Source organism: Oryctolagus cuniculus, chromosome 18, assembly GCF_964237555.1.
Source record: "Oryctolagus cuniculus chromosome 18, mOryCun1.1, whole genome shotgun sequence".
NCBI classification, from domain to species: domain Eukaryota; kingdom Metazoa; phylum Chordata; class Mammalia; order Lagomorpha; family Leporidae; genus Oryctolagus; species Oryctolagus cuniculus.
The window spans coordinates 5,817,645-5,961,823 of record NC_091449.1 but is presented as its reverse complement, the minus strand read 5'-3'; the positions used below and the strand labels follow the sequence as shown (position 1 = coordinate 5,961,823).

At 41.3% G+C, this 144,179-nt stretch overlaps 5 protein-coding genes and 8 pseudogenes across 5 annotated transcripts; all 13 read left to right on the top strand.

Annotated features, from left to right (window-relative positions):
- The first annotated feature begins 885 nt into the window (after positions 1 to 885).
- Positions 886 to 1,802, top strand: LOC138846607 (vomeronasal type-1 receptor 4-like; annotated as a pseudogene).
- Positions 40,858 to 41,607, top strand: ORYCUNV1R-PS1542 (vomeronasal 1 receptor oryCunV1R-ps1542 pseudogene; annotated as a pseudogene).
- On the top strand, positions 40,858 to 41,781 carry ORYCUNV1R1535 (vomeronasal 1 receptor oryCunV1R1535). Its single transcript, NM_001167224.1, is given in 1 exon segment — positions 40,858 to 41,781. A coding segment is annotated over 1 exon segment (924 nt).
- On the top strand, positions 47,128 to 48,078 carry ORYCUNV1R1642 (vomeronasal 1 receptor oryCunV1R1642). Its single transcript, NM_001167326.1, is given in 1 exon segment — positions 47,128 to 48,078. A coding segment is annotated over 1 exon segment (951 nt).
- Positions 47,128 to 48,078, top strand: ORYCUNV1R-PS1608 (vomeronasal 1 receptor oryCunV1R-ps1608 pseudogene; annotated as a pseudogene).
- On the top strand, positions 59,760 to 61,268 carry LOC127488251 (vomeronasal type-1 receptor 4-like; annotated as a pseudogene).
- On the top strand, positions 75,074 to 76,006 carry ORYCUNV1R-PS1583 (vomeronasal 1 receptor oryCunV1R-ps1583 pseudogene; annotated as a pseudogene).
- On the top strand, positions 82,876 to 83,445 carry ORYCUNV1R-PS1538 (vomeronasal 1 receptor oryCunV1R-ps1538 pseudogene; annotated as a pseudogene).
- ORYCUNV1R1647 (vomeronasal 1 receptor oryCunV1R1647) lies at positions 82,876 to 83,802 on the top strand. The gene has a single exon (NM_001167330.1). It carries the CDS (start codon positions 82,876 to 82,878, stop codon positions 83,800 to 83,802), a length of 927 nt encoding a protein of 308 aa, NP_001160802.1.
- A 25,624-nt stretch (positions 83,803 to 109,426) lies between these two features.
- On the top strand, positions 109,427 to 110,356 carry ORYCUNV1R1619 (vomeronasal 1 receptor oryCunV1R1619). Its single transcript, NM_001167306.1, is given in 1 exon segment — positions 109,427 to 110,356. A coding segment is annotated over 1 exon segment (930 nt).
- A 9,127-nt stretch (positions 110,357 to 119,483) lies between these two features.
- ORYCUNV1R-PS1540 (vomeronasal 1 receptor oryCunV1R-ps1540 pseudogene) lies at positions 119,484 to 120,366 on the top strand (annotated as a pseudogene).
- Positions 141,264 to 142,289, top strand: ORYCUNV1R1586 (vomeronasal 1 receptor oryCunV1R1586; the record flags this gene model as incomplete). The annotated part of the gene is given in 2 exon segments (NM_001167273.1): positions 141,264 to 141,828; positions 141,831 to 142,289. Coding segments are annotated over 2 exon segments (1,024 nt in total), but the record flags the coding sequence as incomplete, so codon positions are not given.
- Positions 141,283 to 142,289, top strand: ORYCUNV1R-PS1605 (vomeronasal 1 receptor oryCunV1R-ps1605 pseudogene; annotated as a pseudogene).

Below are 144,179 nucleotides of genomic sequence, written 5' to 3'. Positions count from 1 at the left end.
TAGTAGACACAAGTATATTACAAGAAAAAAAGTATGTTAGTTTCTGTCTTACTTGATTTCACCACAGACTGGTGTTAATATTCCATCTTATAGGGCACACATGTTTTCACTAGTTGAGTGTCATTTTTCTTGGTACAAATACCAAATAATGTTTCTATTGTCTTCCCAATATACAGCCAATTTTGAGTTATCTAAGTAGAATTTTCAAGGAGAAAGATTCCAGAAAATTATACTACAGTCATGTTCTCTTCATCTTAATATGATACCTAAATGCAAGTTATTATTGATGTGGGCTTATGGACCAACCCTTCATGCAGAAAGGTAAGCTAATTCACACCTAATGAAGAAACAAATACCAGCAGTATAAGATGGACAGACCAGGCATGAGAATAGCAAAGTGTACATATGTCTCATTTGAAGAACACAGCTAAGCAGCTCTGTTAGAAGAACAAAGTGTTTAATGTGAAAGTGTTAGTACAAGCCTAGCCAGGCTCAACAGTCCATCAGCATATTAAATAAAGTCAATTTAGACAAATCAGCAACCTGAAGCTGCCTGTATGAACATTTTATTTCCAATGAAATGAAGCCTGCTGCCTTCTCATGGAGTTATCAAGAATACAGGAATTACTGCATGTGTCTCTCATGCCTGTAATTAGCATGGTACAAATAGCCTTAAAGATTATTTATCCAAATCTTTGGTAATGTGTTCAAAAAGTAGTAACCAGTTATCACTAAGTATGAGCTGATGTAAATAAAGATTCATGTGAATAGAGAAAACAGAATTTTAGTTGATATTAATACATGGAGCTCATGCCCCATATTCCATACAGGAATCTCAAGATGGGAGACAATAATCAGGCACTGGGGGATGATGGGTCAGCCACTGGATACTTGATAATGGGGATTATCTACTTATCACAAACTATTACAGGAATCCTGGGGAATTTCTCTCTTCTTTCCCATTATCTCTATCTCTACTTCACAGGATGCAAGTTTAGACCCACAGATTTGATCATCAAACACCTGACTGTAGCCAACTGCTTAGCCATTCTCTTGAAAGCAGTCCCCCAAACCAAGACAGCTTTGGGTATGAAGCATTTTCTCAGTGATATTGGGTGCAAGCTTGTTTTCTATGTGCACAGAGTGGGCAGAGATGTGTCCACTGGCAGCACCTGCCTCCTGAGTGTCTCCCAGGCCATCACCATCAGTCCTAGTAAAAGTAGATGTGCCACGTTCAAAGCAAAAGCTCCCAAGTACATTGGGCCCTGCAATATCCTCTGCTGGATGCTGAACCTGATACTAAATGTCATGGTGCCTGTGTATGTGACTGGGAAACAGAAGGATAATAATATCACAGAGAATGTTGATCATGGATACTGTTATTCCATGAATCCTGGACAATCCACAGCATCCCTCTATGTAGCCCTGGTATTTTTTCGAAATATTTTCTTTGTGAGTCTCTTGGTGTGGACTAGCAGCTACATGGTTTTCATTCTGTATAGACACAGGCAGCAGGTCCAATACATCCATGGGACCAATGTCAACTCCAGGTCCTCCCCAGTGTGCAGAGCCACCGACAGCATCCTCATCCTGGTGAGCACCTTTGTGTCCTTGAGCACTCTCTCCTCCATCTTTCACATTTGCTTGACTGTTTTAAAAATCCCAGTGTGTGGCTGGTGAACACCTATGCACTAGTCACTGGGAGTTTCCCAGCTGTGAGCCCCTACATTCTCATGAGCCATGACTCCAGAGTAACCAGTCTCTGCTGTGCCTGCACCAGGAATAACAAGTGCCCTACTTAGCATGAGCATATAACCTGTATGCATGATCATAGTTGGTATTCTTTAATACTTTAAATTTTTTTTATTTATTCCTTTATTTACTTGAGAGACAGAGATGGAGCTTGTTGTACTGTGATGCACCTCCCAAATGTGTATCCTAGCCCTGGGTGGGGGTCAAAGATGGGAGCCATAAGCTCAATTGCTGGAGATACCTCCACTGCCTCCTGGGGTCAGTGTCAGCAGAAGCTGCAGCTGGGGTCAGAGCTGGGTGTCAAACCCAGGACCCCTGCTCCTGGAGAAAGTCATGGCATCTGCATGCTAACTGCTGGGCCCTACACCAGCCTCCACCTGTGAGTTCTGGACTCCTTAATTCCTCTCTAAGTTTAAGTGTGTCTCTTCAAACAATCCCCATACCACAGTGTGCTGGACAAACAGCTGGAATTTCTGGTCTAAAATAAGCAATAAAGCGATTCATAATTATAAGTTAGTTACTATGTAGTTCTGACAAAAATTCCTGAAATATGGACAATGACTAGAGTTCCAGCCTCCGACAAGAAATGTGCACATTATGATAAGTCATGACTCTCATCTGAGTCTGACATAATGGATTTATTCAGAAATTAACAAGCTATGGGAATGTAAAATCAGTTCCTCAAAGCAGGAGCAGCATTTCAGGTGGGCTTTGAAATACAGACAAGGAAAAAAGCTCCTTTGGAGCAATGAAACACATGGAATTTGGTGGAGGGAAATCTTGGTTCCCCAGAATGTTAGCCGTGAGTATCTGCAGGTGTCTCATGTACCACATCCTTAGGAGATGTAGTCCTTTGAACTCACATGAAGGAATCCAGCTAGGTCAAACATTTTCACGTGCAAATGAGCAGTTTATCTGCGTGGGGCTCAGGGGAGCACAAAGCATGTTTTTCTGTTTTATAAGAAAGACCCCAAGGCTGTATCACTTATGAACAGAGAATGGTGTCCAGAATATCACAGTGTGACGTGGAGCTGTACAGAGGCAGCCTTTTGTTCTTGTAACTGAACTGGGGGTGTGGGGAAGAAACATGCTCCATGGTGCATTCCCCTGTTAGTGGGGGGGTTCCATTCACCTTGAAGCCTAGAAGAGTGTGCACTGAGCTCCTCCCCAGCTCCCTTGCTCTTTCTCCACATGCTTATTTCCATGTGTATGGAGATACGTACTTGTGTTTCTGTTTTATATGCATACATATGTAGAGATATAATATTAAATGATGCTTCTATTCTATTAACCAATAATGTTGGAAAGTTGTACATAAATCAAAGGCAGTGGTAATAAGAAAACACAAACTGTGTCACAGTCTACTTTAGTCTGATGTGTGTGTCCTCATGTCACCACAGGACACAAAACACAGTTGTGAAGCCAATGACAGCTACAGTCCTCCTGATGGGTTGGCACGGAGGACACTCCCTGTCCCTCAGCTGAAGGATGCAGCCAAGCAGGGAGATTTCCAGTCCTGGCTCACGCATTTCCAGGAGACAAGACCACCCCAGCACAATTCTACTCTCACAGCCTAAAGAAAAGCTCCCCATGGGAGCACAGTTCCAACACCCTTTTGAACAGAAACACCTAGTACCCCACGAGGCTGCACACAGCCATGAGAGAGGGGGCAAGAGTCTTTCAAATGTGATAAAGCTCTCCATATGGAGACCCTAATGGTCAGTGTCAGCTGGCCCTGACTGTATGTGGTACAGGCCACCTGCTTGCTCCCAGTTCCTGGCCTGTGGGGGCCAGCTACAATACCCTGCCTGTGCATCAGTCAGTGCCCAAGACTCATTTTTGACATGGGTCTCCCAGCAGGAAGGAAGTTGTCCTGGGGAAGCTGCTCAACTCAAATCACCTGAAATCCAACCATTTGCAATGCCAAGGTCCTTGTCCCACTGGTGAGACTCATGTGGAGAATATTTGTTTCCTTTCTTCTTTGAATATTATATGCTCCGTACATACCTTTAATAAAATCCACCTGAATTCATCATGAAATGCTTTACATTTTATGCCTTTACATTTTATGTAAAAGGACATATATTTGTGCTGTACTATTGGACAGTGTGTGACTACAGGCAGAATAATGTTCTGTATATATCTGCAAATAAAAATGTAGTAGAAAATATTTTTAATATTTTCAGCATACAGAAATGATAATTGTTTGAGGAGATGGATGTGTTTACTTTGTTTTGAAGATTACACAGACAATACTCTTTTGTGAAATAAAAATTAAGGATTACTTAATATCCCATGTGGGCATGCATACCTATATACAGGAATGGGTTCTTCTTGTATATCCTCATTCTGTACTTCATTTCTTACTCTAATTTGTTCTAGATCACTAAAACTCTATTTATTTTCATAACATAATTATTTGGAATTATTTCCTTTTTGTATTTTAATTCTTATATTGTAGCTATAGAAGAGTACCTCAAATTTTTCTTGGAAAATGGGGTAAAAAGAAGTTTCTTTTGATGCTGAACTTTTCTTAACTTCATGTCCCAAATTTTCTTGACACATCCTGTCGGCATGGATTTCACAATTCTAAATTGGTGGGAGGAGCTTTAGTAGCTATCAATTTTTAATCTTGAAATTACAGGAGAATTTTCAAAATTAATCATAGAGTAGTGACATAAAGCCTGTGACTCCACCTGGATTGTAACATGGCACTCCAACAAGACTGTTGTCATCTTGTCAATGTTTTCTTGATCTGTATTAAATATTGTTAAGGTCAAGTGCATAGTTCTTACTCTGTACACAACAGTGGTTCTTAAACCAGAATATCCCCAGCCTTCTCTCATGCCAGAAGTCACATTTCACACCCTACCCATTACCACCTCTGCTAGGTGACCATGACTCTCACATGAAAGGGCAGGCAGCTTGCAGCCCTCTATGTCATAACTGAAAAAACTCATCAAATAGGACTGGCTGGTGCCACAGCTCAATAGGCTAATCCTCTGCTTGTGGCACCAGCGCACCAGGTTCTAGTCCCAGTCAGGGCATTGGATTCTGTCCCGGTTGCTCCTCTTTCACTCCAGCTCTCTGCTGTGGCCTGGGAGTGCAGTGGAGGATGGCCCAAGTCCTTGGGCCCTGCACCCGCATGGGAGACAGTAGAAGCACCTGGCTCCTGGCTTCAGATCAGCGCGGTGTGTCGGCTGCAGTGCGCAGGCCGCAGTGGCCATTGTGGGGTGAACCAATGGAACAGGAAGACCTGTCTCTCTGTCTCTCACTCTCCACTCTGCCTGTCAAAAAAAATTCATTAGGACTGTGTTCATTCCTTATATTATTTGTGAATTTATATATACCATTTCAGTTGTAGAATATGAATTAACATTGCTGTATAAGATTCCACTGTTGAAAGTTGACTTCTGTTCAGTGATTTTAAGTCAGATTCCATGAAACATTCCCAAAACAGTTTTCTTTCTTTTTCTATAGTTTTTAAACCAATTTTCAAAGCACCACCACACTGTATTAGATTCTCAGTCTATCCAGATTATGCCAATACTAATTTCTGTCACTTTAATTTTAATCCTTATAGAAGTATGACCAATTTAGATAGCATTTTTGCATTTTTATTACTAAAGAATTTGATGATATCATCAAAAGATAAGTAGACTTGGCCACCTTTTTCTGAAGTGTACCTTGGTTTGTTTTTCCATTTTTCTCTATTGTGTTTTCTCTATTTTTCTTATTGTTTTATTGAAGTGCTTGAGTATTATAGATATGATTCCTTTACTATTTATCTCTCTTTTGCATCAATAACTTGATGATTTTCTTTTGATGAAGATCAGCTCTAACTTTCTTAAATGTAAATTGTCATTTTGTACTTTTTATTTAGTGTATTTTATTTGCAAGGAATTTTCCAGTTCTAAGAACACAAAGGTATTCTATGAGTTCTTCTATAAATCCCATCCCTACTATTTAAGATTTTTCAACCATTCATACATAATCAACTGGCTGTGTCTTGGATAACATGTGATAATTTTCTAACAAACTGAATAGTTTCAGTTATATGGAAAATGTCAGATTATGTTTTGTTATTTCTTACCTATGATTACTTTCACAGGAGCATCACATCAACCTCAGAGCTGACTGTTCTTTGAGGACTTGTCACTTTCTCCAGCTCTTCCTGATTCCTGAAGACTGCAGCAATAGCTCAGAAATGGAACTGACATCCAGGTGTCTAGATTGGGTCTTTCAGCTCAGTCCTCTGTTGCTCTTGTGTTTTTAGGTCATTTATCTCTCATCTTTTCCACTTCATTTATCAGCTTCTGTGTCATGGATCAAGGCTTTTTGTATAAAAAATGAACTAGAAAGATGTCAATAGTATCAAAATTGGAAAGATGTTCGATGTTTATGAACAACATATATAACAAAGGAAACACATCCCACTTCATGGCACTACATTTCTCAGAAGGGGAAGGCAGACAAAGACTTGGTAGGCACAAAATAGGGGGCCCTGAGAGAAATCGATCATACATGATCCATTAATTTGCAACAAAGTTAGCAAAAATACAATGAAGCAAGGAGAGTCCCTTCTATAAATGGTGCCGAGGAAACTATACATCCCCATGTAAAATAATGCAGCTGTACCCATAACACACACTACTGAAAAAATGTAAAAGTATAAATATAAAACCTGAAACCCATACAGGCAGGGAGGCAGCAAGTGAGGAGTAGCTGAGGTCACCAGGCCCTCCCTGCAGTCCTGCATGCACTGCCCAGCTCCTTCCCAGCCCAGGCAGTGGAAAAGCAGAGCTCCTGTTAAACCAACTCTGACACCAGCATGGCTGCAGCCTCCAACCTGTGATCACTCTTAGCTCTCTATACAGTTGTTATAATAAATAACTGTACGTAACAATGCAATCCAATCTTGCAATGAGCCAGGGCAAGGAACTGGCGAGTACTGAAGTCCTGCCCTGAGACTCCAGCCCAAGTGACTATTCAGTTACACATGGCCACAGACAGTGCCACCTATGATTCTAGGTCACATCAAGAAATGCAGAGTGCAGGCCACTCTACAGTGTGCTGGAGTGTGTACTCTCACTTTCCATGCATAGTAATCTTCCTTTTCCACTACCTCTACCTATGTGTCATCCTCAAATTCATTCCTGTTAGAGATAAGAATCTGGATAAAGCTACCACATTGAACAATCCAGGGTCAAAGATCCCTGACACTGGTCTTGGCAATGACTTTTGTTTTCTTGTTGGCTATTACACCAATAACACAGCAAACTAACACAGAATACAAAGTACAAGTTGGGAATGTATATTAATGCAGCCACTGTGGAAAACAGTACAGTACACAGATTTCTTAGAATATAAAAAGATTTGCCATATGATCCAGTTAGCCCACTTCTGAGCATGTACCTATTAGACAGGATTCACTGTATCAAAGAGACAGCTGCACTTCCATGTTTATAGCAGCACTGTTCACAATAGCCAAAATACGTAATTGCCCAAGGCATCCATCATAACATAAATGGATAAAGAGAATGTGGCAATGGAACACACAATTGAATATTATTCAGCTATAAAAAAGAACAAACTTCTACCATTTGCAACAAAATGCATACAATTGCAGAATGTAATGCTGAGTAAATAAGGCAGACAGAGAATCACAGATACTGCCTGTTCTTCCTGGTATGTGGGAGATAAAGTTAAGACAACATTTTAACAGGAAATATCACAAAAAACAATTATCATGTCACATTTGGGGCATAAAATGTCTGAAGTTATGAAAAATCAAGTAGGGACTCGGAGCACTTTGTCCATCACTGAACACATGGAGGAAGCACACCATGCACTGTCCAGGGTCACGGATCTTAAGTCTCACTCAGGAATTGGCAGCTAATAGATAACAACTCAGGAAAAAGCCGTGGGTATTTTCTTCTAAAGACAAACACATAAATTTGAACTCCTATGTTATGTTTTCTCATTAACCATGTAATCAACCAAGACTGCTAAAAATCAAGCATAAAGAAAAACATGGGGAGATAAAATCATGATACACATTCAAATGGACTGAATTGGGGAGGTAACATGTCTGATGTGGTAGTTAAGGGAAACATGAAACATGCCTGCTACATCACAGCTTCTTCATATATTTGTGAATGTCTATGGATGTTATTCTCTTTAGCTTCCTGTATTTACTGGAGAATAGAAAGGAAGGAAATACTGGTAAAGCATTTTTGCTATAAAACCCCCATGTTTTCTGTGATTTCAAACAGACTGTTTTGAGTGTCAGACAAACCCAGTGGATTCTCATGTAAGCTATGCTCATCACTGCACCTGTATTCTTCACTGCACCTGTGTCTCTGAAAACCTTTCTAAGGAGCATTCTCCCCATCACTCTGCTCATTACATGAATGATGCTGCGCTTAGAAGTCTGAAGTTTGGGGAAGAACTCACCCTGCAGTAGAAAGACATCTTCCATGAATCCAGGGAGACACAGGAGCTTCCCTGTCAGTCCCTCTCATGTCAGACTCAGGATCTCCTGCTCCCTCCTCATCAGACCATCTACTCTACCTGAGAGCAGGTAGAGCCACTTTAAGAAGAGACTTTTGGGGCCAGCACCATGGCTCACTTGGTTAATCCTCTGCTTGCGGTACCAGCATCCCATATTGGCACCGGGTTCTTGTCCTGGTTGCTCCTCTTCCAGTCCAGCTCTCTGCTGTGGCCCAGAAAGGCACTGGAGGATGGCGTTAAGTGCTTGGGCCCCTGCAACAGCATGGGAGACCAGTAAGAAGCACCAGACTTCTGGCTTCAGATCAGTGTAGCTCTGGCCATAGTGGCCATTTGGGGAGTGAACAAACGGAAAAGACCTTTCTCTCTGTGTCTCTCTCTCACTGTCTATAACTCTACCTGCCCCCCCCCAAAAAAAAGACTTTCACAGCCTTTTTGGAGATTGTTAACTATAGCTTGTAACATTATTTGATAATTAGCAAGAGGGAAATTTTTAGAAATATCTTTAATATCCAACTTTTCTTTCAGTGCAGCTCAGGTGAAAAGATAATTGCAGATCTGCAGGGAGGGGAGGTCACAGGAACATTCCATTTCTAGTGCTCCAGCTGCCTCCAGCCCACCCAGTGCTGACTCTGGTGACCTTCCACCAGGGACTGTCTTGGCATTGGAGAGAAATTGGGGATTTTCTATGTCAGTGAGAAAGAGCGAGGCCTCAGGTGAGGAGGTGTGTCAGGAGTCTGGGTGAGTGATCAGGTGAGAAAGGGAATTGTCCTGTATTTGCTCCTGGACCTGTACCCTTGCCTCACAGGAAGCATAAAGGATTTTATTATGTATGGTGAGCTAGGACAGGGATATGGGGTCCTACACCCTGCTCCATTTCCTTGTGGATCCTGATGTACTCTGGTGTCATGCATATTGATATTGATTCCTGGTGTTTTATGAAAATTATCATGCCACCTGGTGGTTAATGTACTTAAGGACTACAGGTCTAAAATAAGTCTCTGTTCAGTTTTCTGTACAGGACTCATAGATTCTACTTTCAGAATTAGAGAGGCTGTTGCATGCTTATAATGTAGACAAGGACAAACCTCAGAATCTTATAATCCTGGGATGAAAGAGTAGCTGTCAGTGGCAACTGCTGAAATAAAAACATTTTCTCCAACCCGGTCGTATGAATTGCTCAATGGAGACGATGATTATTTCCTGTTGAAAAATCCCCATGATTCCTTGATTATGGTAAGATTATGTTTCTTGTTTAAGGGGAGCCTAAGAATATAGTAGTGTCATCCTGCAGTAATGAGTTCAGATAGCAGCTTTCATGCACAAATGTATGTTCTGTTGTTTTCTCTGGACTGAAAATATTTTCATTTCAACCTTGAGCTCCACATTGTCATGTGATAAAATAAATAAGATTTGACAATAGAGATTGTGTGTGTTATACAAAGCTTACACTTCAATACTTTTCAAAAACCTGACTTGCGGGAAAATAGTCATATGTAACTATTAGTAAAGATGTAAGTATATTACATGAACATGGTAATACATAGTTTATTCTTTGTTTATAATTTTTTTATAGATGCAATTCCTTCCATCTTTCTTCCTTCCTTTATTTATGTTTATCACTTTTTTATTAATATGAAAATATCAATGTTTTCTTCCTCTTCTTTAAACATTTATTTACTTATTTGAAAGGCAGGGCTATAGATAGAGGGAGAAATCACCTATCAGCATGTTCACACCCCCAAATAACCCCAATGGTGGGGGCTGTGCCAGGCCAAAGCCAGGAGCTTCATGGGGGTTGCCCATGTCGGGTGGCAGGGACCCAACTACTTGAGCCATCTTTTGTTGCTATTCTCAGGCCTTTGGCAGGGATCTGCATCTGAAGGGGAGCAGTCAAGGACAAAAACAGGCATCCATATAGCATGCAGCCACTGCAGGCAATGGCCTTTTGCCAGCTAGCCACAACACCAACCCAAAAGCAGTGTTTTTATGTAAACTATGGTTCTCACAATCTCAATTGCACCTGTGTCTCTGAAACCCTTTCTGAGGAGCAGGCTCCCCACTGCTCTGCTCATTACATAAATGATGCTGAGCTTAATGGTCTGAAGTTTGGGGAAGAACTCACTCTGGGGTAGACAGAAATCTTTTGTGAATCCTGGGAGAGGGAGACACAGGAACTTCACTGCCTGTACCTCCCATGTCAGACTCAAAATCCCCTGCTCTCTTCAGGTCAGACCCTGTCCAGGGGAGATGAGAAAAGAAAGAGTCACTGTGAGAGTCTAACAGTCTCCTTTGCAGTAATAACTACAATGCTGCACTGGTTCCTGATAGTTAGCAAGAGTGGAAAAATTTCACTGTATTCTCAGATACCTAATTTTACTGTCACTGCAGCTACAGATGACAAGATAATTGCATTCTTTAGGGAAGTGAGATCACGCACACAAATGCATTTCTAGTGCTCCAGCTGCCTCCAACCCACTACACACAACTCTGGTGACCTTTGTGCCAAAGCTTGTCCTGGAGGCTGAAAGAAACTGGGGATTTTCTGTCACTGTGCGTGAGAGAGCAGCTTTCAGCAAGGAGGAGCATCTGGAGTCTGAGTGATCAGCTGAGAAAGGGGATTCTCCCATGCTTGCTGCTATTTCTTTGCCCCAGCCTCATAGGAAGCAGGAAGGATTCTGGGATGTGTGCTGAGCTAGGACAGGGATATTGGATCCTGCACCCTACTCCAATCCTGGGGGCTCCTAATGTAATTCAGTGTGACTGGTTCCTGGTTTAAAAGAAATAACCCTTGGGGTAGGCACTGTAGCTCAGTAGGCTGACCCTCTGCCTGCACTGCCGGCATCCCATATGGACACTGGTTCTAGTCCTGGCTGCTCCACTTCCAATCCAGCTCTCTTCTAGGGCTGAGAAGGAGTGGAAGATGGCCCAAATCCTCGGGTCCCTGCACCCAGATGGGAAACCAGGAAGAAGCTCTTGGCTTCAGATTAGCCCAGCTCCAGCCATTGTGGCCACCTGGAAAATAATCCGGCAAATGGAAGACCTTTTTCTCTGCCTCTCCCTCTCAGTCTGGAACTCTACCTCTTAAGTAAATAAAAAAATCTAAGAAAAAAGAAAACCCGAAATAATCCTGAGATCTGGTCCTAATGTATTTAAAGACTGTGGTTCCTGTAAATCCTCTGTTCCATCTACTGGATGAGAGTCATAGACTGAACTTTCAGAATTATCAGAGATGCACATCTGTCATGTGCTTATAATAAAGACTTGGAAAACCTACAGGAATCTTCTAATACAAAGAAGTAACTGTGGATTCCAGGGGGCGGTGGCTGGAATAGCAAGGTTTTCCCTTGCTCTGTTGTCTGAATACTCAATGCAGTCAGTGACAGTTTCCTACTGAAAGCATCCTTGGTGCCATGGACATGGTAAGATTTTTTCCCCATGTTTACGTAAGGGAAGACTGTTAAGCCACATGAAGGCATGTCCTGTAGAGATGGAGGTCACTTGGCAACTGCCAAGTTCAAATGTGTCTTCCAGCATTTGTTCTGAATTGGAAATATTTTCATGTCAATCGCAAGCTCCACAGTTTCAAGTGACCAACTACACAGGATCAGACACCCTAGATATTCCACGTGGTCTTCATGCTCTAGTACTGAGTAACCTTTAGAAATCCTTAACTATCATTCACAATTAAAGCACAGGATAGTAAAGTGGTAATACTCAGTTTCCACCATAGATGACTTCATCACATACAGTGTCTCCTGTCCCATAGTTTACAGCAGAACCTGTTACCAGCACTGAGGTATCAGTTTCCAGTACTAAAAGGCCAAGTACTATTTGTATTGCCTTCCTAATACATAACCAATTTGACTTAATAAAATAAAATTTGTCAAGGAGAAGGGCATCAAAAAATATTATACATGTATATATGTATAAATATATATGTATATGTATAGATGTATATGTACTATACCTCTTCAAAAGAAACTAAATCCTCAATCAATGCTTATGTTGGCTTCTGCTGTAATCTTTATGTATAGAGTAAAAGTTCCACTAAACTGATAAAAAATTACCACTAGCCTGCAATAAACTGACAGCATGATAAAATATGTATGAATCTGTGTTATTTGAAGAACACAGCTAACTAGTTTTGTAAGAATAGCAAGATGGTTAACTAACCTACTCTCTTATGAGAGCATCCAGGTTCAATTCACCACGTTACACATTAAGAAGTTTAAATTTAGACAAATATCTGGCCTATAGCCCCCTAAAGGATAATTTTATTTCAAATGAAAGGAATACTGCTGCCTTTCATGGAGTTAGGAATACAAGGATTACTCTGAAGTCACCTCATATTTGTAAGTAGCCTTAGTGACATATTCAACTCTTTTGAAACATGATGTAAATAAACACTTAAAGCATCTATTGCTAAGTATCACACATTAGAGAGCCTTACAAACAGAGTCAGTGAAACAGAAGAGAGAATAGCGGACGTAGAAGACAGAGCACAGGAAAGTATACAATTAAACCAAAGAACAGAAGAGGACATTAGAAATCTAAAAAATATTGTTGGGAATCTACAGGATACTAGTAAAAAAACCCAACATTCGGGTTCTAGGAGTTCCTGAAGGCATGGAGAGGGAGAAAATATTAGAAGGACTTTTTAGTGAGATACTTGCAGAGAACTTCCTGGGTTTGGAGAAGGACACAGACATCCTAGTACAGGAAGCTCATAGAACCACTAATAAACATGACCAAAAGAGATCCTCACCATGACACATTGTAATCACACTCACCACAGTGAAACACAATGAAAAGATTCTAAAATGTGCAAGAGAGAAACGTCAGATTACTCTCAGAGGATCTCCAATCAGACTCACAGCTGACTTCTCATCAGAAACCCTCCAGGCTACAAGGGAGTGGCGAGACATAGCAGAGGTACTAAGAGACAAAAACTGCCAGCCCAGAATACTATACCCTGCAAAGCTCTCATTTGTGAATGAAGGTGAAATAAAGACATTTCACAGCAAACAGAAATTGAAAGAATTTGTCGCCACTCATCCAGCCCTGCAAAAGATACTTAAAGATGTGTTACACCCAGAAACACAGAAACATGGTCATCAATATGAAAGAAGGTAAAGGAAGGAAACCGCACAGCAAAAGATCACAAGAAGTTAAAAGCATATATTAGAAAATATCTTTGGCAAATGGCCGGGCAAAGTTACCACTTATCAACAGTCACATTGAACATTAATGGACTGAACTGTCCAGTTAAAAGACACAGATTTGCTGATTGGGTTAAGGAACAAAACCCATCTATTTGCTGCTTACAAGAACACATCTTCCCAACAAAGATGCATACAGACTGAAAGTGAAAGGCTGGAAAAAGATATACCATGCCAACAGATGAAAAAAGAGCAGGCGTAGCCATCTTAATATTAGACAACATAAAGTTTAACACAAAAAAGAATGGCTCACATTCAGAAATCTACCAACAATAGATGCTGGGGAGGATGTGGGGAAAAATGGACACTAACCCACTGTTGGTGGGAATGCAAACTGGTCAAGCCACTATGGAAGTCAGTCTGGAGATTCCTCAGAAACCTGAAGATAACCCTACCATACAACACAGCCACACCACTCCTTGGAATTTACCCAAAGGAAATTAAATTGGGAAACAAAAAGCGGTCTGCATCTTAATGTTTATTTCAGCTCAATTCACAATAGCTAAGACCTGGAACCAACCCAAATGCCCATCAACAGTAGACTGGATAAAGAAATGATGGGACATGTACTCTATAGAATACTATATAGCAGTGAAAAACAATGAAATCTGGTCATTTGCAACAAAATGGAGGAATCTGGAAAACTTCATTCAGTGAAATAGGCCAGTCCCAAAGGGACAAATACCATATGTTCTCCCTGATCGGCAACAACTAACTGAGCACCAAAGGGGAAACCTGTTGAAGTGAAATGGACCCTGTGAGAAACAGTGACTTGATCAGTCTTTGTCCTGACTGTTGAGATGCAATGTAATACTTTATCCCTTTTAGTACTTTTTTTGTACTACTTAATACTATACATTGAACTCTGTAATTAACACACAATTATTCTTAGGTGTGTAAATTTAACTGAAAAGCGATACCTGTTAAATATAAGAGTTGGAATGAGAGAGGGAGGAGATGCACAATTTGGGACATGCTCAATTGAACTTGCCCCAAATGGTGGAGTTAGAAATGTGCCAGGGGACTCCAATTCAATCCCATCAAGGTGGCATGTACCAATGCCATCTCACTAGTCCAAGTGATCAATTTCAGTTCACAATTGATCACACTGATAGGTCTAAGGGTCAAAGGGATCACACAAACAAGACTAGTGTCTGCTAATACTAACTGATAGAATCAAAAAGGGAGAGAAAAATCCAACATGGGAAGTGGGATACACAGCAGACTCATAGAATGGCAGATGCTTTAATAGCACTCTGGCCTCAGAATCAGCCCTTAAGGCATTTGGGTCTGGCTGAAGAGCCCATGAGAGTATTTTAGGCATGGAAAGCCAAGACACTCTGGCAAAAAAAAAAGAAGACCTAAATGAAAGATCTCTGCAAGTGAGATCCCAGTGGAAAGAACAGGTTATCAAAGAAGGAGGTACCTTTCTCTGAATGGAGGAGAGAACTTCCACTTTGACTATGACCCTGTTGGAATAAGATTGAAGTTGGCGAACTCAAAAAGCTTCCATAGCCTTGGCAACTCATGCCTAGAACCTAGGGAGATTACTGATGCCATAAACAAGAGTGTCAATTGTTAAGTCAACAACAGGAGTCACTGTGTACTTACTTCTCATGTGGGATCTGTCTTTAATGTGTTGTCCAATGAGAAGTAATGCTATAACTAGTACTGAAACAGTGAAACAGTTTACACTTTGTGTTTCTGTGTGGGTGCGAACTGATGACATCTTTACTTAATATATACTAAATTGATCTTCTGTATATAAAGATAATTGAAAATGAATCTTGATGTGAATGGAATGGGAGAGGCAGTGGGAGATGGGAGGGATGCAGGTGGGAGGGAAGTTATGGGGGGGTAGCCATTGTAATCCATAAACTGTACTTTGGAAAATTATATTTACTAAATAAAAGTTTAAAAAAAAAAACAAGACAAAAAGTGAATATTTTCCTTATTTTCATAAGATTTTGCTAAATCAGCAGATGAAAAGTTCATGGAATGTTTCTGCTCTTTTAGTCCACATATTTGAACTATCATAATGGTATCTCAAAAAGGTTTTTGGGAAGATGGAATTAAGTAATAAGTTTATTTTGGTGTAAAACATTTTTGAAATCCAAGGACGGTTGTTGTTACATGCATTTTCCACAAAACTTTTGAAAAGACTTCATCTGCATGCATTTCAGTTTTCACTTTGACAGTTCTATCTTCAGAATCTACCAGTTTGTATCCTGGAAAATACAAGAGTTAGTCACAGTGTAGTTACCTAATACCTTTAAGTGTCCCCATGGACTTCCTTATGACACTCCAGCAGTAACCAATCAACATCCTTCCAATTTTTAAAATCTTTTGTAGACATTTTAGTGTCACACACAGATCTGGAACTGTCATCTCATTGAAATTCCACAGCTGCACTTCTCTGGATCAAGAACTAGAAAGTGGCTGCCCTCCACCACCCCAGGCACTGCATTTCTTTTTTTTTTCTGAAGGTTTTCATTTAATGAATACAAATTTCATATGTACAGCTTTTAGGGGTATAGTGAGTCTTCTTCCCATTCCCATGCTCCCACCCTATTCCCATCCCACCTCCTACATCCTCTACCATTCTTCATTAAGATTCATTTCTAATTGACATTATGTACAGAAGACCAACACTATACTAAGAATTCTTTTTTTAAAACACTGAGGTCTTTTATTTAATAAATATAAATTTTGAAAGTACAAATTTTGGATTATAGCAGTTTTTACCCCATAACCACACTCCCACCCACAAACCATCCCATCTCCCACACCTTCTCCCATCCCATTCTTCATTGATTCATTTTTAATCATCTTTATATACAGAAGATCAATTTAGTATATACTAAGTAAAGATTTCAACAGTTTGCACCCACACAGATACACAAAGTATAAATTATTGTTTGAATACTAGTTTTACCATTAATTCTCTTAGTACAACACATTAAGGACAGAGATTCTACATGGGGAGTAAGTGCACAGTGAATCCCATTGTTGATTTAACAACTGACACTCTTATTTATGACGTCAGTAATCACCCGAGGCTCTTGTCATGAGTTGCCAAGGTTATGGAAGCTTCTTGAGTTCACAAACTCCGACCTTATTTAAGCAAGGCCATAACCAAAGTGGAAGTTCTCTCCTCCCTTCAGAGAAAGTTACCTCCTTCTTTGATGGCTTGTTCTTCCCTCTGGGATCTCACTCACAGTGATCTTTCATTTAGGTCATTTTTTTGGTGCAGTGTCTTGGCTTTCCATGTAGGGCCTCTTTTTTAAGATTTTATGTATGTGTTTGAAAGATTCAGCAATACAAGGGAAACACAGAGAGCAAGAGAAAGAGAAGGAGAGAGAGACTGGGATCAAGAAAAAAGTATATGGGGGCTGGTGTTGTGCTGCAGTGGGTTAACGTCCTGGCCTGAAGTGTTGGCATTGCATATGGGTGCCGGGTTGAGACCTGACTGCTCCACTTCCAATCCAGCTCTCTGCTATGGCCTGGGAAAGCAGTAGAGGATGACTGAAATCCTTGGGCCCCTGAACCCAGGTGGGAGACCCAGAAGAAGCACCTAGCTCCTGGCTCTGGACTGGCACAGCTGATTTTCTTCTTAAAAAAAATAAACAGGAAAAAAGGTCCTTGTGTTCAGAAAATTAATGACTCTTTAAGCTCTGATGATTGGTTTTCTTGTATTTTTATAGCAGAAATCTACCTTGTGGAGAGTCATTTCCTGCATGAGTACCTCCTATTACCTCCAATGTTTATTATCTTCTGTTACAAATATCTTTTCTTTTTTTAAACATTTATTTATTTATTTGAAAGAGTTACACAGAAAGAGAAGAAGAGGCAGAGATAGAGAGGTCTTTCATCCACTGGTTCACTCCTTATTTGGCTGCAATGGCCAGAGCTGCACTGATCCAAAGCCAGGAGCCAGGAGCTTCCTCCAAGTCTCCCATGTGGTTGCCAGGGCCCAAAGACTTGGGCCATCTACTACTGCTTTCCCAGGCCATAGCAGAGAGCTGGATCAGGAGTGCAGCAACCGAGGCTCAAACTGGTGCCCTCAAGGGATGTTGGCACAGCAGGTGGAGGCTTCACCTGCTATGCCACAGCACCAGCCCCCCAAATATCTTTTTAAGGATTTTCATGTAACAAATCACCTCAAAATATATTAGTAATTTAATAACCTGTAGTAAAGACAGACTGTACACAAGACCAATATAACAAACATAACACATCCCATTTAAAACCCAATAAGTTTCTAACAGTTTTGATAAAGATAGGATACTGATAAGGACATGATGTTCTGCAAATGGGAATTATAAGGGCCCCTCATGGGATGGGTTAGGGAATGAAAGAATACTCCATGGCACACAGAGTAAATTTGTTTACCATATGGGGGACAAGGAGGAATAACTTTACATTCCACTCTCCTATTCTTAAGGTATCAGAAATAGGATTGAAATAAGCAACCTGACAATGCTTTGCTTGGTGTTCATTCTCTTCCTGGAGCAGAATGTTCACAAGCTGAGACCTTGAGAGATCTGAAAATGTGGCACCATTCTTTGATTGAGTTGAAAGCAGCCAGCAACCTGCTGGACACTAACCAAATGGGCCTGGCTTGTGCCATCCTTCCTAGCACAGAGTTGAACTCACACACTGTGTTCCCTGGTCACTTCCCTCTCTTCTCAGACTTTGGCAGCATTAAAGATTCATGGGAGTTTTCAGAAGGAGAAATAATGACATTTATAGCTCTCTTGGACACAAGTGACTCTTTCTCCTTCCTATCCTCTGTGGTAAAGTGGAAGAGGAGGTGATAGGTGAGGAACAGACTGAAAGTGCCCAGGTCTATGGGGCTTCCCATGGGTGCCTGCATGGGCAGCAAGAACATGAAGCTTAGGACCAGGCTCTCCCCATATGCTAGACAGTGCAGAAAAGGGAGGCACAGCCTTAGTGGGGAAGAGATGAAGGATAAAACCTCTCCACGGTCCTTGCTGGGCCCCAGCTCACTCCATCTGCAGACCTGAATTCTCCACACCCTTGCCCAGGGTACAGTGTAACCTTGCTGCCACCTCCATATGAGCAAGGATTGGAAATGGCCTTGTGCCATTGTCTATTCTAAGTGCAAATGCACCCCCCTTCCATCAGCCGTCACACAGCACATCTCCTGCTCACTGAACTGAGTTCATGTTAAGTTGGTTTCATTGAAGATAATAATTGCAGAATTCTTATTAGAAATGAAATTTTAAACTTTATTTTTATTGACATTTAAAAATTAATATATAGAGAATAGATTAATGTAGTTCATGGGTAACAATTCCAAGAATATAATATGGCCTTCCTCCTCTAATCCTGCTTTCCTCCCTTTATACTTCCTTCCCACCCATGTCCTTCTTTTTTTTCTTTTGATTTTTTTTGTGATAACATACTTTTAACTCCCTTTACATTCAATGGCCTAGTGCTTCACTGAATGAAGAGTTCGTCAAGTAAAAAGCTGAGTGACCATTTTTCAGCATTAATACAGACAAGGGCTATAAAAAGAAATCAAATCTAAAAGATTCAATTTCACTCATAGACTTTAAAGAATTTTATGCTCTCTCTATATTAATTACCTCAAATCAGAAAATGCATCTTATACTTGTCTCTTGGCTCTGGCTTATTTCACTTAGCCTAATGATTCCCAGTTGGAAAATTCAAGATTCCAAGGAATGAAAATTTGAAAACAGCCTATTTATCACCAACAGGAGATTTCTTTCTTCACTTCTGTAAACTTGCGATTTTTAATTTTTTTTCTACAACTTGCTTTTAATTATAAAGTTAAATACTTCATGGCATACATTAAGCTTTTGAAATTTACATCATAGGACTTGCATTACATACAGGACTTGCATTATTTAAATTTTTTGTAGTAGAATTTCTCCTTATCACTCTGACCTAACAAGTATTTTTCCTTTTCCCAAGAAGCTTCTTTGGGAAGATGAGAACAGAGTTAGGGTCTTGTTCTTGGGGAGGCAAGGTATACTAAAGTCCTTTTGTAAAATTCCATCCTGGGTATGTCTTTTCTTTTTTTTTTTAACTTTTATTTAATGAATATAAATTTGCAAAGCACGATTTATGGATTACAATGGCTTCCCCCCCATACTGTCCCTCCCACCCACAACCCTCCCCTTTCCCACTCCCTCTCCCCTTCCATTCACATCAAGATTCATTTTTGATTATCTTAATATACAGAAGATCAGCTTAGTATACATTAAGTAAGGATTTGAACAGTTTGTTCCCACACAGAAACATAAAGTGAAAAATAATAGATGATTTTTTTAAAATAATGATGAAATCAGATCAGACCTATTGTCATGTTTAATCCCAGTGAGAGTCAAGTTGGGAATTGATAATTTCTTTTTTTTTTTTTTTTTACAGAGGATCAGTTTAGTATGCATTAAGTAAAGATTTAAACAGTTTGCACCCCCATAGAAACACAAAGTGAAATATATTGTTTGAGTACTCGTTATAGCATTAAATCTCAATGCACAGCACATTAAGGACAGAGATCCTACATGAGGAGTAAGTGCACAGTGACTCCTGTTGTTGACTTTACCAATTGACACTCCTGTCTATGGCATCAGTAATCTCCCTATGCTCCAGTCATGAGTTTCCAAGGCTATGGAAGACTTCTGAGTTCTCCGATTCTTATCTTGTTTAGACAAGGTCCTAGTCAAAGTGGAGGTTCTCTCCTCCCTTCAGAGAAAGGTACCTCCTTCTTTGAAGACCTGTTCTTTCCACTGGGATCTCACTCACAGAGATCTTTTGCCAGAGTGTCTTGGCTTTCCATGCCTGAAATACTCTCATGGGCTTTTCAGCCAGATCCGAATGCCTTTAGGGCTGATTCTGAGGCCAGAGTGCTATTTAGGACATCTGCCATTCTATGAGTCTGCTGTGTATCTCACTTCCCATGTTGGATCACTCTCCCCTTTATTTATTCTATCGGTTAGTGTTAGCAGGTACTAGACTTGTTTATGTGCTCCCTTTGACTCTTAGTCCTTTCATTATGATCAATTGTGAACTGAAATTGATCACTTGGAATAGTGAGATGGCATTGGCACATGCCACCTTGATGGGATTGAATTGGAATCCCCTGGTATGTTTCTAACTCTACCATTTGGGGCAAGTCAGCTTGAGCATGTCCCAAATTATACGTCTCTTCCCTCTCTTATTCCCACTTTTATGTTTAACAGGGATCACATTTCAGTAAATTTTCAACACTTAAGAATAACTGTGTATTAATTACAGAATTAAACCAGTCATATTAAGTAGAACAGACAAAAAAAAACTACTAAGAGGGATAATGTATTAAGTTGTTCATTAACAGTCAGGGCTATGCTGATCAAGTCACCGTTTCCCATAGTGTCCATTTCACTTCAACAGGTTTCCTTTTTGGTGTTCAGTCAGTTGTCACCAATCAGGGAGAACATATGGTATTTGTCCCTTTGGGACTGGCTTATTTCACTCAGCATGATGTGTTCCAGATTCCTCCATTTTGTTGCAAACGACTGGATTTCATTGATTTTTACTGCGGTATAGTATTCTAAAGAGTACATATCCCATAATTTCTTTATCCAGTCTACCGTTGATGGGCATTTAGGTTGGCTCCAGGTCTTAGCTATTGTGAATTGAGCTGCAATAAACATTAGGGTGCAGACCGCTTTTTTGTTTGCCAATTTAAATTCCTTTGGGTAAATTCCAAGGAGTGGGATGGCTGGGTCGAACCGTAGGGTTATCTTCAGGTTTCTGAGGAATCTCCAGACTGACTTCCATAGTGGCTTGACCAGTTTGCATTCCCACCAACAGTGGGTTAGTGTCCCTTTTTCCCCACATCCTCGCCAGCATCTGTTGTTGGTAGATTTCTGCATATGAGCCATTCTAACCGGGGTGAGGTGAAACCTCATTGTGGTTTTGATTTGCATTTCCCTGATTGCTAATGACCTTGAACATTTTTTCATGTGCCTGTTGGCCATTTGGATTTCCTCTTTTGAAAAATGTCTATTAAGGTCCTTGGCTCATCTCTTAAGTGGGTTGTTGGTTTTGTTTTTGTGGAGTTTCATGATCTCTTTGTAGATTCTGGTTATTAACCCTTTATCTGTTGCATAGTTTGCAAATATTTTTTCCCATTCTGTCGGTTGTCTCTTCACTCTCCTGACTGTTTCTTTTGCAGTATAGAAACTTCTCAATTTGATGCAATCCCAATAGTTGATTTTGGCTTTGACTGCCTGTGCCTCCCGGGTCTTTTCCAGAAATTCTTTGCCTGTGCCAATATCTTGAAGGGTTTCTCCAATGTTCTCTAGTAACTTGATGGTGTCAGGTCGTAGATTTAAGTCTTTAATCCATGTTGAGTGGATTTTTGTGTAAGGTGTAAGGTAGGGGTCTTGCTTCATGATTCTGCACGTGGAAATCCAATTTTCCCAGCACCATTTATTGAATAGACTGTCCTTGCTCCAGGAATTAGTTTTAGCTCCTTGATCAAATATAAGTTGGCTGTAGATGTTTGGGTTGATTTCTGGTGTTTCAATTCTGTTCCATTGGTCTATCCATCTGTTTCTGTACCAGTACCATGCTGTTTTGATTACAACTGCCCTGTAGGATGTCCTGAAATGTGGTATTGTGATGCCTCCGGCTTTGTTTTTGTTGTACAAGATTGCTTTAGCTATTTGAGGTCTCTTGTGCCTCCATATAAATTTCAGCACCATTTTTTCCAGATCTGAGAAGAAGGTCTTCAGTATCTTGATTGGTATTGCATTGAATTTATAAATTGCTTTTGGGAGAATGGACATTTTGATGATATTGATTCTTCCAATCCACGAGCATGGAAGATTTTTCCATTTCTTGGTATCCTCTTCTATTTCTTTCTTTAAGGTTTTGTAATTTTCATCGTAGAGATCTTTAACGTCCTTGGTTAAGTTTATTCCAAGGTATTTGATTGTTTTTGTAGCTAATGTGAATGGGATTGATCTTAGAAGTTCTTCCTCAGCCATGGCATTGTCTGTGTATACAAAGGCTGTTGATTTTTGTGCATTGATTTTATACCCTGCTACTTTGCCAAACTCTTCTATGAGTTCCAATAGTCTCTTAGTAGAGTTCTTTGGGTCCCCTAAATAAAAAACCACATCATCTGCAAAGAGGGATAATTTGAGTTCTTCCTTCCCAATTTGTATCCCTTTAATTTCTTTTTCTTGCCTAATAGCTCTGGCTAGAACCTCCAGAACTATATTGAATAGCAGTGGTGAGAGTGGACATCCCTGTCTGGTCCCAGATCTCAGTGGAAATGCTTCCAACTTTTCCCCATTCAATAGGATATTGGCTGTGGGTTTTTCATAGATTGCTTTGATTGTATTGAGGAATGTTCCTTCCAAACCCAGTTTGCTTAGAGTTTTCATCATGAACGGGTGTTGTATTTTATCAAATGCTTTCTCGGCATCTATTGAGATAATCATATGGTTTTTCTTCTGCAGTCTGTTAATGTGGTGTATCACATTGATTGTCTTGCGCACATTAAACCATCCCTGCATACCAGGGATAAATCCCACTTGGTCTGGGTGCATGATCTTTCTGATGTGTTGTTGCATTCTATTGGCGAGAATTTTATTGAGGATTTTTGCATCTATGTTCATCAGGGATATTGGTCTGTAATTCTTTTCAGTGCTGCATCTTTTTCCGGCTTAGGAATTAAGGTGATGCTGGCTTCATAGAAAGAATTTGGGAGGATTCCCTCTTCTTCGATTGTTCTGAATAGTTTGAGAAGAATTGGAGTTAGTTCTTCTTTAAATGTCTGGTAGAATTCAGCAGTGAATCCATCTGGTCCTGGGCTTTTCTTTGTTGGGAGGGCCTTTATTTCTGTTTCAATTTCTGTCTCAGTTATGGGTCTGTTTAGGTTTTCGATGTCTTCCTGGTTCAATTTAGGTAGGTTGCATGTGTCCAGGAATCTATCCATTTCTGATAGGTTTCCCTGTTTGCTGGCATACAAGTCCTTGTAGTAATTTCTGATGATTCTTTTTATTTCTGTGGTGTCTGTTGTTACATTTCCTTTTTCATCTCTGATTTTATTGATTTGGGTCTTTTCTTTTTTTAGTTAGTTGTGCCAATGGGGTGTCAATTTTGTTTATTTTTTTCAAAAAACCAGCTCCTCGTTTGGCTGATTTTTTGTAATTTTTTTTGATTCAATCCTGTTGATTTCTTCTCTGATTTTAATCATTTCTCTTCTCCTATTAGATTTGGGTCTGGTTTGCTGTAGGTTTTCTAGATCCTTGAGGTGAATTGAAAGCTCATCTATTTGGTGCCTTTCCAATTTCTTGATGTAGGCACCTATTGATATAAACTTTCCTCTTAACACTGCTTTTGCTGCGTCCCATAAGTTTTGGTATGTTGTGCTGTTATCCTCATTTACTTCCAGAAAAGTTTTGATTTCTCTTTTGATTTCTTCTATGACCCACTGTTCATTCAGGAGCATGTTGTTCAATCTCCATGTGTTTGTGTATGCTCTAGGGATTCCTGAGTTGCTAATTTCCAACTTCATTCCTTTATGGTCTGAGAAGCTGCATGGTATGATTCTAATTCTTTTGAATTTGCTGAGACTTGCTTTATGGCCTAGTATGTGGTCAATCCTAGAGAAGCTTCCATGTACTGCTGAGAAGAATGTAAAATCTTTAGCTGTAGGATTGAAAGTTCTGTATATATCTGTTAGATCCATTTGGGCTATAGTGTCATTTAAATCTACTGTATCCTTGTTGATCTTCTGTCCTATTGATCTGTCTATTTCTGAGAGTGGAGTATTGAAGTCCCCCAGTACTATTGTATTGGGGTCTAAGTCTCCCTTTCAGTCCGTTAACAAATCTTTTCGATAAACCGGTGCCCTGTAGTTAGGTGCATATACATTGATGATTGTTATATCTTCCTGTTGAATTGATCCCTTAATCATTATATAGTGTCCCTCTTTGTCACTCTTAACGTTTTTTTTGGTAAAGTTTATGTTGTCTGCTATTAAGATGGCTACGCCCGCTTTTTTTTCATTTCTGTTGAAATGGTATATCTTTTTCCAGCCTTTCACTTTCAGTCTGTATGCATCTTTGTTGGAAAGATGCGTTTCTTGTAAGCAGCAAATAGATGGGTTTTGTTCCTTAACCCAATCAGCCAATCGGTGTCTTTTAACTGGACAGTTCAGGCCATTCACGTTCAATGTGACTAATGATAAGTGGTAACTTTGCCCTGCCATTTGCCAAAGATAAGTTCTAATATATGCTTTGAATTCCCTGTGATCTTTTGCTGTGAGCTTTCCTTCCTTGGTTTCCTTCCTTTACCTTCTTTCATATTGATGACCGTGTTTCTGTGTTTCTGTGTGTAACACATCTTTAAGCATCTTTTGCAGGGCTGGATGAGTGGCGACAAATTCTTTCAATTTCTGTTTGCTATGAAAAGTCTTTATTTCACCTTCATTCACAAATGATAGCTTTGCAGGATATAATATTCTGGGCTGGCAGTTGTTCTCTCTTAGTACCTGGGCTATATCTCACCATTCCCTCCTAGCTTGTAGAGTTTCTGATGAGAAGTCAGCTGTGAGTCTGATTGGAGATCCTCTGAGAGTAATCTGACGTTTCTCTCTTGCACATTTTAGGATCTTTTCTTTATGTTTCACTGTGGAGAGCTTGATTACAACGTGTCGTGGTGAGGATCTCTTTTGGTCGTGTTTATTAGGGGTTCTGTGAGCTTCCTGTACTAGGATTTCTCTGTCCTTCTCCAAACCTGGGAAATTTTCTGCTAATATCTCACTAAAAAGGCCTTCTAATATTTTCTCCCTCTCCATGCCTTCAGGAACTCCTAGAACCTGAATGTTGTTTTTTTTAATAGTATCTTGAAGATTCCTGACAACATGTTTTAGATTTCTAATTTCCTCTTCTTTTCTTTGGTCTGACTGTGTCCTTTCCTGTTCTCTGTCTTCTAAGTCCGATATTCTCTCTTCTGCTTCACCCATTCTGTTTGTAAGGCTCTCTATTGTGTTTTTCATTTGATCTTTTGAATTCTTCACTTCAGTCACTATCACAGTTTCCTGTTGTTCTAGTTGTTTCGTTTCATTTTGATTCATCCTTAATATTTCATTTTCACGAGAGAGATTTTCTATCTTGTCCATTAAGGATTTGTGTAGTTCCAGAATTTGTTTTTGAGAACTTCTTAATGTTCTTATCAATTTTTTGAGATCTGCTTCTTGCATTTCTTCTATGTCATCATCTTCATAATCTTGAATTGGGGTGTCTTTTTCATTTGAGGGCGTCATGGTGACTTCCTTATTTTTATTACCTTGGTTTTTGCGTTTGTTCTTTGGCATATTGGAGATATTTGGTTTCTTCACTGTGGTGCTTTTTCTTGTTATACTATGACTCTAGATTAAGTGGACTATCTGTTTTTGATGGAGCCTTAGGGCTTGAGATGGGTGTGGCCTGAGAGCTCTGTTTGGTGTGCCAAAGGTGACACTCCCAGGTTAGGCGTGGTAAACCTCTCTCTCTTTCTTTTTTTTTGATTCAAAAGGGAAGTAATTCCGCACAGCTGAACGAAGTTGGAGGTAGTTAGCAGGCAAATGATATACCCACAGGAGCCAGAGATCGGAAGCTCTTTCCCAAGGACCACACAGGGAATCTGTTCTGCCCTCAGAGTGGGCTCAAATTCTCCTTCAGTCTCCCACTGGGTTGCCAAAGTTACGGAACTGTAGTGTCTCTGGAGAGTGCTCACATGAATTCCATGAGTTCTCTCCCCCAGCGTCTCTTTTTTCACAGTCTCAGTTCAGTAGCACCACAAATTTACTAGGTCCTAATCTCCTGTTAATTCGCCCCGCCCAGAGTCAGGTTTTTCTGCTAGGCTCAGGGCCGGTGCAGACCTGAGGTCGCTCTGCTTATGACGTATGTCCAAGATGGCACCTGCTCTTTGTCTTGCTCACCCTTGAGAGGTGAGCGGAGAGAGAGAAACCCATGTCCGTACCAGTCACCTTTTTTTTTCTCTCTCTCTCTCTCTTCCAGTTAGTCTGATGAACTTCCCCCCCCCCCCGGGAGTGGTTCCCTCTAGTCTCCTCTCTGTGCTTGCCTGCCGGTGTCTCGGGCTTTTGAGGTTCGGCTCACCTCGCGTTCCAGCGCTGGTGTGTTGAGTCTGCCGCTGGTGTCCCGAACTTGGGCTCCCACGCTCTCCACGCAGGTCCGCTGTGAATCACGCGTTCTGGAAGAGTTTCTTCTGCTGTTTCCTCCCCTACTCTTCCTTGAACCTGCAGTATCTCCACTTTTATTAAACTGTCTCTCCCCGGACTATCAGTGTGCTCCCTTCCTATTACGCCATCTTGCCTCCTCCGATTTTTAAATTTTTTAAGGAGAGAACAAATTACATGTATTTCATGAATAAAGATTTAGGAGCACAGTCATACTTCCTACCCTATCTTCCCACCAGCCCTCCCTCCTCTCCTTTCTTATTCTGCCTTTAAATTTTTACAATGATCTTTTCAGTTTCTGTGTTTTATGCTAAGGTCAAAAAAAATTCTTGAATTCTTGGTTTATGTGGTAAAACTCACAGGCTATACTTAAAATACAACAACAATGCAAAATTAAATGCCTGATTTTAACTATGTATGTATAACTGCATTTCTGAATAACCAGAAGGTTATTATTAGGAGCATTATGAGCACTAGTTCCTAGAAAGGGGGGATTGGTACTATGGGTTAGGAGTTGTAGGAGTTATGTTAGTTCTTATTCAGCAATATAATGGGTATTTTAAACTCTGTTATATAATTTGGAAAATGCTGTACTTCATAACAATCAGATAGAACCAGTACTTGAAATGTGCTAGTCTTCGACATAAGACAAAAAGATCTGTCTTGCTTTCTCTATTATACTGGGAGGATTCCTGCTCTACCAAGAACTAGAGGAGAATCCTTTTAATATGTTACAGCCATTCAACTGGGTTGATAAGGTCACATTACACCAGGAAACTCCTATCATTAGACATCTAGCTTGATGAAGTTATGATTCTTGCTAGGTGAAGTAAATGTACTATCTGATTGGAAAGGCAAGCTCTCCACATTAAAGGATCCACTTCAAAGCCTTGTTGTTCTGGTCCAGATAACTCTATCACGTGGTTTCTCCTAATGCATCTGTAGATGTCTGAAACACTCAGAAGGGAACTTTTTTTTGTCAAAGAGAGTTTACAACTCTTCTTTTTAAGAATATTCAGGCTGTTTGTGTGCATTGAACAGTATCATTTAGAAGTGCACTTTCTTCATCCTTACCAACATAAAGGCTGTTGTGTATTCAATGAGCCCTAAAAACAGCTCTGCTGGCCCTCCTCTCAACCTCTCAGGATATGACCCCAGCTCAGTGTCACAGACAACACCTCCTTCCTGGCTTTCCCTTGCCTTTCTGTGATGGTCAAGAATCAGGCTGTACTCATGAAAATATGGGCTGAACTGACCCACCCCAGTCAGTGCACACACAGCAGGCCATGTACTGCCTCAGTGGAACACAACCTGGTTCCAGTCCCCAGAAATGGGTCAGGAAATCACCATGCTGAACACTGGAAATTCTGTTCCACATTAGGTTCTCCTGGGCCACTTTCTTAATGTTCCACCCTGGCTCCAGCCTCAGAGGAGTTGGCTGAACCTCTGCAAAAACTGAAACCAGCACAAAGGAAAGTGTGGGTCGAGACCGAGTTAGCTAAGCACTGCTGCCCAAAGATGTGGGGATCCCATTAGACACATTTGGGGTCCCCCAATGAGAAATTGCCACGTGGCCAGGCCAGGCTGGGATTCATCCACCTTGACCCTTTCCCAACATCAGTGGTGATGAAGGTGTTGCAGCCTCCAGCCCATTTCCATGTGCTTCAAGCTAAAGAATGGCAGCTCCACCCCTTCACATAACCATCAATCTCACAGCACTGCTTGTGCCCACTGAAGACTGTCCATGACTCTCTCCTGGGAAGGCTGCACTCTTGTCTAGACTTCTGTAGGATGAGAGTTGGCTACAGAGGGCAGCTGTTTCAGAACCAAGCTATATTTCATAAGCAACATATATCCTTTCATGAAAGTGAGACTTTTTTTTGTAAAGATTTATTTGAAAGGCAGAGTGGCATACAAAAAGGTCTTCCACCTGCAGATTCACTCTCCAGAAGGCCAAAAGATTCTGGGCTGGGCTAGGCCAAACCAAGAGCCTAGAACTCCATCCAGGTCTCCCTCATGGGTGGCAAGGGTCCAAGGCCTTGGGCCATGTTCTGCAGTTCTCCCAGGTGAGTTATGGATGAGAGAGAGGGAGATGGATTAGAAGCAGAGCAGCCAAGACTCAAACCATTGCCCCAAGTGGGATGCTGACATCACAGTCACGGGCTTCACTCACTCCCTCATAATGCCAGCCTTTACAAAATGGCTCTGAGCTTGTCCTCTATGCTTCCATATGCATGGATTTGTGTTTGCAACTCACATGAATTATGTGGTCAATTAATATGTGGTCACATGAATTATTGTGGTCAAACCCTGGATTGGGTGTGATGAGTCCCATCTATATGTAGATGGTGGAGTGGTGCATACCTTTTTTTAAAAAAGGAGAATTTTGGTTCTGTAATGTATTTAATCACTTGGATTTTTCTTTTTCTGAACATAGGAAGATACCAAGTGATCTATAAAGATACAGGCCTGAATGGAGACCATGTATTATGGAAAATTTCACCCAGGAAATTTTAAGTCCTTTCTTGCCCTTTATTTATTACTGTGACTGGGTGTCAAGAAATTGTGATTCCCCAGGAGCAGGAGGAGCAGCCACCCTGATCTCTGTCTTCCCTGAGCTCCTCTGAGAAAGGAAGATGGAGTCGGGGATGGAGACTGAGGGGAGGAAATTCCTAACTGATCAGTTACATTAGCGAGCACCTGTACTGATCACAATTGGTACCAATACTCAGAATAGAGGGAACAACTGCAGTGAAGACTCAGGAAAAACTGGACTCTGGAGATAAAGGATGTAGGGCCAGAAGCACAAGGCAGGTCTCTGAGGACATTCTGCAAGGGCCCATGAGGGAGCTGGGCTCTTTGGGCACCCTGTGCACTGCCAGCTTTCACAGTGGTTCTTGATGCTCAGTCCTAGGGCGTTGGTGCTGCCCAGAGGGCAGCTTGGCAGAGGGGACTCTGGGTGCAGGTCACTGCATGTGCTTCTGCAATGAATTGGGAGAGAAGGGAGAGGATGAAAGGGAGGAGAGATGACCAAGGGTGCAAGGCAGCGATGGCTGGGGTTGGTTGAGCCATAGATTCTGCTCCTGTTAATACCATCTCTACCACCCTCCCTGCCTATCTCACAGCCTGATCCCATTTTGCCTCCCTGTGCTCAGGATCCCTGCTCAGCACCTGGGTTCCTAGCCCCCCCCCCAACCTCTACCTCTGCCTTGGGCCCCAGGTTGCCCCTAGGACCCACATGTGACACCTGTCAGCCTCTCTGTCATTATCTTTTTGCCTCTCATAGACATTAAGTCTGATGTGCTGTTTACCTACTCTGCTCTTAACCATGTTCTACACTGGAAGCCATCCCTTTGGACAGTCTCATTCCCATAACCCCCTGCACACCTCATCGGCTCGCACACACCATTTCCTGTGCAGTCACCTTGCACACCTCGCACCCTTGGAGCATCAACCCCACACTTTGACCGCTCTGTGAATTCAACACTCTCATTCCTTTGACCCTCTTTCTTATCTCTCCCTCTGTATTATGTCTTGTTGCACCCCCACACTCTCTTCCTGTGCACCACTGGCCCCTCCCTGGGCCCTCACATCACCCTGCTCTGTCACAAACACACTGTCATGCCCCTGCATTTCCACTCTAAATGAGATTGAGCTGGGGGCAAAAGTCCAATGCTTTCTAAGTGAAATTTCATCTTCTTATTTTGCTTGTATCACATTGACTATCCTCCTCAGAGGATGTGCTGTTATAATTGTCTGCTAACTTAAATGATTCATCAGCTCAGTGGCCTATGATTTGTGGAAAATACACTTTGCAGTAGGAAATCTTCTCAGGCAACACAAAACCCAGGAGGACACATGAGCATGAGTGAGGCCCTCTTGTCACAGACCCCAGCAGGAGCTGCTGCCTCCCTGTGTGACCTGGTCTTTCTCCAGGCAACAGGGATTCAGGGAAATGAAGGACACTCTCAGACACAGCCATAGTCTCTTGGCAGATGGTAACTAAAATCTCTAATTGGTTTTTGGTCACAAGGAACTGGAGAACATTTTTCACAAATATCCTCATTGTCCCAGGCCTGTCCTCTGCTTGTAGGGACAGGTGATAAGATAATGGCTGCTCTGAGGGGAGGCAACATCACACATTATAACACACCATTTCCCAAGGTCTCCGTCTCAACACAAGCACTGGTGCTGTGAACATCACCCTGAGACCTCAGTCTCCTTATCAGAGGACACAGGTGAGTGTTTGCCATTGTATCCTGAGACAGAGAATCTAAAGCCAAGGTTTGCTAATCTGCAGCCAGGTAAGGGCTCCTATTAGAAGGGGGTTTGCATTTGGAATCCAGCCTGCTGCTACAGCCCCTGCAGTAAGCAGAGATAATTCTGATGCCTGAGCAGCGCTTGTAGAGAGATGAGGGCCTAACCTGACAGCAGCCCCCAAAGGCAGTTGTGTCATTTACTATAAACCAAAACAACCTGTGTTGTGCTGCATACTTTCATGTTTAATCTTAATTTTTACATGTTTAACACTGAAAACTTAAATAAATTTTGTTCTATGGTAAAATGAGGTCATAGGGATACAGCCTTGCTCCTGTAAAAACATGTTCCTGTAACAGGTTTATAAACTTTTTTTTCAAGTTAATGTTTTCTTCATTGTTTTTGAGATAACATTTTTAACTTACATTATAGTACAAGGCATAATTCTCCACCACACAGAGTGTTCAGCAAATGAAAAATGCAAAGACCACAGTCCAGCAGGAAAATAGGCAAGGGCTGTGTCCAGTCATCCAGTGAGAAGATGGTCCTAACTTTTCATGAAACCTGTCTCTGCTAAAATACAGGAGATGTTTAGGCTTTCTTTCTGTTCAATAATGCTTTTTACCATCAATGAAATGGAGTAATGTATCCATTTGAGGACATTTATAATTTTTCAAATAAAAGGGGTTGTAACAATAACATTATGCTCTGACTACAAAAAAAGCTATTAAAATTGTCCTGATGTGTGGGATTAATCAAATTAATAGTGAAACTTGCATTGTAATATGCTTAAGGATTTCAGTTCCATATTAAATTGCTGTTCCATCATCTCTATAATATTCACATGGTGTTTTCAGTATGAATGAATGTGAACTATCTTTTCTTTAATGATTTATTTGAAAGAGAAAGAGCAAGTGAGCAAGAGAGAGAGTGTACACGCCAGGAGCCTGGAACTGCTTCCAAGTCTCCCATGTGGGTGGCAGGAGCCTACGTACTTGGGCAGCTTTCATCTGCTTTCCACGTATAGTAGCAAAGAGGTGAATCAGAGGTGGAGCAGCCAGGACTTGTACCGGTGCTCAAATGAGAAGCTGGCATCGTAGGAGGTGGTTAATCTGCTGCACCACAAAGCCAGCCCCTCAAAAGTAAACTCACAGCACCAAGCTGGCAGCAGAGATGTGAACCCACAGGAACCATCTGGTGCTGTGCAGATCTGGTGTGTCCACATGGCACCTGCTGGAGGAGATGCACGCAGTGATACTGGGTGCTGGAATTATTTAATGAGACAGTGGTTGTTTCCTTCTGAAAACATCTATGGTCTCGTGATATTGGAGAGTGTTCTCTATTTACAGTTTAGACAGTGAGCACATGAGGAAGTGGTAACAATACACACGAAATTCCAGATAGTGGCTCTCAGGCACAAAGTTTCCTGTGAAGTCTCTGATCTTAATATATTTCACATCAATTCCCAAATCTACAGTTTCAACTTATACAATATACAAACCTTAACAGCTTGCATTTTCTCTTTACTGGATAGCTTATAATTTATTATGTTTTAGAAATCTCACCCCATTTCTACTGATTTTACCCATGCCAAGTATTTACCCATATAATATATGATCTGAAGTTAGTAACATTTAGTTTCTACTCTACAGTCTTTTATCATATTTATCATATTTTTTAACTTTCATTTAATGAATATAAATTTCCAAAGTACGGCTTACGGATTATAATGGCTTCCCCCCCAAAACGTCCCTCCCACCCGCAACCCTCCCCTTTCCCATTCCCTCTCCCCTTCCATTCACTTGAGGATTCATTTTCAATTCTCGTTATATACAGAAGATCAGTTTAGCATACATTAAGTAAAGATTTCAACAGTTTGCTCCCACACAGAAACATAAAGTGAAAAATAATAGATGATTTTTTAAATGATGATGAAATCAGATCAGACCTATTGCCATGTTTAATCCCAGTGAGAGTCAAGTTGGGAATTGATAATTTCTTCTTTTCTTTAACAGAAGATCAGTTTAGTACACATTAAGTAAAGATGTCAACAGTTTGCACCCCCATAGAAACACAAAGTGAAATATACTGTTTGAGTACTCGTTATAGCATTAAGCCTCAATGTACAGCACATTAAGGACAGAGATCCTACATGAGGAGTAAGTGCATAGTGACTCCTGTTGTTGACTTTACAAATTGACACTCCTGTTTATGGCCATCAGTAATCTCCCTATGCACCAGTCATGAGTTTCCAAGGCTATGGAAGCCCCTTGAGTTCACCGACTCTGATCTTGTTTAGACAAGGTCCTAGTCAAAGTGGAGGTTCTCTCCTCCCTTCAGAGAAAGGTACCTCCTTCTTTGAAGACCTGTTCTTTCCACTGGGATCTCACTCACAGAGATCTTTCATTTAGGTTTTTTTTCTTTCCAGAGTGTCTTGGCTTTCCAGGCCTGAAATACTCTCATGGGCTTTTCAGGCAGATCCGAATGCCTTTAGGGCTGATTCTGAGGCCAGAGTGCTGTTTAGGACATCTGACATTCTATGAGTCTGCTGAGTATCTCGCTTCCCATGTTGGATCACTCTCCCCTTTATTTATTCTATCGGATAGTATTAGCAGGTACTAGACTTGTTTATGTGCTCCCTTTGACTCCTAATCCTTTCATTATGATCAATTGTGAACTGAAATTGATCACTTGGAATAGTGTGATGGCATTGGTACATGCCACCTTGATGGGATTAAATTGGAGTCCCCTGGTATGTTTCTAACTCTACCATTTGGGGCAAGTCAGCTTGAGCATGTCCCAAATTGTACATCTCTTCCATCTCTTATCCCCACTCTTATGTTTAACAGGGATCACATTTCAGTTAAATTTCAACACTTAAGAATAACTGTGTATTAATTACAGAATTAAACCAGTCATATTAAGTAGAACAGACAAAAAAAACTACTAAGAGGGATAATGTATTAAGTTGTTCACTAACAGTCAGGGCTATGCTGATCAAGTCACCGTTTCTCATAGTGTCCATTTCACTTCAACAGGTTTCCTTTTTGGTGTTCAGTCCGTTGTCACCAATCAGGGAGAACATATGGTATTTGTCCCTTTGGGACTGGCTTATTTCACTCAGCATGATGTGTTCCAGATTCCTCCATTTTGTTGCAAATGACTGCATTTCATTGTTTCTTACTGCGGTATACTATTCTAAAGAGTACATATCCCATAATTTCTTTATCCAGTCTACCGTTGATGGGCATTTAGGTTGGTTCCAGGTCTTGGCTATTGTGAATTGTGCTGCACTAAACATTAGGGTGCAGGCTGCTTTTTTTTTTGCCAATTTAAATTCCTTTGGGTAAATTCCAAGGAGTGGGATGGCAGGGTCGAACGGTAGGGTTATCTTCAGGTTTCTGAGGAATCTCCAGACTGACTTCCATAGTGGCTTGACCAGTTTGCATTCCTACCAACAGTGGGTGAGTGTCACTTTTCCCCCACATCCTCGCCAGCATCTGTTGTTGGTAGATTTCTGTATGTGAGCCATTCTAACCGGGGTGAGGTGAAACCTCATTTTGGTTTTGATTTGCATTTCCCTGATTGCTAGTGACATTGAACATTTTTTCATGTGCCTGTTGGCCATTTGGATTTCCTCTTTTGAAAAATGTCTATTGAGGTCCTTGGCCCATCTCTTAAGTGGGTTGTTGGATTTGTTTTTGTGGAGTTTCTTGATCTCTTTGTAGATTCTGGTTATTAACCCTTTATCTGTTGCATAGTTTGCAAATATTTTTTCCCATTCTGTCGGTTGTCTCTTCACTCTCCTGTTTCTTTTGCAGTACAGAAACTTCTCAATTTGATGCAATCCCAATAATTGATTTTGGCTTTGACTGCCTGTGCCTCCCGGGTCTTTTCCAGAAATTCTTTGCCTGTGCCAATATCTTGAAGGGTTTCTCCAATGTTCTCTAATAACTTGATGGTGTCAGGTCATAGATTTATGTCTTTAATCAATGTTGAGTGGATTTTTGTGTAAGGTGTAAGGTAGGGGTCTTGCTTCATGCTTCTGCACGTGGAAATCCAGTTTTCCCAGCACCATTTATTGAATAGACTGTCCTTGCTTGGATTTGGTTTTAGCTCCTTGATCAAATATAAGTTGGCTGTAGATGTTTGGGTTGATTTCTGGTGTTTCAATTCTGTTCCATTGGTCTATCCATCTGTTTCTGTACCAGTACCATGCTGTTTTGATTACAACTGCCCTGTAGGATGTCCTGAAATGTGGTATTGTGATGCCTCCGGCTTTGTTTTTGTTGTACAAGATTGCTTTAGCTATTTGAGGTCTCTTGTGCCTCCATATAAATTTCAGCACCATTTTTTTCCATATCTGAGAAGAAGGTCTTCGGTATCTTGATTGGTATTGCATTGAATCTATAAATTGCTTTTGGGAGAATGGACATTTTGATGATATTGATTCTTCCAATCCATGAGCATGGAAGATTTTTCCATTCCTTGGTATCCTCTTCTATTTCTTTCTTTAAGGTTTTGTAATTTTCATCGTAGAGAACTTTAACATCCTTGGTTAAGTTTATTCCAAGGTATTTGATTGTTTTTGTAGCTATTGTGAATGGGATTGATCTTAGAAGTTCTTCCTCTGCAATGGCATTGTCTGTGTATACAAAGGCTGTTGATTTTTGTGCATCGATTTTATCCCCTGCTACTTTGCCAAACTCTTCTATGAGTTCCAATAGTCTCTTAGTAGAGTTCTTTGCGTCCCCTAAATAAAGAACCACATCATCTGCAAAGAGGGATAATTTGAGTTCTTCCTTCCCAATTTGTATCCCTTTAATTTCTATTTCTTGCCTAATAGCTCTGGCTAGAACTTCCAGAAGTATATTGAATAGCAGTGGTGAGAGTGGGCATCCCTGTCTGGTACCAGATCTCAGTGGAAATGCTTCCAACTTTTCCCCATTCAATAGGATGTTGGCTGTGGGTTTTTCATAGATTGCTTTGATTGTATTGAGGAATGTTCCTTCCAAACCCAGTTTGCTTAGAGTTTTCATCATGAACGGGTGTTGTATTTTATCAAATGCTTTCTCGGCATCTATTGAGATAATCATATGGTTTTTCTTCTGCAGTCTGTTAATGTGGTGTATCACATTGATTGTTTTGCGCACATTAAACCATCCCTGCATACCAGGGATAAATCCCACTTGGTCTGGGTGGATGATCTTTCTGATGTGTTGTTGCATTCTATTGGCGAGAATTTTATTGAGGATTTTTGCATCTATGTTCATCAGGGATATTGGTCTGTAATTCTCTTTCAATGCTGCATCTCTTTCCGGGTTAGGAATTAAGGTGATGCTGGCTTCATAGAAAGAATTTGGGAGGATTCCCTCTTCTTCGATTGTTCTGAATAGTTTGAGAAGAATTGGAGTTAGTTCTTCTTTAAATGTCTGGTAGAATTCAGCAGTGAATCCATCTGGTCCTGGGCTTTTCTTTGTTGGGAGGGCCTTTATTTCTGTTTCAATTTCTGTCTCAGTTATGGGTCTGTTTAGGTTTTTGATGTCTTCCTGGTTCAATTTAGGTAGGTTGTATGTGTCCAGGAATCTATCCATTTCTGATAGGTTTCCCTGTTTGCTGGCATACAAGTCCTTGTAGTAATTTCTGATGATTCTTGTTATTTCTGTGGTGTCTGTTGTTACGTTTCCTTTTTCATCTCTGATTTTATTGATTTGGGTCTTTTCTTTTTTTAGTTAGTTGTGCCAATGGGGTGTCAATTTTGTTTATTTTTTCAAAAAACCAGCTCCTTGTTTGGCTGATTTTTTGTAATTTTTTTTGATTCAATCCTGTTGATTTCTTCTCTGATTTTAATTATTTCTCTTCTCCTACTAGATTTGGGTCTGGTTTGCTGTAGGTTTTCTAGATCCTTGAGGTGAATTGAAAGCTCATCTATTTGGTAACTTTCCAATTTCTTGATGTAGGCACCTATTGATATAAACTTTCCTCTTAACACTGCTTTTGCTGCGTCCCATAAGTTTTGGTATGTTGTGCTGTTATCCTCATTTACTTCCAGAAAATTTTTGATTTCTCTTTTAATTTCTTCTTTGACCCACTGTTCATTCAGGAGCATGTTGTTCAATCTCCATGTGTTTGTGTATGCTCTAGGGATTCCTGAGTTGCTAATTTCCAACTTCATTCCTTTATGGTCTGAGAAGCTGCATGGTATGATTCTAATTCTTTTGAATTTGCTGAGACTTGCTTTATGGCCTAGTATGTGGTCAATCCTAGAGAAGCTTCCATGTACTGCTGAGAAGAATGTAAAATCTTTAGCTGTAGGATTGAAAGTTCTGTATATATCTGTTAGATCCATTTGGGCTATAGTGTCATTTAAATCTACTGTATCCTTGTTGATCTTCTGTCCTGTTGATCTGTCTATTTCTGAGAGTGGAGTATTGAAGTCCCCCAGTACTATTGTATTGGGGTCTAAGTCTCCCTTTCAGTCCGTTAACAAATCTTTTAGATAAACCGGTGCCCTGTAATTAGGTGCATATACATTGATAATTGTTATATCTTCTTGTTGTATTGATCCCTTAATCATTATATAGTGTTCCTCTTAGTCATTCTTAACAGTTTTTGTGGTAAAGTTTATGTTGTCCGATATTAAGATGGCTACGCCTGCTCTTTTTTCATTTCTGTTGGCATGGTATATCTTTTTCCAGCCTTTCACTTTCAGTCTGTATGCATCTTTGTTGGAAAGATGCGTTTCTTGTAAGCAGCAAATAGATGGGTTTTGTTCCTTAACCCAATCAGCCAATCGGTGTCTTTTAACTGGACAGTTCAGGCCATTCACGTTCAATGTGACTAATGATAAGTGGTAACTTTGCCCTGCCATTTGCCAAAGATAAGTTCCAATATATGCTTTGAATTCCCTGTGATCTTTTGCTGTGAGGTTTCCTTCCTTTATCTTCTTTCATACTGATGACTGTGTTTCTGTGTTTCTGGGTGTAACACATCTTTAAGCATCTTTTGCAGGGCTGGATGAGTGGCGACAAATTCTTTCAATTTCTGTTTGCTATGAAAAGTCTTTATTTCACCTTCATTTACAAATGATAGCTTTGCAGGATATAATATTCTGGGCTGGCAGTTGTTCTCTCTTAGTACCTGGGCTATATCTCGCCATTCCCTCCTAGCTTGTAGGGTTTCTGATGAGAAGTCAGCTGTGAGTCTGATTGGAGAGCCTCTGAGAGTAATTTGACATTTCTCTCTTGCACATTTTAGGATCTTTTCTTTATGTTTCACTGTGGAGGGTTTAATTACAACGTGTCGTGGTGAGGATCTCTTTTGGTCGTGTTTATTAGGGGTTCTGTGAGCTTCCTGTACTAGGATTTCTCTGTCCTTCTCCAAACCTGGGAAATTTTCTGCTAATATCTCACTAAAAAGGCCTTCTAATCCTTTCTCCCTCTCCATGCCTTCAGGAACTCCTAGAACCCAAATGTTGGGTTTTTTCCTCTTCTTTTTTTTGGTCTGACTGTATCCTTTCCTGTTCTCTGTCTTCTAAGTCCGATATTCTCTCTTCTGCTTCACCCATTCTCTTTGTAAGGCACTCTATTGTGTTTTTCATTTGATCTATTGAATTCTTCACTTCATTATGATTTCTCGTCACTATCACAGTTTCCTGTTGTATTAGTTGTTTTGTTTCATTTTGATTCCTCCTTAATATTTCATTTTCATGAGAGAGATTTTCTACCTTGTCCATTAAGGATTTCTGTTCAAGAATTTGTTTTTGAAAACTTCTTAATGTTCTTATCAATTTTTTTGAGATCTGCTTCTTGAATTTCTTCTATCTCATCATCTTCATAATCTTGAATTGGGGTGTCTTTTTCATTTGGGGGTGTCATGGTGACTTCCTTGTTTCTATTATCTCGGTTTTTGCGTTTGTTATTTGGCATATTGGAGATATTTGGTTTCTTCACTGTGGTGCTTTTTCTTGTTATACTATGACTCTAGATTAAGTGGACTGTCTGTTTTAGATGGAGCCTTAGAGGCTTGAGATGGGTGTGACCTGAGAGTTCTGTTTGGTGTGCCAAAGGTGACACTCCCAGGTTAGGCGTGATAGATCTCTCTCTCTCTCTCTTTCTTTCTTTTTTTGATTCAAAAGGGAAGTAATTCCGCACAGCTGAACAAAGTTGGAGGTAGTTAGCAAGCAAATGATATACTTACAGGAGCCAGAGATCGGAAGCTCTTTCCCAAGGACCACACAGGGAATCTGTTCGGCCCTCAGAGTGGGCTCGAATTCTTCTTCAGTCTCCCACTGGGTTGCCAAAGTTACGGAACTGTAGCATCTCTGCAGAGTACTCACGTGAATTCTGTGAGTTCTCTCTCCCACCGTCTCTGTTTTCAGTCTCAGTTCAGTAGCACCACAAATTTACTAGGTCCTAATCTCCTGTTAATTCGCCCCGCCCAGAGTCAGGTTTTTCTGCTAGGCTCAGGGCCGGTGCAGACCTGAGGTCGCTCTGCTTATGACGTATGTCCAAGATGGCGCCTGCTCTTTTCTTGCTCGCCCTTGAGAGGTGAGCGGAGAGAGAGAAACCCGTGTCCGTACCAGTCACCTTTTTTTTTTCTCTCTCTCTCTCTTCCAGTTAGCCTGGTGAACTTTCCCCCCCTGGGGGTCGTTCCCTCTAGTCTCCTCTCTCTGCTTGCCTGCCGGTGTCTCGGGCTATTGAGGTTCGGCTCACCTCACGTTCCAGCGCTGGTATGTTGAGTCTGCCACTTGTGTCCCGAACTGTGAGCTCCCATGCTCTCCACGCAGGTCCACTGTGAATCATTCATTCCGGAAGAGTTTCTTCTGCTGTTTCCTCCCCTACTCTTCCTTGAACCTGCAGTATCTCCACTTTTATTAAACTGTCTCTCCCCGGACTATCAGTGTGCTCCCTTCCTATTCCGCCATCTTGTTGGATCACCCATATTTATCATATTGTATATGGTATTTCATGTCATATAGTTTAGGGTGTAGCATAATATTCAGTTATTCCTGTGACAATTGCAATTCTATTTGGGCATAAAAGAAATCCTTGTCACTGGCACTGTGGTGTAGTTGATTAAGCTGCCCTCTGCTGCACTGGCAACTCATTTGTACACATGTTTGAGTCCTGTTTGCTCTACTTCCAGTCCATCCTGGTACTAATGCACCTGGGAAAGCAGTTGAGGATAGCCAGAGTGCTTGGGCCCCTGAAACCTTTGTGGCAGATGGAAAAAACCCCTTGCTCCTGGCTTTGCCCTGGACCAGCCTCAGCCATTACAGCCAGAGAGTGAACCGGTGGATGGAATCAATCTCTCTCTCTCTCTCTCTCTCTCTCTCTCTCTCTCATTCTTTCAAATAAGAAAATAAACAAATCATTAAAAAAAAGAAATCATTGTTGAAGGCCATCTCAATAAACAGGCAAGTATGTATTTTTACACAGAATATTGTATGGAATTGGTCCCTACAGAATTATTTCATAATTTTAAATCTGAATGTTAAGATATATAAATATTATCTATAGCTGGTATTAACTTACAGCTTCAGTCATTAAACAGTCATGTAGACTTATAGACAAAGTAATGAAATCAGCTATCTAAGATAAAATCACCAGGTGTGAGAATGACTAAATAGACACTGCATTAAGTGAGCAACACAGCAAACATGTCTGTAGCATCACCTTCAAGTGCACTGCTTTGAACAGCCAGCCAATTCCAAGCCCCCTCTTGAACCACACATGTTGTTCAGATTAGACACATCATCTACGCTCACTACTTAGCTTCTCCATATCTTTTCAATGAAACAAGAATACTGTGTGGTCACTGCCTCATATTCGCTTGCAGGATTCTCATTCAGAAGATGAGCAGCAGAGGCTGGGAACTGACAGCATGGCGTCGAGGGACCTGGCCCTAGGAATGGTCTTTCTATTACAGACACTGGCTGGGATTCTGGGGAATTCCTCTCTTCTTCTCCATTATCTCATCCTTTATTTCACAGGATGCAAGTTTAGGCTTACAGATCTGATTCTCAAACACCTGACTGTAGCCAATGCCTTGGTCATTCTCTCAAAAGGAGTCCCCCAAACCATGGCAGCTTTGGGGATGAAGCATTTCCTCAATGATACTGGATGCAAACTTGTGTTCTATGTGCACAGAGTGAGCAGGGATGTGTCCATTGGCAGCACCTGCCTTCTGAGTGTCTTCCAGGCCATCACCATCAGTCCTAGACACTCAAGTTGCATGACGCTTAAAGTAAAAGCTCCCAAGTATGTTGGACCCTCCACTACTCTCTGCTGGATTCTGAACTTGATGTTTGATGTCGTGGTATTTCTGCATGTCACTGGCAAATGGCAAAACTGTAATATCACAAGTAAAATGGATTACGACTACTGTTCTGCTATGCCTCATGGGGAAATCACATTCTCACTGCACATGGCACTGATGTTATTCCGTGATGTTCTCTTTGTAGGGCTCATGCTCTGGGCCAGCAGCTTCATGGTTTTCATCCTGTACAGGCACAAGCAGCAAGTGCACTACATACACGCTCTCTCCCACAGATCTTCCCCAGGGTCCAGAGCCACACAAAGCATCCTTGTCCTGGTGAGCACCTTTGTACTGCTGTGCAGTCTGTCCTCCATTCTTCACTTTTGTTTAGCGTTTTTCAGTATTCACAAAATGTGGCTGGTGAAAGCCTCCACACTGATTGCCGGGTGTTTCCCTGCCATCAGCCCCTACATTCTCATGAGTTATGACTCCAGGGTACCCACACACTGCCTTCCCTGGATCATAGCAGCAAAGTCCTCTATGCTCTGAGAAGTAAACTCTATGGGTATTCACAGTGGCTGACTGCATACTTTTAATCCTCCTCAGATGGAAAGCCCATTTCAAGAAGCAGGCATTTTACAAGAACCTGGCCTATGAGACAGTTGAGCTCTGCTTGAAAATAAACTTAATTGAATAATAATTTTATTTTTGGAAGTCACATTTATTTTTACAATTTAAGGTATACAAGCTTTATGCATTTCGTAAATACAGATATGTGAATATAGTGATTCTTCCCACCCTACCCTCCCTCCCACCAATCTTCCTCCTTCCTCTTCTACTGAATAGTATTTTTAAAGAAAAATGTGAGATATTATCACAGTAATACCTACCTACCTAACTGAAATTTTATTAATGGTTACAATGGAGGAACTAAGAGGTTATGTAGGGATAAAACAACAGATTCCTCAGCGACACGGAGAAGTCCCTTGGAGTGTAACTTTCATCTGGCACAGTAAAATTTCCTGACATTAAGTGGCTGCAGAATGGTGCGATTGTTTCCATCAAATATGGACACAATTTGAGACATCATTCAGGATATTTAAGAAACAAAATCTCTCCCATGGAATCATGAATAGCATGGACTTTAACTGCAGGGTAGTTCAGTTTCAGAGTATTAGTGTGTTCATATTCCTAGAGAAATAGCAGTCATTTGCATGTAGATGAATACAAACTGAACTGGAATTGCTCATTTACGTGGATGTTTTCAGAGTTTCCAGAGTTCAAGGCAATGTTGCCTCTTGAAAACACATGTGGTCCAGATTGTTAACGGCACAGGCAGGGGTTCTATACGTCCATTGTTTCTGTGATGTGAAGATGCCAGTTGGGCAAAGTGGTAGGAAGCAGGTCCCACGGTGTCCTCACCTGTATCTCAAGTCAGGAAATAATCTTGTGGTAGAATAAGAGAGGGAGGAGCTTCTGGAAGGTGTAAGACATGAATCCATTTGGTTCCTGTAGCATTTTTGGCCTGAACAGTTTCAAAAAATAAGGTGAATAGTTCTTCAATATGTGAGATATTTCACTAACACTTTCTCTGTCTTTATAGCATAAAGTTTTTAAAAGATATTAAAGATTCAAATATTTGAAAAGTAAAATCAATCTGGCCTAATGCATGTGTGTATAATCTTGTGCAACAAAAATAAAAACCACATGGTGTTATCTCACATGAGAAACTTAGAAACACCTGACACATATGAGATATACAAGCAGTATATTTGAGTGTATATGTGTACATATTTGCATATACATATATGACTTTATATTCACATGTGTGTATACATGTATAATCACTTTATATTTGTTTTCCAATTAATGGTATTAGAAAATTATAAATGAAAAAAGAAATGAAAAACAATATGAATTAAAATAATAAATTGCTTTAACCTTAATGTAATGTCTATTTTATCTTATATGTACCTCATCATGACAAGTACTTAATTGGTTTAATTTACATGTGATGCATTTTCCCTTTTTATTACTTGTATTTAATCCACATACCTTGAAAACATTTACCTGACAGACTATTAGGATTATTTCTTCATGGTTGATATAAAATATATACATTTGAGATTGGAGCCACCCATTCCTTATAGACTGGATTGCACATGGTCGATTTCCTAACTCTACCTTAACTTATTCCAAGTTCATTTCTTAAATGCTTTTAGTATTTTATGCTTTTTATTTATAGATTATATAATATGTTATACTACATGGTATATATTTTTCTTTTTTCTCTCTTAGCCCTTATTTTAAAAATTATTTATTTATATGAAAGTCAGAGTTAACCAGCTAAAGAAGAAGAGACAGAGTGAGAACTTTTGCTGATTCATCCCACAGACGGCTATGACGTCTGGTACTGGACCAGGATTTTCAACTATATATTTTGAAAATATTTCCCATTAAATATAATTTAAAAAGTCTGACTTTCACAGGAGTAATTAATCTATTTATACTTACTATCATCATGTCTATATTGATTATTAGATTTAGCAATTTATAGTGTTCTCTGCATGATGCCTGCTGTAAGTTCTTGAGTTTTATATTTCAAATTCATCTGTATTAATCCTTAAATAATTCTACCATTTATTCCTTTTATTTGGGGGTTATATATTTACTGCCTCTTATTTTTAACACAGAATTTCAGCATATTTTAAACTAATCATAATATGGTTACTTAATAATTTTAATTTCAACCTGAATGATACAATTCCAATCCGATATTTACCTATTAACATTCTGCGAACTTATTTTTAATGTTGACCTTTTTTTTTCAAAGTTTAATATCATAAATGCAGGGAGCCTAAAAGTTCACATGCAGAGCACACCTCTATAACAACATGTGGATCCTAAAAATCAAAATAATATCTGCTGCCTCTCTAGAGAAGCAAATTTCTCCTCCATTAGTGACTAACGCCACTGGGTAACCACTGTTCTGATATCTAACAAGATAGGTAACCTTCATTGTATTTTAAAATTTTATATACATAAAATTACATAGCATACTCTTATTTATCTTTCATTTCTTATGTTTTGCTACCTGTATTGATTCACGTGTTGTGGATCATTCAAGATCATTGCTGTAGGAGATTCCATTGTGTGAGCATCAAACAATTTCATCATAACACAACTGAAATTCATGTAACATTTTCAAATAAAGGCTACTAGGGAATAACACTGGGATGCAAATATGGAACTCTTCTTTAGGTAAGCATGTATGAATATCTATCAGGTATACACATATATGTCCTGAGGAAATTGTAGGATCATACCTCTACATTGCTTCTACATTATAAATTACTGCAAAATACTTCACAAAACCTGTTCTCACCAGCCCCTTCCTCCAGATGTCTGTGGGTTTTCTGGTTTATCCACATGTTGCCAACACTTGGTAATTTCTGTAATTTTTATTTGTATATGTTAGTGTGTGTTGGTTTCATATACTGGTTTATTTGCATTTGCTTGATTACTAAGGGAATTCAGCATGTTTCACATGTCTAATAAATGTTAGATGGCCTTTCCTTTGATAAATTAATATTGGTTAATTTTTCAAATTTTTATTCCATTATTTTCTTAAATGTTATTTGTAAGAATATTATGTATTTGTTTTTAAATGATTTATTTGTACTTGAGAGGTAGAGAGAGAAGACACAGAGATAGATAGACAGACAGATAGATAGATACGAGATTGAATTTCCATCCAGTGGTCCAATCCCCTGTTCCTCACAACCACAACAACTGGTCTAGGCTTGCAGCCAGGATCCAGAAACTCCATCTGGATCTCCCAAGAAGGTGGCAGGAACTCAAGCATATGGGCCACCATCTGTTACTTCCCTGGGGCATTAGCAAGAAGCTGAAAGGTACGCAGGCCCAGGATTCAATCCCAGGCATTCATATGGGATGTGGACATCCAAGCGGTGGCTGAATTTTACATGATAATTTATCATTTATTCTTTTAGATTTAACAATTTTTGTTCTCTTCCAGAGAACTTTTCCTATTGTAAGACTACAGATATGCTCTCCTTTAAAGATCCATTAATCATCTTTAAATTTAAAAGTGATCTACTCAGAATCAATCTGTAGTCATATGAGTAGCAGCTCATATCATTTACCAAATAAATTCTCTGTTCCATATACTGGACAGGGGTCATACATTCCACTTTCAGAATTATCAGAGATGCAAATCTATCCATGATGTGCTTATAATAAAGGTTTAGAAGAAATCTATTCCTGGAAGAAATCATGGATTCCAGGGGATGTTGCTAGAACAACAAGGTTTTCTCTAACTCTGTTGTCTGAATCCTCAATGGAATCAGTGACTGTTTCCTACTGAAATCATCCTTGGTACCATGGAAATGGTGAGATTATTTCCCCCTTTTACATAAGGGAAGGATTAAGCCATGTGAAGGCATGTCCTGTAGAGAAGGACGTCACCTGGCAGCTGCCATGTATGATTTGTATTCCAGTGTTTGTTTGAATTGAAAATATTTTCATGTCAATTGCCAGCCCCATTGTTTCAGGTCACAAACTGCACAGGTGTGGGCACCCTACATAGTCCATGTGGTCTACATGCTCTAGTACTCAATAACCTTTAGATATCTTCACCATGGAAAACTTAATCATTAATGAACTGTGAGTCACAATTAAAGCTTATGATAGTAAAGTGATACTATATAGTTTCCAGCATATATCACTTCATCACAGATGGTGTGTCCTGTTCTATACTCTACAGTAGAAGATGTGGCCAGCACTTAGGTGTCAGACTAATACTAGAAAAACCAAGTACTGTTTGTGTTCTATTCCTAATACAGAAGGAATTTAACAATATACAGTTTTTCAAGGAGAAAGGCATTAGAAAAAATACTATGAACAGTTCATTTCCCTTTCAAAAGACACCTAAATCCTTAATCAATATTTATATTGGCTTACGCTATAAATTTTTAGGTGTAGAAATAAACATGTGTTAAGTTTATGAAACAAATTACTAGTCTCAATAAATTGACAATGTAATAAAATAGGTGTATATATTTATATATGTACTATTTGAAAATCACAGCTAATAGTTTTGTAATAATATCAAGATGGTTAATTCACCTACTTTTTAAAAAGATTTACTGTTTATTTGAAAGTCAGAGTTACACACACAGAGAAAAGAAGAGGCAGAGAGAGAGAGAGAGAGAGAGAGAGAGAGAGAGATGTCTTCCATATGCTGGTTCACTCCCTAAATGGCCACAATGGCTGGAACTGCACTGATCTGAAGCCAGGAGCCAGGAGCTTCCTCTGGGTCTCCCACATGGGTGCAGGGGTGCAAGGACTTGGGCCATCTTCTACTGCTTTCCCAGGCCATAGCAGAGAACTGAATCAGAAGTGGAGCAGCTGGGTCTCAAATGGCACCCATATAGGATGCTAGCACTGCAGGCAGTGGCTTTACTTGCTATGCCACAGCACCGGCCTCACTAACCTACATTTTTATAAAACCATCCAGGTTTAACCCACCACTTTACACAACAATTTGCTGGCATATACCTGCCTAAGTGACAGTCTTGTTTCAAATGAAATGGACACTGCTGCCTTTTGAGTTATGAATACAGAATTACTCACACTCACCACATACTTGTGAGTCATATTTTGTAAATGGCCTTAACAGTTACATATTAATCTCTTTAGAAACATGGCATAAAGAGACATATTAAGTAGCTATCTCTAAGTATGAATTGAGGAAATGGATAATATTGTGAATAGAGACTGTTGAGTTTGATTGAATACGTGTAATTATTCCTTCAATTGCCACACAGGAATCTCATGCTCAAAGACAATAATCAGGAACTGGGAGCTGATAGGATGGTCACCAGAGACTTGACAATGGGGATTATCTACTTAACACAGACTATTACTGGAATCCTGAGGAATTTCTGTCTTCTTTCCCATTATCTCTATCTCTACTGCACAGGATGCAAGCTTAGGTTCACAGATTTGATCATCAAACACCTGACTGCAGCCAACTGCTTAGTCATTCTGTCTAAAGGAGTTCCCCAAACCATAGAAGCTTTGGGGATGAAGCATTTCCTCAGTGATATTGGGTGCAAGCTTGTGTTCTATGTGCACAGAGTGGGCAGAGATGTTTCCATTTATAGCACCTGGCTTCTGAGTATCTCCCAGGCTGTCTCCATCAGTTCCAGGAACACAGGGTGGGCCAAGCTCAAAGCAAAGTCTCACAAGTACATTGGCTCCTCCATTACACTCTTCTGGATGGTGAACCTGATACTAAACATCATACCTGTGCATGTGACTGAGAACAGCAGGGACAAAAATACTACAAAGAAAGCTGATTATGGCTACTGCTATTTGGTCAATAGTGACAGATTCATGGACTATGGAACACTGTATGTAGCACTGCTGTTATTCTGAGATGTTTTCTTAGTGGCACTCTTGCTCTGGGCCAGTAGCTCCATGGTTTTCACCCTATACAGGCACAAGCAGCAGGTCCAATACATCCATGGGACCAATGTCTCTTCCAGGTCCTCCCCAGAGTCCAGAGCCACCCTTACCATCCTCATCCTGGTGAGCACCTTTGTGTCTTTGTTCACTCTCTCCTCCATCTTTCATATTTCTCTGACTGTTTTGAACAATCCTAGTTTTTGGCTGGTGAACACCACTGTACTAATCATTGGAAGTTTCCCAACTGTGAGCCCCTACATTCTCATGAGCCATGACTCAAGAGTTCACAGGGTCTGCTGTGCCTGCACCAGGAATACACAATCTCCTTCCCAGCAAGACAGTGCAAGTGTATGATAATTCATATTGGTCTGTTCTCAATATGTTTCAACTTTCATTAATACTTTGTACATGACAAGAGGACAGACAGACATAGACCTCAAATTCCCATGATTCCCACACAAATGCCTGTAATAGCAGGTCTCAGATGGCAGAACTGGGAGCAAGGTACTCTATTCACGCCTCCTACAGTTACTTGAGCCATTGTCCCTGCCTCCCAGGTCTGCATCAGCAGCAGGCTTGGGTTCGCAGCAGAGCTGGGTATGGAACCCGGGTAACTCTGATGTTTGATGTGGCAATTTTATCTGGGATCTTAAGCAACAGGCCAAACACCTGCATTACAATGGTGAGTTCTTCATGCACTGATCCATCCGGGAATGTAAGCACATTTTGGAAGCCATCCCAGTACCAAAGTGGGGGTTAACAAGGCAGCATGAATTTCTGCTTTAAAATAAGAACATGGGCCTGGCATTGAGTATTAATCCTATATTGAGTCAAGTTCATTTACAGACTGCTGCACTTCTGATCCAGCTCCCTGCTCACGGCCTGAGAAAACCAAAGATGATGGTCAGAGCACTTGTGTTCCTATCACCCATATAGGAGACTTGGATGATGTTGCTGTGTAGGAACATAGCTTCTGTCAAAGCCTTCTCAGTGAGGACACACTCTTCCTGGACACAGAGTGTGGCCACAGGTACTAATTAAGGATAGTAAATGACCTATTAACAGGAAGAGCATTGAGCCCTTGTAGAAATGTTGGACCCACAAGGACATGTAGCTGCTTTAACAGACATGCTTATCTAACATGTCTTGCTAAACAGGTTTCAAACTGTTGAAATCTTTACTTAGTATAGAGTTGATCTTCTGTATATAAAGATAATTAAAAATGAAACTTAGTGAAGAATGGGATGGGGGAGGAAGTAGGAGATGGGATGGTTTGAGGGTGGGAGGGTGGTTATGGGGGGAAGAACTACTATAATCCGAAAGTTGTACTTTTGAAATTTATATTTATTAAATAAAATTTTTCTATATAAAGAAACACACTTCAAAGAAATCTTAGAGTTATATGAGCATGCACCTACACTTTACAAATGGCTGATGTGATCCTGGACATTAAAGAAACACACTTGGTTTTGTCTGGCGGCATTCTTCTGAGGAAGAGTTTCCAGGTAGTTTTTCTCCTTTTGCTTGCTACAACCACAACACTCCTGGCTCCTGGCTTCTGCTTGGTTCAACCCTGGACATGGAATCCATCTGGGTAGTGAACCAGAGGATGGAACATCTTTGTCTGTCTGTCTGTCTGTCTCTTTCTTTCTCACTGTATCTTCCTTTCTCTTAGTAACTCTGGCTGTCAAATAAATGGATATTATAGTCTGTATCTTCCTCTCTCTCTTTATCATTCTGTTTCTACTGTCTCTTAGTAATTCTGCCTTTCAAATAAACATGTTTTATTTCTAAAAATAAAACAAAGAATAAGCTTTTAAGCAATAAAAGATTTACTATCTAATTGCCACATTCTTATATTATGGAAATGTTATTAATGTTTCATGCTCCACCAAGAAATATGGAGGTGAAGAAGTCATGGGTGTCCCCTGAATCTGACATAATGAATTTAGCAGAAATGACAAGTTATGGAATATAGCAAAAGCTCCTTACATAAAGGGAATGTAACGGGTATTGGGAAGAATTTGGAGAAAGTGAATTCTTGTACACTGCTGACAGGAATGTACACTGGATGGAGCTGTTAAGGAAAACAGAACGGCAGTGTCTCAGAAGTTAAAAATGGGACTTCATATGACCCCATGGTCCCACTTGTGCCTATAGAACCAGAGGACAGTAAATGAGATCTTTAATACATCTTGAACTCATGTTTGTCACTATATTGCTCATGGTATCTATGGCATGGAAGCAACTGAAGTATGTATCAAAGGGAAGTGATTAAAGATATTGTGCTATATAAAAATGGAATATTATCTAGTCTTTAAAAAGAGGGAAAGATTAGCAAAGCGCTAGCGTGAATGGACATGAAGGACACTGTGTAAGTGGAATGAGTCAGACACAAAAAGATAATTCCTACATGAACTCACTTATATGAGGAATCAGAAATAGAAAATTCAGGGGTGCTTGTGGCACAGTGGGTGAAGCTGCTGCCTGTGATGTTGTCATCACATTAGAGTGCTTGTTCAAGTTTCAACTGGTCTGCATTCAATTCAGCCCCCGCTATAATGCCTGGGAAAGGAGCAGATAATGGCCCTAATATTGGGTCCTAACACCTACCTGATAGACCCTCATTGCATTAGTAATGTTCCTTTTGCTAGAGAATGCTATATACACATGAAATAACACTCAAGGGAAAATATGTATAGTGTCATAAAACTAGTGAACTACTTCAATGAAAAGTTTGTATTTAAAATTCACATAATATTCATAAAATAGTACCTATTTGTTTTTATAACATTGACGATAAGAAAAATGAGAATACCTAAATCTTAAATTCTGCAATGCTATATTTGATTCTCTTCATAAAGCAGGTTACTATTTATCAGATATAAAAATATGGGGATTTTTACCATGTCATATTTGGGGCAAAAAAAGGCCTCAGACATGTAAGAAATCAAGTAGGGAATCCTGGCATCTCTGTCCATCCGTAGCACAGGGCACCATCCAACAGTCTGTGGGCTGTCCAATACCACAACTCTAAAGCCTGACTTGGAAATTCTTTTGAGATATATTAGGGAGTGGACATGGGAAAAATAGTGCATTTCCTTGAACTGAATTTCAAAGAATGAATTTAAACTCATGTTATATTTCCTCATTAATTACACAATCAAGACTACAATCAATAACCAAAAGTGGTGGGGCAAGAAAACCACAGTAACCATTCAATTCTCTTGAATTGAGGAAGTAAGATGGCTTACCTAGTAATGAAAGGAATTTTAGAATCTGCCTGTCACATCATGGTTTCACTTATAAGGGTTCAAAACTTTCTGTATATCCTCTGATACTATTCTCTTCAGCTTCTTGTGTCCACCTGATATGAGAAACAAGGGTACAAAAAGGTAAAGAATGCTTTGGTATAAAATCCTCAGATCCTGAAACTTCTTTGTTTTAGGAAGCTTTTATTTAATAAATATAGATTTCATAGGTACAGCTTTAGGAATACAGCAGTTCTTTCCCCTATATCTGCCTTCCCAATTCAACTCCTGTCACACCTCCTACTACCTTTCCCATCCCATTGCTCAAACTTCTAAAATTTTTTTCATGGAATATTAGAAAAATCTAGTTCTTTCTTTCTTTAGTAGATAATAAGTGATTTATTTCTTCTAGGAGGTTCTATCAATTCTTTTTTAAATAATTTTTTCATATATAGAATTCCCCCATCTTCCTTCCTTCTTCTCATTTTATTTCTTCTTTTAATCACTTTTTACTAATACAACGAGAACAATGGTTCCTTCCTCTTTTTATTTTTTATTTTATTTTATTATTTTTTTGACAGGCAGAGTTAGACAGTGAGAGAGAGAGAGACAGAGACAGAGAGAAAGGTCTTCTTTCTCATTGGTTCACCCCCCAGGTGGCTGCTATGGCTGGCGCATTGCAACTTGTGTGCTGCACTGATCTGAAGCCTGGAGCTAGGTGCTTCCTCCTGGTCTCCCATGCGGGTGCAGGGCCCAAGGACCTGGACCATCCTCCACTGCACTCCTGGGCCACAGCATAGAGCTGGACTGGAAGAGGAGCTACTGGGACAGAACTGGCACCCCAAGCAGGACTAGAACCCAGGGTGCCGACGCCGCAAGTAGGTGATTAGCCTAGTGAGCCATGGTGCCATTTCCTTCCTCGTTTTTTAAACATCAATTATTCAAACTGCAGAGTTGCACTGAGGTGGAGAATTAAAATCAGTAGGTTCACTTCCCAAATGAACACAATGGCTGGTGCTGGGCAAGGCCAAAGCCAAGACTTCATTGAAGGCTCCCCCTGTGGGTTCCAGGGGCCCCAAATTTGGGTCTTCTCCTGGTGCATGCCCAGTCTGTCAGCAGGGAACTGGATACAAATTGGGAAGGAAGAAGTCAAACTATCTGTATTTGCAGATGACATGGTTCTTTATATAGGGGATTCAAAGAGCTGCACTAAGTGACTATTGGAACTCATGGAAGAGTTTGGTAAAGGAGCAGGATATAAAATCAGTACACAAAAATCAACAGCCTTTGTATACAGAGACAATGCCACAGTCGACAAAGAACTTCTAAGATCAATCCTATTCACAATAGCTACAAAAATAATCAGATACCTTGGAATAAGCTTACAAGTATGTCAAAGATCTCTACAATGAGAATTACAAAATAAAAAAAGAAATAGAAGAAGATTAAAAAAAATGGAAAAGTCTTCCATGTTCATGGATTGGAAGAATTAGTACCATCAAAATGTCCATTCTTCTACAAGTAATTTACAGATTCAATATGATACCAATCAAAATATCAAAGGCATTCTTCTAAGATCTAGAAAAAATGATGCTGAAATTCATATGGAGGCACAGGAGACCTCGAATAGCTAAAGCAATTTTATACATGAAAAGCAAAGCTGGAGATAGCACAACACCAGATTTCAAGACACACTACAGGGCAACTATAATAAAAACAGCCTGGTACTGAATCACATAGTGAAAATCCCCTAACAGGGTAGATCCTATGTTAAGTGGCCTTTTTATAGATAGCAATAAAAAATAATAATAATAAATCACAAAGGTGGACTGAGCTTCCTGAAATGATGGACATATTTATGTCAATGACTGTGGTTTTGTGTTCATGGGTATGTGTTTCTTTAGTGGTTTGTCAAGTTGTGATCCCTCTATGGGTACAGCTTTCTGACTGTATGCTCCATTTTAATGTGTCACTTGAAGAAATTTAATAGATTAAAAGGTAGAAAGCTTTACCATGTCAAATATTCCTTGGGGTCAGTTTTGTGATGCAGCTAGTAAAGCTGCCTTCCATGCTGGTATCACTTATGGAGGCCAGGTAACTTCTGACCCAGCCCCTGCTAAGCACCTGGGAAAACAGCAGAAGATTCCAAGTGCTTGGCCCCCTGCATCCATGTTGGACTCCTTAACTGGACTCCTGGTTCCTAGCTCCTGGCTTGCCCAGCTCTGGATGTTGTGTACATTTGGGAAGTGAACCTGCAGATGGAAGATAGATCAGTCTCTGTGTCTCCTATTCCCCTGGTAACTCTGCCTTTCATACAGATAAAAAAAAATCTTTCAATAAATTGCTGAAATAATTTTTAAGGAAATAGGTATAACCATAATTACATCAGCATGTTCCTTCTGCAATAGAATGTTATATATGAATGAAATAACACTCAGGAGATTATATGTATAGTGTAATGAAACCAGTGAATTAATTCAATAAAAATATTTTATTTAAAATTGTCAAAATATCCATAAAATACTAACACTTTTATTTTTTAAGGTTGATAAGCGAAAAACAGAGATTGAATTTTAAAATTCTGCAATGCTATATTTGGTTGTCTTCAAAAATAAGTTATTTATTTAATATCAAAATATGAGGATTTTTGTCATCTCAGATTTGGAGCATAAAAAGGCTCCAGACACATGAGAAATTCAGCAGAGAATCCTGGCAGCTCTGTCCATCACTGAGCACAGGATACCAACCAACAGGCTGTGGGCTGTCCAATGCCACGACTCTGAAGTCTGACTTGGAAAGTAAGGTATATTAGATAATGGACTTCGGAAACCAGTGAATTTCCTTGTACTAAATTTCAAAGAATGAATTTCAACTCATCTTATATTTCCACATTAATTCCAAAGTCAATCAAGACTACAAGCAATAAGCAAAAAGGAAGTGGGACCAAAAAACCATGGTAACCATTCAATTCTCTGCACCCTGCATGTGGTCACACCTTTCCTGATTACCATTGTTCCTCATTCCTACCCCCATCTGAGCAAGCACTCCTGTGGTCTCCCATTTTGAGGCCTGGTTAGTCAACGATGGGTAAGATCCCCTGGGGGACAACCTAAGACAGGCACAGCCATGAACAGAGACCACATGGAAACGGGGTCAACAATGGTATGGCCAAGAATCATGCCTACTGTTGCTCAAAAATAAACAAAAAGGGGGAAATATGGTGGAATGAGAAGGCCATGCCAAGATGGCCGCTGGCAACTGAGCGTCAGTTACTCAGGAATGGCTTTGGAAACTCCCTGGGAAACCACCTGGAAAACCTCCTGGCAATGGAGCCTCAGGAATGGCTTCAGAAACCCTCCGGTAAAGCAGCTGGGAAACCACCTGGCAAGGGAGCCTGCCCAGGAACAGGCTGTGATTTGTTAGGGCATAAACCACCCCTTGACCAGATTGGCTGCCTCGGTTATATAAGCTGCTGTACAAACTGAAATAAACAAGTCTGTGGGCTGCTCACCTCTGGCCAACATTCACCCGACTCCTGGGGTCTGTGTGGTGACACTTGCCCCCACGCTACTCCTCTCAGAACAAATCCACAGCAACATTGGGAGATGGGGTGGTTGCAGGTGGGAGGGAGATTATGGAGGGAAAAGCTGCTGTAATCCAAAAGTTGCACTTTCAAAATTTATATTTATTAAATAAAAGTATGAAATCTGGCCCCTGTGGGTATTAGTCTTCTCTACCCCAAGGACCACACAAAGGATCCATGCAGCCCTCAGTGTGGTCTCAAATTTCTTGGCAGTCTCTAACCGGGTTGCCAAGGTTACTGAGTTCATGTACTCAGTGAGTTCTCTCGCCCACCCTTAGATTTTCACAGTCTCAGTTCATTAGCTCTACACTTTCACTAGGTTCTAACCTCCAATTATTTCTCCCCACCAGAGTCAGATTTTTCTGCTTAGCTGATGGTGGGCGCCACTTTATGTATGTCCAAAATGGTGCCTGCTCTTTGTCTTGCTTGGCTTTCTAAGGTGAGTGGAGAAAGAGGCTAGTGTCTGTGCCGGTTCCTATTATTTATTCTTTTTTTTTCTCTCCTCCATTCAGCCTGGTGAACTTTCCCCAGCGGGGCTTCAAGCCTCATTCCCTCTAGGCTCTTTCTGCCTTTCCCCACCAATGACTTGGGTTCCTGAGGTTTTTGTCTCACCTCCCCTTCCAGCGCTGGTGCGCAGACTCTGCAGCTCAGCTTCCGCACCTTGGCTTCCGTGCTGTGGGTGTCCTTGCTCTCCCTGTAGGTCCTCCGTGTCACATCCATTAGATCCAGGAGAATTTCCTCTGCAATTTTTTCCCACACCTTTTCCTGAGGCTAGAGTAACTCCACTTTTATTAAACTATCTTTTCCCGGACTATCAGTGCATGCCCTCACTATTCTGCCATCTTGGCTCTGTCCCCACTCATTAAATTTTAAGACCTTTCTTGCCCTTTATTTTTTATTGTGACTGGGTGTCAAGAAACTGTGATTCCCCAGGAGCAGGAGGAGCAGCCACCCTGATCTCTGTTGTCCTCTGAGCTCTTCTGAGAAAGGAAGATGGAGCTGGGGATGGAGTCTGAGGGGAGGAAATTCCTAACTGAGCAGTTACATTAGTGAGCACCTGCACTGATCACACTTGGCACCAAGACTCAGAATAGAGGGAACAGCTGCAGTGAAGACTCAAGGAAAACTGGACTCTGGAGATAAGGATGTAGGGCCAGTAGCACAAGGCAGGTCTCTCAGGACATTCTGCAAGGGCCCACGAGGGAGCTGGGCTCCTTGGTTAACCTGTGCACTGCCAGCTTGCACAGTGGTTCTTGATGTCCAGTCCTAGTGCCTTGGTGCTGCCCAGATGGCAGGTGGACAGAGGGGGCTCTGGATGCAGGTCACTGCATGTGCTTCTGCAATGAACTGGGAGAGAAGGGAGAAGATGAAAGGGAGGAGGAATGACCAAGGGTGCAAGGCAGCGATGGCTGGGGTTGGTTGAGCCATAGATTCTTCTTCGGTTACCCTACCATCTCCACCACCTCCCTGCCTATTTCCCAGCCTGATCCCATTTTGTTCCCTGTGCTCATGATCTCTGCTCAGCAACCTGGATTCCATGCCCCCTACACTCTCCACCTCTGCCTTAGGCCACAGGTCGCCCCTAAGACCCATATGTGGCACTTGTCAGGCTCTGTCATTATCCTTTTTGCCTCTCATAGACATTAAGTCTGATGTGCTGTTTACCTACACTGCTGTTAATGGCATTCTTCCCTGGGAGCCATCCCTATGGACACTCTCATTCCCATAACCCCCTGCACACCTCATCGGCTCACATACCATTTTTGGTGCTGCCACACCTTGCACTCCTGGTGCCCTTGGAGCTTCAACTCCACACTTTGACCTCTCTGTGAATGCAACACTCTCAGTCCTTGAACCCTCTTTCCCATCTCTCCCTCTGCATTATGTATTGTTTCACCCCCACACTCTTCCTGTGCACTGCTGGCCCCTCCCTGGGCCCTCACATCACCCTGCTCTCTGTCACACTGTCATGCCCCTGAATTTCCACTCTAAATGAGATTGAGATGTGGGCAAAAGACCAATGCTTTCTAAGCAAAATTTCATCATCTTCTTTTGCATGTATCCTGTTGAAAATCCTCCTCCAAGAATGTCTGTTCTAACTGCTAACTTCAATGACAAATCAGCTCAGTGGCCTGAAGATGTGGGAAGAAACACACTTTGGAGTAGAAAAACTTCTCAGGCATCACAAAAATCAGGAGGACACTTGAGCAAGAGGCAACCCTCTTGTCGCAGAACCCAGCAGGAGCTGCTGCCTCCCTGTGTGTCCTGGTCTGTCTCCAGGCATCAGGAAATGAAGGAAACTCTGAGACACTGCCACAGTCCCTTGGCAGATGGTAATTACAAACCTCTAATTGGTTTTTAGTCACAAGGAACTGGGGAACATTTTTCACTAATATCTTCACTGCCCCAGGCCTGTCCTCTGCTTGTAGGGACAGGTGATAAGATAATGGCTACTATGAGGGGAGGTGACACCACACATCATGTCACAGCATTTCCCAAGGTCTCCGTCCCACCAACACAAGCACTGAGGCTGGAACATCACCCTGAGCCCTCGGTCTCATTATCAGAGGAGACAGGTGAGTGTTTGCCATCACAGCCTGAGACAGAGTCTGAAGCCAAGGTTTGCTAATCTGCAGCCAGGTAAGAGCTCCTATTAGAAGGGGGTTTGCATTTGGAACCCAGCCTGCTGCCACAGCCCCCAAGGAAGCAGAGATCATTCTGTGGCCTGAGGAGAGCTTGTAGAGAGATGAGGGCCTAACCCGATAGCAGCCTCCAAAGGCAGTTGTGCCATTTACTATAAACCAAAGGACCCTTGTTGTGTTGCCTATTTTCATGTTTAAATCTTAATTTTTACATGTTTCACACTGAAAACTTAAGTAAATTTTGTTCTATGGTTAAAATGGGGTTGTAAGGAAACAGCCTCACTTATGTAAAAGCATGTTTCTGTCACAGGTTTACAAACTTTTGTTTCAAGTTAATATTTTCTTTATTGTTTTTGAGATAACATTTTTAACTTACATTCTAGTACAAGGCATAATGCTCCACCACACAGTGTTCAGCAAATGAAAAATGCAAAGACCACAGTCCAGCAGGAAAGTAGGCAAGGGCTGCGTCCAGTCATCCAGTGAGAAGATGACCCTAACTTCTCATGAAACCCATCTAAATTAAAATACAGGATATGTTTAGGCTTTCTTTCTGGCTAACAATGCCTTTTACCATCAATGAAATGGAGTAAAATATCCTTTAGAGGAAATTTGTATTTTTTAAATAAAATTGGTTGTAACAATATTATTGGGTTCTGACTAAAAACAAAGGCTATCAAAATTATCCTGATGGGTGGGATTTAATTAAATTAATAGTGAAACTGGTTTTGTAATAAGTTTAAGGATTTCAGTTCCACATTAAATTGCTCTTCCATCCACCCTGTCATATTCACACAGTGATTTCAGGATGACTGAATGTGCACTATCTTTTCTTGAATGGTTTATTTATTTGAAAGAGAGTAAGCAAGTGAGAGAGTGTGTACACCAGGAGCTTGGAACTGCTTACAGGTCTCCCATGTGGGTGGAAGGAGCCCATGTACTTAGGTCATTTTCATTTTTTTTCCCAGGCACAGTAGCAAGAAGCAGAATCAGTGGTGGAGTATCCAGGACTTGAACTAATGCTCAAACGAGAAGTTGACATCGCGGGAGCTAGTTAACGTGCTGCACCATGAAAACAGCCCCTCGAAAGTGCACCCACAGCATCAAGCTTGCAGCAGAGATGTGAACCAACTGGAACCACCTGGTGCTGGGCAGACCTGGTGTGTCCAGATGGCACCTGCTGAAGGAGATGCACCCTGTGATGCTGGGTGCTAGAATATTTTAATGAGACAGTGGTTGTTTCCTTCTGAAAACATCCATGGTCTCCTTATATTGGAAATAATGTTTTATATTTTTATCTTAGATAGTGAGCACATGAAGAAGTGGTAACGCTACACACAAGATTCCAGAAAGGAGCTCTCAGGCACCAAATTTTCCTGTTCTAAAGTCTCTGATCTTAATATATTTCACATCAATCCCCAAATCTACAATTTCAACTTAAAAAATATACAAAGTTTAACAGCTTACATATTCTCTTTACTGGATAGCTTATAATTTAGTATGTTTTAGAAATCTCACCTCATTTCTACTGATTTTATTTGTGTCAAGTATATATCCATATAAGTTCATGATCTGAAATTAGTAACATTTAGTTTCTACTCTACAGTTTTGTATCATATTTATCAAATCATATATGATATTTCATGTCACATAGTTTAGGGTGTAGCATAGTGTTAAGTTATTCCTGTGACAGGTGCCAATTCTATTTGGGCATAAAAGAAATCCTTGTCACTGGCACTGTGGAGTAGTGGGTTAAGCTGCCCTCTGCTGCAGTGGCATCTCATATGGACACATGTTTGAGTCCTGTTCACTCCACTTCCAGTCCATCCTGTTATTAATGTGCCTGGGAAAGCAGCAGAGGGTAGCCAGAGTGCTTGGGCCCCTGCAACCTTTGTGGCAGATGGGGAAAACTCCTGGCTCCTGACTTTGCCGTGGACCAGCTTCAGCCATTACCGCCAGAGAGTGAACCAGTGGGTAGAACCTTCCTCTCTCTTTCTCCCTCTCTCTCTCTCATTCTGACTTTCAAATAATAAAGTAAATAAATCCTAAAAAAAAGAAATCCTTGTCGAAAACAACTCAATAAACAGGCAATTATGAATTCTTAAAAAGATTTTTTTATGGAATGGGTCCCTACAGAATTATTTTATAATTCTAAATCTGAATGTTAAGATATCTAAATCTTATTCATAGCTGGTAGTAATTTACAGCTTCAGTGCTTATACAGTAATGTAGACTTACAGATAATGTAATGAAATCAGCTATCTAAGATAAAATCACCAGGTATGAGAATGACTAAATAGACACTGCATTATGTGAGGAACACAGCAAACAGGTCTGTGACATCACCTTCAAGTGCACGCCTTTGATTACCCTGCCAATTCCAAGCCCGCACTTGAGCAACAAATGTTGTTTAGATTAGACACATCATCTACTCTCCCTACTTAGCTTCTCTGTATCTTTTAGAGGAAAACAAGAATATTGTGTGGTCACTGCCTCATATTCACTTGCAGGATTCTCTCTCACTCAGAAGATGAGCAGCAGAGGCTGGGAACTAACAGCATGGCGTCGAGGGACCTGGCCACAGGAATGGTCTTTCTAGTACAGATCCTGGCTGGGATTCTGGGGAATTCCTCTCTTCTCCATTATCTCTTGAAGAGTTAAAATTGTATATGTACGGGTGTCAAAAGTTAAGCTTAAGCTTACAGGTTTAAACCTTCCTGGTACAGCTGTGAAAATAAGACAGAGTAAAGTAGCACCTTGACAGTAGGGACTCCATTTTGGAGCACTTGAGACTGCATTCTGGGAAAGCACCCCCCCCACCGTGAGACTCTGGTCTGAAACTATGATCTCAAATAGTCGGACAATAGCAGTGCACTACATCACCCTTGGCAACGCACAAAAACCCCCTAGCATGATTGCTCAAGCTTAAAAGTAGAAAGGCTGCACCTGGGTTACCTGGGCTAATAATGAAGATGTGATTTATCTATGTCTTAAGATCATAATTGCTGATTGTAAGATTTTAGCAACCGCTTAGCAACCGTGTATTCTCTCCCTCCTCCCGATTTTGCGGTTTTTGCCTTTATAAACCCTATGCTGTAGTTCCTCACTGCTCCTCTGTCCTTGTCAGAGGGCCCCAACATGTTGGATCAATAAATTTAACCCTTTGCTGGTTGCATGAGAGAAAAAGTCTCTTGGAGTCGTTCCTTGGGCGGTGGGCTTTTTTTTAGACCCTAACACTCTCATCCTTTATTCCACAGGATGCAAGTTTAGGCTTAGAGGTCTGATTCTAAACACCTGACTATAGCCAATGCCTTGCTCATTCTCTCAAAAGAAGTCCCCCAAACCATGGCAGCTTTGGGGATGAAGCATTTCCTCAATGATACTGGATGCAAACTTGTGTTCTATGTGCACAGAGTGAGCAGGGATGTGTCCATTGGCAGCACCTGTCTCCTGAGTGCCTTACAGGCCATCACACTCAGTCCTAACTGCTCCACGTGGATGGGGCTTAAAGGAAAAGTTCCCAAGTATGTTGGCCCCTCCACTATTCTCTGCTGGAGGTGGAACTTGATGCTAAATGTCATGGTACCTGTGCATGTCATTGCCAGATGGCAAAACAGTAATATCACAAGTAAAATGGATTACTACTGTTCTGCTATGCCTCGTGGGAAAATCACTGACTTATTGTACATAGCACTGATGTTATTCTGTTATGTTCTATTTGTAGGGCTCATGCTCTGGGCCAGCAGCTTCATGGTTTTCATCCTGTACAGGCACAAGCAGCAGGTGTACTACATACACGCCCTCTCCCACACATCTTCCCCAGGGTCCAGAGCCACACACAGTATCGTTGTCCTGATGAGCACCTTCATACTGCTGTGCAGTCTGTCCTCCATTCTTCACATTGGTTTAGTCTTCTTCAGTATTCACAAAATGTGGCTGGTGAAAGCCTCAACACTGATTACCGGGTGTTTCCCTGCCATCAGCCCCTACATTCTCATGAGTTATGACTCCAGGGTACCCACACACTGCCTTCCCTGGATCATAGCAGCAAAGTCCTCTATGCTCTGAGAAGTAAACTCTATGGATATTCACAGTGGCTGGCCACTTACTTTTCAGTCCTCCTCAGATGGGAATCACATTTCAAGAAGCAGTCATTTTACAAGAACCTGGCCTGAGCTCTGCCTAAAATAACAGTAAATTCAATAATTTTATTTTTATAGAAGTCACATTTTATTCATTTTTAAATTTTAAGGTATACAAGCTTCATGCATTTTATAAGTACAGATTTAGTAATAGAGTAATTCTTCCCACCCTACCCTCCCTCCAACCCACACTCTCACCCTTCTTCTCCTTCCTCTATTGAATAGTAATTTTTTAAAAAAATGTGAGATACTATCACAGTAATACCTATGTAAGTGAAATTTTATTAATGGTTACAATGGAGGAGCTAACAGGTTATGTAGGGCTATTACAATAGATCCATTGGTGACATGGAGCAGTCCCTGGGAGTGTAACTTTCATCTGGCACAGTAAAATGTCCAGGCATTAAGTGTCCGTGGAAGGGCAGGGATGTTTCCATCAAATACGGACACAATTTGAGACATCATTCAAGATACTGAAGAAACAAGAAATCTCCCATGGAATCCTGAATAGCATGGAGTTTAACTGCAGGGTAGTTCAGTTTCAACTCTGTGTGTTGATATTCCTGGAGAAATAGTAGTCATTTGCATGTAGATGAATTCAGACTGAACTGAAATTGCTCATTCATGTAGATGTTTCCAGAGTTTCCAGAGTTCAAGGGAATGTTGCCTGTTGAAAACAGAGATGCTGCAGAGTGTAAATAACATGAGCTGGGGATCTGTACGTCCATTGTTTCTGTGATGTGAAGATGCCAGTTGGGCAGAGTGGCAGGAAGCAGGTCCCATGGTGCCCTCTCCTGTCTCTCAAGTCAGCAAATAATCCTGTGGTGGAGTAAGTGAGGGAGGAACCTTTGGAAGGTGTAAGACATGAATCCATTTGGTTCCTGTAGCATTTTTGGCCTGAGCATTTTCAAAATAATGTGAATAGTTCTTACTCATTGGGAGAGTTATTTTACTAATGGTCTCTCTCTGTTTATACCATAAAGCTTATGTAAGATATTAAAGATGGAAATATTTGAAAAGTAAAATTAATCTGGCTAATGTGTGTCTATAATCTTGTGCCACAAAATAGAAACCATATGGTGTTAGCTCACTTGAGAAACTTAGAAACACCTGACACATATTAGATATATAAGCAATATATTTGTATGTGTACATATTTGCATGTACATATGTCTTTGTATTTATGTGTATACATGTATATATAATCAGTCACATTATGTTTTACATCAATCAATGCTGTTAGAAAATTATAAATAAAAAATAAATGAAAAATAATACTCATTAAAATAAAAACAAATTGCTTTATCCTTGTATGTATATTACTGTGAGGAGTACTTAATTCCTATAATTTACATGTGATGTATTTTCCCTTTGTATTATTTGTATTTAACCTATATTCCTTGAAAAAATATCTACTTGATAAACTATTAGGATTAATTAGTCCTTCATGGTTGATACATGGTTTATATAGGTATATATATTTTTCTTTTTTCTATTTTAATCTTTTTTTAAACATATTTATTTATTTATTTGAAAGTCAGAGTTACCTATTGACCAGAGCGAAAGGCAGAGTGAGAGGGCTTCAGCTGGTTCACCCTGCAGATGGCCATGATGGCTGGTACTGAGCCAGGATTTTTAGCTGTATATTTTGAAAATATTTCCCATTGAACATAATAAAATGTCTGACTTTCACAAGAATCATTCGTCTATTTATACTTTATATAATAATGTCTATATTGATTATTAAATTTAGCAATTTATCGTGTTCTTTGCATTCTTTTTGCTATAAATTCTTGATTTTTCTATTTCAACTTAATCTGTATTACTCTTTAAATAATTCTATAGTTTGCCTCTTTTATTTGGAGGTTGTGTATTCAGTGCCTCTTAGTTTTTTACTTCTCAAAGATTTATTTATTTGAAAAGCAGAATTGCAGAGAGGAAGAGGGAGAGAGACAGACAGGTCTTCCACCTGCTGGTTCATTCTCCAGATGGCCGCACCTGTGCTGATCCAAATCCAGGAGCCAGGAGATTCTTCCTGGTCTCCCTTATGGATGCAGGAGCCCAAGGATTAGAGCCATCTTCTACTGCTTTCCCAGGCCACAGCAGAGAGCTTGATTAGAAGTGGAATGGCCAGGAATCAAACCAGCCACCAATATGGGATGCCTGCACTGTAGGTGGGAGCTTTACCCACTACACCACATTGGCAGCCCCTAGTGCCTCTTAATTTTAATACAGAATTATAGTATACTTTAAACTAATCATATTATGGTTATTTAATAATTTTAATCTCAGCCTGAATGATACAATTCTAACCCAACATTTACCCATTAACATTCTGCTAACTTAGTTGGAATGTCAGCTTCTTTTTTTAAAAAATAATGTCATAAATACAGGTAGCCTAAAATTTAACACACTGAGTACACCTCTGTAATAACATCTGGGTCCTAAAAACCAAAATAATATCATCTGCATCCTTTGAGAGCTAAATTTCTCTTCCATCAGTGACTACCACCACTATGTAACCGCTATTCTGACATCTAAGAAAATAGGTAACCTTCATCTTGCTTTAAAGTTTTAAATACATAAAATTACATGGCATACACTTATTTATCTTTCATTCCTTCCTTATGTTTTGGTACCTGTATTGTTTCATGTGTTGTGGATTATTCAAGATCATTGCTGTAGAAAATTCCATTGTGTGAACATCAAACAATTTCATCACAACACAACTGAAATTCGTGTAATCTGTTTTCAAATAGGGGCTTTTATGGCATAGCACTGGGATGCAAATATGGAACTCTTATTTGGGTAAGCATATATGGGCTGAGGAAATTCTAGGCTCATAGCTCTACATTGTTCCACATTATAAGTTACTGAAAAATACTTCACAAAACCTGTTCTCACCAGCCCCTTCCTCCAGATGTCTGTGGGTTTTCTGGTTTATCCACATGTTGCCACCCTTGGTAACTTCTGTAATTATTATTTGTATATGTTAGTATGTGATGATTTTATGTATTGGTTTTATTTGCATTTGCTTGATTACTAATAGAGTTCAGTATGTTTCAAATGTTTAATAAATGTTAAATGGCCTTTCCTTTGGAGCACCTTGATTATTTTTTCAAATTTTTATTCTATTGTCTTTTTACATGTTATTTGTAAGAATACTATACATACATACATATATATATTTGTTTTAAAATGATTTGTTTATACTTGAGAGTCAGAGAGAGAGAGAGAGAGAAGATATAGAGATAGAGACTGACTTTCCATCCACTGGTCCAATCCCCAAATGCTCACAACCACAACAACTGGTCCAGGCTGCAGCCAGGAGCCAGAAACTCCATCTGGATCTCCCAAGAAGGTGGCAGGAACTCAAGGATGTGGGCCACCATCTATTGCCTCCATGGGTCATGAGCAAGAAGCTGAAAGGGAAGCAGTCCCAGGACTCAATCTGAGGCATTCATATGGAATGTGGACATCTCAAGCAGTGGCTGGATTTTATATGATAATTTATCATTTATATTTAACAATTTTTGTTCCTTGCCAGAGAACTTTTCCTATTGTAAGACTACAGCTATGTTCTTCTTTAATTTACATTAGTCCATTAATCATCTTTAAGTTTAAAACAGAAATCTACTCAAAATCAATTTGTAATCATATAAGTAACAGCTCATAATATTTTTAATAAAACCAATAATTCCATTATCTAGAAAATTTCATATTATAGTGATTCCTCTCTTTTGCTCTCAACATTGCCTCAGCATGGTAATATCACTGTCCTTGATCTAACCATTCCTGGAAATCTGTGCTCATCATTTCCATGCCTAAGTATTTGCCAAGGGTGTTAGTGATCCCACGTCACAGAACAAGATCATGCTATGCAGAATCTTTTATGAGTCCTTCTTCTCAGAGGATCCCAAGCACTTGAGCCATCTTCTATGCTTTCTCAGGTGCTCTAGCAAGGAGCTGCATCAGAAGAACAGCGGGGACTTGAACCAGCATCCACATGGCATGCTGGTGCAGCAGGCACAGGCTTATCCCATCACGCCACAGCACCAGCCACCATTTTAGCAATTTTAAACCACCAGCCCTGTATGACTTTTCCAATCTATCCAGCTTGTGCCAACACTAATTTCAATCACTTTTAATTCTTATAGGAGTGTGATGATTTTAGATAGCTGTTTTATTTCCATTTTTAATGCTAAGGAATTTGATGATATGTCCAAAAGTTGAATACAATTTGGCTAGCTTTTTTTGAGGTGTGATTTAGTACTTGTGGTCTTCCCTTTTCCTGTTATTTTATTGAAGTGCTGCAATATTATGTATACAATTCCATTACTCTTTGTCTCTCTCTTTCCTATTCCAATAACAGATTCTCTTTTGATGGTGATCAGCTCTAAATTTTTCCTATTCCAATAACAGATTTTCTTTTGATGGTGATCAGCTCTAAATTTATTAAAATCTAAGTTGTCACTTCCTACTTTTTGTTGTCATTTATTCTCTGACAAATTTCTTTTCCTGTTCTAAAAACAGAGAAATTCTTCTCTGATTTCTTCTATAAATTCCATACTTCCACTTTAAGATTTAATAACTCATTCATAAGCAATCAACTGCTACGTCCTGGATAACATGTGATAATTCTCCAATAGACTGAGTAGTTTCAGTTATATGGAAAATATCGGAATCTGCTTTGTTATTTCTCACCTACAATGGCTTTCTCAGGAGCTTCACACCACCCTCAGAGCTGACTGTTCCTTGAGGACATGTCACTTTCTGCAGCTCTTCCTGATTCCTGAAGACTGCACCAATAGCTTGGAAATGGAACTCAGGCTCCCGGTGTCTAGAGTGGGTCTTTCAGCTCAGTCCTCTGTTGCTCTTGTGCTTTTAGGTCAGAAATCCACTCTGTTGGAGCTCATTTCCCCATTTAACTCTCATTTTTCCCACTTCATTTATCAGCTTTTGTGTCAAGGATCATGGATTTTTGTGTAACAAATCATCTAGAAAGATGTCAGTAGTATCATAATTGGAAAGAAAGTTAGATTTTTATGAACAACTCATATAACAAAGGAAACACATCCCACTTCATGGCACTACACATGTCTCAACAATTTTGATAATGATGGGGAGATGAGAGACACATGCATTTTGGAAATGGGAAGTCAAAGATCCTTTGTGGGGTGGGTTAGTGGATGGTGGAATAAACTAGTTCACAACATGGGGACAAGGAGGTGTGAGGAGCTTCCACTGTGCTGTTCATGAGCTCATACGTGAGAACTGAGAGTGAAACAAGCTCCTGACTGAGCTCTGCTTGTGCCTTGTCTTCCTAGCAGAAGAATGTAGGTTCAAGGAAGAGCCAAACTGATGGAGAGTTGGAGGGAACTGAACACAACACACCATTCCCTTCAGAAAACTAACCACTTGGATCTGGTGAATACCTTCCTCAACAGCATGCAATTTCTCATTCTGTGTCCCTGGGTCTTTTGCCTAGTAGACTCACTTTGGCAACATTTAAGAGGAAATTGAAGATCTGAAAACCTAATTTGTATAGCTTCCTTGGATGGAAGTTCCCCTACTGTCTTCCTACCTTAATGGTTCTGTGAGGAAGGGATGCTAGGTACAAAGCAGACTGAAAGTGCCCAGCACTGTAGGGCTCCCCATGGTGCATGCTGGATTTCCCTTGGGGCCAGAAAGTGCAGGGAGAGGGAAGCAGAGCCTTACTGGGAAGAAATGAAAACCAAAACCTTCTCACTGCATTGCCCGGCCATCCAGGACACCCCCTCTGCACCTTTGCATTCTCCAACCTCCTGTCCTGAAGACAGTGTGACCTTGCTGAGGATGGCTCTGTACCAGCATCTACCATAAGTACAAATGTGATCCCCTCAATCAGCAGTCACATGTCACATTCTCCTACTCACAGAAATCAGCCGTAGTAGAAACTGGCTTGAGTGTAGACACTAACTGCAGGAATCTTGTTAGGAATGAAGCTTTGAAAATAAACTATATATCATCAATAGGAAACTCCTTACACGGTGGTTTTGAAGTTTGTATGGCATAGATGGTAAGATCAAAACATTTATATATGTAACCTGAAATGGTGAACACAACATGCATTTTACATAAAATATAAAATCTTTGCAAAACAAAGGTAATAAATTGGGTTCTGATGATAAAAATATATTGTATAAAGAGAGATGAAAAGAAATAAGCAATAGAATTGACATTAGAGAAAAAAGGATAAAATTTCATATATGTACATCAGACTTAAGTTTTTGAAAAATAATTATATTAACTTTATAGAGTATAATGATGCTTTTTAAAAATTAGTTAATTACTTCAAGAGCAGAGCAACAGAGGGAGTAAGAAAGCTAAAGGAAATTGAGTTCCTCCTTCCTGGTCCACTCGCCAAATAACCACAACAGCCAGGTCTGAGCCAGGATAAAGTCAGGGGCCAGAAACTCTGATCTGGTTTGTCACATGGATATCAGGGGCCCAAGTACCTGGGCCACTTGGCATTGCCTTTTCAAGTGCATTAGCAGGAAGCTGGATCAGAAGCAGAGTACCCTGCACTGGAACAGATGTTCTGAAATGGGCCGCTGTCATTCCAAGTGGCGGCTTCACCCACTGCATCACAATGTCAGTCCCCAGGATGACATTTTTATATATGTTGACAATGTGGAATTACCATATCAATCTAATTAGGAAAAATATCACCTGAAATCCTTACTGTATTTTCATTGTAAGCATTTAAAAGCTACTCATTTACTACTGCTACAGAGCAGTGTTCAGGAACCATCAATGTATGAAGGAGTGATATAGGGATCTTGTAACCTGTAGACCATAACCTGGCATGGTGTGGGTGGAGGCTGATTTCTAATCATTCAATTTCCAAGGGCTTCTTCTAGTCAGCTGACCACATAGGATACAGCAAGGCTCAATGAATCAGAGTAAAAAAAAAAAAAAAACTCTAATGCAGAGAGCCAGAAAGCACTGACTGTAAAATGAAAGCAGATACACATAAATGAAAATGTATCCTGTTTTCCAGAACTGCTATTTTTAAATGAACATGCTAGCATGTGATATACAGATTCAGTTCTACCTCAATTATAATACAATGGTACTTATTACAATAAAATATAAATCCTAAAATACAACAATAATACAGCCTGCAGAGCCAAAATAATAGTGAGAAAGAACATAAAACTGAATGTCTCACGTGCCCTAGTTCTGAATTATATTACAAAGTCACAGTATTCAAACAGTAGGGTACTGGGAAAGGCTGACACAGACTTTGCAGACACAGAATAGGGGCCCTGAGAGAAATCTTCCATACATGTTCTGTTAATTTTCAACAGGGGTCCTGAGAATAAGATGTGGAAATGAGAGCCCCATCAATAATTGGTGCTGAGAAAGCTGTAGATCCACATGTAAAATAATGCAGCTGTACCCTTAACACACACTACAGCAAAGCCAAGCAAAAATGAATTAAAAGTATAATACCTGAAACCCATATAGGCAGGGAGGCAGCAAGCAAGGGGGAGCTGAGGTCTCCAGGCCCTCCCTGCAGTCCTGCATGCACTGCCAAGCTCCTCCTCAGCCCAGGCAGTGGAAAAGCAGAGCTCCTGCTAAACCAACTCTGACACCAGCATGGCTGCAGGCTCCCACCTGTGATGCTACTCCAATCCTGTACTGAGCCAGGCAATTCCAGGGCAAAGAACTGGGGAGTACTGAAGCCCTGCGCTGAGACTCCAGCCTTAGTGACTATTCAGTTACACATGACCACAGACACTGCTACTTGTGCTTCTAGGTCCTGTCAAAGAATGGACCTCAACCCTGAGGAGTGCAGGCCACTCTCGAGTGTGCTGGAGTGTGTCCTCTCACTCTTCATGCCCATTAATCTTGCTTTTCTGCTACCTCCAGGTCATCCTCAATTCCTTCTTTTGTCAGAGATAAGACTCTGGATATGGCTACCACTTTGAAAAACACAGGAGCAAAGCTGCCAGACAATGGTCTTGGCAATGACTTTTTTCCCTTCTTTGCTATGACACAAAAAGCACAGGAAACAAATGCAAAATATCTAAGTGAGATAGAACCAAAGTAGAAAGGTTCAGCACAATTAAGAAAACACAATGTAAAGGCAACTGTGGAATTGGAGACAATATTTGCAAACTATATTTATGATAAGGGGTTAATATCCAAAAGATACAAGGAATGCCTACAACTCCATGATAAAATAATAAAAATCCCAATTAAAAAATGTTCAAAGAATTTGAATTCACACTTTTCCAAAGAAGATATCCAAATGATCAACACATTTATGAAAAGGTGCACACCATTACTAATTTTCAGGGATATGCAAATCAAAACCACACCTGAGAGACCACCTCATACTTTCTTGGACATCTGTTATCAAAAGAATGGGAGAAATGCTGGAGGGAAGAAAGAAAAGATAGTACATTTTTGAGAAAAACTGGAGAACGGAAAACACTCATACAATATCATGGGAATGTAAATTGTGTGAAGCCACTACAGAGCACAGTAGGCAGTTCCTCAAAACTGAATACAGGATGGTCTCATGACTCAGTAATCCAACCTGGATATGCATCCTAAGCAAAAGAACCAGTTCTTGAAGGGAAGATGTGTATGCATGGTCACAACTGCATTTTCACAATAACCAAGACATGGAAGCCACCTAAATAACCATTGTCAGATGATTGGTAAAAACACTGTGATCTATAATAATGCAATACTATTGAGACTTTAAAAAGAGGGAAGCTAAAATAGCAAATTCCAAGAAGTGAGAGAATATTAGTGGTTGTCAGGGGCTGTGCAGAGAGGGAAATGGGAGAGATCAGTCACACTATTAAATGTTCTGAGTCTGCAAGATAAAGAAGGCCTAATTCTGCCATCCAGCACAGGGACTGTGGCCAACAATGTGTTATTATACACTGGGGTAGAACTTCTATGAGATGTCCTTGGCACAAATAGCTGTGATACTAACAACAAATAAAAATGGTGGCAGGAAAGTAGGGAGGTGAGGATGTGTCAGGCACTGACCGGTGGTGTTTACTTGCTGTGTATTTCCAGTTTCATCAAGTTGTGTACAGTACATAAGGGCAGCACTCTCTACATGTGTTCAATTTATCATGTGTCAATTTAACATTTTTCAAAGACTAAAAGTGAACATCTTTCTTCTCATGAAGTGGTTTATAAAAACCGATGTAAAATTAATTACACTGAGAATGTCCCTTTTGCTATGTAATGTAATGTATCCATGGGAGTAACAGCTGAGGAAAGAAATCTGCATACAACATTATGGAACCAGTGAATTATTTCAGTAAAACTGTAAAACTGTATATACAGAAAACTGTAAAATACAGAAACTGTATTTTTAAAGAAACTGGTCAAAATATCCACAAAGTATGTCTACCTTTAGTTTCTGTAAAATTTAGGAAACAGCAAAAGAGTACTCACATTTTATATTTGGCAATGCTATGTATAAGTATCTGAATAAAGCATGTGTAATTCAATGCGACCCTATCAAAATAATAAAGAAACTTTGTACATAATTAGAAAAACACTCCTTAAATTCATATGGAGTCATAAAATACTCAAAATTGCCAAACTGAACCTGAGCATCCCCCCTCCGCCCAGATCAATCTGGAGGCATTAAACACCTTAATCCAAAGCAAACTACAAAGCTACAGGAACTAAGCTGATTGCTACTGGCATGAAAACTGATACACAGATCAGTGGAGCATAACAGACAATCCAGAAATTAATCCACATACATCCAGTCAAATGATGTTCGACAAAAGTGCTCAGACTATACATTGGAGTAAGGATAATCTCTTCAACAAATGGTGCTGGTGAAACTGGATTTATGTATGTAAACAATGAAATTAGATCCATATCTCTCAACATATACAAAAATTTACTCAGGATCAAAGACCTAAATTTCTGACCTCAGGCTATGAATATCATGGCAGAAAATAGGGAGGAAAAACTCCAAGACATTGGGGTAGGGGACTACTTCTTGGACAAGACCTCCAACGCACAGGCAATAGAGCAAAACTAAACAAATGGGATCGTATCAAATGCAGAGGCTTAGCACAGCAATAAATGGTCAATAGTGTGAAGAGACAGCCACAAGAATGGGGAAAATAAATTTAATCTACTTATCTGACAATGGATTAATACCCAGACAATATCAGTCACTTTAAATAATCAACAGAAAAGCAACACATCCGGTTAAGAAATGTGTAATGGACCTCAATAGACAGTTCTCAAAAGAAGAAATTATAAAGGCCAACAAATATAAGGAAAAAACACTCAACATCACTAGCCATCAGGGAAATGTAAATGACACTCACAATGAGGTATCTCCTCCACCCCATCAGAATGGCTGAAAGCCAAACGCAGGGAGGAACAAATACTAGTGAGGATGTGGAGAAAGGGGAACACTTATGCACTGTTGGTAAGAGTGTAATTAATGTGGCCACTGTGTAAAACAGTGCAGTACAGAGATTTCTTAGAAAGCTAGAAGTAGACTTGCCATGTGATCCAGCTATCCCACTTCTGAGCATGTACCCAATAGACATGACTCATTGTATCAGAGACAGCTGCACTACCATGTTTAGAGCAGCATTGTTCACAACAGCCAAAATACGGAATCATGCAAGGTGTCCATGGTAACATAAATGGGTAAGGAAGAAAATGTGGTATGTATACACAATGGAATAATATCCAGCAATAAAAAAGAATGAAATTCTACCATTTTTCAATAAAAATGCATGCAACTGCAGAACATTATGCTAAGTAAATAAGGCAGAGAATCATAGATACCACCTGTTCTCCCTTCTATGTGGGAGATACAGTTAAGAAAACATAAAAAGAAATATCACAATAAATGAATTATTATCATGTCAAAAGTGGGGCACAAAAAGTCTGAAGCTATGAAAAATCAAGCAGGGACCCCCAGCACCTTGTCCATCACTGAACAAAAGGAGGAACCACACCATGTACTGTCCACTGTCATGGATCTAAAGTCTCGCTCAGGAACTGGCAGTTATTAGATAATGGCATAGGAAAAAGAAATTGGGAATAATTTTTATAAAAACAAATGCATAAATTAGAGCTTACATGTTACCTTTTTTTATTAATTACACAATCAACCAAGACTGCTAACAATATGCATTAAAAAAACATGAGGGTCAAAAACCAAGATATAGATTTCCATGTGTTGAATTTTGGAGTTAACATGGCTGATCTAGTATTTAAGGGAAAAATGAAACATGCCTGCTATGTCATAGCTTCTATGATGGGTGCTCCTATACTTGTGAATGTCTATGGATGTCATTCTCTTTTGTTTCCTGTATTTACTGGAGATTAGAAACAAAGGAAATACTGGTAAAGCATTTTTACAATAAAACCCCCATGTTCTCTGTGATTCCAGATTGTCTTGAATGTCAGACAAACCCAGTGTCTTCTCATGCAACCTGTACTCATCATGTTCTCCACTGCACCTGTGTCTCTGAAAACCTTTCTCAGGAGCATTCTCCCCATTGTTCTGCTCATCACATGAATGATGCTGCGCTTAGGGGTCTGAAGTTTGGGCAAGAACTTATCCTGGAGTAGAAAGAAACCTTCATGAATCCAGGGAGACACAGGAGCTTTGCTGTCAGTCCCTCCCATGTCAGACTCTGGATCTCCTGTTCCCTCCAGGTCAGACTGTCCACTCTAGGGAGCTGGGAACAGGAAGAGCCACTTTCAAAGAGTTTCAGAGCTTCTTTGGTAATTGTAACTACAGCTTTAAATTGTTTTGGATAATAGCCAAGAGGAAAAATTTTCATAAATATCCTTAATATCCAACTTCACTTTTACTGAGCTGCAAGTGAAAAGATAATTGAATTCTGCAGGGAGGTGAGATCACAGAGGCACAAATACATTTCTAGTGCTCCAGCTGCCTCCATCCCACTCCTTATAGCTGTGGTGACCTCATGTCAATGCTTGTCCTGGAGGCTGAAAGAAACTGGGGATTTTCTAGGTTATGTGAAAGAGAGACTTTAAACAAGAAGGTGTCTCCAGAGTCTGGGTGAATGACCAGGTGAAAAAGGGGATTCTCCTGTGCTTGCTAGTGGCCTTCTGCCACAGCCCCACAAAAGTGCAAGGATTCAGAGATGTGTGCTGAGCTAGCACAGGAGGACATGGTCCTACACCCTACTACAATCCTGGGGGCTCCTAATCTAATTCAGTGTCATGTATAATGACATTGGTTCCTGGTTTTAAAGAAATAACACTGAAATATGATGTTGATGTATTTAAAGACTATGGTTTACTTAAATTTGCTATTCATTCTACTGGATGGGAGTCATAGACTCCACTTTCAGAATTATCAGAGATGCACATCTATCTGTCACAGGCTTATGATAAAGACCTAGAAATCCCAACAGGAATTCTACTCCTGGAAAAAATCATGGATTCCAGGGGCAGTGGCTGGAATAGCAAGGTTTTCTCTGATTCTGTTTTCTGAATCCTCAATGGAGTCACTGAATTTTTCCTACTGAAAACATCCTTGGTACCATGGAAATGGTAAGATATTTCCCATCTTTACATGAGAGAAGACTTTTAAACCACATGAGGCATGTCCTGTAGAGATGGAAGTCACCTGGCAGCTGCCACGTATGAATGTGTCTTTCAGCATTTGTTTTGAAATACATATATTTTCATGTCATTCACAAGCTCCATAGTTTCAACTGACAAACTACACAGGATTGGACACCCTAGATATTCCATGTGATTTACATGCTCTGTTACTCAGTAACCATTAGATATCTTTATGATAGAAAACTTAATCATAATTAACTATTAGCCACAATTAAAGCATATGATATTAGAGTGGTAATATTTAGTTTCCACCGTACATGACTTTATCACAGATGGTGTCTCCTGCCCCTTGGTGTATAATGGAATATGTGACCACTCCTAGGGTATCAGGTTCTAGTACTAAAAATCGAATAACTGATCACATTGCCTTCCCAATATGGAACTGGTTTGATTTAATAAAATAGAAATTTTCAAGGAGATAGGCATCAGAGAAAATATTATAATCAGTTGATTTCTTCCTTTAAAAGATACCTAAATCTTTTATCAGTACTTACATTGGCTTAGGCTATAAATCTTTATGTGCAGAGTTAAACTTGCATTAAAAATTGATGAAACCAATAACTAATACTTAGCAATAAATTGCCATAATAATAAAATAGGTATAAATATGTGCTATTTGAAAATCATAGAGAACAAGTTTTGTAAGAATAGAATGATGGTTAACTTACCTATATTTTTATAAGACCATCCAAGTTTAGATCAGTGCATTACACATTAAAATGTTAAAATTTAGACAACTAGCTGTCCTCTAACTGATTAAATGATAAATTTCCTTCAAAAATGGATACTGCTGCCTTTTGAGGAGCTATGAATACAGAATTACTCAAACTCATCACATACTGTGAGCCATTTTGTAAGTGGCCTTAACAGCTACATATTCAACTCTTTAGAAACATGTCATAAAGAGACATATTAAGCAGCTATCTCTAAGTATGAATTGATGAAATGCAGAATATTATGAATAGAGACTATTGAGTTCTGTTGGCATTAATACATGTAACTCTTCCTTCATTTCCCATACAGGAATCTCAGGTTCAGAGACACATTCAGGCATCTGGGGCTCATGGAATGGAAACCAGAGACTTGATAATGGGGACAATCTTCTTATCACAAACTATTACAGGAATCCTGGGGAATTTCTCTCTTCTATCCCATTATCTGTATCTCTACTTCACAGGATGCAAGTTTAGGCCCACAGATTTGATCATCAAACAACTCACTGTAGCCAACTGCTTAGTCATTCTATTTAAAGGACTAACGCAAACCACGGCAACTTTGTGGATGAAGCATTTCCTCGGTGACACAGGGTGCAAGCTTGTGTTTTATGTGCACAGAGTAGGCAGGGATGTGTCCACTGGCAGCACCTGCCTCCTGAGTATCTCCCAGGCTGTCACCATTAGTCCCAGGAACACAGGGTGAGCCAAGCTGAAAGCAAAGACTCACAAGTATATTGGCTCCTCCATTACACTCTTCTGGATGGTGAACCTGATACTAAATGTCATGGTACCTGTGTGCTTGACTGGGAAGAGGAGGGACAAAAATCTCACAAGGAACACCAATTATGGCTACTGCTATTTAGCCAGTAGTGACAGATTTATAGTACATAGAGCACTGCCTGCAGCACTGGTGTTATTCCGAGATGTTTTCTTTGTGGCCCTCTTTCTGTGGTCCAGCAGCTCCATGGTTTTCTTCCTGTACAGGCACAAGCAGCAGGTCCAACACATCCATGGGACCAATGTCAACTCCAGGTCCTCCCCAGAGTCCAGAGCCACCCACAGCATCCTTGTCCTGGTGAGTGCCTTTCTGTCCTTGAGCACTCTCTCCTCCATCTTTCACATCTGCTTGGCTGTTTTGAGCAATCCCAGTGTGTGGCTGGTGCATACCTCTGCACTAATCCCAGGGAGTTTACCAGCTGTGAGCCCCTACATTCTCATGAGCCATGACTCCAGGGTACCCAGTCTCTGCTGTGCCTGCAACAGGAATACAGAATTCTATACTTAGCAAGAGAGTGCAAAGGGTGTACTATACACAATGGTTTGTTCTCAGTATGATTTTCATTTCATTAAATCACCAATTAATTTACTTTGAACAAGAGAGGAGGGGATACAGAGATAGAGCTCAACATCCCATGATTCATACCCAAATGCCTGTAATAGCTGGTCTCAGGTACACACCTGGGAGCAAGGAACTCTACTGAAGTCTATTACAGTTCCTAAGCCATTGTCCTGGCTCACAGGTCTGCATCAGCAGCAAGCTAGGGTTGGGTGCAGTGCTGGGTATGGAACTCTGGTAACTGTGATGTTTGACGTGGCAATTTTATCTGGGATCTTAACCAAAAGTCCGAGCACCTGCCATTACAATGGTGAGCTCTTCATACACTGATCCATCTAGGAGTGTAAGCACATTTCTGGATCTGTCCCAGTACCAGAGAGTGGTTAACAAGAGAGCATGAATTTCTGCTTTGAAATAAGAACATGAGGCTGGCATTGTGGCATTGAGTGTTAAACCCATATTGGCTCCGGTCGTATACAGACTGCGGCACTTCTGATCCACCTCCCTATTTGGCCTGAGAAAGTAGAGGGTGATGACCTGAGCTACTGGATCCCTGTCACCCATATAGGAAACCTGGATGAAGCTCCTGGCTCTGGGTCCAGCTTGGTTCAACAGCTGGGCATTGATGGCATGTGGGTAATAAACCAGTGGATGGAACATGTTTCTCTCTCTCTCTCTCTCTCTCTGTGTGTGTGTGTGTGTGTGTCTAGCATTCAAATAAGTAAATGTTTTAATTTCAAAAGTAAAGTATATGCTTTTAAGTAATAAAATGAATTACTATGTAATTGTCCAATTAATTCCTATATTATGGAAATTTTTAATGTTCCTTGCTCCAACAAGAAATGTGGAGACTGTGGAGAAGCCACAGGTGTCCCCAGCATCTGACATAATGTACTTGGCAGAATGCAGCAAGTTAGAGGAATGTAACAAAGATCCTTCAATAAAGAAACAGTAGCAAATGTTTGGAGAATGTGGAGAAAAGTGAATTTTTGTACATTGCTGATAGGAATGTAAATTGGATGAAGCCATTATGGAAAATAGCTTGGCAGTGGCTCAGAAATTGAAAATGGAACAATCATATGACACTGTGACCCCACTTGTGCCTATGTAATCCAAAGAAATGAGACCTTCAATAAATCACTGACCTCATGTTTGTTACTACATTTATCATGATGTCCAATATATGGAAGCAACCTAAGTATGTACTGACAGGTGAGTGGATAAAGATATCATATTATTTAACAGTGGAATAATATCTATCCTTAAAAAAGGGGGAAATGTTAGCATAGAACCACATAAATGGACATGAAGGACACTGTAAGTGACGTGAGTAAGGCACAGACAGACAATCACTACATGATCTCACTTACATGAGGAGTAGAAAATAGTAAAATCAGGGGCCATGTTGAAGCACAGTGGTGCAGCTGCTGCCCGTGATGCTGTCATCATGTATCAGAGCTCTTGGTCAAGTTTTAGCTGGCCTGCTTCCAATCCAGCTCCCTGCTAAAGTGCCTGGGAAAGCAGCGGAAGATGTCCCTAGTACTATAGTACTATGTCCCTGCACCCGCATTCTCTCTCTCTCTCTCTCTCTCTCTCTCTCTCTTACTCTGCCTTTTAGATACCTAACATAAATCTTACAAAATAAAAACATCTATTAAATTCAAAGAAGCAGAGAGTATAAGGGACATTGCAGGACTGCACACAGAAGAAATGAGAAATATGATCACAATGTGAGAAGCTTTAAGTTAGCAGATGAAGAAGGCCTAGAATTCTGTCATGCAGCACGGTGATATGGCTAACAGTGTTGGATCATGTAGTGACAATCCCCTAATAAGGTAGAGCCTGTGTTGAGTGTCCTTCAATTAAAATAATAATGAATGACAAGGGGGGACTGAGCTTGTGGAGTCATGGACATGTTCACGTCAATGACTATGGCTTTGTGTTCATGGGTGTGTATTTCTCTCCAGGTCTGTGAGGTTGTAATCCCTCTATCTGTACAGCTTTCTGTATGTATGCCCCATTTTAATGTGTCTCTTGAAAAAAAATTTAATAAGTTAAAAAGCCTTTTTCATGTGAAATGTTCCCAGGGTTGGTTTTGTGGCACCACAGGTAAAGCTGTCTGCGATTCTGGCATTGATTATCAGGGCCAGGTCAGGTCCCCGCTGCTCCACTGCTGCCCAGCTCACTGCTAATGGCCTGTGAAAACAGCAGGAGACACCAAGTACTTGGGCCCCTGCATCCATGTGGGGCTGCTGAATTGGGTTCCTGGCTCCTGTCTTCTGTTTTGCCCAGCTCTGGATGTTGTGTCCATTTGGGAAGTGAACCATAAGATGGAATATTGGTCTGTCCCTGTGTCTCCCTCTCTCTGTAACTCTGCCACTCATAGGTTAAAAAGTAATCTCTCAAGGAAAAATATGCATAGTGCCATGAAACTAGTGAATTATTTCATGAAAAAAATGTATTTTGTATTCTCAAAATATCCATAAAATGCACCACTTTTATTTTTATAACACTGATGATAAGGAAAAAAATCTCAATCTTAAATACTGCAATGCTACATTTTATTCTGTATATAACGCATGTTACTACTTATTAAATATCAAATCTGGGGATTGCATCATGTTAGCTTTGGTACAGAAAAAGGCTTCAGCCATATGAGAAATCCAGCAGGGAATCCTGGCAACGCTGTCCATCACTGAACACAGAGTATCAACCAACAGTCTGTGGGCTGTCGAATACCAAAACTCTAAAGTATGACTTGGAATTTGAGGTGTATTAGCAGATTGGGGAAAACTGTATATTGCTATGTTTTGAATTTCAAGAATAAATTACTTTTTTAAAGATTTATTTATTTATTTGAAAGTCAGACTTACACACAGAGAGAAGGAGAGGCAGAGAGAGAGAGAGAGAGAGAAAGACTTCCATCAATGGTTCACTCCCCAACTGGCTGCATTGGCCAGAGTTGTGCTGATTTGAAGTGTGGAGCCAGGAGCTTCTTCCAGGTCCCCCACATGGGTGCAGGGACCCAAGGACATGGGCAATCTTTTACTGCTTTCCCAGGCTATAGTAGAGAGCTGGATCAGAAGTGGAACAGCTATGTCTTGAACAGGCATCCATATGGGATGCCGGCACAGCAGGTGGTGGCTTTACCCACTATACCACAGCACTGGCCCTCAAAGAGTAAATTTCAACTCATGTTGCATTTCCTCATTAATTACAAAGTCAATTAAGACTACAAGAAATAAGAAAAAACAGGGCCAGAAAATCATGGTAACCATTCAATTCTCTTGAATTGAGGAGGTAAGATGGTTTACCTAGGAATTAAGGGAATTTGAGAATCTGCCTGTTACACCACGGTTTCACTTCTGAGGGCTCATAACCTTCTCCATATACACTGATACTATTCTTTTTAAATTCAATGTCCACTGGAGGTGAGAAAGAAAGGTGCAAACTTGTAAAGAATCCTTTGGAATAAAATCCCTAAATTCTGTGTAATTCCAAAGAATTTTTCAGGGAGTACCAGAAAAAGGCAGTGTTTTCTTTCCCCAGTGGCTATTAAGTGATTTATTTCCTGCAAGGTGCTGTACAAGTTCATTTTTCTTTATATTTTTTATAGACACAACTCCCTCCATCTCTCATCCTTCCTTTGTTTACTTTTTAATTTCTTATCACATTTTTATTACTATGAATAGAAAAATGGTTTCTCCTGTTTTATACATTTATGTATTTTTTGAATGACACAGTTACAGAGAGAGGGAGAGATCTCCCATCAGCACCTTCACATCCCAAATAACAACAATGGCTGGGATGGGCAAGGTCAAACCAGGAGCTTCACTGGGGTCTCCATTGTGGTTTGCATGGGACCAAGCACTTGTGCCATCTTCTGCTAGTATTCTCAGGCCCTTAGAAGGGTAATGACATCTGAATAGGAGCAATTGAGGACATAAACAGATGTCAATATGGGATGCTAGCACTGCAGGCAGTGGTTGTTACCAGCTATCCACAACACCAATTTGAAGAACAGTGGGTTCCAATGGAAACTATGGTCAACACATTTACCATTGCACCTGTGTCTTTAAAAACTTTCTCAGGAGCATTCCCCACACTGCTCTGCTCATTACATGAATGAAGCTGAGCTGAGTGGTCTGACATTTGGGGAGGAACTCACTGTGGGGTAGACAGAAATCTATGAATCCTGGGAGACACAGAAGTTTCAATTCTCGTCCTTCCCACATTAGACTCAGGATCTCCTGCTCCCTCCAGGTCAGACTCTTTGTTCCCCAGGGAGCTGAGAAGAGGAAAAGTCAGTGTAAGAGTCTAACAGTCTCCTTTGAGATAATAATACAATGCTGTAAAAGTTTCTGGTAATTAGCAGAAGGGAAATATATTTTCACAAGTGTTCTCAACCCCAACTTCACTTTCAGTGCAGCTGCAGGTGAAAAGATAATCACTGCTCTGCAGGGAGGTGAGGTCACAGGCACACACCATTTCTAGTGCTCCAGCTGCCTCCAGCCCACTCTTTATGACTGTGGTAGGCTACATGCCAATGCGTGTCCTGGCAGCAGAGAAGTAGGGGATTTGCTATATCAGTGAAAAAGAGAGCAGCTTCACATGAGGGAGTCAGGAGTCTGGGTGAGTGATCTGGAGAGAATGGGGATTCTCCTGTGCTTGCTCCTGGTCCTGTGCCCCAGCCTCACAGGAGGGAGGAAGGATTCAGAGATTTGTGAGCTAGGACAGGGAGACGGGGTCCTGTTACTGGAAGCACCCTAGCTCTCCCTGACGCCAAATCAATATCACAAGGACAGAATCTGAAGGTACAAAAGAGACAGTGTAAGCTCTCAGGGGTGAGGTGGGTGCAGAGCAGAAGTCCCTCCAGTAAGTGCAGAGGTCTGGGTTGTAGTGGAGGGGGAAAGGAGCTGTGGCTGCTGAGCCAGGTGCTGGTCTGACCTCAAGGGTGTCTTGCACAGGAGCTCTGTTCCTTGGGAAACCAGCCTGAGGACTTGACTTTGTCATAGGGATGTACGTGTGTGTTCTGTAGGACTGTGCAGGTGCAAAGCCTTCTTTGTGCTGAGAACTGAGAGACCCCGAGCACTGTGTTAAGTGATACCCGTGAATGGTAATGAGGAGGTCCAGCTAGTCTAGAGCCCCTGCCAACCTTGCCCTTGCTGACCTAGGAGGAGGGCCAGATTCCATTGCTATCACAGCTGGCCCTTCAAGGCCAGACTCTGAGTTCTCAGCAAGCCTTGTTTATCCATCTGAACAGGCACTTCAGCCAGCACAGGCTCAGTGGCTTGTTGTGTTAATACAAATATGAAAAGGAAAAGAAAGGTGTATTTGCTGTGGTATAGTCCTCCACCCCACACCAACCCCTGGGGGCTCCTAATGTGATTTGGTGTCATCCAGGTTGACATTGGTTTTGAGATTTGGTCCATGGTAATGAGAACTGATGTGTATTTTGTTTCAGGACTGTCCTTCCAAATCCATCGCTGCTCAGTGGAATACACAGGAGCCAAAGTCTCCACTCTCAGAATTACCAGAGAGGAGCCTGTAGACTCACATGCTTGTAGTGTAATGAGGACAAACTCACTGAGTTCATCCAAAGCTGGGCATGAACGATGAGCTCAGGGGTGACTGCTGGGACAGAAAGGTTTCCTTGGACTCTGCTCTACCAACTGTGTAATGGAGCCAGTGGTTGTTTCCTAGGAATCACCTATGGTTCCTTACTACGGTATGATTGTTTTCCACATTGAAGTAAGGGAAGCCTGGTTAATGAAAGGTAGTGTTCACTGTAGGAAGGAGCTTCATATTTAAGTGTCTCTTCTGACATTTTCTCTGGATTGAAAATATTTTCATGCCATTTGCAAGCTGTACAACTTTAAGTGATAAAACACACAGAATTTGACCCTCTGAGATTCCATAAGGTGTATGTGCTCTATACCCAGAATCTTTCAGAAATCTCACCTGATGGAATAGCTTTCACTTATGTTTTAATAAATAAATAATTGTAGGACATGACTGTAGGGATGTATAGTTTCTATCATACATGAAACATGACACATGATGTCTCCTGTCCCAGTGTACAGGGCAGAGCATATGATCAGTCCTTGTGGATCATCTCTTCCTAGAGAATAGCACAGTAGAGTTTCCATGACCTTCCCTATATCAAACAATTTGACTTCCTAAAACATGATTTGTTAAGGAGAAGGCCCCAGAAAATTATAGGATAATCAATTTGCCTGCATCTTAAAAAGATGCCTAAATGTTTAATCATTATTGATGTTGGCTTATACAATAAATATCTTGCATAGAAGTAAACTTGTATGAAACTGTTAAGACCCAGTGCTGCTAGTCTACATTGCATTGGCAAGGTGAGAAAATAACTAAGTATACATATATGCATCCTGAAGAACACAGCTCACTACATTTGTTGGAGTATACCAGGTGAATTTACATGCTTTTCTTTAAATTTAGACAAATCAGTAGTGTGTAGCTGCCTGAGTGCCATTTGATTTCCAATGCAAGGTATGCTGCTCTTTTCTCATTGACTTATGACAAATTCAGGAATTACTACCTGTGTCTCTACATACCTGTAATAAATATTTTGTAGGAGCCTTAATGTTACACATGGTACTCTTTGGAAACATGCACATAAATAAAAATGTTAAGCAATTAAATCCAAGGGTGAATCTATGTTACTGGAGAAAAATATACAAAGAGAATGTTGAATTCAGCTGCCATTAATACATAAACTCATTCATCATTTCCCCCACAGGAATCTCAGGCTCAGAGACAATAATCAGGCATTGGGAGCTGATGGGATGGCCATTAAAAACTTGACAACATGGATGATCTTCTTACTTCAAACTGTCTTTGGAATCCTGGGGAATGTCTCACTTCTTGGCCATTATCTCTATCTCTACTTCACAGGATGCAAGTTTAAGCCCACAGATTTGATTATCAAACACCTGTCTGTAGCCAACTGCTTAGTCATTCTTTCCAAAGGAGTCCCCCAAACCATGACATCTTTGGGGATGAAGCCTTTCCTTGGTGATATTGGGTGCAAGCTTGTATTCTATGTGCACAAAGTGGGCAGGGATGTGTCCATTGGCAGCACCTGTCTCTTGAGTATCATCCAGGCCATCACCATCAGTCCCAGGAACCCCAGATGGGCAGAGCTCAAAGCAAAAGCACAAAAGTACATTGGCCCCTCCACTATCCTCTGCTGGATGCTGAATCTGATACTGAATGTCTTGGTACCTGTGCATGTGATTGGAAACAGGAATGACAAAAACATCACAAAGAAAACTGATCATGGCTACTGCTATTCTGTGAGTCATGCAAAATTCTTAGACTTGCTGTATGCTGCCCAGTTGCTATTCAGAGATACTGTCTTTGTGGCACTCATGCTCTTGGCCAGCAGCTTCATGGTTTTCATCCTGTACAGGCACAAGCAGCAGGTACAATACATCCATGGGACAAATATTACCTCCAGGTCCTCCCCAGAGTCCAGAGCCACCCACAGCATCCTCGTCCTGGTGAGCACCTTTGTGTCCTTGAGCACTCTCTCCTCCATCCTTCACATTTGCTTGGCTGTTTTAAGCAGTCCTAGTATGTGGCTGGTGACCACCTCTGAAGTAATTGCTGGGATTTTTCCAGTTGTGAGCCCCTACATTCTCATGAGCCATGACTCCAGGGTGCCCAGGCACTGCTGTGCTCACACAAGGAATACAGATTTCTTGGCTTAGGAAATATGTAGAAGTTGAAGTGTATTCACAGTGGTTTCTTCTCAGTGTGTTTCAAGTTTATCTATTCAAGCCTTGTTACTTGGTATTTATTTGATATTCGGGAAGAGAGTTCATCATCCTCTGGTTCACTCCTGAAATGCCTGTAAAAGCCCAGAAATGGGGACAAAGCTGGAGCCAGGCACTTAGCTGAGGTTTTTCATTGATCACAAGAGCCCAATGAATAGAGCCAACTCCAGCATCTTCCAGCATCTCCCATCCTCTGCTTTAAGAAGCATCTTGGGTCACTAGCAAAGCTGGGAATAGGACCCTGTTAACTCCAATATGGGATGCAGCCATCATCTCTGGCATCTTAACCAACAGGCCAAATGTTGCCTCCTGGATATGAGTTCTTTATTCATTAATCCCTCTGCAAGTGCAAGCACATTTCTGAAGCAGCCATTGTATCAGAGTGGGGTAAATTAGCAGCCTGAATTTCTGTGCTAAAAGAAGGAATGAGCTGGTTAGTAATTAGAAACAAATTACTATGTAATTCTCATGTCAGTTCCTGTATTATGAAAATGTTACTCATGTTCCTGGCAGCACCAAGAAATGTGGATTCATGGAGAAGTCATGGGTGTCACCCGAGTCTGATATAATGACTTTGTCAGAAGTGAGCAAGCAATGGGGGTGGGACAAAGGTTCCACAAAGCAGGGGTCCCACTTCAGAACATCAAATCAGAAGAGCAAGAATGGCCCCATGGAGCCTGTTTTGATTTCTATGTGTTAGACAGGGATATTTGTGTTCATATGTGTTTGTATATGCTCATGTAGACATATGAAGTCAAATTATTTTGTTATTATATCAAACAATTATTTAAAAATTAAAAAAAAGTAGTCCAAGGCAATGCTAAAAAGAATAACAGCAAGCCATCTTAACTTCACAGTTTATTCTATTCTGATGTGTCTGTTTCCATGTGTAGTACAATGCAGGAGCAACTAAAGGCCCCCTGGAGGTCTGGCAGAGCGGACATTCCCTGTCCCTCAGCTGTAGGATGCGACACAACCTGCAGATCCCCAGTCCTGGCCCAGGGAATCCCAGAGACAAGACCACCCCAGCAAAGCTTCCCCTGCAAGTTCACCTCAAACTCCCTTTAGGACAGAAACTCCTAGTGCCCAACCTCAGCTGAGCACAGGCATAAGAAGCAGGGTGGTTATGTAGACTGAGAATCCTCTTCAGTTGAAGACTCTCCAGGTCAGTGGTCATCCAGCCCGTGGCTGGGCTGCTCCCAGCACCTGACTGTGGGTGTGTGGCTATCATAACCTGCTTGAACATCAGTTGGTGCCTGATACTCATATTTGATACAGATCTCTGAGAAAGAAGGGAGTTGTCCTGGGGAAGCTGCTCAACCCAGCACCTGAAACCCAGACACAGCACCAAGGTCATTCTTCCATTGGTGAGATTCACACAGAAAATATTTACTTTTCTTTATATCTTTATATTTTATGTACATGGCTTTTAATGACATCCAACTGAATTCTGTAAAAATATTTCAATTACTGGGAATAGTCTTAAAGAGTAATGTAAAAGTGACACACTGTTGTCCTAGTTCACACTGCATGGCTGTAGGGTGCAATACTAGTTTGTATATTTTTGAAACAAGAAGGTATTAGAAAATATCCTGAATGTTTTCACCATACAGGAATAATAAATTTTGAGGAGATAAATATATTTACATTTTTCTGAACATTACAACATACATGGTACATATCACATGGTACAGCATATGCATTTACAATACTTGTCAAACAAAAATAAAAATTCTTTCAAAATTTATGTATGTATTTAGGGATTGATCCATCTTCTTGTGTAATATTCATTGTAACTCTCCCATTTTCTTATTCTGCCAATTTTATTTATTTCCTCTAGGACATTTTCAACTACTAGATTTTACTCATTTTTTGTAACTTGTTGCATAATTAGCTAATTAAAATAACATGGATTGTTTATTTTTTCTCTTGTAAATCTTATATATAATTGTCTAAGAATACCTCAAAAAGTACTTGGATAAATGGAATTAAAAGATATGTTTCTTTGGTGAAAAAAATTTTTCAAATCCTTAAGATTTTTTTTTTTAAATTTCAGGTTAGAGTCATTTTCATAAACCAGAAGACATTTATAGATGAACAGGTGGAGAGGTCATACTCTGGCAAGTTCTGAATGCAAGGTGTTATTTTGCAGGTTCAATAATCATCTCTGGATCAATCAACTCTCTCCATATTCAGTGGTCTTCCTTCCCTGCATCACAGCATACTCCACTACCTTGGTGCGATTTTCATTGTGAGAAACCAAATCAAATTCCCCAGGTTCTTCCAAAGCAGGTAAAGATGAAAGAATTTCTATATCTGCTTGCTGGGTCTTTGGATTGTGGCTTAATATTTTTCCTTCCTTTAGTCAGAGACATTAGGGGAGTAATTAAATGTTTGTTCAAAAATCTTAAATGCAATCTTTTCTCCAATCTGAGGGAGAGTTGCTGAGAGTGGTAACAGGCGACATTTCTTGTGTTTCTCTGAGGATTCTGGATGAAAGTAGGTGAATTTGTTTTATAACTTCATTAATTGCTTCTGATTCTGGTAGTCAGGATTTTTGTTGAAAACACCCAACACAGTGTGCCCTGGCCCTGAACATCTCCCCCGGACACCCTAACCTCTGACTCCCTTTCTTTTTATTAAGATTTATTTATCTGAAAGGGTTACACAGAGAGAGGAAAGAGAGAGAGAGAGAGAGGTCTTCCACCTGCTGGTTCACTCCCTAGGCTGGAGTTGTGCTGATCTGAAGCCAGGAGCCAGGTCTCCCACATGGGTGCAGGGGCCCAAGCACTTTAGCCATTTTCTACTGCTTTCCCAGGCCACAGCACAGAGCTGGATCAGAAGAGGAGCAGCCGGGACTAGAACTGGTGCCCATATGGGATACCAGCACTTCAGGCCAGGGCTTTATCCCACTGTGCCACAGCGCTGGCCCCTTGCTTCTATTTTATATTTTTAATATGTGATGGTTTTAGGTGGCTATTTTGTTCACATTTCTTTTCACTAAGGATATGGACGACCTCATCACATATTGGAAAGAATTTTATGCCTATATTTCAAGTTCCTTTGGGTTTGTTTTCTATTTTTTCCTATTGTGTTCTTTCTTTTTCCCCTGTTGGTTTATGTAAGTTATTGAGTATGATACATATATCTCCTCTTTCTCTTCCTCTTCCTTCTCCTCCATCTCACTCTGCCTCTCTCTCTCTCTCTCTCTGATTTTCCTTTGCTAAAGATCCATGCTAACATTAATATAAATTTTCATTTAATTTAGTGTTATCTTGCCCCCGCCATAACCTTTCCCTATCCTGAGACCATACAGATTTTCTTCTCTGATTTCTTCTAAAAGTCCATTGTTAGTCTGTTTGATTTTATTTCTTTGAAAGGCAGAGTGATAGAGAGGGGGCAATATACTTGGGAGCTTCTGTTTTTAGAAACAGGGAGTCTATGGCCATACCACCCTGAATGCACCTGATCTCATCTGCTCTCGGGAGCTAAGCAGGGTTAGGCCTGGTTAGTACTTGGTTGGAAGAAAACAGGATGCCAGAGGATAGTGGAGGAGTTACGCTGAGCCAGACAGGAAGACCTTAGGTTAGATGCCTGGGTTATTTTCTCTCCTATCACCTCCTTCCTGCTTGGAATCCTCTGGGTTTGTGCCATTGCCCTGTGATGCAGGCCTGGAACTCTGAGTGAGTTCCTGGTGACTGGCTGTACCTGGCATTGCTGTGATTCAGACAACAAGGTCAGCCTCCTCTTTCTTTTAGGCTGTTTCAAGGCTGAGGTCCCGATTCCAGACAGCATTGACTCCATTTTCTGTTTTCTGTGTGGTCCAGGGCTTTTTCCCTCTGTGATTTTTCACCTACCAGGAACTGCTTCTTAACACTATTTGGGAAGACACGTCAATCAGATCAGGAAAGTCTGGGTCCAGCCCCCAGCATGTCCTGACCTGAAATGAATGTAATCAAATGTGCATTTAGAAGGCAGTGTCCCACACAGGGCTACCTTCTCCACAAATACCAGACCTAAGTGTGATGAGACCCAGACCAGGCCTGCTTCAAACCTCTTGGCTAAACATGGTGTGATCCATGTGCACAGCCTCAGCTTGTATCACTGACAAGAAGGATGTGCCGAGGCCTGGTTGAATGTTATTATTCTCATGGTTTATTATGGAATAAGGGTTCAGGATACATAGGACACAGTCTGGGAATTGACAGGACATGTTCCAAAGACCCCATAGGGAGCCACATGGTTGAACTGTCTGGTGACTTAAGTCCCCAGAGAGGCTAAGACAGGGATGAGGCAGAATGTTCTGGGACTGGGGTGAAATTTCTAGCATCTGAGGGCAGCATCCAGACCCTGGTAAAGGTGTTTCTTCACCACACAAGCCAACCCTAGTGTTTGGTGGAGGCTCTCACAGTCAAACAACCATTTTGGTCCATGCATGCAATCTTGGCCTAACAATTCATGAGTCAGAGTCATTATAATAGTGTAAGTTTGTCTAACATTGGGAGGAGTTAGTGTAGGGTAGAAAAAGAATCAAAGAAACAGTGAATGTACTCTAAAATGTGTTTACACACTCATTCATATTCTTTGCTATTTGGGAGAGAAGAGAGATAATGAATCTTCCATATGCTGATTTATCTCCTCAAAGGATCACAACAGTAAGAGGTTGGCCAGGCAAAGCTGTGAACTTGAACTCCACCCAGATCTCTATGTGGTTGGCAGAGGCCCAAGAACCTGTGTCATCTTCCAATACTTCTCCATGCACATTATTGGGTGCTAGATTGGAAGCAAAGCAGTTGAGATTTGAACTAGGACTCAAATATTGGATGTCTGAGGTGCAAGCAGTGGCTTAATTCACTGCACCACAATGCCAGACCCCTGTGGATATTCTTGTACTAACTTATTGTTTCTACCTTGATCTATTGTAATAGGTATCATACAATAAACATATGCACAATTGATTGGCCTAGCATGTATCTAAAACTTAGCTAAATACTCTCCCTTAGCCATTCGTTCTTCATCTGAAGGAAGGCTTATTGCAATATCTCAGTATATTCTATTATCCATATTAGCAATACATTCCAGTATTTCCTCAGGTTATTGAATCTACTAGCCATGTTGATGTAACACTGGATCACAGTGTGTTCATGGTGCAGGCCACTTTCCTTTTGCCCATGTGCCAGGTCTTATGACAGGGGCCACTGCATTCCATTTCAGTTCTGTTGATTTCCATGTTAACTGGGGACAAAGCTGAGCATCAGGGCTCAATTCACAGGCTTGAGTGAGACTGGTTTCCTGTGAGGGTGAGCACAGAACCCCCTCCTATGCCCCTTTCCTTGTCCTTGTCCTCTGTCTAAGTGACCCAGTGTTAGGCACATACCATCCAGAAGCATAATGCTGCTTTTTGGCAACTTCTTTTACTTTCAGTTTGCCAGGCAAATTCACATAAAGGACTGATCATCCCAGAATTCAGAACCAAGTCATCTTCCCTCACCCAAGAGAGGTGATGCTCTGGAGACACTGTGTGGGCACACGTCCTTGACCTAATGATTCAAGGAAGTCCCCCACTAAGCACAGGACACACTTACAATCTGATACTCCACTGTCTGTTTGTCTAACATAGGAATCCCCTGCATAATGCCATCAGCTGTTGAGGTGCTAGGAATTTCTTTTGTTCTGGCAGCAGTGTTGTGGGTGTCTTTCCTTTGGCTAGAGTTGGCATGGCGTACTGCTCTCAAGCTCTCAAGCATGGGAAACATACCCTACTCTCAGAAGCCCACCCAGATTACCAAACATAATGAAACTGTGAGTGATAAGAGCCTGTCACTCTAGGTCACTGCCTCACAGGCAACAGTTGATGACTTGGGGAGAGAGAGCTCTGACAGTGAAAATGGCATACAGCAGACAATTCAGCAATTCCTAGTCAGCCACCCCCCAAATATCTGTGGGGTGAACCTTGAGGTGATAACCCATGCAAGGTTATCCCATCCACACCATGTGAGGATCCCCACGTTTGTGGTAGTCGCTGGGCAACCCAGGCTCTCAGGGCAGCTGCTAGACCCCATCCCACCCACATGTTTGCTGTTAATTTCAGAGCAGACACAATATTCAAGCCCTGTATTCCAATGCCCGTATAAAGGCTTCTGCTAACCACGGGCCAAGGATATGTTTGTGTCTTTCCAGAGAATGTGGGAGAGCCTATTTGGGTACCAGCCAGAAATATCAAGTCTGCAACTGATAGTCAAACAGAACCAGCTGAACAATACTGAGAGACTGCCTTGTTAGTGGACACACCTGACCTATCTTCCTGCCCTGAGGGACTTCTCATAACCACATCACAACTGCTTTATACCCCACTTAGCTCTGGTCAGCCATTCAAACTGCCAACAGCCTGTGTGCAGTCACGCCATTCCTGATTACCACTGTTCCTCATTCTTACCCCCATCTAAGCAAGCACTCCTGTGGTCTCCCATTTTGAGGGCTGGTTAGTCAATGATGGGTAAGATCCCCTGGGGGACAACCTAAGACACAAACAGCCGCATGAGGAGACCACATGGAAATGGGGCCAGTGATGGTATGTCCAAGAATCATGTCTCCCATTGCTCAAAAATAAACAAAAAGGGGGAAATGTGGTGAAATAAGGCTGAACCAAGATGGCCACTGGCAAGTGAGTGTCAGTTACTCAGGAAATGGCTTCATAACCCATCTGGCAAAGGGGTCTGCCTCGCAACAGGCAGTGATTGGTTATGGCATAAACCATCCCTTGTCCGGATTGGCTCCCTCGGCTATATAAGCTTCTGTGACAACTGAAATGAATGATTCTGTCAGCTGCTTGCCTCTAGCCCACTTTCACCCAACTCCCAATGTCTGCATTGTGAGACTCTGCGCCTCTTGTTCCCACCACACTCCTCCTCTCAGAATGAATTCACTGCAACATAAATGCCACAGGAAATTTGAAAATGACAGTTGCTATCCTTTAGTAAGATTCAAAGTTATAATCATTTTGCTTTAAAATCTGAATGGCAGAGAGAGAGAAAGGGAGAGAGAGAGAGAGGTCTTCCATCAACAGGTTCACTCCCCAATTGGCCAGGATGGCCGGAGCTGTGCCAATCTGAAGCCAGGACCTGAGAGCTTCTTCCAAGTCTCCCATGTGGGTGCAGTGGCCCAGGGGCTTGGGCCATCTTTCACTGCTTTCCCAGGCCATAGCAGAGAGTTGGATGGAAGTGGAACAGCTGGGACTTGAGATGGTGCCCATTTGGGATGCTGGTACTGCAGTTGGTGGCTTTACTCACTATGCCACAGATCTGGCCCCTATGCTTTCTCCATTTAAGAGCACTGGAGGGTCCCCACAGCCCTGTACTTTCTCCTGAGTTTTCAGTAATAAGCCCTGTTGTCTTTATAATAACTTAAGAATTATACGTTAAAATTAATTCTTTAAGTTTCCCAACAAACTAATATACATTTTATTTTGGCCTGCTATTTAAAGTTTCTAAATTTCTTTAATTAATTTGTTAATTTATTTGACAGGTAAAGTTATAGACAGCATGAGAGAGAGACAGAGAGAAAGGTCTTCCTTCTGTTGGTTCACTCCCCAAATGGCTGCTATGGCTGGTGCTGTGCCAATCTAAAGCCAGGAGCCTGGTGTTTCCTCCTGGTCTCCCATGCAGGTGCAGGGGCCCAAGCACTTGGGCCATCCTCCACTGCCCTCCCGGGCCACAGCAGGGGGCTGGACTGGAAGAGGAGCAACCAGACTAGAACCCAGTGCCCATATGGGATGCTGGTACTGCAGGTGGAGGATTAACCAAGTGAGCCATGGCGCCAGCCCCTCTAAACTTCTTTTTAAAATATACCTATGGGAAAACTGTATATGTGTGTGTGTGTGTGTGTGTGTGAGAGAGAGAGAGAGAGAGAGAGAGAGAGAGAGAGAGAAACTTTCTTCTGCTGGTTTATTTCCCTAACTGCTGCAACAGGCAGGTTTGGACCAGGCTGAAAGCAGGAGCCAGGAACTCCATCCACGTATCCTACATAGGTGGCAGCAAACCAAGCACTTGAGCCATCTTTGCTGCTTTCCCAGGCTCATTATCAGGGAGCTTAATTAGAAGTTCAGCAGCAAGGACTTGAATCACTATTTTAATATGGCATGTTGGTGTCTCAAGCAGTGGCCTAACCTATGGTACCACAAGTCTGGCCCATCTTCTCAATTTCTAAGAGATTAAAGTGATATCTATGGGTCACACTTGGAGTGACAAGGAGCTGAAAGACTGAGGAAATAATTAATGCCGGTTTGTTAGAGAAGTAACAGGGTTTAAAACTGAATAATGAGGCATTGGAACATTTACTATACACAAGAGAGCATTTAAAATGCTTTACATGTGTGTGTGCAAAGATCATTAATCTGTTTTACAAGCAAGTCAGGCTTCCCTTGAATAAGAATAGGAGAAGACAAAGTAGTTAAGATGGTGTAAAGGAGACACATATCGAGCATTTCAAGGTCTGAGTTTGAGCTTTGCTCAGGCTAGTGGTACATGGTACCAGAGTCTGTGGAAGTGCCAGGCAGGGAGCTGGCACACAATCCCAAGGGTCAACAGCAATACTCTCCAGTGCCCCATGTTGCTAACTGTGATGATCAGCAGGTTAGGTGCATTAAACATATTTTGACCTCTAATATTTTCTAATTATCATCAGGACATTGCCTCTCCATAAATCAATGAGAACACTTTGAAAAGCTCATGGAAAATTGAATTAAAAGAAAAGAATATTTCAATGCACCATCATTTTCAAATCCATGCATATGAGGATTCTTTAAAATGTTTATTGAGAAAGCACAGGATGAAAAAACATGAATGAATTAATTTTTTTACACTGGAAAATCTTATTGTAATTCAGTTTTCCATGAGTGATTTATTTATTTGAAAGGCTGAGCAACAGTCAGAAAGGGAGAGAGAGGAGGAAGGGAGAGTGAGGAGAAAGAGAGAGAGATATGTATTCCATCCACTGGTTCACTCCCCAAATGGCTGCAAGCCATGAAGACCAAAGCCAGAAGCCACAAATTCCATCTGGGTCTCTCCTGTGGCTGACTGGGGCACATTCTCCAATACTTTCCCAGGCACATTAACAGGGAGCTGAGTCAGAAGCACAGCAGCATAGACTCCAACATGGGATACTAGCGATGCAGACAGCTTCAGCTTAATCTGCTTAACTTGCTGGGAAAGAGCAACTCCTCCAGAAACCTACCCTTCCCATGAACATTTTTAGGAACTTTCATATACTGTTAAAATACACAGTTACCTGTTAAATTAAAAAAATTTTTTTTGAGGATGGCAAACAGCAAAATAATATATGTTGTTTAAATGTACATATATGTATTAAAATGAAAAGTTCTAAATAGGAGTAGCATCAAATAAACTAGTTAACCTGATAAGAGGCCTGAGTGATAATCCTCTCAATGTAATTGAGTTGTGGTGTTTAGGTTGTGTCATGTGATCAACTCCTGGGGCCCTGGGACAGTATAAAGCCCAGCAGGACATGGCTCCTCCCCTCAGTCTACCTCTTCACTGGTCGTGCTGGAAGCTTCTGTCTCCAGAGGAATTGCCCCTGTGCCACACACCTGAGCAACCTCAGACCATGAGAAAGATGACAGGTGAGTTTCCATTATTGTTTTGGGCCTTGGTGTATTAAATGGGAAAAATAGGAGGGTGGGGAAAATCCATGGAAGGTGGTGTTAAAAGTTGAGGAAAGGATTAGTTTACTGCTTCATACTTCCCAAGAAAGAGCCTGATTCAAACAATATTTCAGAAATGTTCATTATTAGATGAAGGCCATCATTTCCTCCTAACTTTCTGATTTAGATGGGGTGGATAGTGAGCACTAATGGGGCCATGGTGCCTTTGACTGAGGGCTTCCAAAAAGTATTTTATTAGCTTATCTTTTATTTCAATGTACTCAGTGACTTGTTAGAAGCTAGTTGAAATTCAGGGCATAAGAATCCAGTGGCTTCCATTTCTATTTCCCCAGGGAGGCAGATGCCCTTGGCCAGCACCATCCACAATGGACCCCAACACTCTTTCCATGGAACAGGAAGGAGCTGTTAAAGCAATGGGGGATCCCACAACGAGATGTGAGTATGGGAGATACTGGGTCAAGTGAGAAGTAGATGGAATGAGATGGCATCAAAGCTGAGGGTCAGTCCTGAGGCAGACTCTCCTCCTATGACAAGCTGTAATATTCAGTGTTTAAAAATTGCAGTACATAGGCACTGGCCAATTACAAAGGATGTCAGGATAAACGCAGCATATGCAATTGCTATGGATCCCTACTTCCCATCAGTTCACACCAAAATTTCCCACAGACTCCAATTTCTTTTTTTGACATTTTGTTTAAGTTACACAAGTTTTATACATTTCATATATACAGATTTAGGGACATAGTGGCACTTTCCCCTTTACCCTCCCTCTCAGATTCTGATTCTCGATTTTAACATTGATTTATTGTCAGTATACTTAGAGAGGAGATAGTAACCCTACTTTAAGTAAAAGAGTTGAATAAATAGTATGAAGAGAATGAAAACAAAACAAAACCATGTGCCTTCAACAGCTGAAGGAACATTTTGGAGGTCATCAGCAAGAATATTGTGTGTTGTGGAATAAATAAATTTTAAGGTGCTCACTGATGTTAGGCCTACGTTGAAATACTGCAGTTGCCCCACAAAGGGTTTCATTAAAGATTTATTTGTAATGCAGAGCAACAGAGAGATGGACACACACACACACACACACACACACACACACAAACTGATAGACTGATTGGTTCCATCTGCTTGTTCACTCCTGAAGTAGCTGCAAAGGCCATCAGAAGCCAAGAGAAGAATCCAGGATCCTGGAACTTCATTCATGTCTCTCATGTGGGTGGCCAGGGTCCACATGTTTGAGGCATCTTCTGTTGAATTCCCACCCACATTAGCAGGGAGCTAGATCAGAGATGGAGCAGCTAGGACTCAAGCTCGTTCCTATATGGATTGCCACCATATCACAATACTGGCTCCTCCCATAAAGGCTTACAAATATTACAAATATTTTAAAAACTTTTAAAAATAAAGGAAAAGGACTGGCCATGTGGTCTATTTGCTGGAACCACTGCCTGCAGTGTCACCATCCCACGTGGGTGCTGGTTTGAGTCCTGCCTCTCTTTTGCTATCCAGCTCTCTGCTATGGCCTGGAAAGCAGAAGATTGCCCAGGTCCTTGGGCCTTTGTGCCCACATGGGAGACCCAGAAGAAGCTTGTGACTCCCAGCTTCAAATCAGCACAGTTCCAGCCATTGCAGACATTTGGGGAGTGAATCAGTGGATGAAAGACTTCTCTTTCTCTCTCTCTGCCTCTGTCTCTCTGTAACTCTGCCATTCTAATAAATAATAAATCTTAAAATATTTAAATGAATTATATATATATATATATGTATATGTATATATGAAATGCTCAGGATACTGGGAGTTTATCTGCTCTTTTCCCAAAGTCTCTTCCTGCTTGCAGACTGAAAGTTGTATCTTAATCCCATTTTTCTCTTTCTCAGATCAATTTGATGGTGGAGAAGTGGGTAGTTGTTGCCTCTGTTGAGACCATGTTACGATTTCCTCTGATGCTAGAAGAGGATCCCACAGCCGCTGTGTCTCCAAAGGAAATTGTCAGCTTTCTGTGGGCCAGCCCCAAGCAACTTCCCAAAGACCAGATGACCAAAAGGACAGGTACAGAAAATTTGGGGAGTGAGCCATGGGCCAGGACTGCAGAGATTCCCCAGAGGCCATACATTTCTGCCTGAACAAGACTGCAGGCCACTCACTTCACACAGACTTGACTTTAAAAACTTTAAAAAGAGTTTTGTTAATCACACAGTTTGCAAGCCAGGGCAATGCAGCCCACATTGGAAGATCAAAGAACATGTTCCCAACAGAGAAAGGAATTCTCTTAGTTAGGGAAATTTCCTGCTTGGGAGCTCACTGAGTTCTGCTCATGCAAGGAAAGGATTTAAGCTTGCTCAGTTCTAATTGTCTTATGCACATGAGCTGTTGCAGGTTGTTCAGTTTGGTTGATCACAAACTGCATCAATTTGTCAAATTCAGCTTTTCAGAAGCAAGAAACATATAAAGTTCAAGTACTTACTTATCAATTTTCATTCTATTTCCCAGAATAGTGTGTGTGACTGTCTTACTTTGCCTCACTGTCACCCAGCATCTAACTTACTTTTGCCCTCAGTTAACTTGAGAGAATTCATTTTGTTTTGGCAAGGTTAAATATCAAAGCTTTGTCAGAGCATTCTGCTGGCTTTTTGGGTAAGAAGCTACTCTGAAAATAGAGTTTTTTCTGAATAAACTGTTGTTGGCTACCCCTTTATTGGCTTTGATAAGTACTGTTGGGGGCTTTTAATCTGGAGAAGGAGGCTAGACATCAACTCAGAACCCAAAATACTTTTGTGTAGGGTTGCAAATTCAGTATCACCATCTATTAGAAGCCTTTTTAATTAAGTGGACTTTTCTTAGGCAGTGTCCTTTTTGGCATTAGGTAAATGCTACAAGGTATTCATAAAACATGACAGAATGGGACATCAATCACAGATACCAAGATATGGAGGGTGGATGTTAGTACTCAGTAAGTCACTCCAATCTCTCCTGGGTGAAACAGACATATGAGGGATTTGTGTCACACATTTTGAATTTTTAAATTTACTTCTTTGAACTAGGAAATCCAAAAATCAATTAAAGAGCAAGCCTGACCAGAAGCCCAAGGCTATGAATCAGATGGCACGCCATTCAGTATGTCATCAGCTTTGAAGGCCCCCTAAGGACAATAACCTACAGAGAAGGCCAGTGAGTCAGAGGGATTCCCCACCAGACAGAGAGTACAGCAAAGTAAGTGGAGGCTTGAGACTTTCTGAGAAAAAAAGGGGTCCTCATGGACCCCTTAGAGTGGGTTTAAACATGGGAATCTGTCTGTCCATCTTCAGTTATTCTTCCTTAGCCAAGCTGGGCTGGTTTGAGTTCTCCTTACCTGGCTGATCGGCCCATTCAGAGCCTGTGAGGAACAGCCACCTTCCCTTTGTAGTGTTATGTTAAGCCTGGTATTGGCCCAAGACCTACACTCTGGTTCACTGTCATCTCCTTTAGTTAGGAAAGTTCTTCCTCCTTGGATCCCTGGATTAAATTGGCCCTGGGAGGATCAAAATATCTTGAGTTTCTTGGCAAATGATAAGCCATGGGTCTATGACCTCCCACCAAAGGAATATTTAATTTTGCAAATCTTTATATTCACCTTTAAAAACTGCCTGTGATTGGTACCCCCTCACCTAATAACCACTTCCCCTACCCACAGGTGAAATATAGGAACTGGGAAGCCTTTGGACACTTGGCAAAAACCAACAGGTGCCCCATGAAGTCCTGGGGCGGGGACATTCCCTTACTGGCCTTGGGGCGCAATCAGGAGAAGGAGAACCTGAAACCTAAGAAGCCTCACCAACTTCAGTCTGCAGAACCCTTGAGGAAGACTAAGAGACAAGAGGCAGGAACTCACAGGTAAGGATTCTGCAGGCACAGTCTGAGCCCTGAGCTTTGGCAACCAAGAAGATTGTGCCACCCCCTCTTCTTTCCCTGGAGCTGTCTCTAGGCATAGACAGAAAACTGCAGAGAAACAGACAAGTGCTCCAGTCCTTCCAGGGGTGCACACCGAGCTCATCCTATTCTAAGAACCACTAAAGGGAAGGGCTGTGGAATACCTTGGAATGCTGCTCCTGGCAGCCAGAACAGCCACAGACTAAATGAAAGTGCACAACACTGAAGTCACACTAGGGAACGCAGCACATCCTGGGGGTGCAGGGGCTTCCCAGACAAGAATTGAACTGCTGGGGCCAAGTTCTCAGGGGCTGCTCCTAAACAAGGGCTAGCATGGGGCTCTGGAATTGCTCTTCGTTTGCTCTCCCTCGTGTAGAAAGGTAGGAAAGGTACTTCAGACAGATAATAGGAATTGTAATTCGTAATTTGTAATTAGCAAATTTTGGAAATGTAGCACAAGCTTTACAAGGCAGGGCAATGTTTCATCTGTGCCCCAAAACACAGAAATGAAGAAAGACCCTGTGGTGCAATGAATAGCATGGAATTTAGTGGAGGGGAAACTCAGTTTCCTGGAGCAGCAGCCTTGAGAACCATAAGTGATTCCTGTGAATCACTTCCATGGGGACGGAGTCCTTTCAAATCAGATACTATGACAGAGGTCAGTTACTGCAAACATCTTCATGTACCAATGACCAGTTTGATCTTGAGTGGACACCACAGAACACAGATGTAAGTTCTGTTGCTTATAAAAAGCACCAAGTCAGTATTGCATATGAACAGAGCACACAGTCTAGGATATCATGGCATGGAGGTGAGATATTTTGAGGGAACAATTTAGTGAAGAGGTAGGATGGGCACGTGCATAAGAGAAAGGTTCCATAGTGTACTCCCTCATCTCATAGGTGAGAAAATACTTCTATTGCAGGGCCTTTCAATAACCTAGAAGTTGTGAAGGAATAGGCACTGAGAGACATCCTTCTCTCTCCTGCACTGTGTGTGTGTATTTCCATGTGTACAGACATTACATGCTTGTGTTTCAATGTGTTTGTGTATGCACACATACAGATATAAACTCAGATTATATTTGTCTTCTACTAAGTAATAGATTGGAAAAGTATAAACTAGGAAATCCAAAGCAATGCTACTAAGAATAAAACGAAGTGCGTTAACTTCACAGTCTATTTCATTTAATGTGCATGTCCTTGTGTGTAGGACACTATAGGAGACAAACCCTGGCTGTAAAGTCAATCACAGCTACAGGCCCCCTGGAGGTCTGGCAGGGCCAACACTCACTGTCCATCAGCTGTAGGACACAACACAGCCTGAAGATTTCCAATTCTGGCACAGGGAAGCCCAGCAGACAAGACCACCCCAGCACACAGGCAGCTCTCAGTCACCTAAAGCAAAGCTTCCCCTGTAAGCTCACCTCAAACTCCCTTTAGGACAGAAACTCCAAGTACCCAACCCAGGATGAATACAGACATAAGGAAGGGGGCAGATTCACAAAGACTCTGAGAGGTCTTTGAATGGAGCCTCTTCAGCCATCCCATGAATGATTCTTGCCCAGACCAAGAATAAGTTGTTGAGCAACTGTTGGTGCCTAAGATTCATCTTTGATTCATCTTCTTGTGTTGTTTTCATTAAACCTCTCTCATTTTCATGCTTTCTCCTATAATTTCATTTATTATATTCTGTATCAAATGCAAATACTGACAAGAATGCTGAGAAAAAGGTATCCTAATCTACTATTCGTGGGAATGTAAACTGGTCCAGCCACTGTGGAAATCAGCATGGAAATACCTCAGAAATCTAAATACAGACCTACCATACAATTCTTGAGAATTTACTCAAGGGAAATGAAATCAGCATATTTAGTGTTATTTATACCCCGATATTTACTGCAGCTCAATTCACAATAGTTAAGATATAAAGAAATTATACTATAATGAAGACTGGATAAAGAAATTATGGGATATGTACACCATGGAATACTACACAGTGGTAAAAATTATGAAATTCTGTCATTTGCAATAAAATGGATGAACCTGGAAAACACATTTAGTGAAATAAGTTAATCCCAAAAGGACAAATACCATACATTCTCCCTGATCTATAATACTAAAAGAGCACCTAAAAGGGAATCTATAGAAGTGAAATTAACAATGACTTTGAACAGCCCTTGTCTCGACTGCTGAGGATCAAGATTTTTTTTTTCATAAAATTTAATGAACTCTTTACTTAGTATAAAGTTAATAATGTGTATAAATTTAATTGAAATGTATCTTGGTAAAAAGCAAGAATGGGAATAGGGCAGAGAGGAAAAGGAGAGGTGGGAGTGCGGGTGGGAAGGCAGGTATGGTGGGGAAAATTGCCATGTCTCTCAAGTTGTACTTATGAAATGCATGTAGTTTGTATTCCTTAAATAAAAGGTATCGAGGGAAAAAAAGGAAATGTCATACACTGGCTTGTTTCTTTCATGTAGTTGCTATTGCTTTCCCAGGAAACATCACATAATCCTAGGAGCTGACTCATACATGATGGCTTCAGTTCATTTTCTCCATTTCCTCCTTACTAACACTGTAACAATCCCTCCAAAGAAGTAACATCAAAGAAGGTGTCAGGGCTGGTGTTGCGGCAAGGCATGTTAAGCTTCAGCCTGTAATGTTTGTGCCCCAAATCAGAGAGCCTGTTGAAGCCTTAGCTGCTCCTCTTGTAAGTCAGCTTCCTTCTAATGTGCCTAGAAAAGCAACAGAAGATGGACCAAGCACTTGGGTGCCTGCCACCCAAATGGAAACTCCAGATGAAATTCCTGGCTCCTGGTTTCAACCTGCTCCAAACAGGTCCTTGAAGTCACAGGTGGGGGAATGAGCCAGTGGATGGAAGATACCTCTCTTGCTGTTTCTTCCTCTTTTTCTCTCTGTTGCTCTATATTTCAAATAAATAAATAAAATCTTTAATAAGCCAAGGTACTGGTGTCCAGAATTTTCATGGTTCTTTGTTCTCTGTGGGGAGTCATTCCCTCATGTAATCATGTTCTTTAAACAATTTATCAGTTTCTGTTCCTAAAAGAATTTGTGTAATTTGTGTAACAAATCATGTTGAAAGCTGTCAGCAGATTCATAATGGAGAGTAAAGAAAGACTGTACACAAGACCAACATAAGAAATGTAACCTTTTCCACTTTAAGGCCAACTACATTTCCTACAGTTTTGCTAAAATGTCATGGTTAAAAAAACACAACATTCTGGAAATGGAAGGACCCTTTGTGGGATGAGTTAGAGGATGAGAAAAGGCTCCATGTTGAGGGGGTAAATTTGTTTGCAACATGGGGACAAGGAGGATGAAACACCCTCCATTCTCCTCTGCATAAGGTTTGAGAAATAGGATAGCTATATATATATATATATATATATATATATATATATATATATAACTATGAACTGCTGAATATAATAAAATATGTTTGGATTTCTTTTAACAATAACTCTATTTTGCTCCTTTACCTTGGTGGTTGTATATTCTATTTAAATTTATATACAATGTGTTTTTTTTTCTGTTTTCAATAAGATTGATATATTTCATATAGATCTTTTGAAATAATATGCAGTTCAGTATTTCTTTAAATTTGGTCTAGTTTGAACAGGAGTAACTACTCCTATTTATCTTTAATATGAAAATGGATGCAATTTGGATTGAGTTTTCCAATTCATAAAGTGTTTTTCATTGCACATCTTCTATGTCCATAGTTTTCTATATTAAATAATTTACGTTAATATTTAAATAATTGCAAAGTGCATCCTTTTACTTTTGACATTATATTTTCAGTATTTCTTGGTTTTTACTCTATATATTTAATCAAGCATTTTAAAACTAATAACAGTAAACATACTAACACATTTTACTGCTCCTGGGTAACAGAATGCCAACCTAATGTTAATTCATTACTTTTACCCCATTTCTACTTTTGATATGTACTAAAATTATTTTACCATCACATGCACAGGTGACATGTGAAATTTCATGGAGTGAGCCCATATTCACACACAACACTCACTACAAGCAGAATGCAGTCAGTGTCTCAATGCCTGAAGTCTTGTTTCACCATGTTATTCTGATGTCTAAGAGCATGGATGAAATTCTGTGTGTTTGGCTGTTTTTCTTTTTTCTTTATATAAAAGATGTAACACAGACTTTCTTCTTTATAAGGCTTTTTCATTTCTATGTTGTTTGGGAATTCATCAATATTGCTGCATGTCATTTTGGATTATATGTTAACATTGCTATAGGAATTCCACTGTGTTAACACCAAGCAACAATTTCATCAATGCTGTGTAGATGTTCATGTGAGTGGCTTTCAGGGTGGGGCTGTCAGGATCATTGTTCAGATGGAAATGTGCAAATGAAGACATGTTCACATTGGTGAACAGGTTCAAATATCTTTTGTGTACATACATTATAATGGGACTCTTATACCATAGATTAATATATGTTATGCTTTATTAGAACCAATTAAATAATTTCCCAAAAGTTTATTTTATCAATTCCTTTCATAATTTCCATGATTTTCACACTCATTAGCCACATAGGAGCTTCTTGGTGTGTCCACATACTACTCAAAATTAGTAATCACCAATTTTCATTTTTATTTTCTTACTGCTTTCAGTCATTTTCATTGTGTTTCCCTGATTATTAAGGAAGTCCCAATATGCTGTCACATGCTTAGCCTTTTGTTCAAAGAGTCTTTTAGGTTGTTCTTGTGACTGAATTGTCTGGGTCCTTGCATATTTGCAGGAGGATTTTCTACATCCTGGATCAGGGACTTTCCTGGTTGTGTTCCTCTGTTCTGAAGAAGATCCTGTCTTCATTTCAATAGAATGGCCTTTCATTGCCACCTGCACACTGAATGTTTTTCTTCGATGTCAGAAAACTTTTCCTAAGCCAAGACCTCAGAGATACTCTCCTCTAACCACGTCTACAAATCCCATTACTCATCTTTAAAATGTCAGTCAGGGATCCATTCAGATGTACTTTGCCATGTTGTGGTTAACAACATATTGACGTGTTCCAATAAATTATGTTTTATTCAGGAAATGTCTTATGCTTTCTTTTAGTCCCACCTCTCATTACCGCACCCTGGTTACCAAAAATCATCCTTGGAGCTGGCTTTTCCACAACTACTTGGAATCATCCGTGCATCCTTTCTGCCAACTGCAGACTGCAGACATCAGCAATCCCACAGCTCCATGAAAGGAGGACCTGGTGTTTGGAATCTGGAAAGGGCCCTTTTGCTCAGAGGCTCAATCATTCCTACATGTTTGATGTATGAGGGGGGTTTATCCAGTTGAGAGACAGCTCATCATGCATATCTATGGATCCTGCATCTTTTATGAGCTTCTGTTCTAAACTATCTTTTCACAGATCTTTCTTAAAACAAATTTCTTTGGTATATGGTAATATTGTCTTTCTATAGGGATACATTTATGCAACTGGCAGATAATGTTCAGCTTTAGATTTCTCCCAATTCGGATACTTTTGCTGATTGTGCAATGCTGAGAGATGCATCACTGGAAGAGGAAAGAAGGATGCTTTGTGAGCCTGTAGAGGGATAACAGAAGACTAGGACATGTAGTAAATGTTCTCATGAAATGGCAGCAAGGGTAAGAGCCCTCCACTGCCAACCTGAGAAAAGGGGTTCAAAGGTGAAAGTGCAATTGAAAGAACCTGATTGCATGTGCACCATTGTTCATTCTCTGGCCAGCAGATGCAGGAAGGATCAAGCAGTCCCAAACCACATAGAGCTTAGCAGAGTTGAGAGAATTATAAGGTCAACTGGTCGAGCTGCAGCCATGCACACAAGGAAGTGTGCCCAGGGTGCCTCACCTGCTTATGTAGAACAGGCCAGGTTCCACAATTCCCATTTCTGTCTATACTTGATTTCAGCAGCAATAACGAAGAACATGAACATTCTTGGGATATTTTCGGAAGTGGGAAACTCAAACTCTGAGATCTGAACTAGACACAGATGCTTTCATCATCATCCTATTTGTTGTAAAATGGGATGAGGGAGAACTGTCTGCAGGAGGAGTTCAAAACGCCCAGAACTGGGGGCCAAAGCATGAGAGACGCAGGGACAAAATGGGAGAAACAGTACCCAGAATTCTCTGTGTTCTGGGAAGTACAAAGATGAACAAGAAGCACAGATGCAGCATAAAGAACTGATAGTTCACACCTCCCCTGTGCTGACCTCATCTGAAATTCCACCTCTCCATGCCACTGGTCAGAGGACAGTGTGATTCTGCGGTAGCCCAAATGTAACAGAGCTTTTGAGTAGGGATCCTTGTGATTTTCTACATAATTTTATTTTTTAAAAAATTATTTATATTATTTGAGAGGTAGTTACAGACAGTGAGAGGGAAATACAGAGATAAAGGTCTTCCTTCCATTGGTTCACTCTCCAAGCGGCCACATCGGCTGGAAATGTGCTGTGTGGGAGACCAAGAAGAAGTTCCTGGCTGCTGGCTTTGGATTGGTGTAGTTCCAACTGTTGCAGCCAGTGGGGAAACGAACCAGCAGATGGAAGACCTCTCTCTCTCTGCTGCTCCTTCTCTCTCTGTGTAACTGTGACTTTCAAATAAATAAATAAATACTTAAAAATCAACAAAGTATTGATTTTGTAAAAAAAATCAAAATTGATAAAGTGCTAAATAGATTTGAGAGGTAGAGTTACAGTGAGAGGGAGAAACAGAGAGAAAGGTCTTCTGTCCATTGGTTCACTCCCTAATGGTCGCAACAGTCAGAGCTGCACTGATCCAAAGCCAGGAGCCAGGAGCTTCTTCCCAGTATCCCATGTGGTGCAGGGGCCCAACAACTTGGGCTATCTTCTACTGCATTCCCAGACCTTAGCAGAGAGCTGGATTGGAAGAGGAGCAGCTGGGACTAGAACTGGCACCCATATGGGATGCCTGCACTGCAGGTGGAGAATTAGAATACTGCATCACATTGCCAGCCCCCGATCCATTAGTTTTTTCAAAATGACTACCAAGCATGCACCATTGAGGTAGGAGAATCCCTTCAATAAGTGGTACTGAGAAAAGTAGATTCACATGTTAGATGATGCATTGTACCTTTAACACATTATAACAAAACCAGCTCAGCATACATGAAGGACTTACATTCAACATCTGACACTGATGTGGAAAGGAGAGGGAGGTACCTGGTGAGAAGAAGCTGAGGTGATGGGCTGGTTCCTGCAGCCCCACCTGCACTTCCTACCATACAGATCATACAGAGCAATGGACTTGAACCCCATGGAATGCACCTCACTCTAGAGAATGTCCAATGTCTCCTTCAGTGTGGATTTGTCACTTTTCAAGCAAACAAATCTTGCTTTTCTCTTGACTTTTACCTGCATGTTATCCTCAAATTCCTTCCTGTGTCAGAGATAAGAACCTGGACTCAGCTACCAGATTGAAAAAAAAAAAACCTCATAAAATCCTAAAGGAAAACACAGAGACAAATTTCTCTGACATTGGTCTTTGCAATGAGGTTTTTTTAATCTGACACCAAAACCAATGGAAAGAAATGCAAAACAGATAAGCGAGATAGCATTAAAATAAGAAGTTTCAGCATGACAAAGGAAAACAATGATTATAATGTAAAAGAAACTATGAGAAAAGGAGAAAATATTTGAAAATGTTATATATGTCAATATACAAAGTCCAAATCAAATCAAGAATGCCTACAACTCAGTGGTAAAATAACAAACAATAAGAATCTAAAAATGGGCAAAGTACCTGAATAGATATTTTTCCAAGAAGACACTCCGAATGATCAACAGGTTTATGAAAAGAAGCTCAACATTTCCAATTATCAGGGGCATGGAAATCAAAACCATAATTGAGACTTCACCTTATATGATCATGGGCAGTTGCTGTTCTAAAAAAGGAGAACAAAAAAGGAATGGAAGGGAAGGGAAGGGAAGGAGGGAGGAGAGGGGAGGGGGAAGGAAGAAAGGAAGGAAGGGAGGAAAGCAGGGATGGAGGGAGCGGGGAGGACACTAAACACTAAGTATTGGGGAAACACTGGAGAGTCAATTTTTGTACATATTTCATGGGAATGCCAACTGGGTGAAGCCATTATGGAAAACAGTACTCTAGTTCCTCAAAAACTGAAAGTGGAACTATATCATGATGCAGTTATCCCACTTCTGGATACACAGCCAAAGAAACAGAGTCAGGTTCTTGAAGAGAGGATCTGCATTCCTCATCATTACTGCATGCTCACAATATCCACGACATGGGAGCTACATAAATATATACTGCCACATGATTGGTAAAGACACTGTGATATGTAACACAGTCTATTATTTAGACTTTAAAGAGAGGGAAATCTTGGCATTCACAACAACATGGATGAATATGAAGGACATTGTGAAAGTGAAATAAGCTAGACATACATGGGCAATCACTCCATGATCCCACTTGTGTAAGGAATCTAGAATAGTAAATTCAAGGAAACGGAGAGTACAATGGTGGTTTTCAGAGGCTGTGGAGAGAGGGAGAGAGGGAAAATGGAGGGATTCATCACATTATTAAATGGTCCAAGTTTGCAAGATGAAAAAGGCCTAGAAATCTGTCATCCAACACAGTAACTATGGCTAACAAGGTGGTATTACACAATGAAGTAATTAATAATAGCATATATCTTATGTGAAATGTCCTTTTCACAAATAGCAATGTTAACCACAAATAAAAATGGTAGAAGGAGATCTTTCTGGGTGACAGACTTTTAATGCATTGATTGCAGTGATGTTTACATGGGTATTCATCTCCAGCTTCATCAGGTTGTAGACAGTACAGACGTACAGCATTCTCTATGTATGTGTCAACTGGAAAACTTTAAAAGATTGAAATGAAAAGGCTTCCTTCATGTCCAGCATATCTCAGTGAAGTATTTTATAAAAAAAAAATTTCACCTTAATTACATCAGGAATGTTCCTCTTGCTATCTAATGCGATGTTTCAATGGTAGTAACACCTAAGGAAAGACATCTGCCTACAACATTATGGAACCAGTGAATGATGCCATAAACACTACATTTTTAATTGTCAAAATATCCAAAAATATCATCACTTTTACATTCTGTAAGATTAGTTGATGATAAGGAAAAGGCAACAATGACACAGATTTTAAATTCTGCAAGGCTACATTGGCTTATCTTAATAAATCATGTATAATTTTTAAGTTATATCACGATAAATAAGTTGTTAACATGTCTACTTCAGGTTAAAAAATGTCTGAAATCATGAAAAGTCAAGCGAGGACTCCCAGCACCTCTGCCCAGCACTGAGCACAGGGGCATAACCACACTGTGCACTCTCCAATATCCTGACTCCGAAGTCTCGCTTGGAAATTCGCAAGGATAAGACAGTGGATTTGGGAAAAGCAGTGGATATTTTATTATGAAAACAAAAGGATACATTTTAAACTACATTTTACATTTCCTCATTAACTACAAACCATTCAAGAGGAGGTAACATGGCTTATCTGATAGTCAGGGAAAATATAAAATATGCCTGAAAGCTCATAAACTTGTGACTATCTATGGATATTATACTCTAGCTTCTGACATCTACTGGAGATGAGAATGAAAGGTGTACACAGATAAAGGATGTTTGGCTGTAAAACCCCCATACTCCCTGTGTCAGACAAATCCAGTGGTTTCTCAGGTAAACCATGATCATCATGTTCACTGTTGCACCTGTGTTTCTGAAAACCTTTCTCAGGAGCATTCTCCCCATTGTTCTGCTCATTATATACATGATACTGGGCTTAGTGGTCTGAAGTTTAGCAAAGAAGTTGCTCTGGGGTAGAAAGAACCTTCTGTGAATCCATGGAGACACAGGAGCTTCACTGCCTCCCTCCCATACCAGACTCAGGATCTCCTGCTCCCTCCAGGTCAGACCCTATCAGCTCTGGGGATCTGAGAAGGACAGAGTAACTTTCAAAGACTTTAACAGCCTCTTTTTAGATAGTAATTATAGGCTGTAATTGGTTTTCATAATTAGCAAGAGGAAAAGAGTTCACAAAATTCTCAGTACTCCAACTTGACATACACTGCAGCTGCAGGTGCAAAGACGACTGCAACTCTGCAGGGAGGTGAGGTCACAGGCCACACCACTTATAGTGCTCCAGCTGCCTCCAGCCCACCCAGTGCTGACTGGGGTGATCTTTGTGCTGAGGTTTGCCTTGGCAGCTGAGAGAAATTGGGGGTTTTCTACATCAGTACAAAGGAGAGAGTTTTCAAGTGAGAGGCATATCAGAAGTCTGGGTGAGTGATCAAGCGGGAAAAGGGGATTCTCCCATGTTTGCTCCTGGTCCTGTGTCCCAGCATACAGGGAGGAGGAAGGATTCTGAGATGTGTGCTGAGCTAGCACAGGAACATAGGGGTCCTCCACCCTACTCAAATCCCTTGTGGCTCTTGATGTACTTTGGTGTCATGCATAATGATACTGATTCTTATAGCTTAATGAAAATAATCATGCCATCTGGTGTTTAATGTATTTAAGGACTGTAGGTCCAAAATAAGTTTCTGTTCAATTTTCTGCACAGGACTCATGAATCTAGTTTCAGAATTAGCAGAGAGGCTGCTGTGGAACCCCACATGCTTATAATGTAGACAGAGACAAACCTCAGAATCTTATAATCCTGGGATGCAAGAGTGGCTGCCAGTGTCAACTTCTGGAATAGCAAGGTTTTCTCCAACCCTATTGTATTAATTTCTCAATGGAGAAAATGATTATTTCCCATTGAAAATCTCCATGATTACAGTAAGATTATGTTCCTTGTTTAAGTACGGGAAGCCTATTTAAGAAGAAAGCAGTGTTATCCTGTAGTAATGAGTTTCAGATGTATTTTTTCACTTTCGTTCTGGACTGAAAATATTTTCATCTTAACTGCAAGCTCCACATTGTCATGTGATAAAATAGATAAGATCTGACAACAGAGATTCCACCTGCTATGCAAGGCTTGCAATCAATACTTTTCAAAAATCTTGACTTATGGGAAAATGCTTTTACTTAACTATTAGTAAAGACATAATTATATTACATGAACATGGAAATATTTCATTTCTACCATACTTGACTTCACCAGACTGGTATTAATGTCACTTTGTACAGACCACAGCCAATTTTCAGTACTTCATGCCATTTTTCTTGGTACAAAAGCCAACTGACGTTTCTATTGTCTTCCCCAGTACAGACAACTTGGTCTAGTTTAAGTACAGTTTTCAAAGAGAAAGGGTTGAGAAAATGATACTATAATCAGGTTATATGTATCTGGGTAAGATACCTAAATGTATAACCATTATTGATGTTATCTTATGGAATAAATCTTTATGTATCAAGGTAAAGTAATACATACAAACTATGGAAACCAATTACCAGCAGTCTAAGATAGATTGATAATACATGAAATTAGTTAGGTATACTTATGTGTCATTTGAAGAACAGAGCTAAGTAGCTCTGTTAGAATAATATGATGTTTAATTTCAGTACTTTAGAACAAGCCCAGCCAGGTTCAATATTTCACTGCACACAAAAAAGTTTAAATTTAGACAAATAACTAACCAGAAGCTGCTTGCATGATCATTTTATTTCCAATGAAATGAATCCTGCTGCCTTCTCAAGGAGTCATTAAAAATACTGGAATTAATACATGTGTCTCTTCATGTCTGTAGTTAGTGTTGTGTAAGTACCCTTAAAGATTATATATCCAAGTATTTGGAAACATCTTCAATAAAGAAAAATGTTAAGCAGTCATTTCTAAGGGTGAACTGGTGTAAGTAGAGAATAAGAGTATAGAATGCTGAATTTCAACTGACATTAATGCACATGGTTTGCGTATCATGTTCCCATACAGGAATCTCCGGCCCAGAAACAATAAACAGACACTGGGAGGAGATGGCATGATCACCAGAGATTTGATAACAGGGATGATCTTCTTATTTCAAACTGTCTCTGGAACCCTGGGGAATTTCTCTCTTCTTTCCCATTATCTCTACCTCTACTTCACAGGATGCAAGTTTAGGCCCACAGATTTGATCATCAAACACCTGACTGTAGCCAACTGCTTAGTCATTCTCTCAAAAGGAGTCCCCCAAACCATGGCAACTTTGGGGATGAAGCATTTCCTCAGTGATACGGGGTGCAAGCTTGTGTTCTATGTGCATAGAGTGAGCACGGATGTGTCCACTGGCACCACCTGCATGTTGAGTATCTCCCAGGCCATCACCATCAGTCCCAGGAACCCCAGATGGGCAGAGCTTAAAGCAAAAGCTCCCAAGTACATTGGGTCCTGCAATATCCTCTGCTGGATGCTGAATCTGATACTAAATGCTATGGTGCCTGTCTATGTGACTGGGAAAAGTAATGACAATAATACTACAAAGAAAACAGATTATGGCTACTGTCATTCTGTGAATCCTGGCAAATTCACAGAGTCCCTGTATGTAGCTCTGATATTTTTCCGAAATATTCTCTTTGTGGGCTTCATGCTGTGGGCCAGCAGTTTCATGATTTTCACCCTGTACAGGCACAAGCAGCAGGTACAATACATCCATAGGACCAACATCACATCCAGGTCCTCCCCAGAGTCCAGAGCCACACACAGCATCCTCGTCCTGGTGAGCACCTTTGTGTCTTTGAGCACTCTCTCCTCCATCTTCCACAGCTGCTTGACTGTTTTAAATAATCCCAGTGTGTGGCTGGTGAACACCTCTGCACTAGTTGCTGGGAGTTTCCCTGCTGTGAGCCCCTATGTTCTCATGAGCCATGACTCCAGAGTGCCCAGGCTCTGCTGTGCCCACACGAGAAATACAGAATCCCCTACATTTTAGGTGTATTCACAATGGTTAGTTCTCTGATGCTTTTAAAATTCATCCGTTCATTTATTTACTTGTGTGACACAGAGCTCACCATACTGTGATTCACTCCCCAAACATTTATCTTGAGTCTGGATCAAGGTCAAAGCCAGAGCCGGGAACTCAATTACTTGTGCCATCAACACCATCTCCTAGTGTCTTCCTTAGCAGGTAACTGAGTTCTGGTCAGGGCTGGGTATCAAACCCAGGTAATGCGATTTTGGATATGTTCGTCTTCAGTGGCCATTTAACTGCTAGGTCAAATGCCTGCCAAACACAATGTGAGTTCTTTACTCTTGAACCCCTCTGAATTTTTAAACATTGAAACTTGAAACAGTCCCAGGAGCAGAGTCTGGTAAACAAGACTGACTTAATTGTTGCACTAAATAAAGAATAAAAGTATTAGTAATTATAAATAAATTAATATAATTATCATTTCAATTCCCAAATTGTGTTATTAGTGTTCCTGCCTCCATCAAGAAATGTAGAAATTGCTAAGAAGTTGTAGGTGTCACCTGAATCTGACACACTGAATTTTTCAGAAGTGAACAGTTATGGGAATGTGACAAAAGGTCTGTAAATCAGGGGCAACACTTTAGTGGGCATCAGAATGCAGAAAAATGAAGAAATTCTCCATAGAACAATGATCAGCATGGACGTTAGTGGAGAGAAAGTGAAGTTTCCCAGAGTGGAAGCCTTGAGGATCCTGCAGTTCTGTGCATGTAGGAGATGTGTCCTCTGAACTCAGATGTTATGAAGGAGAATGGTTACTTCAATCATTTTCATGTACAAATGGCTGGTGTGACCTGCAGTGGGGCACAGGGTAGCATGAAGCATGTTCTGCTGTTTATGAATGACACTAAGGGACAGAACAGAGTGTCCAAATATCCCAGAATGGAGGTGAGATCTGCTGGGCCAGCTTCTGTATCTTTAAGTAAAGAGGCCAGTTGGGTGTGTGGGCAAGAAACAGCTTTGATGTGCACGCCCCTGTCTCTCAGGTGAGGAAATAAGTTTATGATGGGCTTTCCTTTAGCCTTGAACTCAGGAGGAAGCAGGCACTGGGAGCCAGTCTCCTTCCCTGCCCCCACCTGGTGCTTATTTCCAAGTGCACTGACAAATATTTTTGTGTTTCTAAGTGTCTATGTAAGCATACATATAAACATATGAAGTCAAATTACATCTGTATGCTGTAAATCATTAATATTGGAAAAATACAAAGTCAGATTTACAAAGCAGTGCCCCTAAGAATAACACAAGCTGTGTTAATCCCACTGTCTACTTACTCTGATGTGCATGCCCCCATCTGTAGGATGCTACAGGAGAAAAACCCTGGCTGTAAGGACAATGACAGCTAAAGGACCCCTGGAATCTGTCCCTCAACTGTAGGACACAACCCAGCCTGGGGGTTCCCAGTGCTGGCCCAGGGAAGCCCAGCAGACAAGGCCACTCCAGCACACATACAGCTCTCATTCACTTAATAAAGCAAAGGTTTCCATGCATGCTCAGATCCAACTCCTTTTAGGACAGAAACTCCTATTACCTGACCTAGGCTGAATACAGGCATAAGAAAGGGGGCTGATTCACACAGACTCTGAGACAGGTCTTTGGAAGGAGCCCCTTATGGCCAATGGTCATACAGCTCCTGTATCTGGAAGAGGCTGCCAGCCTGCTCCCAGTATCTGGTTTGCAGGAGCCCTGCTAGAATAAACAATTTTCTTACTTTCTCTATTTAATTTATTCTAGTTCTTTTTTAACAGTCAATATTTTCCTTATTTTCATAAGATGTTTCCTAATCAGCTGATGAAAAGTTCATGGAATTTTTTTTGCTTTTTGTCAACATATTTTAACTATTAAAATAAGGGCACTTCAAAAAGGTTCTTGGGAAAATGAAATTAACTGATAAGTTTATTTTGGTGCAAGACATTTTTGAGGCCAAGGATGGTTGTTGCTATATGCATTTTCCACAAAGCTTTTGAAAAACCCTCACCTGCATGCATTTCACAATTTTCACTTTGACAGTTCTATCTTTAGCAGCTACTAGTTTGTAAGCTGGAAAATATAGGATACTTCTCAGAGTTAGTCACAGTGCAGCTACCTAATACATTTAACTTTCTGGACAACATCATGACACTTTAGTAGTAATCTATCAACACCTTGTTCTTCACATGGGAAGTACAAGGGCCCTTCATGGGATGGGTTAGAGAATGAGAGAATATTCCATGGCACATGCAGTAAATTTGTTAACCATGTGGGGGACAAAGAGGAATAATTTTACCTTTTACTCCAGTTCATAAGATATGAGAAATAGGATTGAAATAAGCAACCTGAAAATGCTTTGCTTGGTGTTCATTCTCTTCCTGGAGCAGAATGTTCACAAGCTGAGACCTTGAGAGATCTGAAAATGTGGCACCATTCTTTGATTGAGTTGAAAGCAGCCAGCAACCTGCTGGACACTAACCAAATGGGCCTCGCTTGTGCCATCCTTCCTAGCACAGAGTTGTACTCTGTGTTCCCTGGTCACTTCCCTCTCTTCTCAGACTTCAGCAGCATTAAAGATTCATGGGGTTTTCAGAAGGAGAAGAACTGACTTTTATAGCTCTCTTGGACACAAGTGATCTTTTCTCCTTTCTTCTGTGGTTCAGTGGAAGAGGAGGTGATAGGTGAAGAACAGACTGAAAGTGCCCAGGTCTATGTGGCTTCCCATGGGTGCCTGCATGGGCAGCAAGAACGTGAAGCTTAGGACCTGGCTCTCCCCATATGCTAGACAGTGCAAGAAAAGGGAGGCGCAGACTTAGAGGGGAGAGATGAATGAAAAATCTTCCCATGGTAGTTGCTGGCCTCCAGCTCACTCCATCTGCACACCTGAATTCTCCACACCCATGCCCAGGGGACAGTGTAACCTTGCTGCCACCTCCATATGGGAAAGGATTCAAAATGGCCTTGTGCCACTGTCTATTCTAAGTGCAAATGCACCCCCCTTCAATCAGCTGTCACACAGCACATCTCCTCACTCAAATGAGTTTGTGTTAAGTTGGCTTCACTGAAGAAAATAATTGCAGAATTATTATTAGGGTTAAATTTTAAAATTTATTTTTTAATTTGTGTTTTAAAAATTAACATAAAAAGAACAGATTTGGCTGGTGTCTCAGCTCAATAGGCTAATCCTCCACCTGCGGCTCTGGCACACTTAGTTCTAGCCCAGGTCGGGGTGCCGGATTCTGTCCCAGTTGCTTCCCTTCCTTTCCAGCTCTCTGCTGTAGCCCAGGAGTACAACGGAGGATGTCCCAAGTCCTTGGACCCTGCACCCACATGGGAGACCAGGAGAAGCACCAGGCTCCTGGCTTTGGATCAGCGTGGTGTGCCAGCCGCAGCGCACTGGCTGTAGTGGCCATTGGGGGGTGAACCAATGGAAAAGGAAGACATTTCTGTCTCTCTTTCTCACTGTCCACTCTGCCTGTCAAAAAAAAAGAAAGAAAAGAATAAGAACCGATTAAATATAGCTCATGGATCTCAGACTGGGCTGAGCTAGGCCAAAGCCCAGATCCTGGAACTCCATCCAGGTCTCCCATGTGTGTGGTAGGGATGCAGCACTTGGGCCATATTCTGCTCTCTCAGATGAATTAGCAGGGACATGGATCAGAAGCAGAGCAGCCAAAACTGAAACTACTGCTCCAAGGTAGGATCTTGGCATCAATGGGCATCGGTTTAACCCACTGTACCACCATACCAACATCCAAAAAGTTGCTCTAATTGAGTTTGTACCTGTGCTCCCATATACTAGAGGCAATCCTATAGGCATGGATCTGTGTTTGCAACTCACATAAATTATGTGAGTTCATTGTGGTTAAGCCCTGGATTGGGTGTGATGAGTCCCACTTATATGTAGATGGGGAAGGGTGAACATACTTTTTTTTAAAAAGGCAGAATTCTAGTTCTGCAATATATTTGATCATTCATTTACGTGTGACCATTGGGTTTTACTTGTTCTTAACATGGGAAGATCCCCAGAAACCTACAAAGAATACAGGTTGGAATGGAGAAAACATTTTATTGAAAATCTCATTCATGAAATTTTAAGTCCTTTCATGCCCTTTATTTATTACTGTGTCTGAGTGTCAAGAAACTGTGATTCCCCAGGAGCAGGAGGAGCAGCCACCCTGATCTCTGTCATCCTCTGAGCTCTTCTGAAGGAGGAAGATGGAGCTGGGGATGGAGACTGAGGGGAGGAAATTCCTAACTGAGCACATTAGCGAGGACCTGCACTGAGCACACTTGGCAACAAGACTCAGAATAGAGGGAACAACTACAGTGAAGACTCAGGAAAAACTGGACTCCGGAGATAAAGGTTGTAGGGCCAGCAGCACAAGGCAGGTCTCTGAGGACATTCTGCAAGGGCCCATGAGGGAGCTGGGCTCTTTGGGCAACCGGTGCATTGCCAGCTTGCACAGTGGTTCTTGATGCCCAGTCCTAGGGCCTTGGTGCTGCCCAGAGGGCAGCTGGGCAGAGGGGGATCTGGGTGCAGGTTACTGCATGTGTTTTAATGAATTGGGAGAGAAGGGAGAGGACAAAAAGGAGGAGAGATGACTAAGTGTGCAAGACAGCGATGGCTGGGGTTGGTTGAGCCATAGATTCTGCTCCTGTTACTACCATCTCCACCACCCTCCCTGCCTATCTCACAGCCTAATACCATTTTGTCTCCCTGTACTCACGATCCCTATTCAGCACCTGGGTTCCACACCCCCTCCACCCTCCAACTCTGCCTTGGGCCACAGGTCACCCCTAGGACCCACTGTCAGGCTCTCTGTCATTATTCTTTTGCCTCTCATACACATTAAGGCTCATGTGCCATTTACCCATCTGATCTTTTTTTTAAGATTTATTTACGGCCGGTGCCGCGGCTCACTAGGCTAATCTTCCGCCTTGCGGCACCAGCATACCAGGTTCTAATCCTGGTCGGGGTGCTGGATTCTGTCCCGGTTGCCCCTCTTCCAGGCCAGCTCTCAGCTGTGGCCAGGGAATGCAGTGGAGGATGGCCCAAGTCCTTGGGCCCTGCACCCCATGGGAGAACAGGAGAAGTACCCGGCTCCTGCCATTGGATCAGCACGGTGCGCCGGCCGCAGCGGCCATTGGAGGGTGAACCAACTGCAAAGGAAGACCTTTCTCTCTGTCTCTCTCTCAATGTCCACTCTGCCTGTCAAAAACAGATTTATTTATTTATTTGAAAGTCAGAGCTACATAGGGAGAGGAGAAGCAGAGAGAGAGAGAGAAGTCCTCCATCTGATGGTTCACTCCACAGATGGCTGCAATGGCCAGAGCCGTGCCAATTTGAAGCCAGGAGCCAGGAGCTTCTTCCAGGTCTCCCACCCAGGTGCAGGGGCTGAAGGACTTGGGCCATCTTCTACTGCTTTCCCAGGCCATAGCAGAGAGCTGGATCAGAAGATGAGCAGCCTGCACTATAACTGGCTCCCATATGGGATCCCAGCACTTCAGGACAGGGTATTAACCTGCTGTGCCACAGCGCAAGGCCCTACCCATCTGATATCAACCACATTCTACACTGGGAGCCATCCCTATGCACACACTCATTCCCATGACCCCTTGCACTCCTCATGGGCTCACACATACCAGTTCTGGTGAAGTCACACCTTACACACCTGGAGCCCTTAGAGTGTCAACCCTGCACTTTGACCACTGTGTGAATTCAACACTCCCATTCCTTACACCCACTTTCTCATCTCTCCCTCTGCATTCTGTCTTCTCACATCTCCATGCTATAATCCTGTGCACCGATGGACCCTCCCTGGGCCCTCACATTTCCCTGCTCTGTCACAAACACTCTCTGGCACACCCCTGCATTTCCACACTGAGTAGAACTGAGCTGTGGGCCAATTCCGATGCTTTCCAAGAGAAATTTCATCTTCTTCTTTTACTTGCATCCCAGTGAATATCCTCCTCAGAGGATGTGCTGTTATAATTGCTAACTTAAATGATTCATCCGCTCAGTGGCCTATGATTTGGGGAAGAAACACACTTTGGAGTAGGAAAACTTCTCAGGTATCACAAAACCCAGAGGCAGCTCCTCTTGTTTCAGACTGCAGCAAGAGCTGTTGCCTCCCTGTGTGACCCGGTCTGTCTCTAGGCATCAGGGAAATAAAGAGGACTCTCAGACACTGCCATTATCTCTTGGCAGATGGTAACTGCAAACCTCTAATTGGTTTTTGGTCACAAGGAACTGGGGAACATTTTTCACAAATATTCACACTGCCCGGGCCTGTCCTCCACTTGTAGGGACAGGTGATAAGATAATGGCTGCTCTGAGGGGAGGCGACATCACACATCATGTCACACCATTTCCCAAGGTCTCCATCCCAACACAAGTGCTGGTGCTGTGAACCTCAGCCTGAGCATTCTGTCTCCTTATCAGAGGAGACAGGTGTTTGCCATTGAAGCCTGAGACAGAGTCTGAAGCCAAGGTTTGCCAGTCTGCAGCCAGGTAAGGGATCCTATTAGAATGGGTTTGCATTTGGAACCCAGCCTGCTGCCACAGCCACCCAGGAAGCAGAGATCATTCTGTGGCCTGAGCAGAGCTTGTAGAGAGATGAGGGCCTAACCTGACAGCAGCCCCCAAAGGCAGTTGTGCCATTTAGTATAAACCAAAACAACCTATGTTGTGCTGCATATTTTCATGTTTAACTCTTAATTTTTACATGTTTAATACTGAAAACTTAAATAAAATTGGTTCTATGGTTAAAATGGGATTGTAAGGAAAACAGCCTCACTCCTGTAAAAGCACACTTCTGTCATTGGTTCATAAACTTTTTTCAAGTTAATGTTTTCTTCATTGTTTTTGAGATAACATTTTTAACTTACATTTGCAGTACAAGGCATAGTGCTCTGCCACACAGAGAGTTCAGCAAATGAAAAATGCAAAGACCACAGTCCAGCAGGAAAGTAGGCAGGGGCTATGCTCAGTCATCCAGTGAGAAGATGGCCCTAACTTTTCATGAAACCCATCCCTGCTAAGATACAGGAGATGTTTAGGCTTTCTTTCTGGTTAACAATGCCTTTTACCATCAATGAAATGGAGTAATGTATCCTTTTGAGGAAATATACATTATTCAAATAAAATTGGTTGTAACAACAAAGTTGGTTTCTTACTATAAAAAAGGCTATTAAAATGATACTGATGGGTGAAATTTAATCAAATCAATATCAAAGTTTGATTTTTAATATGCTTACAGATTTCAGTTCCACATTAAATTGCCTTTCAATCCGCCCACCCTATCATATTCACATAGTGTTTTCAAGATGACTGAATATGCACTCTGTTTTCTTTAAAGATTTATTTATTTATTTACTTGAGAGAGTGGCACAGAAGAGAATGAGAGACAGCGAATGTAAGACAGAGATCTTCCATCCATTGGTTCACTCTCCAAATTCCCACAACAACTGGGCCAGCCCTAAGCTAGGATCCTGGAACTGCTTCCAGGACTCCCATGTGGGTGACAGGAGCCCAAGTACTTGGGCAGCTTTCATCTGCTTTCCAGGCACAGTAGCAAGGAGCTGAATCAGAGGTGGAGCAGCCAGGACTTGAACCGGTGGTCAAATGGGAAGCTGACAATGCAGGAGGTGGCTAACCTGCTGCACCATGAAACCAGCCCCTCGAAAGTGCACCCACAACACCAAGCTGGCAGCAGAGATGTGAACTAACAGGAACCACCTGGTGCCGTGCAGACGTGGAGTGTCCAGATGGCACCTGCTGGGAAGAGATGCACCCTGTGATGCCAGGTGCTAGAATTATTTAAAGAGACAGTGGTTGTTTCCTTCTGAGAACATCCATGGTCACCTGATATTGGAGAGTGTTCCCCATTTTCAGCTTAGGCAGTGAGCACATGAAGAAGTGGTAACACTACACACGGGATTCCAGCTAGCAGCTCTTAGGCACAAAAGTTTCCTGTGCTAAAGTCTCTGATTTTCAAAACCCAAATCTACAATTTCAACTTATAAAATATACAAAGCTTAACAGCTTACATATTCTCTTTACTGGATAGCTTATAATTTAGTATGTTTTGGAAATCTCACCTCATTTCTACTGATTTTACTTGTGAACGTATTAATCCATGTAAGTACATGATCTGAAATTGGTAACTTTTAGTTTCTATTCTACACTCTTTTATCATATACTGGTATATCATGTCGCATAGTTTAGGGTGCAGCAAAGTGTTCTGTGATTCCTGTGACAGGTGCCAATTCTATTGGGCATAGAAGAAATCCTTGTGACTGGCCCTGTGGCATGGTGGTTTAAGCTGCCCTCTGCTGCACCGGCATCTCATATGGGTGCTGGTTGGAGTCCTATTTGTTTCACTCCAGTCCAGTTCCCTGCTAATACACCTGGGAAAGCAGCAGAGGATGGCCCAAGTCCTTGGGCCCCTGCAGCCAGGTGGGAGACCCAGAAGAATCTCCTGGCTCCTGGCTTTGCCTTGGTCTAGCCTCAGCCATTAAAGCCATCCAGAGGGCAAATCAGTGGAGGGAATCTCTCTCTCCCCCTCTCTCTGTAATTCTTACTTTCAAATAAGTAAGTAAATAAATCTTAGAAACAAAGAAATGCTTGTTGAAGGCCTTCTCAATAAACAGGGAATTTTTTATTCTTTAAATACAATTAGATATGGATAACTCCCTACAGAATTAATTCATAATTCTAAATCTGAATGTTGTTAAGATATATAAATCTTATCCATAGCTGGTATTAACTTACAGCTTCAGTCCTTCTACAGTCTTGTAGACTTACAGACAATGTAATAAAATCAGCTACCTAAGTTAAATCACTGGGTATGAGAATGACTAGACACTGAATTATGTGAGGAACACAGCAAACAGTTCCGCAGTATCACCTTCAAGTGCACTGCTTTGAACAGCCAGCCAATTCCAAACCCCTTTTGAGCCACACATGTTGTTCAGATTAGACACATCATCTACTCTCCCTACTTAGCTTCTCCATATCTTTTTGATGAAAACAACAATACTGTGTGGTCCCTGCCTCATATTCTCTTGCAGGATTCTCTCTCACTCAGAGGATGAGCAGCAGAGGCTGGGAACTGACAGCATGGCCTTGAGGGACCTGGCCATAGGAATGGTCTTTCTAGTACAAACACTGGCTGGGATTCTGGGGAATTCCTCTTTTCTTCTCCATTATCTCATCCTTTATTTCACAGGATGCAAGTTTAGGCTGACAGATCTGATTCTCAAACACCTGACTGTAGCCAATGCCTTGGTCATTCTCTCGAAAGGAGTCCCCCAAACCATGGCAGCTTTGGGGATGATGCATTTCCTCAATGACACTGGGTGAAAACTTGTGTTCTATGTGCACAGAGTGAGCAGGGATGTGTCCATTGGCAGCACCTGCCTCCTGAGTGTCTTCCAGGCCATCACCATCAGTCCTACCTGCTCCAGGTGGATGGGGCTTAAAGTAAAAGCCCCCAAGTATGTTAGCCCCTCCACTATTCTCTGCTGGATCCTGAACATGATGCTAACATCATGGTACTCGTGCATATCACTGGCAAATGGCAAAACAGTAATATCACAAGTAAAATGGATTATGACTACTGTTCTGTTATGCCTCATGAGGAAATCACAGTCTCAGTGCATATGGCACTGATGTCATTCCATGATGTTGTCTTTGTAGGGCTCATGCTCTGTGCCAGCAGCTTCATGGTTTTCATCCTGTACAGGCACAAGCAGCAGGTCCAATACATACACACTCTCTCCCACAGATCTTCCCCAAGGTCCAGAGCCACACAAATCATCCTTGTCCTGTGAGCACCTTCGTAATGCTGTGCAGTCTGTCCACCATTTTTCACATTTGTTTAGTCTTTTTCAGTATTCACAAAATATGACTGGTGAAAGCCTCCACACTGATTGCCAGGTGTTTCCCTGCCATCAGCCCCTACATTCTCATGAGTTATGACTCCAGGGTAACCACACACTGACTTCCCTGGATCATAGCAGCAAAGTCCTCTGTGCTCTGAGAAGTAAACTCTGTGGATATTCACAGTGGCTGACTGCATACTTTTTATTACTCCTCAGGCAGGAGGCACATTTCAGAAACAGGCATTTTACAAGAACATGGCCTATGAGACAGTTGAGGTCTTCTTGAAAATAAACTTAATTGAATAGTAATTTTATTTTTTGGAAGTCATGTTTTACTAATTTTAAAAATTTATGATATACAAGCTTAATGTATTTTATAAATACAGATTTAGTAATAGAGTAATTCTTCCCACCCTACCCTCCCTCCCACCCACACTGCCACCCTTTTTCTCTCTCTCCTATTTTTAAAGAAAAATGTGAGATATTATCACAGTAATATATATGTAACTCAAATTTTATTTTTTGCTACAATGGAAGAGCTAAGATGTTATATAGGGCTAAAACAACAGATTACTTGGAGACATGGAGAAGTCCCTGAGAGTGTAACTTTCATCTGGTGCAATAAAATGTCCAGACATTAAGTGGCTGTGGAATGGCAGAAACAAAAACTCTCCCATGGAATCCTGAATAGCATGGAATTTAACTGGAGGGTAGTTCAGTTTCAGAGTATTAGTATGTTGATATTCTTGGAGAAATAGTAGTCATTTGAATGTAGATGAATTCAAACTGAACTGGAGTTGCTCATTTAAGTGGATGTTTTCACTGAGTTTCCAGAGTTCAAGGGAATGTTGCCTGTTGAAAACAGATATACTGCAGAATGTAAATGGCACAGGCTGGGGGTCTGTATGTCCATTGTTTCTGTGATGTGAAGATGCCAGTTGGGCAGAGTGGCAGGAAGCAGGTCCCACGGTGCCCTCTCCTTTCTCTCAAGTGAGGAAATAATCCTGTAGTGCAGGGAGTGTGAGGGAAACCTTTGCAAGTGGTAAGACATGAATCCATTTGATTCCTGTAGCATTTTTGGCCTGAACATTTTAAAAGAGTTATATGAATAGTTCTTCAATTTGTGAGATATATTACTAACGCTTTCCTTGTCTTTACATCATAAGGTTTATGCAAGATATTTGAAAAGTAAAATTAATCTGGCCTAATGTGTGTGTGTGTAATATTGTCCCGTCCTGTGGGACAGCAACTGGGGCCGAGAACCTAGAAGGAGAAATGAAAGGGACAGGAGACACAAAGATGGCAGCAAGACAGGTGCCGATCAAGCTGTGCCTTTATTTTTCAACCACACACTTATATATCATAGAGGCAGGGTATCGGGTGGGGGAAGGAGGGGGAGCTTATCTTGTAGCTGCAATGCTAGTGCAAGTAGCGGAAAGGTTACAAGGCCTTAAGGCATGAGGTCACACAAGGTTGCGTTATCAGTACTATCTGGTCTGGCCTGTCTAGCCTTGTCTCTCCACTAAGAGGTCACATGCTGCGTGGTCCCCGACATATCCCCCTTTCTTATCAATTAAACAGAAATGGCTACCGGTTAGGCCAAGCGTGATGAGCGAGCAGTGCCTGTCTTAGGAATCGACCTGGAGCTCCAGCACCTCTTACCCATCATTGGATATCCTTGCCAGTCCCCAAGGACTCCTGTCTTAGGTGGGTGAGGTTCCGGGAAGGTGCCCGTCATTCGCTTACTGCTCATTTTATTGATAGGCCTGGGGCCCTTCCTGGGCTCCTGACCGGGGCAGCGGTAGACCGAAGGGGAGAGTCAGTTGTTGGAGGGACCGTGACCTCACTGGCCAGGCTTCACCGGCCAGAGAGAGAGATAACATTCTCCATGGGATCTTCCATGGCCTGACTTTGGTAATGTATTTGAATTGGTCTGGCTGCTAAATTATCTACTTGTTGTCTGATAAAGGTCATCAGCCTATTGAGGAGACAAGGACCTATAGATAGCACAACAAGCAACCCAACAATGGGGCCTAAAAGTGGTAGCAAATAGGGAAGCAGTCCATTCCATCCCGTCCAAAAGGGATTTTCAGCTATGGCAGGTCGACGACGCTCCAGATCTTCTTGAAGTGTCTTGATTTTATTGCAAACAATGCTGGATTTGTTAGCATAAAAACAGCATTTTTTCCTGTAAAGCCAAGCAAATACCTCCCCATTCAGCAGTAAGCAAGTCTAAGCCTCTACGATTTTGTAGAACCACTTCTGCTAGGGAATCAATTTGATCTTGAAGGTCCTGAATGGTGGTGGATAGGGTCTGCACATCATTAATAAATTGTTGGGACAATTCTCTATATTTGTGGACCACAATTCCTAGTCCTGTGGATCCTGTAACCATAGCTGAGGAAATTCCCAATGTGGCTAATAAAGGAATAAATTGAATAGCTCGTTTTTGTCTCCCTGCAATACAATCAAGGGAGGGGATAGGAACAGGGGTATCTCCATTGATAATCTCTATATCAGGAAAAAGTATAGCATGCATGCAATTACCGGTCCAATTTGTTGGTAAAATGGTATAAGCTAAATTATACCTACATACAAAAATGGTGGAATTAGGGACATAAAGAGGGTAATTTACTGTTACATTATTTGTACAGAAAGGAGCAAGGCCTACATCGATATTGAAGGGATTGTTGTTGGGAGGTTTATAAAGGCAAGTGATATTTTCCATTGGGACAGGAAGAACAGGAAAGGGCTGCATAGGGGGGTGGCCCAAGAAGATATTAAACCCAAGGGTATTATTAAGAAGTAGAAAAATGGCAAGAGGAAGGGGGGGTCCCTGGTGTAAACAGAGCCAGCAGTCTCTTGCAAGGTTTGGGGCAGAGAGATTAAGCAGTTTATGGGTGTTGGTAAGGATATCCATGGTATTGACATTCAAGTCTTTATTTCCTCTGAAATGAACTTTAGCCAGGGGGTGGTATTGGAGGGAAGGGTAAAGGCTTTCAAATATGGTTTCGAGTACCTTTTGTGTTTTTAATTTAGTAAGGGTATCCTGAGGGCCTCCACCGTCAGACACTCCCACAGGGGCTATAGGGTACCAGCAGGCTACTTGTCCCTTAGTGGGGCAGGAGGGGGAGCTGAAGCGTGAAGAGGACAACTCTCCTCCGAATGTTCCCTCATAATCTCCTGATATATCAGCAAACAATAAACGCTGATTTCCCTTGTTACAGGTTTGATATTGTGTATAATAGGAGGAGTGCACAGAGTAATGGATAGTTTTATTGCACTCTGATGGGCACTGATCCCCAGTGTGGTAAGAGTCTAGCTTAGGTTTGGGAGCACAGAACCATCGGGAACCCGGGACGGTCAGATAAGCAGTTTTATCTCCGCAGTCTTGTGTAAAATGCGGCTTTTGAGCACGGCCACCAGTTCGTGGGAAGGATACTATTATGCCCCCTGAGCAGGTACAAGGGTGATGCTGTTGAAGGGGTTTTTGAATGCCCTGAGGGTTGTCAAGCCCTGCAAAGACTGGTGGAGCCCAATGGATGGTGTAGATTGCCATCATCAGGAGAGCAAGGAAGAGGGCCATTGTATTAGGGCCCTTTGGAGGGGTTAATCAGTGAGCCCTCAGGAAATGTAGCAGGGGAGGAGAGAATAGAGAGAAGATAAGGTACACAAATAGCAACAATGGCAACAATTCCGGCAATAATAAGGAGTCCTGTAATGAGTCCCAGTAGCATCCAGCTGGGTCTTTTCATTCCTGTGGGTATAAAGAAAAGACGTTCTCAGGGCCAAGTACAGGCTCTGGAACAACATCATTATTTGTAGGAATTGGCGAATTAACTTGTTTAATTAATCTTTCAGGTAGCCATCTTGGTGCTGATTGTTTTTGGTCCAGGATGCAGGCTGAGCCACGTCCCCAAATGAGTACTGGATCTGGGCCGTGCCAGCTACTGGTGAGGGGGTCTCGCCATATTACCATAGGTGGAGCTGTATCAGGGGAAGGGTGCCAATGACAGTCCGCAGCTGAATGATTATTATTATCCAAGGTCAGGAAGTTTAGCACAAAGAGCGCATGATTCAGTCGGTCGCGGGGAGAGGCAAAAGACAAGGAAGTGGCTTCAAGCCACGTGAGCCAAGTTTTTAGTGTTTGATGGGCTCTTTCAATGATTCCCTGTCCCTGTGGATTGTAGGGAATTCCTGTAATGTGGTTAATATGGAGCGCCTCACAAAATTGTTTAAACTTAGTGCTGACATAAGCGGGACCATTGTCTGTCTTAATCTTAACAGGTTTTCCCAGTACAGAAAGAGCTGTGATAAGGTGCGAGATAACATCCTTAACAGCTTCTCCTGTATGGGGGGAGGCAAAGACAAAGCCACTATAGGTGTCTATAGAGACATGGAGATACTTTAGTTTGCCAAATTTTGGGAAGTGTGTGACATCCATTTGCCACAGTTGATTAGGGAGAAGACCACGCAGATTGACTCCCAAATGCAGTACAGGTTGGCTTGTAACGCATGAGGGGCATTTTTTGACTATTTCACGAGCCTGTTCTCGTGAAATTTTACAAAACAAATGGAGAGATTGAGCATTTAAGTGATGCAACCTATGTAAGTTTTGAGCTTCCTGTACTGATCCCACAATTATGGGGAAGGTAAGCCTTGTAGCAGCATCTGTCTGGGCATTACCTTCTGAGTTTTGAGCTTTCTGCACTGATCCCACAGTTGTGGGGAAGGTAAGCTTTGTAGCAGCATCTGTCTGGGCATTACCTTCTGAGTTTTGAGCTTTCTGCACTGATCCCACAGTTGTGGGGAAGGTAAGCCTTGTAGCAGCATCTGCATGGGCATTACCTACTGAGAGTGATCCTGGTAGGTTTGTGTGTGCCCCAATATGTCCCAAATAGAAGGGCTGTTGTCTTTCTCATATTAGCTTTTGAATTTGTATAAACAAGGGCATAGCATTGGAAGTTGTTTTAAGAAAAGGAGAAGTCTCAAGCAACGGAATGGAGTGAGCTACATATGCACTATCAGTATAAATATTTACAGCCTGACTGGAAAACTGTGTAAAGACTTGAATTATGGCATACAGCTCAACCAACTGGGCTGACTGATGTTTTAAAAACATGGGAACGGTTATCTGCCATGAAGGCAGCCATTCCATTGGAGGACCCATCTGTAAACACCGTAACAGCCTTTGGAATGGGGTTATTTTTTGTATTTTTTGGAAAAACAAAAGAATAGGATTGGGCAAACTGTAACACGGGATCATTAGGGAGGTGATTGTCAATGACTCCCATAAATCCTGACATGGCTATTCCCCAGTCATCAGAAGTTTGAAGAAGGAACTGGGTCTGTTCTCGGGTATATGGCACTACTACAACATCGGGGTCTTTTCAGAAATATTGGCAGGAAAGGAAACAAGCCTTGATGATTATTGAAGCAACCTGAGACAAATATATTGTAATTACCTTAGATGAGGAAATGGGGAGATGAACCCAGAAAAGAGGTTGACCCTTTTTATTGGGCATGAGGGATTTTTGCCAAAAAACTCCAGTGTGCGTATGTGGTGTGGCTAAAACTACAAAAAGCAGGGGGAGAGTATAAGAAATCTGTGAAACTGTTGGCTGATGGCTTATGCTACTTGGTTTAATGCGTCTCCCGCAGCAGGGGTGAGCTCGCAGGGGGAAGAGGGATCTGGGTCTCCTCGCAGAATGTCATTGAGGGGCAAAAGGACATTATTAGATATTTTTAAATAGGGCCTGAGCCATTGAATATCTCCTAGAAGTTTTTGAAAATCATTAAGGGTATGGAGGCAATCCAAGCGGAACTGGATGCGGGGCACAAAAACCAAATCCTGTTGTAATTTTAAACCTAAATAGGTAAAGGGGTCTTGTAACTGGACCTTATCAGGAGCAATTTGTAAACCAAGGGCAAGAAAGGCTTTAGAAAGTGCTGTAAAGCAATCTTGTAGGTCTGACTTGTTTTGAGCCGCCAGTAAGATGTCATCCATATAATGCAGAATATAAATGTGCGGCCAGTGTAAACGAACCGGGTCCACTGCCTGTGCTACAAACTTTTGACAAAGGGTGGGGCTATTGGCCATTCCCTGGGGCAAGACTTTCCAATGAAATCTTTGCATCGGTCCCTTGAAATTAACATGGGGGAGGCTAAAGGCAAAATAAGGACGATCATCAGGGTGTAGAGGAATAGTGAAAAAGCAGTCTTTGAGATCTATAATTATTTTGTAATAACCATTTGGGATGGCCACGGGGGTTGGGATGCCAGGTTAGAGGGCACCCATGGGTGCCATGACCTTATTAACGGTGCGCAAATCCTGTAAAAGGTGCCATTTACCAGATTTTTTCTTTATGACAAAAATGGGCGTATTCCAGGGAGAATTGGAAGGCTCTAGGTGTCCAGCCATGAGCTGCTCCAGTACAAGCGCTGTAGCGGCATTTAGCTTTTCTTGAGGAAGCGGCCACTGATCCACCCAAACAGGAGTTTGAGTATTCCATGTGATTTTATCTGCATGGGGTACAGGAAGGCCAGTGGCCGTTACTAAAAATCCAAATATCTGAGCCCATGTCTATCTGTTTTAGAGGGGGCTGTAATAGGTTGAGTTATGCCCTGTCTCATTTTTCCAAGTCCTGTGCCAGGCACATAATCCATGCGCAGCATCTGTTGTGTGACCACAGCATTAGGGCTGCACAGGATAACTTCCATTTGGGAGAGAATGTCACGTCCCCACAGGTTAACAGGAAGGGCTGGTAATACAAAAGGAGTCACAGTGCCCTGATTGCCTTCCTTATCTTTCCAGCGTAATACCCTTGAGCTGACCTGGGGGTTATTGGACTGGTCTATACCTCGCAAATCAGTGAGAGATGCGGTCAGTGGCCAATGAGCAGGCCAATGATCTTGAGATATGACTGCGGCATCTGCCCCTGTATCCAAAATGCCCTTGAAATCCTTTCCTTCAATAGTAAGGGTTAACACAGGCCTATTTTTTGTAATTGGCTGGACCCAATAAGCATCCGAGGAGCCCAAAGGGGTAATGCCTTGGGGCCTGGAAGAAATTGAGGATGTACTTCCAGTAATTAAAGGCAGAAGAACCAGTTGTGCTAGATGGGTGCCCTGTGGAACGGCAGCTACTCCATTAATAGTGGCTGCTAGGATTTTTATTTCCCTGGTAAAGTCACCGTCAATAATACCAGGAAAAACTTGAATGCCTTTAAGGGTGGCTGATGCTCGGCCAAGAATAAAAGCACAGGTACCCAAAGGCAAGGGGCCCCGCACCCCTGTAGGGATAATTTGGGGGCCCTGGGTGGAATCTAATATTGTATCAGAGGCGGCACAGAGGTCCAGTCCTACGCTACCTGGGGTTTCTCATTGGAGGGAAGTGATTGTTGAGGCATTTGCTGAGCCTGAGGCTGGGAAGGGACAAACCGTACTGCCCCAGGGTTTGTCCTTTGAGAAACCGGGGCCAGGGGCTGGCCCCTCTGGGAGTTTCCTGGCACATGAGGAGGGAGGGGTTGGCCTGAAGAATTCATCTTTGACCTGCATTTGTTTGCCCAGTGATAACCCCTATGACATTGGGAGCATGGGGTGGAGGGGAGTGGCCTGTCTGGGGGAGATGGATCTGGGCCTTGGGCCATGGGCCTGTTTGATAAGGCGGTTGGACATTTGCGGGCAAAATATCCGGGCTGTTTACAGGCGTATCAAGTGGAGGTCCCCTTGGAGGGATTTTGGGTCAGTTTGAGTGCAGCCCCAATTGCCAAGCCCATGGCATGGGCCAATCCCACACCAGCACAGAGACTCACATATTCTGAAAGATCACCCTTATGTTTATGAGGCCGAAGAATATCTTTACAAGCTGGGTTGGCATTTTCAAAGGTGAGATGCCTAACAAATGCACTTCCATGCCAACTAGTCTCTCAGCTGCAACATTAAGGCGCAAGACAAAATCACTATAAGGCTCGTCGGGCCCCTGCTGAATCTTAGCCAAAGAGGTAGTGACTGCTTCCCTTTGAGGAAGCTTTCTCCAAGCCCCTAGTCCGGCAGTTTTAATTTGCGCCAGAAGTCCATCAGGGAACTGGGCTTGTGAATTGTTGGAATTATACGGGGCATCTCCCAAAAGTTTTTTGAGGGTCCAATTTTTAGATGAAGTTTTAGCAAAATTTTGTTGGGCTTTTTCTTTACAAATTTGAATATAATCAGCCCTCCATAGGACATAGTCACCTCCACTGAGAGCAGCTCTGGCGAGGAAGTCCCAATCATTAGGTGTAAGCCACCGGGCACTCTGGCTTTCCAATAAGGCCTGAGTATATGGGGCAGTGGGACCATACTGGGTGCAAGCAGTTTTAAGTTTTTCAATAAATCTGAGACTAAGTTTTTTATAGGGTGGTGGCTGTTCATTACCAGGTCCTTGATTGGGGACCTGATCTTCCTCCTTCGACCCAGGTTCCTCACTATCTTCCTCAGAGTGGTGGGGCGAATTCTCCTCAGCCTCATTTTCCCCATCAGCGGCAGGCTCAGAGTGACCTCTGGCTTGCCTCCTGGTTACAGGGAAAGCTAGAAGGGGTTGGGTTTTGGACCTAACTTTACCTTGTTTAGGTTTTGGAAGGGGCTGCTCTAAGGCAAGGTGGCGGAGCTCCTCGTCGAGGGATTTTATTTCCTTAAGGAGCTGGATGTGCTCTCATCTGTGTTGAAGTGACTGTCGCAAGGCCAACAAGTCAGGCACAGGAGGGTTAAAGTCATAGAGAGCTGGGGCACAAATGGGAAGGTGCGGGTGAGTATTGTATGGTGGGGGATTTTTAACATTTTGGGGCCAATTGGAATTATGATAGTGCACGACCTCTTCCCCTGGGGCAGCTTCCTCATCTGAATCTAATTTGTTTCAGATGGCAGGATATAGTTGGCTCACTTCGTTGGTAGGGGCTAAAATGGGCTCTTTAATTTTATTGTTGGGGTCATCATCAGCGGAGGGTATATCCAGAATAACAGATGGGCATTTAGATGCAGGTCGGGAGGATCGCTGTAACGTCTCCTCACCATCCCTTACTAGGGCATCAATAGTCTTATCTAGGTGACGGGTTTTTAGAATGTCATTAATCAGGTTCCAATATGAAAAAATCATAATAGGCACTTTTGCAGGGCCAAAGGTCTCATGAAAGTCCTTTAAACAACTTCCAACTCTTTCCCACTTGATCTCATCAATTGTTCCTTCCTTGGGGAACCAGGGACACAATCTTTCTACATACTCAAAAAATGCCTTTAGATCCTTATTTTTAACCCGAACTCCTCGTGTCTTGAGGGCCTCCCTGAGACTTGAAATGAACATTTCCTGTGACAATGATGACTGTCCCATAGCTTTCACTTACCTTGCGCCGTCTTCACGCCACAGCGTCGACCAATGCTAATGATCTCGGGTGGGCAGTTCCAAGCCGGTCGCACAATCACTTGGATCCAAGTTTTCCTCCTGGAAGGCGGCGTTCCTCCAATCTTACAGGCACTCGAACCCCAAGGGCCGTACTTGAGCCCCACGTTGGGCGCCAGTTGTCCCGTCCCACAGGACAGCAACTGGGGCCGAGAACCTAGAAGGAGAAATGAAAGGGACAGGAGACACAAAGATGGCAGCAAGACAGGTGCCGATCAAGCTGCGCCTTTATTTTTCAACCACACACTTATATATCATAGAGGCAGGGTATCGGGTGGGGGAAGGAGGGGGAGCTTATCTTGTAGCTGCAATGCTAGTGCAAGTAGCGGAAAGGTTACAAGGCCTTAAGGCATGAGGTCACACAAGGTTGCGTTATCAGTACTATCTGGTCTGGCCTGTCTAGCCTTGTCTCTCCACTAAGAGGTCACATGCTGCGTGGTCCCCATCATAATATTGTGCCACAAATATAGAAACCACATGGTGTTAGCTCATATGAAAAACTTAGAAACACCTGATACATATAGATATAAAAGCAGTATATTTGTGTGTGCATATATGTACATATTTGCCTGTACATATGTCTTCTTATTCATATGTATGTATACAGATGTATACTCACAGTATGTTTGTTTGCCATCAATCAAGCCTATTAGAAAATTATAAATTAAAAATGAAAAAAGAAATGAAAATAATACTAATTAAAATAATAACAACTTGCTTTAATCTGAAGGTCTATTTTATCTTAAATGTATATCACCATGACAAGTACTTAATTGATTTAAATTACATGCTATATATTTTCCATTTATTGCTTATATTTAATATACATACCTTGTAGATTCTGGTTATTAACCCTTTATCTGTTGCATAGTTTGCAAATATTTTTTCCCATTCTGTCGGTTGTCTCTTCACTCTCCTGACTGTTTCTTTTGCAGTACAGAAACTTCTCAATTGGATGCAATCCCAATAGTTGATTTTGGCTTTGACTGCCTGTGCCTCCCGGGTCTTTTCCAGAAATTCTTTGCCTGTGACAATATCTTGAAGGGTTTCTCCAATGTTACATCTTCCTGTTGAATTGAACCCTTAATCATTATATAGTGTCCCTCTTTGTCTCTCTTAACAGTTTTTGTATTAAAGTTTATTTTGTCTGATATTAATATGGCTACACCTGCTTTTTTTGGTTTCTGTTGGCATGGAATATCTTTTTCCAACCTTTCACTTTCAGTCTGCATGCCTCTTTGTTAGAGAGATGTGTTTCTTGTAGGCAACAAATAGTTGGGTTGTGTTCTTTGAGCCAGTCAGTCAAACGGTGTCTTTTAACTGAAGAATTCAGACCATTAATGTTCAATGTGACTATTGTTAGGTAGTGACTTTGCCCTGCCATTTTCCCGGAGATATTTTCTAGTATATGCTTTGAGCTTCCCATGCTGTTTTACTGGTAGGTGTTCTTCCTTTCCCTTCTTTCATATTGATGACCGTGTTTCTGTGTTTCTGAGTGTAGCACATCTTTAAGTATCTTTTGCAGGGCCGGACGAGTGGCGACAAAGTCTTTCAATTTCTGTTTGCTATGAAAGGTCTTTATTTCACCTTCATTCACAAATGAGAGCTTAGCAGGATATAATATTCTGGGCTGGCAATTTTTCTCTCTTAGCACCTGTGCTATGTCTCGCCATTCCCTCCTAGCCTGTAGTGTTTCTGATGAGAAGTCTGCTGTGAGTCTGATTGGAGATCCTCTGAGAGTAATCTGACGTTTCTCTCTTGCACATTTTAGGATCTTTTCTTTATGTTTCACTGTGGTAAGTTTAATTACCACGTGTCGTGGTGAGGATCTCTTTTGGTCATGTTTATTGGGGGTTCTATGAACTTCCTGTACTAGGATGTCTCTGTCCTTCTCCAAACCTGGAAAGATCTCTGCTAGTATCTCACTAAAAAGGCCTTCTAAAAAATAATATACATACCTTGAAAACATATCTACTTGATAGACTATTAGGATTAATTAGTTCTTTATGGTTGATATAAAAGGATATACATTTGCAATTGGATTCATACATTCCTTCTAGACTCGTGCACTTCACATGGTCGATTTCCTTACTCTACCTTAACTCATTCCAAGTTACTTTCTTAAATATTTTAAATATTTTATACCTTTTATTTATAGATTGTATAATATGATGGTAAATTACATGGTATATTTGTAAGAATAGTATATATGTATTTGTTTTTAAATGATTTATTTATATTTGATAGGCAGAGAGAGAGAGAGAATAAGACTCAGAGGTAGATAGATAGATAAATAAATAAATAAATAGATAGATAGACATTGACAGATTGACTTTCCATTCACTGGTCCAATCCCCAAATGCCCACAACTACAAAAACTGTTGCAGGCTGCAGCCAGAAGCCAGAAACTCCATCTGGGTCTCCCAAGTAGGTGCAGGAATTCAAGCATGTGGGCCACCATCTGTTGCCTCCCTGGGGCATTAGCAAGAAGCTGAAAGGGAAGCAGGCCCAGGACTCAATCCCAGGCATTCATAGGGGATGTGGATGTCCCAAGCAGTGGCTGAATTTTATATGATAATTTATCACTTATTCTTTTATATTTTATAATTTTTGTTCTCTGCCAGAGAACTTTTCCTATTGTAAGACCACAGATATGTTCTTCTTTAATTTACATTATTTCATTAATCATCTTTAAATTTAAAACAGATCTACTCAAAATCAATCTGTAGTCATATGAGTAGCAGCTCATATTGTTTTCCAATAAGATGAATAAATTTCCAGTTATTTTGAAAATGTCATATTATAGTTTCCTTTCTTTCGCTCTCAACATTGTCTCAGTAATGGTGATATCACAGTCCTTGATCTGACGTTTCTGTGGTCTGTGGTCATCATTTCCATGCCTAAGTATCTGCCGAGGATGTTAGTGATCCTATGTCACAGAACAAGATCTTACTATGTAGAATGTCTAATGGGCCCTTCTCAGAGAATCAGTTAGTTCCATGTTCCAAAATAATACGACATCCAAATAATTTTTATATTACATAGATTAACTTCCACATATAAGAAGAAACGTGATATTTCTCTTTCTGTGTCTGCCTTATTCATTTTGATGAGACTTTTATTCATCTTCAAGTTAGAGAAGCAGCATTCAAAGAAATAACATTTTAATAGTGAGTTACAGATAGCAGATATTGAGCACAACTAAGTCTCTTGATATATTCTCCAATTGTAAAGTATTTTCTTATCAATCCCAAATTCTGTAAATCCATTTATCAAATATATAATGTGTCACACTTTACAGATGCTCTATTGCATAGGTGTTTACATTGTAATGTGACACTAATCTTACCTCATTTGCTAACAGTTTTTCTTTAGCCAGTTGTTGATGAGCAGATAAGCATATTCTTGACATCAGTAACACTGAACCTTTGCCTTACACTATTTCATCACATATTGGTGTCTCTTCTCGCATAGCTCAGGAAAGATATAGTTTGTGTTCAATGATTCCCGTAATAGGCAACATTTTATTGTTGGCATAGAAGTAAATTTGAAGCTGGCACCACAGCTCAATAGGCTAATCCTCCGCCAGTGGTGCCAGCACTCCAGGTTCTAGTCCCAGTTGGGGTGCTGGATTCTGTCCTGGTTGTTCCTCTTCCAGTCCAGCTCTCTGCTATGGCCCGGGAGTGGAGGATGGCCCAAGTCCTTGGGCCCTGCACCCACATGGGAGATGAGGAGAGGCACCTGGCTCCTGGCTTCGGATCAGTGCAGTGCCCAGTCACAGCGTGCCAGCTGCATCAGCCAATGGGGGGGATGAACCAACAGAAAAAAAGGAAGAACTTTCTCTCTGTCACTTTCACTGTCCACTCTGCTTGTCAAAAAAAAATAAGAAGTAAATTTGAGTTCCTGTTGTTATCTGAATATAGAGGCAATGGTGTATTTTAAAATACAATTTGTTATGGAGCAGATCCATATAGAATTTTGTATACTACAATGAGGGCATCTCTATTTTTTAAGATATACAAAACTTTACTCATTATTGATACTGACTTACGCAATACATCATGACACATAGATGTCAACTCGCTGCAGCCAGAATTATACACTGCCATCAATCTAAGGTAAAATAAGGTATGCAAGTTACTAAATATGCATCAGTATAATTAGAAAAGCATGGGTACTCACACTGTTCAATTACCATAGGGTTTACATGCCCTGTGTTTTTAATACTGCAGCCTGGCTCTGGTTTTTGTTTTCCCATAAAAAAGTCTGAATTTAGGAAAATCATTAACCTTAATCTCCTCATTTTTTCCCCAATATTTCCAATGAAAACAATGGTACTTAGTACCTAATGGAATTATAAGATTGTAAGATTATCTTCATGTATAGCCTTCATAGCCTTGGTCCTTACTTTGTTGTTAGTGCTTAATTATTTTTAGTGCTTAAAAATACTTCATGATTTCTTGGTGGGAACTAATAAGTGGACAATATGGAGTTGTAGTTGAAGTGACACACTTGGCTCCTGTCTCGTGTTCCCATGCAGGAATCTCTGGCTTAGAAGACAAATAGCAGTCACTGGGAACTGTCAGAATGGCCATCAGATACATGGCAATAGGAATAGTCTTTTCATCACAGACTACTGCTGGGATCCTGGGAGATTTCTTCTTGCAAGTTTAGGGCCACAGATTTGATCATCATACACCTGATTGTAGCCAATTGCTGAGTAATTCTTCTAAAGGAGTTCCCAAACCATGGTAGCTTTGAGGATGAAGCATTTCCTCTGTGATATTGGGTTCACATTTTTATTCTGTGTGCATGGATGTAACCACTGGTGTCACCTGCCTCCAAGTCATCACCATTAGTTCCAGGCACTCCAGGTGGGCAGAGCTCAAAGTAAAATTTTCCAATTTGCTTATTGATGTGTAAAGGTTCCAGCTAGTGATTTTAATTGTGTGTTCTTTATGACTAAGGAATTCCAACACCTTTGCACATGTTCAACTTTTTTCTTGAGATATATTTTAGGCTGTATTTTCCTTTTATTTTTACTTTTTTGACAGGCAGAGTTAGACAGTGAGACAGTTACAGAGAGACAGAGAGAAAGGTCTTCCTTCCGTTGGTTCACTCCCCTAATAGCTGCTATGGCCAGTGTTGTGCCGATCCAAAGCCAGGGGCTGGGTGCTTCCTCCTGGTCTCCTATGCAGATGCAGGGACCCAAGCACTTGGGACATCCTCCACTGCCCTCCTCGGCCACAGCTGAGAGCTGGACTGGAAGAGGAGCTACTGGGGCTAGTACCCAGCACCTCAACCGGGACTAGAACCCAGGGTGCTGGTGCCACAGGCAGAGGATTAGCCAAGTGAGCCACGGCATCGACCTGTATTTTCCTTTTAGCTGTCTGGTTCTGATAGATTTGTAGGACTTTCCATGACCTGGATGCAAGTACATTCCTGGCCACAAGCAGAGAGCTGGATCAGAAGACGAGTGGCTGAGATATGAACCGGCACCCATATGGACGCATCATATGCATCACAGGCAGAGGCTTAGCCTACTATGCCACAGCACTGGCCCAGATCTTACATCATTTATAAGCTTTTATTCTAAGTTATCTTTTCAAAGATTTTTCTTAAATGAATATTTTTAGAAGATAGTTATAGTGTCTTTATTTGGAGCAGATTAATTACTTAAGCAATAAAACAAACTTTCTGAGGCAAAAGTTGGGCCTGCTTAGGTTGATATTGTGGTGCAGCAGGTTAAGCCACCACTTGCTATGCCTGCATCCCAAAGCAGTGTGCCAGTTGGGTTCCAGCTGCTTTACTCTGACCCAGATTACTGCTAATGTGCCTAGGAACAAAAGAGATGACGGCCCAAGAACTTGGATCCCTGCCACTCACATGGGAGATCAGGATAGAGTTCCTGTTTCCTGGCTTCAAACTGGCCATTGCAGCCATCTGGGGACGAACCAGCAAGTGGAAGATCTTTCATCTCTCCATCAGTCTCTCTCTTTCTCCCCCAACTCAGCTTTTTTTTTTAATATAATACTACTCAGCTGTAAGAAAGAACAAAATTATTTCTATTGCAACAAAATGGATGCAATCGGAAACCATTACACTGACTGAAACTAGCCAGCCCCCAAGACAAGTATCCTATGTTTTCTCTGATATGTGGAAGTTAACATAGAATACAAAGAAATGCATAGGAATGAAGAGGACATCTTGTGATATGGCTGCTATTTTTAGTCCTCATTAATACTAGTTTTCACTCCTGTGGAACTGTGGTTTTCCTACTTTTCACTTGTTGAATATTATAGTTACAGAGATAACCATCTACACATCTACAAGCTGTTGGGCTAGCTAGCTGTCTATTCACCTTTAAGCATCTTTTTTTTGAAAATGAACCAGGGCTGAGGCTGGCGCTGTGGTGTAGTAGGTTAAGACTCTATCTGCAGTGCAGGCATCCCATATAGGCACCTGTTCAAGTCCTGGCTGCTCCTCTTCTGATCCAGTTCTCTGACAACAGTCTAGAAAAGCAGTAGAGGTTAGCCCAAATTCTTGGGTCCCTGCACCCATGTGGCAGACCTGGAAGAAGCTCCTGGCTCCTGGATTCAGATAGACCCAGCTCCAACCATTCCACCCATTTGGAGAGTTAAGCTCCAACCATTCCACCCATTTGGAGAGTTAACCTGTGGATGGAAGCCCCCCCCCTTATTGATTCACTTTCTCTGTATCTCTTCTCTCAAATACAGAAATCTATTTTTTAAAAAAAGAAAATGACCCATGACAAGCACTATGGTGCATTGCATTAAAGCAATGGCCTGCATTGTTGTCATCCCATATGAGTGCCAGTTTGAGTCCTGACTGCACCACTTCCAATCCAGCTACCTCTAATGCACCTGGGAAAGTAGGGAATTATGACCCAAGTCCTTGGGTCCCTAAACATATGTGGGTTACCTGGAGGAAGCTCTTGACTCCAGAATTCGGCCTGGCCTAGCTCAGTCATTGTGGCCATTGAGGTGTAAGCCAGTGGATAGAGAATGTCTCTAGTTTCTCTCTGTAACTCTTTTTTTCAAATAAATTTCTAAAGGTCTTTATTTCACTTTCATTCATAAATGAGAGCTTTGCAGGATATAATATTCTGGGCTGGCAGTTTTTCTCTCTTAGCACCTGTGCTAAGTCTCGCCATTCCCTCCTAGCCTGTAGTGTTTCTGATGAGAAGTCTGCTGTGAGTCTGATTGGAGATCCTCTGAGAGTAATCTGACGTTTCTCTCTTGCACATTTTAGAATCTTTTCTTTGTGTTTCACTGTGGTGAGTTTGATTACCATGTGTTGTGGTGAGGATCTCTTTTGGTCATGTTTATTAGGGGTTCTATGAACTTCCTGTACTAGGATGTCTCTGTCCTTCTCCAAACCCAGGAAGTTTTCTGCTAGTATCTCACTAAAAAAGACCTTCTAATCCTTTCTCTCTCTCCATGTTCTACTAGTTTCTGCATTTCATTTTGATTTCTCCTTAAGATTTCATTTTCACAAGAGAGATTTTCTATCCTGTCCAGTAAGGATTTATGTAGTTCAAGCATTTGTTTTGGAAAACTTCTACATGTTCTTATAAATTTTTTGAAATCTGTATCTTGCATTTCTTCCATCTGATCATCTTCATAATCTTGGCTTGGTGTGTCTTGTTCATTCGGGGGCATCATAATGTCTTCCTTTTTCTTGTTTCCTCAGTTTCTGTGTTTGTTGCTTGGCATTATGGAGATATTCTTTGGATTCTTCTTCCCTTGCTTTGGTGTTCTTTTTTCTTGTTATACTAGGACTGTCTGGTTTTGATGGAGCCTTAGAGGCTTGAGATGGGTGTGGCCAGAGAGCTCTGTTTGGTTCCTCAGGGTTAACGGTGTGCCAAAGGCGACACTCCCAGGTTAGGCATGGTAAATCGCTCTCTCTCTCTCTCTCTTTGATTCAGAAGGGAAGTAATTCCACACAGCTGAACAGAATTGAAGGTAGTCAGCTTCCAATCTCTGGCTCCTGTGGGTATAACATTTGCCTGCTCTTTTCCAAGGACCATACAGGGAATCTCTTCTGCCCTCTGTGTGGGCACAAATTCTCCTGCAGTTCTCTCACTGGGTTGCCAAGGTTACCGAATTGTAGTATCTCTGGAGAGTACTCACGTGAACTCCGTGAGTTCTCTCACCCACCATTTCTTTTTTCACAGTCTCGGTTCATGAGCTCCACACATTCACTAGGTCCTAATCTCCTGTTATTTCACCCCCCTAGAGTCAGGTTTTTCTGCTTGGTAGTGGGTGGGTCCAGCCCTGAGGTCGCATAGCTTTTACATATGACCAAAATGGCGCCTGCTCTTTGTCTTGCTTGCCTTTGAGAGGTGAGCGGAGAGAGAGAAAATCATGTTCATACTGGTCCCTTTTTTTTCCTCTCTCCTCTAGTTAGCCTGGTGAACTTTCCCCCATGGGGCTTCAAGCTTCATTCCCTCTATGCTCCTCCTTGTGCTTTCTTGCCAGTGTCTCGGGCTATTGAGGTTTGGCTCACCTCACATTCCAGGGCTGGTGTGTAGATTCTGCCGCTGGTGTTCTGAGCCGTGGGCTCCTATGCCCTCCACGCAGGTCCTCCATGAATCACTAGTTCTGGAAGGGTTTCCTCTACTGTTTCTTCCCCAACTCTTCCTTGAACCTACAGTATCTCCATTTTATTAAACTGTCTCTTCCCGGACTATTAGTGTGCTCCTTTCTTATTCCACCATCTTGACCCCACCTAAATAAATATGCAAATCTTAAAAACAACTCTCTTAAAAAGAATTTTTACTTCTCTCAGAATGATCTCATATGCAAAAATTCTAAGGATTCCACTAAAAAATGTTAGAACTAATCATAAATCCAGTACAGTTGCAGGGTAAAAATAAATATGTAAAAATAAGTTTTCTTTTTTAAATTTTTTATTTTGACAGGCAGAGTGGACAGTGAGAGAGACAGACAGAGAGAAAGGTCTTACTTTTGCCGTTGGTTCACCCTCCAATGGCCGCCATGGCCAGCGTGTTGCGGCCAGTGCACCGTGCTGATCCGAAGGCAGGAAGGAGCCAGGTGCTTCTCCTGGTCTCCCATGGGGTGCAGGGCCCAAGCACTTGGGTCATCCTCCACTGTACTACCGGGCCACAGCAGAGAGCTGGCTTCAAAGAGGGGCAACCGGGACAGAATCTGGTGCCCTGACCTGGACTAGAACCTGGTGTGCCAGTGCCGCAGGCAGAGGATTAGCCTACTGAGCTGTGGCGCCAGCCAAAAATCAGTTTTACTTCTAATGTCTGACAGTGTGATTAGAAAAAAAATCAGAAAGTAATCACATTTACAATATCATTGCACAGAACAAAATACTTAGGAATAATCCTAAACAATAAGGGACCCAACCAACAGTCTAAGTAATGTCTGTCATTAGAGCCTTGGTTTGGAAATTTGGGAATGATAGAGTGGACTTGGGAAAACAGTAGATTTGCTGATAGAAACATCCAAGGAAGAAATTTCAACTCATATTTTGTATTTCTAATCAACTACAAAATCAACTGAGGGTACTAAAAGTTAATAAGAAAATAGTGAAAAGCCAAAGATAACCATTCAATTCTGTTGAATGGAGTAGGTAAGAGCTGAAGGACTTAAATAACTCCACCTGTTACATCATAGTTTCAAGTATGAGGACTCAGAAACTTCCATGTACCTACGGAAGGGAAAAGTTTTCACAATTATGCTCAGTACCCCAATTTGCACTTTCACAGCAGCTGTGGGTGAAAAGATAATTGCAGCTCTGCAGGGAGGTGAGGTCACAGGTACATACCCTTTGTAGTGGCCCTACTGCCTCCATGCCATTCAGGCCTTACTATGGTGACCTTCAGGCAGGTGCTTATCCCAACAGCTGAAAGAATTTCGACAATTTCTATGTCAGCATGAAAGAAAGATGCTTCAAATGAGTAGGTATATCAGGAGTCTGGGTGAGTGATCAGGTGAGAAAGGGGATTTGTCTGTGTTTGCACCTGGTCCTGTGCCCCAGCCTCATAGGAAGGAGGAAGGATTCTGATATGCGTGCTGAGATACGACAGGGAAGTGGGGGCCCACACACTGCACCGCTCCTTGGAATTTGGTGTCATGCACAGTGACTTTGATTCTTGGTGTTCAATGAAGATAATTATGAAATCTGATATTTAATGTACTTAAGGGCTGGGTTCCAAATAAATCTACTGTTCAGTCTATGTACAGGAGTTGTGGACTCCACTTTCATAAACAGCAGAGATGCACTGGACCTGTGATATGGACTGGGACAAACCTACAGGAATCTTCATAAACTGAAAGAAACAGGGCATCCCAGTGGCAATTCCTGGAATAGAAAAGTTTTCTCTAACTTGGCTGTATGGAATACCTAATAGAGATACTGATAGTTGTCTAATGAAAACACAGAAGTTTGCTTACTTATGGAAAGATTCTCTTCCATTTTTAATAAGGGAAGCCTGTTTAAGGAAAAGGCAATGTTAACCTGGGGTGTTTGGCTGGATATGGCAGCTTTCAGGTGTAAATATGTCACCTGAGTTTCTCTGGATTGAAAGTATTGTCTCTCAAGTGGGAGCTCCACAATTCCAAATGATAAAATACACATCATTTGACCCTAAGGGTTCTGTGTGGTAGACACTTTATACTTCAACACCTTTCAAAGTTTAGCCTTCATGGAAAATGCTTTCATGTAAATATTAGTAAAGGTATAAAAATATTACACAAAAGTAATCATTTTCAGTTCCTACAATACACAATTTCACCAGGTACTGGTGTTAGTTCTGTAGTGCAGGGAACAATATATGTTCCTGAGTTTTATTTTTATCCTAGTATAAAAGCCAAATTGTGTTTCCATTGTCTTCTACAGGCAATTTTGAATTACATACAATTTTTCAAGGAGAAAGAACCCAGAAGTTATACCATAATAAGGTTATCTACATGTTAACAGCTAATGTTCACACATTGTTGGCATTGTCTTATGGAGTAAATCTTTAAGCATAAGCTAAAACTGTACAAACAAAATGACAAAGCAAAGTACTAGCAGTCTAAGAGAAATTGACAAAGCAGGAAAATAACTAAGCCTACACATGTGTTATTTGGAGAACATAGCTAAGTAGCTATCTTAGAATAAAACTGTAGTGAATTGAACTGTTTTTGTACAAGCCCAGCTGGCTCAACATTCCACTTTGCACATAAGAAATGAAGTAAACATCTAAAGGATCCCTTGCTTGGATCATCCTGTGTAATAACTTTATAACCAATTTAATGAATACTGCTGGCTTCTCATTCAGTAATGACCAAAAGGAATCACTACTAGTGTCTCTATACCAGTGATTAGATGAGTAACCTTAAAGACTACCAGTTCAACTCTTTGGAAGCATTTTCACAGAGGATAAATATTAAGCAGTTATCTGTAATGGTGAAATGATGCCACTGGAGAACAATGTGAATAGAGAAAGCTGAGTTTCACTTGACATTAATACGTGGAGCTAATGCCTCATTTCCTATATAGAAATCTCAGGCTCAGAGACAATAATCAGACATTGGGAGCTGATGGGAGGGCCACCGGAGATTTGATAATGGGGATGATCTACTTATCACAAACTATTACAGGAATCCTGTGGAATTTCTCTCTTCTTTCCCATTATCTCTATCTCTACTTCACAGGATGCAAGTTTAGATCCAATGATTTGATCATCAAACATCTGACTGTAGCCAATTGTTTATTCATTCTTGTTAGAGGAGTCCCCCAAACCATGACAGCTTTGGGGATGAAGGATTTCCTTAGTGATGCTGGGTGCAAGCTTGTGTTCTATGTACAAAGAGTGAGAAGGGATATGACTACCTGCAACACCTGCCTCCTAAGCATCTCCCAGGCCATCACCATCAGTCCTGAGAAACCCAGGTGGGCAGAATTTAAAGCAGAAGCTCCCAAATACAGTGGCCCTTTCATTATACTCTTTTGGATACTGAACATGATACTGAATATCCAAGTACCTCTGTACATACATGAGAGAATAACTGACAAAAATATCACAGAGAAAGTTGATCATGTGTACTGTGTTTCTGTGAATTCTGGAAAATACATAGAGTCCCTGTGTGCAGCTGTAGTATTTTTCCAAAATATCTTCTTGTGGGCTTCATGATGTGGTCCAGCAGCTACATAGTTTTCACCCTGTACAGGCACAAGCAGCAGGTCCAATACATCCATGGAACCAAAGTCTCCTCCAGGTCCTCCCCAGTGTCTAGAGCCACCCACAGCATCCTTGTCCTGGTGTGCACCTTTGTGTCTTTGTGCACTCTCTCCTCCATCTTTCACATTTGCCTGACTGTTCTGAAAAATCCCAGTTTGTGGCTGGTGAACACCTCTATACTAATCACTGGGGGTTTCCCAGCTGTGATCCCCTACATTCTCATGAGCCATGACTCCAGAGTGCCCAGACTCTGCTCTGTCCCAACAAGGGACATGGAATTTCCTATTTACCATGAGTGTGTCAATTGTATATGTATTCAAAATGGTTATATCATCAATGGTTATAAAATTTATTCATTCACTTACATACTTAAGGGGCAAAGATGGAACTAACCATAATCTGATTCTCTCTCCATATATCTACCTTGGCTCTGGCTCAGGGACAAAGCTGGGAGCCAGGGAATCAATTACTTGAGCCATCACCACTGCCTCCCAGTGTCTGGGTTACCAGGATTCTGGAATCAGGATCAGAACTGGGTATCAAACCCAGGGACTGTGATTTGGACAGAATAGTCTTGCCTTGCCTCTTAACTGCCAGACCAAATGCCTGCCCCCACAAATGTGAGCTCTTTATTCCTCAATGCCTCTGAGAGTTTAAACATGTTTGTGCAAGCAGTTCCTGTACCACAGTGTGGCTCAACAAGACAGCCTGAATTTTTGCTCTAAAGTAAGTAATAAAATAAATTTTATTAATTATTTTCTGTGTAATTATCATATTAATTACTATATTATGGAAAAGTTATTCATGTTCCCAGCTCTACAAAGAAATGTGGAGACTATGGAGAATTCATAGGTGGCACCTGGATCTGACATAATCAATTTGTCAGAAATTAGCAAGTTATGTGAATGTAACACAAGCGCCACAAAGCAGGGGCAACATTTCATGTGTGCTCCAAAACAGACAATGACAAAAGCCCCCATGGAGCAGTGAATAGTGAGGAATTCAGTGGAGGAAAACTTAGTTTCCTGGTACAGCAGCCTTGAGAACCCTATGTGGGTCATGTATACCATTTCCAAGGAGATGGAGTCCTTTGAAATCAGAGGCTGGTTAGGAGATCAGTTGCTTTGACCACTGTTACATAGAAATCCAGTTTGACCTGGAGTGGGTGCAGGGGAGCACAGAAGTATATTCTGCTTACAACAGACACCAAGGCAGTAGTGACTATGAACAGAGCACCCAGTCTAGGATATCATGGCATGGAGGTGAGATCTGTTGAGGGAACTTTTTGTATCTTTATGTGAAGAGGTCAGTTGTGCATGTGGGAAAGGGAAAGGTTCCATGGTGCACTTTCCCATCTCCTAGGTGAGGAAATAACTGTCGTGGCAGAGCCTTCCATTCACCTTGAAGTGATAGGCACTGAGTGACATATTTTCTCTCTCTGTGTATGTGTTTGTGTGTGTGTGTGTCTGTGTGTGTGTGTGTGTGTGTGGTTATTACTATGTGTACTGATATTATCTATTTGTGTTTCAATGTGTTTTTGTATGCACACATACAGAAATATAAAATAAAATTATATGTTTCATACAAAGTAATATAGGAAAATTATTAATTAATACAAAGCAATGTCAATATGATTAAGATAAGCTCTGTTAATCTATTTACTCTGATGTGCATGTTCCCGTGTGTAGGACACGACATGAGACAAACTGGCTGTAAGGTAAATGACAGCTAAAGGCCCCTGGAGGTCTGGCAGGGTGACACTCCCTGTCCCTCAGCTGTAGGACACAACCCAGCCTGGGGGTTTCCAGTCCTGGCCCAGGGAAGCCCCCGAGACAAGACCACCCCAGCACACAGGCAGCTCTCACTCACCTGAAGCAAAGCTTCCCCTACAAGCTCAGCTCCAACTTCCTTTAGAGAGAAACTCCTAGTACCTGACCTAGGCTGAATACAGGCATAAGGAAGGGGGCTGATTCACACAGTTTCTGAGAGGTCTTTGGATGGAGCCCCTTTTGGCCACCCCATGACTATTTCTAGTCCAGGCCACCGGCCTGCTCCCAGTACCTGACTAGTGGTTACCCTTCTAGAATACACTCTTGAACATCTATTGTTGCCTGAGACTCATCTCTGCCTTATCTTCTTGTGTTATTTTCATGAATCCTCTCACATTTTCATTCTTTCTACTGTAATTTCTACCAGATCACTATTCAATTCTACATTGTACTTATTTTCATAAGATATTGCCTATTCAACTGATGAGAATTACATCATTTTTCTTTCTTGTA

What these genes read in the sequence shown, in the direction of transcription:
- ORYCUNV1R1647 (NM_001167330.1), top strand. Translation starts at nt 82,876, where the DNA reads ATGGCCATTAAAAACTTGACAACATGGATGATCTTCTTACTTCAAACT.